At 38.9% G+C, this 140,028-nt stretch overlaps 17 protein-coding genes, 1 long non-coding RNA gene and 3 pseudogenes across 21 annotated transcripts; 15 read left to right on the forward strand and 6 right to left on the reverse strand.

The window, feature by feature from the left end:
* Positions 1–6,262: 6,262 nt before the first annotated feature.
* On the forward strand, positions 6,263–7,465 carry LOC131783939 (glycerol 3-phosphate dehydrogenase). Its single transcript, XM_059100715.2, has one exon. The coding sequence runs from the start codon at positions 6,263–6,265 to the stop codon at positions 7,463–7,465; it is 1,203 nt and encodes a 400-aa protein (XP_058956698.2).
* Positions 7,466–7,674: 209 nt separating this feature from the next.
* LOC131797698 (uncharacterized) lies at positions 7,675–12,964 on the reverse strand. Its single transcript, XM_059115361.2, has 3 exons — positions 12,099–12,964; positions 11,101–11,277; positions 7,675–9,980 (listed from the first exon to the last, which is right to left on the reverse strand). Exons 1-3 carry the CDS (start codon positions 12,663–12,665, stop codon positions 9,417–9,419), a joined length of 1,308 nt encoding a protein of 435 aa, XP_058971344.2. The 5' UTR covers positions 12,666–12,964; the 3' UTR covers positions 7,675–9,416.
* A 908-nt stretch (positions 12,965–13,872) lies between these two features.
* Positions 13,873–16,495, reverse strand: LOC131797667 (uncharacterized). Its single transcript, XM_059115331.2, has 3 exons — positions 16,307–16,495; positions 14,856–15,032; positions 13,873–14,451 (listed from the first exon to the last, which is right to left on the reverse strand). Exons 1-3 carry the CDS (start codon positions 16,355–16,357, stop codon positions 13,921–13,923), a joined length of 759 nt encoding a protein of 252 aa, XP_058971314.2. The 5' UTR covers positions 16,358–16,495; the 3' UTR covers positions 13,873–13,920.
* A 235-nt stretch (positions 16,496–16,730) lies between these two features.
* On the reverse strand, positions 16,731–22,783 carry LOC131797710 (transmembrane protein 104 homolog). Its single transcript, XM_059115372.2, has 6 exons — positions 22,646–22,783; positions 21,182–21,577; positions 19,795–20,076; positions 18,474–18,803; positions 17,855–17,956; positions 16,731–17,449 (listed from the first exon to the last, which is right to left on the reverse strand). The coding sequence occupies exons 1-6, from the start codon at positions 22,697–22,699 to the stop codon at positions 17,258–17,260; spliced, it is 1,356 nt and encodes a 451-aa protein (XP_058971355.1). The 5' UTR covers positions 22,700–22,783; the 3' UTR covers positions 16,731–17,257.
* A 62-nt stretch (positions 22,784–22,845) lies between these two features.
* On the forward strand, positions 22,846–27,275 carry LOC131797708 (uncharacterized). Of its 2 annotated transcripts, XM_066164150.1 has the most exons (6): positions 22,846–22,978; positions 23,397–23,575; positions 24,122–24,257; positions 24,874–26,630; positions 26,707–26,768; positions 26,873–27,275. In XM_066164150.1, the coding sequence occupies exons 1-4, from the start codon at positions 22,848–22,850 to the stop codon at positions 25,172–25,174; spliced, it is 747 nt and encodes a 248-aa protein (XP_066020247.1). In that variant the 5' UTR covers positions 22,846–22,847; the 3' UTR covers positions 25,175–26,630; positions 26,707–26,768; positions 26,873–27,275. The 2 variants fall into 2 exon arrangements, with proteins under 2 accessions (XP_066020247.1, XP_058971353.1); XM_059115370.2 differs by having other exon boundaries at positions 24,874–26,768.
* Positions 27,276–27,448: 173 nt separating this feature from the next.
* Positions 27,449–31,534, forward strand: LOC131797714 (cAMP-binding protein 1). Its single transcript, XM_059115377.2, has 2 exons — positions 27,449–28,466; positions 29,852–31,534. The coding sequence occupies exon 1, from the start codon at positions 27,742–27,744 to the stop codon at positions 28,453–28,455; it is 714 nt and encodes a 237-aa protein (XP_058971360.2). The 5' UTR covers positions 27,449–27,741; the 3' UTR covers positions 28,456–28,466; positions 29,852–31,534.
* Positions 31,535–38,885: 7,351 nt separating this feature from the next.
* Positions 38,886–41,106, forward strand: LOC131797718 (uncharacterized). Its single transcript, XM_059115382.2, has one exon. The coding sequence runs from the start codon at positions 38,962–38,964 to the stop codon at positions 39,538–39,540; it is 579 nt and encodes a 192-aa protein (XP_058971365.2). The 5' UTR covers positions 38,886–38,961; the 3' UTR covers positions 39,541–41,106.
* A 1,882-nt stretch (positions 41,107–42,988) lies between these two features.
* On the reverse strand, positions 42,989–47,361 carry LOC131797695 (uncharacterized). The gene is made up of 3 exons (XR_009341228.2): positions 47,207–47,361; positions 44,596–44,644; positions 42,989–44,190 (listed from the first exon to the last, which is right to left on the reverse strand). It is a non-coding gene; the product is annotated as an uncharacterized lncRNA (long non-coding RNA).
* Positions 47,362–47,419: 58 nt separating this feature from the next.
* On the forward strand, positions 47,420–49,127 carry LOC131797694 (uncharacterized). Its single transcript, XM_059115358.2, has 2 exons — positions 47,420–47,601; positions 47,754–49,127. The coding sequence occupies exon 2, from the start codon at positions 47,858–47,860 to the stop codon at positions 48,536–48,538; it is 681 nt and encodes a 226-aa protein (XP_058971341.1). The 5' UTR covers positions 47,420–47,601; positions 47,754–47,857; the 3' UTR covers positions 48,539–49,127.
* Positions 49,128–50,879: 1,752 nt separating this feature from the next.
* On the forward strand, positions 50,880–54,574 carry LOC131797703 (uncharacterized). The gene is made up of 2 exons (XM_059115364.2): positions 50,880–51,147; positions 52,449–54,574. The coding sequence occupies exon 2, from the start codon at positions 52,459–52,461 to the stop codon at positions 52,999–53,001; it is 543 nt and encodes a 180-aa protein (XP_058971347.1). The 5' UTR covers positions 50,880–51,147; positions 52,449–52,458; the 3' UTR covers positions 53,002–54,574.
* An 11,262-nt stretch (positions 54,575–65,836) lies between these two features.
* On the forward strand, positions 65,837–71,031 carry LOC131797706 (kelch-like protein 12). Of its 3 annotated transcripts, none has more exons than XM_066164138.1 (4): positions 65,837–67,487; positions 68,305–68,356; positions 69,471–69,506; positions 70,349–71,031. In XM_066164138.1, exons 1-3 carry the CDS (start codon positions 65,849–65,851, stop codon positions 69,484–69,486), a joined length of 1,707 nt encoding a protein of 568 aa, XP_066020235.1. In that variant the 5' UTR covers positions 65,837–65,848; the 3' UTR covers positions 69,487–69,506; positions 70,349–71,031. The 3 variants fall into 3 exon arrangements, with proteins under 3 accessions (XP_066020235.1, XP_066020237.1, XP_066020236.1); XM_066164140.1 differs by having other exon boundaries at positions 65,837–67,433; XM_066164139.1 differs by lacking the exon at positions 68,305–68,356 and having other exon boundaries at positions 65,837–67,433.
* A 1,813-nt stretch (positions 71,032–72,844) lies between these two features.
* Positions 72,845–75,444, forward strand: LOC131797719 (uncharacterized). The gene has a single exon (XM_059115383.2). The coding sequence runs from the start codon at positions 73,320–73,322 to the stop codon at positions 74,907–74,909; it is 1,590 nt and encodes a 529-aa protein (XP_058971366.1). The 5' UTR covers positions 72,845–73,319; the 3' UTR covers positions 74,910–75,444.
* A 42-nt stretch (positions 75,445–75,486) lies between these two features.
* LOC131797739 (neurexin-4-like) lies at positions 75,487–79,006 on the reverse strand. Its single transcript, XM_059115416.2, has 2 exons — positions 78,629–79,006; positions 75,487–76,664 (listed from the first exon to the last, which is right to left on the reverse strand). Exons 1-2 carry the CDS (start codon positions 78,948–78,950, stop codon positions 76,039–76,041), a joined length of 948 nt encoding a protein of 315 aa, XP_058971399.2. The 5' UTR covers positions 78,951–79,006; the 3' UTR covers positions 75,487–76,038.
* Positions 79,007–81,348: 2,342 nt separating this feature from the next.
* Positions 81,349–84,659, forward strand: LOC131797668 (uncharacterized). The gene is made up of 3 exons (XM_066164132.1): positions 81,349–81,625; positions 81,959–82,612; positions 82,871–84,659. Exons 1-3 carry the CDS (start codon positions 81,349–81,351, stop codon positions 84,010–84,012), a joined length of 2,073 nt encoding a protein of 690 aa, XP_066020229.1. The 3' UTR covers positions 84,013–84,659.
* Positions 84,660–86,023: 1,364 nt separating this feature from the next.
* LOC136279822 (uncharacterized) lies at positions 86,024–89,915 on the forward strand. Its single transcript, XM_066164128.1, has 3 exons — positions 86,024–86,334; positions 86,655–87,308; positions 88,249–89,915. The coding sequence occupies exons 1-3, from the start codon at positions 86,058–86,060 to the stop codon at positions 89,397–89,399; spliced, it is 2,082 nt and encodes a 693-aa protein (XP_066020225.1). The 5' UTR covers positions 86,024–86,057; the 3' UTR covers positions 89,400–89,915.
* A 6,465-nt stretch (positions 89,916–96,380) lies between these two features.
* On the forward strand, positions 96,381–98,925 carry LOC136279825 (uncharacterized). Its single transcript, XM_066164133.1, has 3 exons — positions 96,381–96,657; positions 96,875–97,528; positions 97,784–98,925. Exons 1-3 carry the CDS (start codon positions 96,381–96,383, stop codon positions 98,923–98,925), a joined length of 2,073 nt encoding a protein of 690 aa, XP_066020230.1.
* Positions 98,926–107,893: 8,968 nt separating this feature from the next.
* On the reverse strand, positions 107,894–114,839 carry LOC136279640 (glucose-6-phosphate isomerase-like; annotated as a pseudogene).
* On the forward strand, positions 109,200–112,707 carry LOC131799947 (uncharacterized). The gene is made up of 3 exons (XM_066164129.1): positions 109,200–109,586; positions 109,938–110,591; positions 110,845–112,707. Exons 1-3 carry the CDS (start codon positions 109,331–109,333, stop codon positions 111,990–111,992), a joined length of 2,058 nt encoding a protein of 685 aa, XP_066020226.1. The 5' UTR covers positions 109,200–109,330; the 3' UTR covers positions 111,993–112,707.
* A 2,812-nt stretch (positions 114,840–117,651) lies between the features above and the next one.
* Positions 117,652–129,764, forward strand: LOC131799943 (hemicentin-2-like; annotated as a pseudogene).
* A 4,682-nt stretch (positions 129,765–134,446) lies between these two features.
* LOC136279823 (uncharacterized) lies at positions 134,447–138,361 on the forward strand. The gene is made up of 3 exons (XM_066164130.1): positions 134,447–134,808; positions 135,159–135,812; positions 136,066–138,361. The coding sequence occupies exons 1-3, from the start codon at positions 134,553–134,555 to the stop codon at positions 137,211–137,213; spliced, it is 2,058 nt and encodes a 685-aa protein (XP_066020227.1). The 5' UTR covers positions 134,447–134,552; the 3' UTR covers positions 137,214–138,361.
* Positions 138,362–138,451: 90 nt separating this feature from the next.
* LOC136279826 (uncharacterized) overlaps positions 138,452–140,028 on the forward strand; it is a 3,365-nt pseudogene continuing 1,788 nt past the window's right edge.

Raw genomic sequence — 140,028 nt, forward strand, 5'->3', positions numbered from 1 at the left:
ATGTCATCTTACAACTTAACCGAGCGTCACGCAATCGCTTTTCCGCGATCAGCTTTCACGATTATTTGCATTATTGTGAAAAATTCCTGGCTCATTTCTTAATGAAAATCGATCGTAATATAATTTCAAGCCTTCATATAGTCTTCTAATAATAATAATTAAAGGGAGTCTTATGAGGCCTTGCTCAGCTTGTGTAAATGGAAGATGACCACATATCGTTACTGCAATGGCCAGAGTTGTCTTATTAGCCAAGATAACAACTGACTTCAAAGCAGGCTTTTCCATTTTCAAGGCAACACTGGCCTTCCCTTCCGTTTATTCCCAAATTAATTGAGAAGACGGTTGCGGCCCAACTTGTGCAGTATATTAATGAGAACAATCTCAGTAAAAAACTACAATCTGCTTAGAAGAAACCAGGACGACATATTGCGAGCTGTGGACGACGGCTGCACCTTCGTTTTGTTACTGCTTGATTTATCAGAAGTTTTTGGCATTGTTGACCGCCGTATACTACTCCACAGATTGAAGATGCAGTTTGGTATCAAGGGAAGGGTCCTCGCTTGGTTCAAAACCTACCTGGCTGGTCGGAGTCAGTTTGTCTGCTTGAATGGAACCAGTTCCAGCAGGTCTGATCTAATGCATGGTGTTCCCCAAGGTTCTATTCTTGGCCCTACTTTATATCTTTTGTATACGTCTCCTCTTGGTGAAGTTATAAGAAGACATAGTATGAATTTTCATTTCTACGCGGATGACTCTCGGGTTTATTTTTCGTTCGCATTTTTCGTTCACATTTTTCGTTCACATTTTTCGTTCGCATTTTTCGTTCGCATGTTTGCTGTTGCGACATAGATGTCTTTGAACAAACTTAAACTTAATGGTGACGAAACAAAGCTTTTGGTTAGATGATCGCAACATCGTCCAGTCCCTCAGCTCCTCTTTCACAGCGGTTGATGGTTCAGTTATAAATACCTCTCACTCTGTCAGCAATATAGGTGTTATTTTTGACAATAATTTGAACATGGAACGTCAAGTGGCTGCCATTTGTAAATCCGCCTTTTTTCACATTCGTAGTATTTCTCGAATTAGGAAGTTCTCGTCAGCTGAAAGCACCAAAATGTTAGTGCATGCCTTCGTAATGTGTAGATTGGACAACCATAACTCTCTTTTATATGGACTTCCGAAATACTGAATTCATAGACTTCAGTTAGTCCAGAACTGTGCGGTGCGTCTAATCTTAAGTGGTTCTAAATATGATTGTATTATTCCTTTACTTAGAGAACTACACTGGCTTCCCGTGGAGCAGAGGATTGTTTTTAAAATCCTACTGTTGATTTTCAAATCTTTAAATGATTTAAGTCCTTGCTATATTCGTGATTTGTTGCAAACTCACATGCCATCTAGGAAGTTCCAATCATCAACCATGAACTTGTTAGTGACACCTAGATCGAGGTTAAAATTTTATGGTGATCGTGCTTTTTCGGTCTGCGCCCCTAAACTTTGGAATAATCTTCCAGAGCATATAAAATGTAGTTTAAATCTTACATCTTCCAAGCGCAACCTTAAAACTTATCTTTTTAAGCGCTATTTTAATTTGTAGTTTTGCTCTTGTATTTTTCGAATTTATCATTTACTAAGTTACAGCTTTAAACATTTTATTGTAGAGCGCCTTAGAGCTCTAGAATAGGGCGCTACAGAAAGTTTGTATTATTATTATTATTATTATTATTATTATTGTTATTAAATCATGGAGGAAAATAACAATAATGAAGAGCAAGTGCATTGCTAAGCCCCATCCAAGTACAACAAAATGATACTCCAAATAGAGATCATACTGAAGGCTTTTTGAACACTTGCTCGGCTAACCTTTAACCATGGAATCATTGCTAACAGTATCATGCTTATAGCTTTCAATGTGTTGGAGTATTTCGTGACAAATGTCTTCACGTGTGCTATGTAACACAGTCCTTTGCCAACCTATAAAATTCATGTCGTCAAAGGTTAATTTTAGTTAAGCTATAATTTAAGTGCATTCCCTAGTGACAAAACTTATAAATAGTGGACTTAGTATATGTTAAATAATTAATTTTACAAAAACTTACTCTGCAGAACATTGAATAGGTATTCCTCAACCAACTCTGGACAACCAGCCTTATCAAAATTTCCAAGCCGATTACGGTAATATGATGAAATGACTGAATGAAATGTTTGATTTAAGAACCAAGAAACATGATATCAGGTGCAGTGCTTAATCTCTTAAATATCCAATGCTTATGAATAATAACTAAATTAATATACAAATCTTGAATGAGTCAAAATAGTATTTAATGCATCTTGACACTCTTCTCCTCACACCAAATTACAATTAATCTGATTGCACATACCAATAATGGAAGGAGAACAGTCAGCACCAACTTAATCAAAAGTTTAACAGGATCCAGCCGGACATTCTCAAAATTTATTATCCAGGCCACAAGAGGAGGAACAGTGGATACAGCTGCCAAGTTATAAAACACGGTGAGCAATACAGACAATGCTACGGCACCTCCAGCTTGAGCTGTCTGTTGCTTCAAAGAAAAAAAATGAAATAGTAAGTATCCAAAGTGCACTAAAATCCAAATTAATTAGCCTGTGTTTGAGTTCTGGTTATGCTTATCATGTTATGTTTTTATTGAAGCGCGCCTTTTTACACTCACAGTGCCTCTTTCCATTGGAGATGATAAATTCGTGGGTACTTTTTTAACTATCATTTAATCCTATCTTTGTCCCGCATGACTTAGAAAGAGGTACAAAATGATCGGAAATGTCTACGGGAAGAATCTTGTCGGGTTGAATGCAAAATCTTGAAGGGTACTTACGCGCTAACTGACACCTACAGCAAAATGTACGAAGGAAGTGTGACCCATTTTGTGATGTAGTTTGGTTTTATCAGCGAAGTTGATAATGTGAATCGGCCACCGTAGAGAGAATCTAAAAATGACAGGTTGCGATCGTTAGAGCGAATTTATAATGGCTTATTCCAGGGTGCTAAAGCTTAGGGTTAACGCATGTCGGTTGACGAGTGAAAGCCGCCAAATGAATGCAATGTCTATCGTTTATGGTCCTTTTCGAGAACGACGAAAAAAACCGAGACCAAACTATAATGTGATGCAAGTGCTCAGGTCTTGTATCTGATTGGTTGCAAAAGTGGTGCAATGTGCTTTACTCAGTCACATAGCAAAGTAAAATCAAAAGCTATGCCAACCAGGCTTACTCTTTACCCTCGATTCACTGACTGACTTAGCAATAGGCCGGAAAACCACTGAATAATGGCAAAGTTTTCTATCCTTGAACAGTTCTATTTTTCGAATTTAAGTAGACCTAAAATTCCTAATTTTGCCATTTTCTCAGAGAATTGATATTTAGCGAATAAGATTTGTAAATCCTATTCCTTGCGTTCATAAAAATTGTGATGATCGTCACATGATAGCACCTACCCGAAAGAACGTTCGACATCATGCGAAAATGCAAACCACATAATTTTCTGAAAAATGCCAACTTGTAGTTTCTCTTCTCGTCGTCCAGTTATTCAGGATGTGTATCAACTATCCTGTCTTCAAAAGTTGATGCTCCGTTTAAAAAGTTTTCTCTTTCACAAGCGGATTTCAATCGGATTTATATTAATGCTATGCAAACACACTGGTGGGCCATTTGTTTTCTGCTGTTTTAACAGAAAACAAAAGCTAACCTTATTGTTTGTACCGTAACCAACCAACTGTTTCTTTTTATTCGTTAAGAGCAACGATTTGTTTTCATTTTTAAATGGTTTCATTCGCTCAACTAAAACTGCATCAGAGGAACCTGGTTCGTGAACTCTGTCTGCCGTTAGCCTCGCGTCAAGTTCAAATCGAACCAACTACTTTACAAAAACTCCACCAGCGCTCATTCAGGGCACCAGTTTTGATATGAACTTCCTGTGACTGAAATCTCACCATTAAGTCAATCGCTAACCACCTCTTCAATAATCATTGGGATTTGTTAAGATATATCAGATTCCATTCATTTTTACTTATCCAACGCCAAGCGAAGCAGTGGCTCACTAACGCACCCAATAAACTACTCTACACGCGAAGGGAAACGGAGCGCTCCGCATAGTTTGATACGACAATAGTTTGAGGCCCAAACCTAATAACTCGCAATCCCTTGCGCTTTAAAACTGCAACTTAACAGATGGCAACGTTTACCAAAAATGATCGCCTGTTTCATGTGAGGGTCTTGAGTAGTTATTCATACCAGAGGGTCTGGATGGGATTTAGTGACAACTGACAAATGACCAAAATTTAGCTGACAACTAACAAATCTCTGAAAATCTAACTGACAATTGACATTTGTGGTGGGCTTTTACTAACAGCTGACAAAAGACCGGATAGCCCAAAACATCCTAAAAACTGGATGTAAAATGGTGACAGTTGATTTATTTTGTCCAGCAAAAGTACATTTTTTATTGCATATTAGTAGGAGTACGCCAGTGTCATATTTCGTTAATAAATACCACCTGGACCATCTACATCAAGGCCATATGTCACATATCGATTATACGATCTTTGATACCCAACTCAATCGTCAACTTACGCGATGGCCGTCAATGCTGGTATTTGGAAAGCTGTTGTAAGCTTTCATTGAATTGATTCGGAAACGGCATTTGAGCGTCACAGAAGCAGCATTTCCATTATTGATGTAAACACTGTACTGCGCTGAAAAAGCACCTTATTTCGTTCCTTGGTCTAAAGGAGTTACCGGTATCCAGTAAATATGACCTCGACAGGTGTGAGCGCCTTGCAGGCAGCACGCATGTTAATCAGCTCCAACAAATTTGTCCTTTTCTTAGTCATTTCTTGTCAAATACGCCACCAACATTTATCAAAAAAGTATCAAAAATATTTAAGGCCTGTTGAAGTCTAGTATTGCGAGAAGATGGTTATAACGTACACAAGAGCAGCGTTGAATGCCTTTTGCATTCCGTAATTGGTCAAGTACAGTTGAAAATGTATAGCATTTATTGCATGCGGAAAATCTCTTTCTCAGAGGGATTTTCCGCATACAGTAAAATAAGTACATTCAAAAGTTCATCTTGAATCATACCTTGATAGATGAACTTAACACCTTATACTATAGTCCTATGTATTTTACTGATTTTGCTAGATTTCTTTTATAAAATATTTTAGAGGTCGTTGCACCAAAAAAAAAACAAAAAGAAAAACTCATGAGTGCGATATATCAAGTATTTTCGCTCGCGAACGTGTAATACCTCGATTGAACTGAAAGTTTATACGATATACCGAATCATACCCCTCAATTTTCAAACTAGACGGCCAGTACCGTAAACAAAAATCTTTGACATAAAAAAGTGCTTCAATATTTTCCTGGCGCCTTATCTTTTCCCTAAAGCTCCCACTTTTCCTAAAGCTTGCTCTAGGAAAACTTAGTTTTCTCCCCTTGGAACAGCTAATGTCCGCGAGCAAATATCCGAGGATATTTTCAGGATAAATGCAGGCTATTGTTCAGTTGTCACCTCTACTCAATGTAGTTTTAATCCATGCAGGCAATAGACCGCACTTTCTGTCGGTTTACCAGCGTAATAACCCACTTGGGATGTGAACCCTTTAACCCGTAGGAGTGACTAGCATCTAATTTCTCCTTACAATTTCATCCCTGAATTACACATTAAGGTCACGTTAAGGAAAATGATCATCAGCCAGAGAAGCTCTTGATTGTTAAAAAATTCTCCTTGTCGACATCTTAAGAAAAACATTATGGAGAAAATGCAAACTGATGTGAGGGTGTAAAGAGTTAACCGGAGGCAAATGATTTGCAAACTTTTCTTGATCTTACTTGTGTTCTCCCAACATCCCAATTGAGTTATCACGCCTTTACACCGATATAAAGTGCGGCCTATTGCTTTTCCAAATTTAACTTAAAATTGTTCAATATTCTATGAGTTTACCAATGCAATATACGGTAGGTTTTTTTTAGCAATCACGGGGCTCATAGAATCTCCGTCATCTTGAGCGTCCGCCCAAACCGTTTCCACATACATAAAGTATGAAGTGGTAATTGTGCTTGCTGGCTCAAGTTAATCACGGGATTGCGGACATTTCTTAGAGAGGATTGCTTGAAAATGATATAGTTTACGCGTGAAGTGTCAGAAGAATTGAAAGGGAATCCGTATATAGATGGATCTACGCGGTGATTGAAAGCTAGGAGATAGGATATATTTTTTTCTGTCATGGAAGAAGACAGGAAATTCGACGTGGCTGTTGTGGGAGGAGGAGTTGTAGGTTGTTCCGTTCTTCACGAGTTCACTTCCCTAGGACTTCGATGTGTTCTTTGCGAAAAAGAAGAGAATCTTGTCTGTGGCGCTAGCTCAGGAAACAGTGGAACTCTTCACACGGGATTTGATGCGCCGCTCGGTAGTTTAGAGTTACGATGCCTTCAATCGGCGCGAGAATTGAATGAAAGCTTTTTCTCGAAGCATAACATTCCTTACAGGAAATCTGGAGGCTTTATTGTAGCATGGAACGAAGAGGACCTGGAAAAATTGCCGAAAATTGTCGCTATTTCTCACGAAGCAGGTGTTTCAGACGTAAGGCAGATAACAGCTCAAGAACTTCTTGAGAAAGAACCGCACTTGAATAGAAATGCTCTTGGTGCCGTGCATGTGCCTGGAGAGAGCATTGTGGATCCGTGGAGAATTCCCGTCACGTTGGCAAACTTAGCACTGGCGCAGAACGCAACCATTTTAACCAACTGTCATGTGACTGGTGGGAAAAGACAAGGGAAGGATTGGCAGCTGTCAACATCTAAAGGGCCAATCACTGCTTCAGTTGTAGTCAATTGTGCTGGTTTATATGGTGATGAGCTAGAAACAATACATAGACAAAGCCCATTTACCATCAAACCACGGAAAGGACAGTATGCTGTGTTTGACAAGTCCGCAGGCAAACTTTTGAACTCAATTATATTTCCTGTACCTACACCAAAAACTAAAGGGGTTCTTCTTTTTCCTACAGTCTATGATAACATAATAGTGGGGCCCACAGCAGAAGACCAATTAGATCGCTGCAATGCAGAGATTGACAGGACAGTCATTGACACTTTAATAAATCGGGCACAGACCATTCTTCCATCTCTCAAAGAACATTCTGTCATAGGGACATATGCAGGTCTGCGGCCTGCAACAGAGTTCAAAGACTACTGCATTGAGTGTCAACCAGACAAAGCATGGATCACAGTGGGTGGCATTCGGTCAACTGGTTTGTCTGCTTGTCTTGGGATAGCTAAACATGTGGCGGCTTTTTTACCTTCTCTTGGTTTTGAAAATTGTACTAGTTCACCTGAAAATGGTTTGACAAGGGCTGAACGAAAATGGAAAATAACTCATCCAATTGCAAAATTTGGGTTGTTAACTGGCGAGAAAATAGACCCTTAAATTAAATTTTGTATAATTCATATATCACTTTGTTTGACAGCATGTATGGGATCAATTATTAGCAGAACTACTGAAACTACTGTCGCTGTGGACATTAGAAGAACAAAGAAAAGGTTCAATCCCCTAGTCTTTTCAAGCTGATCAATTTTCATGCAAATATAAGTTAGAAATACAAAATTCAGCTTAGTGAATCACCAAACCTCAAAAAATATTAATAAATAAATTAAATTTATTGAAAACAAATTATGCATGGTTGTGATACTTCCATTAATTTTATAACTAACATTGATAAAATGATAATAGAATGGAATTATTTATCTCTATAAATGAAATTGATCTGACGTGTTTTATCATTAGAACAGAAAATTATATAACCAGACCATAAAAGTGGTGTTTTCCAATAGACTGTTCAGCTATTTCGAAATTGAAAGTACATAATTGATTGCTTGCTTTTAGACAAACATATATGTGGAAGACTCTGCAATAAATTAAGTTGGTCATTATGTATTTAAATTATTTTTCAAACGTATAATTATTTGTTCTGATATAGGGCGAAGAAGCTTCAGGCTTCTTTTCTCTATTAAGAATTCTCCAGGCCTTAATTTTGAGAGTGAATTCTTACTCTCGTACATACTTAGATGAAATGAGAAGGCAAAGTTGAATGGAAAAATAAATAATCAATTGATTAAATAATTAAAGACCTCCTTTTCTAAACATACAAGAGACACACTTGAAGACATACCCCACCACCAGATTACTAAATATGAAAAAAAAAAAAACAACCCAGTTTAGTCGAACTCCTCCTTGTTAACCAATCAACCCCTAAGAATAATTAACATCTAATTTTGTCCTTCAAATATCACTCCTGGATCACACATAAAAGGAAGTGATCACCAATTAAAGACTCACTGGAATTTTAAACAAATTATCCCTTACAGCACTTTAGGAAATGTATGTATATGAACAGTACTGCGACTAAGCATACTGATGTTGGGGTGTAAACAGTTAACCTTTTAACTACCAGAGGAGATTTATTATCCAATGAACAGGTAATGAGAATACTCAAACTTACCAGGTAGAAGTTCTTATCTTGATCTAACAACAAACTCTCAAAACTAATTAACAAGGAAAAGTGCTGCAGCCAAGAGAAAGAATAAACAATCTTTTGAGGGGTCAAAGGGTTAATAACGGCAACAGGCCTGAGTCGAGTGATTTGTTAATCGCTGGTATGATTACCAACAGAACTGGACTACACGAAGTTCTGTTACCAATTAATCAAAACTGACAAAATTCAAGAAAGAAATTAGACTGATGAAATGTCTTCATTAAAAAAAAAAAAACTGATAATTTCAGGAAATGCACAACAACAGTCCACACACGACACATACTGTTCACATAAACAAGCAGCGTACACATCATGCTTGTCCAATTACAAGCATGATGTGTACGCTGTCCTATTAGTTCTCAAATCGGGCTAATGATAGCTAACCACATTCGAGAATTTTGTTACAGGTTTGATTAATCACAATATATAATTCTTCCCCTTTCTCACTGACACATGTACTACACCTGTGCCAAGTACCAAGTGATTTACTGACGTCAAGATAAATAAGTCTAGAAATGAAGACCACACAAAACTAGCTCAATTCAGGGTAATAGTTTACTTCAGAGCTACTGTGTTTCCTTGAATAAGCACCAAGGCACTTATTTGAGGCAAAAAAGTAATACTTATTAGGAGGGCACTTGTTATTCTCCTAAAAAGTGGCAATAAAAACAGGTTTTCCTTGTATCCCTATTATCTAAGAAAAAGAGGGAGGAGGGGGGATGGGGGTGTTTATTCAAGAGAGGTGCTTGTTTGATATTATGGCCTAGAGGGTGGGTGCTAATTTGGGGAGGGTGCTTAAAAGGGCACAGCCATTATTTGAGGAAAAATGGGATATGACTTTGGTCATTAAACAGATGAAACATGTAACTGTTGATTTGCATCACAACATAAATGATCATTGGTTGTTTGATTAGTAGTCTCATCTCCATTTAACGCCATGTTGCCAGGGTCAGCTTTCTCTTTTTCTTTCTTAGCATCCCATGCAAACCACCAAGATGCCCACACTGAATCAGCCACAAGAATTCCAAGGTGAATTAAAATCATTGGCAAGCTTAGCAAGCCTTGTTCAGCTTGCGTAAATGGAAGATAACCAGCTATTGATACTGCGACTGCCAGGGATTTTTGACTGGCCATTATCACAACTGACTTAAGAGCAGATTTTTCCAGTTTCAGTAGAAAACATGGAAAAATGACAATGATGATAAAAAGAAGGTGCATTGCTAGGCCCCATCCAATAACAGCAAAAACACTTCCAACAGAGAATCCGGTGAAGGCTTTTTGTGCACTTGCTTGGCTGACCTTTAGCCAAGGAATCATAGTCAATAGTATGATGCTGATTACTTTCAGTGTATTGGAATATTTCTTCACACATGGCTTCACATGGGGTATATATCTCAAACCTTTGCCAACCTATAAAGAAGAAAAAAAAAATTGAAAAAATTTATCTCAGTGCCAGTAGCAAATGCCACTAACCCTAACTTCTGTGAGGACCCAAGACAGGAGTACTCCTTACAATACAAATACAATATGAAGGCAAGTGATGCAAATGAAGAAAAATATCAATTAGGGGGTTATTAATTGATCCAATGCTAAATTCTCTGAACTAACATGATAAGAACTGTATGGCATTCAGTAACGAGACTAGTAATGAGATCTTGGGAGTGAGAGGATTAAATGTTTGTCTGTCTGCAAAAATATAAAGGAGCACATGCTACGCCTTGGTTGACTTCAAAGCTAGATAAACCTTAATTGCTTGTTTCAGATTTACCACTTTCCTCCCTCAACAAAAACCCTTGTATCTAGTTCAAATACTTTGTAACATCTGGGCATCTTTTTGTCTCGAAAAGAAATTGTTTATTTGATCATTTGTAATTACAGGAGTCACAAAACTTGACATATCTTCATCTTACAGATAGTGAAAGCAATGCAAACAACTACTTGAATCATGCAACTGTTCTGCAGTCTATGAATTTTAACTTCTTCGGTTACATTCATTAAATCTGCAAACCAGAGTAGCATCAAACTATGTCTGTTCTGCAGTCCTTTGTTGTAATCTTTTGGCTGAATAATGAATTTGTTATTGACAAAGCTTGTTAATCCATTTACTCCCACGATCTCAATGTTAACTCTCCTTATTATCTAAGGGTGGCAAAGGGGTTCTACCTGTGTGTGATTAAGGCCAAATTAATATGTGTCGTGCAAATTTAACAGAAAGGCCAGTGAGATTTGTGAATTTATGAACCAGAATAAAGTTTAATTTGCCTCCTGAAACATATGTGACCCATAGATTTTTCATATCATTTCACAAAAAAACCTCAGTATTTCCCTGAAACCTTATACACAAGATGAGAATTTGAAATTTTTCCCCTTATATACATGAAACATGCATTTTTCCAAAAATCCAAGCGTGAAATGAGATCAGGATACCTGCTTTGCCACCCTCCTATCTGTCACTTGGTTCTTTTAACTTTAGCACCAAGAATTTCATGTATTGAATCTTGCATTATTACACTCTTGCTACAACACTTACCAATAATGGAAGAAGCACTGTCAGCAACAGTTTAATCAAAAATGTTACTAGATCCAGCCTAACATTCTCAAAATTTATTATCCAGGCCACAAGAGGAGGAACGGTGAATACAGCGGCCAAGTTACAAAACACTGTGAGCAGCACTGACAGTGCTACAGCACCTCCAGCTTGTGCTGTCTGTTGATGAAAAAATTGTATATCTAAAACTTAGACACTTAAATTATAACCAATATCATAATCCTAATTTATTTTGGAACCATTATGTCAATAATTTTTAAAGCAAGCAAGCAAGCAAGATAGTTGCGTCCCTGCCTATTTTAATTTGCAAAAACTGCAAGCATATGAATCTTACAAAAGTGGAGCACATTTCATAGAGTGATGTTAACTTGGCTTGTTTATTTCACATGCACTTCAAAAGTGTTTCACATGTAAGATAGTTGTTTTCCAACCTATTTTAATGTGTGAAAACTGTCAGCATATGAATCTTACAAAAGTGGGACACTTGCATTTTAAAGAGAGAAGTTGCCTTGGCTCATTTGTTTCACATGCACTTCAAAAATGTTTCACGTGTTGATCACACGTTTGTTCTGTTGGTGTCTTTATCAAATGTTCATTCAGTCCACGCTAGATTAAAGACACTCTTAAGAACAATTCTATACCCCTTGGTGGAGAGAGGTAGTGTGAGTGTTTTGCCCAAAAACCCAATACATTTACGCGGCCAGGTTTCAAACCTGGACCTCTTGACCCACAGGGCAGGAAAAACTTAAAGGTTATAAAATATTCTGTGTAACTGGTTATTGACATCTTTGACAAAATGTTGGACAGGGTCAGGTCAAAAAATAAATAACTAAATAATAATAATAATAATAAAAATAATAAAAACCCTACTATTCTGCAGGTGTTGTGTATGTGTGTGTGGGGGGATAAATGGAAAAAAATTAAACTTTCCTAAGCTCGCCAAATTCCCTATCGCTCCATGACACATGTTTTAAACTTACCAAGATAACGCCAGACGAGATCGTACACGGCACGATGAAATAAATCTGCATTCCTATTTGAAAAAAAACTGGACCAAGTACTGAACTACCCTCTGAGTGTCCTCCAGTGGACGGGGAACTTCCATTTATTTCAACGCCGTTTGTCGTGGCATGACCCTTTGTGACAGTGTATGGCAACAATCCAGTTAAATGTCCGCCAATAATCGGCGTAATCAACAAAATACAAATAACACCCCAGATCATAGCCTTGAACGCTTTAAAAGCGTCTTTCACTTCTCCTGTTTTAAGTTTGATTCCACTGTGAAGAAAGATTCCAACGACACAGACATAGTGGGTCGGTAGTTCGCTGAAGAAGACGCCGGGTTCTGGAACCAAAATTCCTAAAGCTACGAAAAAGACTAAGCTTATAGACAAAAAATTCTTAAAAACCACTGCCTTCACTCTAGTCAATAACTTCGGTCGTTTTTCCGATATTTCTTCTGGAGAACCTTCACTCTCAGGAAGATTCAATGCCGCCATTGTCGGATTCATATGACGCAACTTAATACGCGCGCCTATGAACGTCATCAACAAAACGAATGCGTGACTTCTATTGCGTGACGCACGACGTACGCACACAACAACTGAAACATTTACTCGTGGAAGGTAAACTGTCGGGGACTTACGAAAAGTTATTATATGATCTCTCTCCTGTGACCTTCAGTGGTTGATTCACCACAAATGGCTACGCTTTTCAAAAGTCCGGATCAGCCCCTCCTTCCAGGTAAACCGGTAACCCCTCTCGAGACCCGAATTTACCTGGCAGGAAGGTTTGAAATTCCCTCGTTTTTTTTGTAACTCGGGCTAACGTGATATTGTACAGTGTAGTGTTGCAGCGCAAAAGGCTGATCTGCGATTGGAAAAACGAGGCTTTACTCTCTGTCCTCCAACTGCGTCTAATAGTGATACGCCGGAAAAAAAAACCCAGATTGCAGGTTAACATGAACCCAAAAGCTAACCCAGGCTAGTGCGCATACAACATCAAGAAGTACAGAAGCACGCCACGAGCGCTACAATATTCAGGTGGCGAAAACTGGTGAGTACTCTCTGTTTGACACAGTGTGATACCCCCTTGGGAAAATCGTGGCTGCGCCCTCGTCTATTTATAGCAGTCTTTCTGATGATTCAAACCGTACTGCGCGTCAATCCGGGCTTGTGCGAGGAGGACTTTTAAGGTCTACATCTAAGCATACGCTCGTTGACTAGACCGTATTCAGCTGTACTGGCCGGTTCCAAATATTGTACAAAAACTCGACATAATGCTGAAAACTTTTCACAACAGAATGAACTCGAGCGGTTCACGTGATTTTTAGTGCATTACATAATCACTTTCTATTTACGCTACACCAAAGATCCATGGTGACCATCGATCAAAACGATTTTCAAAGGTTCAGAAAATGCTCATGCTCTCTTCAATTTGACTGTTTTGGCGGTAAAACAAAGCTTGATGATTTCAAAGTATTTTGTAAATTAATATCTTGTATTTACCCTTAGGAAAACGTCATTAGAGGAGATTGGAAATCCAGTTTTGATTTAACCTGGTTATCCATTTACCTTTGGCCAAATAAGAACAAGAAATTTTTATTCTATAATTTAAGTGCACTCCCTGGTTAATAAACTTATAAATAGTGAACTAGGTATATGTTAAATAATCAATATTACAAAAACTTATTCAGCAGAACATTGAATAAAAATAATAAGTATACAAAAATATATATACTTGCAGAGAGGCCCGTTAATGTTAGCTAATTCGCACAATCATGCTATGCCAAGCATAATTTCCTCATGAATGATCATGTGATATTTGAAATGAATTATCAGTGTTATCATTTTGTAAAATTTTTTCAACTTTCTCAATTTTCTCTTTTTCTTTTTTTGTATCCCGTGCAAACCACCAGGATGCCCACACTGAATCAGACACTAGGATTCCAATGTGAATAATAATTAGAGGGAAGCTTATAAGGCCTTGCTCAGCTTGTGTAAATGGAAGATAACCACATATTGTTACGGCAATGGCCAGAGTTTTTTGACTAGCCAGGATGACAACTGACTTCAAAGCAGATTTTTCCAGTTTCAAGGCAAAACATGGAAGAAGAATAACAATAATGAAGAGTAAGTGCATTGCTAAGCCCCATCCAAGTACAGCAAAAATACTCCAAATAGAGATCATACTGAAGGCTTTTTGAACACTTGCTCGGCTGACCTTTAACCATGGAATCATTGCTAACAGTATGATGCTTACGGCTTTCAGTGTGTTGGAGTATTTCGTGACAAATGTCTTCACGCGTGTTATGTAACTCAGTCCTTTGCCAACCTATAAAATTCATGTCGTCAAAGATTAAGTTTAGCTAAGCTATAATTTAAGTGCACTCCCTGGTTAATAAACTTATAAATAGTGAACTAGGTATATGTTAAATAATCAATATTACAAAAACTTATTCAGCATAACATTGAAAAGGCATTCCTCAACCTACTCTGGACAACTTGCCTTGTCATAATCTCTTAACATTACGGCAATATGATGAAATGACTGAGTAAATGTTTGATTTAAGAACCATGAAGTAAGATATCGTGTGCAGTGCCTAATTTTTAAACATCCAATACATATAAATAACAACTCAATTAACTTTAAAATCTTGAATGAGTCAAAATAGTATTTAATGTATATTGATACTTATTCTCCTCACACCAAATTACAATTATTCTGATTGTACATACCAATAATGGAAGAAGAACAGTCAGCACCAACTTAATCAAAAGTTTAACAGGATCCAGCCGGACATTCTCAAAATTTATTATCCAAGCCACAAGAGGAGGCACAGTGAATACAGCTGCCAAATTACAAAACACTGTGAGCAGTACAGACAATGCTATGGCACCCCCAGCTTGAGCTGTCTGTTGTTTCAAAGAAAACAAAAACAAAACAAGAAGTATCCAAAGTTCACTAGAATTCAGATTAATTAGCCTGGGTTTGAGTTCTGGCTGTGATAATCATGTTATGTTTTTATTGAAGCCTTTTCACTCTCACAGCACCTCTTTCCATAAAAGATGATAAATTCATGGGTACTTTTTTAAATGTGAGGGAACGTTATGTAGCACTCGGGGTAATCCCTAATTAATGAACTAGTATCTCGCCTAGGGGGGGAGAGGGGATTTTGCTTAATACTCTCTGTTGTCTTGTGCCCCTCAGGGATAATTCTGGTCAAATATGGCTACTCCCTGTAATACTGATACAAGCTTGAAGAGCGTGATCGGGTCGTGATTCTAGAAAGGTTATTTATTATTCAACTGCACAAAGTAGAGTACAAATAACGCGCAAATAGAGTACAAATATCCTATGATATTGTACGGTTCTTTGGACAGTTGGTTATTTTGTACTTTAAAAAAACCTGTTTAACCTGTTTAACGTTGTTTGTATTTTAACTCTCCTCACGGGCTCTTCAAAATACGGCACAACTCGTAAAAATACTCAGCGATACTACGCACTAAAACATCTAACAAGATATTTTTTTTTTTTCACATATGCGTTGTTATCAATTTGTTTGTTTTTTCGTTTTTAGTTCGAACAAACTCACCTTAATTACTTTCACTGATTTTAATTTGGGATGTATATTAGACCAAACATTTTTATCGTTTTTGGATTTAAGGATGCTAGGTTCCCCACTGATTTCGAGGACGGTCGAAGGAATTGACAATGAAAACAGACTGGATCCGAGGGACAGTCACGCTAGTTCTGGGAATTTTGGCGGGAAAACTCTCGAACTGAACTGATCAGCTGACTGCTTACACATCACGATATAAGAAATAAAACAGACAAGAAAAATTTACTCTATTTGTGTATTCCACTCGGGTTGTGAAGCACTGTATGTTGCTGTCTCTGAAAACGCCAACCAGTGGCGTGATGACCCTTTTTTGAACGATCAAGAGACAGAACAGTTGACAAATCACGCGCTCATCATGTATTTTGAAACCTTTGAGAAATTATCATTTTTCCTCTAAAATTACGTATCTTGTTTTGAGTTTGTGCTTTAGTCGATTCTACAGTTTGATACATTTTAATGTGGCAGGATCTGATCTGAACAAAGATCAAGCCAATCTTGAGAGAAAATATTTCCTATTCGACCTTAAATTCAATCTCCTTTCATTTAGTGTATTCGAAAACGACTTACCAACATAATCCCCGACGAAATAGTACAAGGAGCGATGAAGTAAATCTGCATTCCCACCTGAAATAAAACTGGGCCAAGTATGGAACTACCCTCTGCGTGTTCCTCATTAGATAAAGAACTATTTGTAGAGTTTTTTCCGCTCTGATCGCTTGTCTCAGTGTAAGGAAGCAAGGCTGTAAGATGACCGCCAATAACAGCCTTTTACTCTCGCAACTTTGAGCTTAGAATAGCAAAGCCTATGAGGATAAGGATTATCTGAAAATATGAACCAGTTGTATTGTTTAACTTGGAATCAGCCTCTCTAGGAACACAGAAAGAAACTTTAGTGGGGTACGTTTAAAAAGTGCCATAGCGTCACAGGCAATACACAACTTGAACAGCTTACGAACTGTGGACATCAAATATAAGTCTTACATACATACATACATACACTTTATTTCAACTCAAATTATCAGAGTAGCTCTGTTGAGCTAATATCTTCGAGAAAGAAAAATATTTAAATCAATTAAATCATTAAAATACATTAAAACTACCACTAAAAGTTCATTTTCTTTTTCTTTATGGCTGTCTTAAAATCTTTACATGATGTCATTGTTCTCATACTGTCTGGGATACAAAAAGGATACAATTTCAATTTCTGTCTTTAATTGTCACAATTGCAATTGACAGTTTCTGTCTTAAATACTTTTATTAAATAACTCATATTTCCTGTTATAATATACTCTCTTTGAAGCTTGTTTGGTTTAATGTATTTTGTTGTTATTTCTGTCGCTTTTTTGTTGCAAATATAAGTTAAGAGGTTATCATTATATCTCATCTTCTATTTGCAAGAGAAAAATATTCCATATTTAAAGCTTGCTTTTGCCACATGATTTTCCTTGAAATACTATATATGAATTCATTCTGCTACATGGTTTCATCAATTTTAATAAAACTAAGAACTTGCTGTATTCAAAATATTCTTGTCATCAGCACAAAGGCAGCAAATGCCAAAGTCAGGTAGACCCACGCATTACTTTGAAATGGAGACTTGTGGTGGTGCATTTGCCTCCAATGGGGAACAGATTTATCCAGCTTGTTCCTTGAGTACAAAGCAAGAAGACCTGGAGTCACAAACATGATAGCTAACCCTGCAAAGGAGCCCTGAAAAATGAGAAATGTAATGTCAAAAAAATATTCCACAACAGATTGAAGTGATATCCTAGTTGATTCATACAACAGAAAAAAAACTTAACAAAACTTGTTGGCAGATTTAAGCTCTCTTATCCTTATTAGAAGGTCAAAAAATTTCAAGCTAAACTTCCTGAAGAGAAAATAGGTTAAAAATCTTCAAGCAAGTGGTTAACTTTCATGGATGAGGCAAATTTGAAGGAATTTCAAATTTAGCACCATTCAAACACCATAAAAAAACCCTGAAAGCTGTAAATACACTTAAAATTAATTTTACAAATTTGGGTTTCTAAGAATAATACCCTTCAAGACCTACCAGTAACCTAAATATAAATCTAAAAACTACCAAACTGAAAGGACACAGCAATGGACACTTACTGTAAGTGCAACAAGCTGACCAACATCATGTGTAAACACTGCAATAACAACAGGTGGCATAAGGGCCACAAGTGTGAAGATCTGCTGGCTAAATATTAAGCTCTGAAAAAAAGATGCACAATTTATTACAATTAAATACCAGGGAAGAAGAAAATAATTCATTTTTAAATGTATATCTAGCTAGTGTACCAGACTGAACTTTCAAATGTTCTTGATTCTTTAATTTTCAGAGAATGTTTTCCAAAATAAAGGGTCATTCAAACAGGCCCAATTTTGCTAAATTCATTGCATATCTTCCATAAATGACCATCATCCTCATCATTGTTTATTGCCACTGTCATAACAAATGAGAGATCAAATTACTCAAGCAGAATGTGTTAATTATTCCTATAATGTGTTAGATTTTAATCATTAACATTAAAGTTATCGATATTACGGTAAAACAAATAAAAAGTACAGGAAATCCTCCTCAAACCTATCTCCCAATATCTAAAATTTTTATCACTCTTAAAAGCATTTTGATCATACCATTTGTTTCAATTGCTTCTAAAGTCAGTTAACATGTTAATATGGAGAGGGAGAAAGAGGTTTTGAAGCTTTGATTTAATTAGTGCATTACCTTTGAAACTGGAAATAGTGCCATCAAATTATTCCTCAAAGTTATACAGATCAGAGGAAAGTTGCTACTCAGTGTAAATACAGGATAAAGGCTGAGAAACTTTGCCAAGACAGTAACAGAGTGGTCACTAAAGTTTAATGTATAAAGTGGAAGGATGGCTGATGCTGGTTTATTTAAGACTGCAGAGAAAACAATGATGCCACAGTAGAGAAGAACTATCACATAGTCCACCAAAACAACTTGCAGAGTTTTTCTTTTGTCAGCCAGAGGAAGAATGATGGATGGAACACTGTGATGACACATGAATGCAAACACTGCCATGCCTAAGAGCTGCAATGAAATATTAAACTTCAAATAATCTCATATCTTGCAATATAGGAAAACACAGTTAAACCCTTCTATACAGTCTGACCCTTGAGGAACTGGAAAGTGGTCATTCAAATCAGTAAAGGGTATAAGTTTCTATAGAAACTGTGGTGCTGCACCAGTGGGGGAATATAACAAGGTAATTTGGTTTCATCAGTTGAGTTGATGATGGAAATTGGCCACCATAAGGAGTTTCATAGCTGAAATGTTCAGTGTCAGCCCTTCACCAGAGCGAAAGTTTTGCTCTCAGGAAGGTCATTAAAATCAGTTTGCTGCAAATCATCATTTAAGCTTTTTCCATGTAGCCTCATCTAACCACAAGGGTAGTTGGGAGAAATTAAAAAACGTTATGCAAATCTGAGACATTTAGGTTCGCAAAATCAACTCTGGGCCACTTAACCCTTTAACTCCCAGGAGTAATTTAAATGTAACTTCTCCCTTTTCACATCCATACATTATCAATCAAAAAGGTAATAAGAATTTTTAGACTTATTGGGTAAAAGTTGCTTTTCTTGATCTAACACCAAATTCTTGTACCTAATTTACAAGGAAATTTAAAAGCAGCTAGAGGGGAGAATTAACAATCAAATCTTGGGAATTAAAGGTTTAAATGGATGTGGTCTCTAATAGTAGAAAAAGATCAGTACATATTTAAATAACAAATGTACTGGGCTTTAACTTCAGTAGGGGTCATAGCAGTAATTATGGTTTAGTGGTTACAAAGCTAGATTCTGGATCAAAATATCCAGGGTCAAACCCCAACTGAAGTGATGTGTTATCTGATGTTCTCAGGTATGACAAATTGTTAAGGACAGCACTTAGAGAGCTGCAAAGATAGCATGAATCAAAAGTTTGGGAAATATTATACTGTGTAATTGAATATCAACTTATTTCATCATCATTCATACAGCACATGATACACAGCAAACAAAGATAAGTACAAAAACTGTAAGACCTCCTTAGCCTTATCTGTATCCCATAATATCAGCTGGTCTGTTGGTACTCTGTGTCCATTTGCAATGTCCAGTAGTGTCAGCACAATCATTAACACCATAGCAGAGTTCCTCATTACCATTGTAAACATTTGAAGATATGTAGTTTTTTGGAAATTGAAGAAACAAAATGGTCCAATGAACATGATAAAACCCCAGAGGAAAGAATAATAAGATATTTGATGGCTGGTACCAACAGCTTGCTCCAATGTTGTAGCAACTGATACTGCATAAATTGCAAGATCCTGAAAAAAGGAAATTTAATCAAATCAAAATTTAAGGTAATTTGCTAAACAGCGTTTTAAACTCAAAACAAAAAACATGCTCTTTCTTTAAGCTGGTTATGAATATGCAAGTTCTCGGGGGCTGTATTGTTTTGATGAAACAAAAGGCTTCTTTTGTTTCGGCTTCATTCAATGAAAGCCGCTACGAAATTCAAGGTTTTTTGCATACTTTATTTCTCGAAAACGAAGTGCAAACCAGCGAAAAAAAAAACCAAAACAGTGTATATCGAGTAAAACTAAGTCCACATGCCAAAATTCAACTACTTCTGAACACTTTCAAAAATGGCCGAAAAATCAAGGGGTCGTTCTTGCTCTGAGCCTTTCATTTGATTTCAGCACAATTATCATGACAATTATTAACAAAGGCTTCTTTTAACCCTTAACACCCTATCATCACTTTACATATTCTCCATACTGTTCTATACATTTCCTAAGGTGCTGACAAGGAGAATTTGTTTATAAATTAGCAGCTTCTTTGAGAGTGATCATTTCTATTATTCTCATACTTTACTGTTTGATTCAGGGGTGATATAACGAGGAAATATTAGATGCTCGCCACTATTGAGAGTCAAATGTTTAACTGTGGTGTTTAACACATGTAGCAACATTAATTGTCAAGTTATGCAGATGCCTTCCAAACCTCCCCAGCGAGTTGTTGGTACCTTCACTGGAAGTATCCTAGAGCTCTCCCAATTGGTGACAGAACCATTTGGTGTTGATTCATATCAAGACAATTCCCTCATTGAAATTACGTTCAACCCTTATAACTGTTTGCTTGACACGGTATTATTTTATGTTCATGAGCAGATAAATATCAAGGTTTGATAAGCTTTGCATTCATTAGGGCTGCAAGAATGACCTATCATCCATCAGTTAAAAAAAAATATTAGATGCAAATCAGAATTCTCAGAGTATTGCTGCAAAAATTGTGTAGTCATTTGTGAACCTTTAAACTCCCAAGATCTGATTGATGGTAATTCTCCCCTCTAGCTGCTACAGATTTCCTTGTAAATTAGTTATGGAAATTTGGTTTTAGATCAAGATAAATGGTTAAGAAGGCACTCACCCCATATAAATACAAACAAAGAACTGCATAGAAGAATGTAGATCCCACACTTCCAAGAAATATCTCTGACAAATAGCCCATCTCAAATTTCTCTTCAATTTCAAACAATGGAGGAGATATTACATCAGTCTTGACCTTGATTTGACTTTTTTCTTCCATACTTTCATTTTGAAGCAGGCCTCCTTTCACACTGCCTTTTCTACAAACTGATTTTGTTCTTCGCCAAGCATTAGCAGTTGCTAGTACTTCAATCATGAAGGTTACACTAATAAATGCCATGAAAGACACAGTGATGAGACAAAGAACACCTGCAAAAATTCCAGCTTTTGCAATAGCAGATGGAAGGGCAAGAATTCCCACACCAACAAGGAGGTTGAACAGGAAAATAGTGGCAACCTGAAATCAATAGATATTCGTGTTTATGTTATAAACCACATAGCCCAATGTGCCCCTGCCAAAACTGAGGAATATCATGTGATTTCCCCTTAGGGGGTAATAACCATGATAACCTTTGTTTAGCCAAAAAATATGCCTAGATGCTGACAGTTTTCCTTTGTTCTTGCACAACTATTGGCTTCTTAGAACTGATAGTGTCTTTACAAAAATATTCAAGTATTGCATTTCCTTGAATAAGTGCCCACACTCTAATAAGCAGCCTCCTGGAATAAGTACCCACCCGGGAATGAGCGCTTCCCCCCCCCTCCCTTACGTTCTTAAATAGTAGTGATACAAGGAAAACCTGTTTCTATTGCCTCTCTTTAAGCTTCAACTACAGCAGAATCAGTTCAGGAACTCTAGCCCAAGTTTAAGCTCTAAAATTTTGGACAAACCAGAAATTCAACACAATTCGCAGTAAATTTTTCTACATCATCTTTTCCCAAAAATAAGCTCCAGTGAAAAAAGACCATTTTGGAAAAAAAATACTTGCTAAAATTGGCTACACTCCCAACAAGTGGTATCACAGCTCAGTACATTGGAAATGGCAACCAACTATTAGTATGTAGGAGGCAAAGGTGTGAACCCTTTAGAAGCCTTTAACCCTTTTAACTCCCAGATTAAATTTGTAATTCTCCTTACTGTCAACCATACAATTCTTTTGATGTTAGTTCAGAGAATTTAGTATTAGATAAACTAATTATCCCCAAATTGATATTTTTCTTTATTCTCATCACTTATCTGATTGATACTGTATCGATATTGTAAGGAGAAATTCTGTCTTGGTCACTCATGGGAGTTAAAGGGTTAATCATTCAGCAGGCGTCCTTTTTTTGTAAAGCTCTTTAACCAAACATTCCTGTCGTATTATACTAGCTAGCACAGATGGGAAATAAAGGTGCTTATATGAAAGCAGCTCATATTACCCCACAATCTTAGAGCAACATCAGTCTAAAGACCTACTCTGAGAGAAACACGTCTCTAGTTGATTTAAATGTCTCGATTTCCTTTGCATTTTACAACACATACCGTAGCAGAGTAGCTAGATGATGCATAATGAACATCGAATGATTTCCCTGACATGAGTGTTCTGTCCGGAATGAGATTGTGTTAAAATAACACACGAATCGTTTTACCTTCCGTACCCTGAATTCGTCGCCATTTTGTTTTTTCGGTTGTACGAGAGAGACTGGGACAAATACAATGCTCAGCTGAATGCAATGAATCGAATATGGCAGGGAGTGGGAAGGTCGAGGTTTCTTTCGTGGACAATTATGCAATTCTTTCCATGAAAAATGGAGAAAACCGATTAAATTTAGAATTTTTTAAAGAATTCTATGCTGCTCTGGATGAGATCGAAAGGTATTTATAAGCTGCGTAATTGTTTGAAGACTTCAGAGCCCTGTTAGTGTTAACCTGAACAGGAACGTTACAGCGAAGGTTAATTTCTCCAGAATTATGAGCTATGCGTGTTTATTGGAACATCTTGAGAAAAAATAGGCTGTTTAAGTGCAATTTTACCTGCTGAGCCAACACAACGAAGTATATTTGATATCTAAATCTTTTTAAGATGTTTGCATAACTGCCTTGGGTGAGTGAGTGATCCGAATGAAGGTCACTTCACTCACCCCCCTCTGCCCCAAGATGAGCGATCTCATCTCGAAACAAAGTCACCTTGCTCTTACAGAAATATGTCTACAGTCATTTTATCATGATCATTATGAATGGTCCCTTTAGCTTGTTTCAAACATAGTCCTCCATATTGAATTTTCGTTTTCAGGAATGAAAAGGTTAAATTTCTGATCACCACTGGAGATAAAAAATTTTACTCAAATGGGCTAGATCAAGAATTCCTTGCGACATGTACTCCAGAGGAGTTCATAGAAACCACATCTTTGCTTCATAAAGTCTTGGCAAGATTATTATCATTTCCCATGTTAACAGTGGCTGCATTAAATGGTAGAGTATTGCCAATTAGACTTCTTATACTCTGTGTGGACTCCTTAATGGTACAAGGAGGTTATGTTATTCAATTTTTTTTTCTTGGATTCATTTGGTTTCAAGTTTGATTGCAGCTTATCAATACTATTGAAAGCCTAAAGGTTGTTAGAAAAAAAACCATCAACTAAGGATATAATTTTATTTTATTTTATACAAATTCTCAAAGTTGGTTTACAAGAAATGTTTGCAAGGTGGTGGAGATAATTAATGTATAGATTTTAGATGTTAAATGTGGGTTAATATCAGTATCATTTTCTCCATGTTCGCAACACAATATAACAATATATTGATGTTCCTACAGTTTTCTTTTTAGTTTTCATTCATGTTCTTGTGTCACTGGTGTGAACCAAGTTTAACTGAGTCGTTTCATGGATGAAAATCATGATAGCAAGTCCCCTGAGTAGCCTGATCATTGGACAGATGTTGACAAATTCCAGCTCACTTGCATTAGACTTACAAGCCATGTTTAAGTTAGTTGTTTTCCTTCTCTGTTGTGTACTATAGGACATACCTTTGCTGGTGGAGCACTATTAGCCCTTGCACATGACTACAGAGTTATGAGAACCAAGAAAGGTTGGTTTAGCTTTCCAGAGGTCAAGTATGGCATGCGTTTTGGTATTGGAAATAACCTGTTGATGAGGTAATTATGCTTGTCTTCTAGTTTGATTTGGCCTCCCTTATTGAGGGAATTAACCAATCTGAGCTGTTTTTACCCCTTAAAGATACCCAAGACAGCTTAAAGTAACAATTATTCAAAGTATTAGTTCTTGGGATACTAAATATTCCCTGTCTTAATGGCTGTGAACAAATCCTGAACTCTTCAGGTGATGCCTTATCCATCTATGACTAGCATGCTAAGGTAATAAAGATATCAAAAGTTTTTTTTTTTTTCAAATGAAATCACCCCCTTTCCCACCTTGGTAATTATGGGATTTTTGGACTGGTCTGGGTATCCTTCCCAATTTCAAATGGGATTCCTAATATCACTTTCAGTGAGATTCCCCTCACTTCCCCCCTCTCCCCTTTGAAAATACAGGATTTTCCCCCCAGTATGAGTTCCTTCCTCATATGAATCTCATCCCCTCCCTCCTTTCCCCCCCCCCCATGGATTTTTCCTATGGTCTCATAAATATTGAATAACTCCTAGCATATACTATCCCACACTTTCATCCCTATGGAGTCCTCCCCAATTTCACCACACCTTTTGCAAGCATTTCTTAGTTCATGGCATCCTTTTACTTCTTCACATGTACCAGAGGGAAGATAAAGGACCCCAAAGTAATTGCAGATGCTGTATTCATGGGACGACGGTTTGAAGCAGAGGAGGCTCTGGCTGGTGGGATTGTCCATGAAATCTGTGATATTGAAAAACTTCTAGATACAGCCATACGGATGGGAAAGGCGGCTGTAGGCAATAATAACTTGAACAGAAATAGTGTTATGCATTTAAAATCAGATTTCTATAGTGACATCATTAGTGGCCTTCAAAGTGAAATTTTAACCGGTAAAGGGCTTCTGAAGAGCTTTGAATTTTTTGGAAGAAAGTCAAAACTCTAAAAGAGGATTTGGCGTATTGTAAAAACTCCAAATCAAACATTGTGATGGGCGTAATTGTATTAATTTGAACTTTTCCTGAGAGACATGCTTTGTGATCATAGATGACGTAAGGAGATGTGGTGACCGGAAAGATTTTTCTCGTTAACGCGAAGCACTTCCATAAGTAACAAAGTTTGGAAACCGGTTATAAGGAGTTATTCCAAGGAATCTAGGCGGGCTGTTTTGAGAACGATCACCGTATAACGCTATAGCGTTTTAAAACAAAGTGGCAGTGACAGAGGCAATCCTGTGTTTATAGTGTCGTACCTTTTTCCGGACTCGTACCCTTGTCGCTATTTACGTATTGTGTTAGAAGAGAAGACTGGATACGAGGATGGATTGAGGTGAGCAGGGTGTCAAACAGGGCCAGTCCACAAAACCAGGAGCCACACCCCCTACTTTTTGCGAAAAGTGCGCGGGTTCCTTAACGTCCCTTGCGAACCAGTACAGGAGAGAAGATGCAGGAGACGGGGCTTAAGGTTTATCGTCCTTATCCGAGATCACCAGAATGTAAAACCGTTTTCAGATGTCATAGCTTAGGCAGCACATTTTCCTCAATTAATTTAAGACCCTGAGTGTTGATCATATCTGGGGCTTGAACCTCGACCTTCCGCACGGCAGTCCAGCGCTCTATGAATAAGTTAATCAAGCGCTGCTTTAATCAGTATCACTCCGTCACACTTCTTGACACGTGTCAGGTACTAAATGAACCATTTGAACGATTCAGTGAATGTTGATAATAAAAATGATTTCATTTCAGGAAGACTTCGAAACATATTTAAAGCAGGAAACGGTTGAGCACAATTGGTTTTTACTATTTTTGCAAATGGTTTTGTTCTTAATGTGCTTTGTAAAGTTACACCTGATGAATAAATTACTTGATATGGGAAGTGATCAGTAAACGGTTTAGTACAGCTTTCATAATAAATTCATTAGGAACAACTATCATGAGCGCATGGAAAAAGGTTTAATGTTCCTCCAAAGTGTGACATGATTGCGATTTGAATATGTTTTCACATCAATTCCTTAAAAAAATTTTGTGAGTTGTGGTTATGTTTAACTTGTTGATTACTATTCAACTTCGTTCTTGCAGAACGCCTCATGGAAAACTTTTAATTAACTGTTTAAAATGCTAAAATCTGAGGCCTTAATCACGCAACTGTAGAGTTTGTGTGGATGACGGTGTCACTTTTTTTTATTGACAAGCTATGGACCAATCGAAATGTTTCAGAACATTCTAGGCGTTACCCCTCTTTTTGTCTTATTTTCCAGAAGCTTTAAATCTCGCTGAGCAGGATGCCGGAAACGACTGGCTTAGTGGTCGGTATTCAAAGGTAAAAGGTTGTGCATCGCAGCTGCGCTAGTTCGCACAGATATAATTTACCTTCATTTATCCTTGGAGATTCTTTCGCTTATGGTGTGTACATTTTTCATTAAGGAACATCGCCGATCATTTAAATCAGGAAAATTAATGGCATGAACTTATTTTCCAGAAGCTTTAAATCTCGCTCAGCAGGATGCCGGAAACGACTGGCTTAGTGGTCGGTATTCAAAGGTAAAAGGTTGTGCATCGCAGCTGCGATAGTTCGCACAGATATAATTTACCTTCATTTATCCTTGGAGATTCTTTCGCTTATGGTGTGTACATTTTTCATTAAGGAGCATCGCTGATCATTTAAATCAGGAAAATGAATGGCATGAACAGCCAGCAGCCCCAACGAGTTGTGATTCAGTATACGAGACCAGTAACCTCTCCGCATCAAAACTTTGGCTGCTTCATATATGTCTGGAATTGTGTTTTTCAGTTCCTGAATATTTCGTGCGCAATCTGTTGTATAGTTGTTGGTGCCTTTCTGTGTGCGGCTGTTTGGTATGTAGGAGTGCCTCTCATTTTCATACATAGTTTCGAAACATTGCCTAGAATGAGTACCCAGTCTTGGCTTAGTATGGATACCTTTTCGACATTCGTATGCGAGACAAGAGTATATTTATATCCTTTTTAGACATTAAGTATTTCTGTTAAGACGTAAGAAACGTAGCTTCGAGAGCAGCCAGTTGATCCTGTTTGGTAACCCTTGTACTCAATAAAAATTAATCTTTTCACAAATTAAAGTATCACGGATCATCTAAGATTTTTAGATATTGTTACAGCGTGCCAGTGATTCCACCCATTTCTCTTCTTCTACCCTAAGGAGCAAATTCTTCAGTTATACGCGATTGAGTTTGGTGGGTTGGAAAGGAAAACATTTGTCTCTCGTTCATGACTCTCGAACCCTGTAAGACTCGTAAGTGCAACTCTCGGTTCTTGCGACATGACCCCAGTCCGGCCTTCCACTTAGGCCGGACGGGGGTCATGACGTTAGCCTGGTTACGTAACAACCTCGTCTCGGAGATTGACACAAGCCTCGTTTCCAACTTTTTAGGCAAATCATCATTTACGATTTTTTCCACCGAAGCACTCCGGAACAGATTAAATCTGCTTGTTAAGAGTGAGGATTAAATTCGTGTATCTACATCGGCAATCTAAAATGAATCGAGTGGTCATTTATCAAAGGCCAGCTCAGCGTTGTAGCGGTCCAAGCTGCACTAAATGTCTTCTAATTTTTTTCACTATCATGTGTTTACTTATTGGTTTCATTTTGACCATGGTGGGTCACCTTGCCGAACCATTTTGGGGCCCAGAAGATGATTGGTGCGACTTTTGCCGCGAGGACAGACTGGAAACAGAACGAAATTTAAAGAATTGTCGAATCGCCGGACCAATATTCCTTGCGATCGGAGGCGTTTTGCTCGTCATTTCGATCTGTTATTGCCAAGTCCAAAACAAAGCAAATCAAGGGCAAGTTATAACCGGACCGCCTTCTACTCAAACTGTCTCTACAAGTCAACCGGGTCCTGGAGCGGTATCAACTTCTCAGTACCCTTCAGGCAACACTTTTGGACCTCAACAACCTTATGGGCCGTCATACGGATATCAACCGGGACCTTACCCGAACAACCTACCTCCTTCTGCTGCGGGAACATATCCACAGTATCCGACAGGACAAGTGTTTCCTCCTGTAACACAACACCCTTTCCCTCCTCAAACACAGCACCCTTTCCCTCCTCAAAGTGGACATGATTACTCACCATACCCTTCGACAGATATGCCTCCTCCACCGTCGTATGAAAGTGCTACAGACCAAAGTGTTACAGACCAAAGTGTAACTCCAACTGCCCCTCCCATGGAGAAAGTGGGTTAGATAGCTCTGAGGTTAGTTTCAAGTTAAAAACTCCTTTAATTTCTAAATCTTTACGAGAAGTATGATGTGTTTATTCACCACATGATACGCTGACCACTTCATCCTAGAAGAAGAAAAAACAAAAACAGTTGGCTTCAAATAGTTCTTAATAGAAAAAAATCTTTTTGCTATACAATAATTCTTTTTTGACCAAACCTGTTTGTTCAATATGGCTATTTCTTTTCTGTTTTTTTGTTTTGTTTGTTTTTTGTTTTCATTTTTATGGACCTCAACTATATCTCGGTTCATCAAAAGGCTTAAAAGGACTTGGCTAATATCCAGCCATTTTGATCTCATGCTTGGTCAATGATACATATATTATGGAAATGACTGTTCTTGACCTCCTTCCTTTATTATAAGCTGAACAATGCACACATATTGATAGCTTACACTTTATGATATTGGAGGACAGATGTTTCTTTGTTGTATAAAACAAATAGATTCGATGTTGCTGTGCGTTTGTTCAGTAGTAATCACAGATGGCATAAAATTTATTTAAGAACATTATTTAGTGACACTCCTGGCTGCACCTTGTATGCCACCTTTTTTGTTCTTATCACATTTTGACATAATTTGTGAGCTATAACTGAACAGAAGCATGGCTATGTGGAATCTATTTGTTAAATAGGAAAGAATTATCCAACATCTCTTTTATCCTTGAGATTTTGCAAGCTGTAGAGGAGATGGGGCTATTCCTTCCCTGAGGCTCCCAGATAATGTAAAATGTTAGCATGTATCTGAAAGTTTTCCTTATTTGTACAAATAGTGAGGCTAGAAAGAAACTGATTCAGTTTATTAGACGTGATTGTTTGAAGTTTTTAGGTTGTGTTTTTCTTTTGAGCTGTAAGATGTTTTAACAGCCATGTGTGCTTTACACACTTCACACACAGTAGATTCTTTGCATGATGATAACAAACGTGGCATTATTTCCAATACTTTGTTTTTTTTCATTTTCCTTTTTCCACGATGGAAAAACTTCTAGTTAATAATAAATTTTAGAAGCCAAGTGGCCTATAGTTGGTAGCCCATATTGGTAGTATCTTTCAGCAAGAGGTGATTAAAAGTATGTCTGCTCCCCTAGGATGTGATGCTCGTCCATCACAGCTAATCCACACGGATTTTGTTTGGTTCCCCTGGTAGATGATAGTTAACGATTTATTATTTTGGGCAGAGAGGGGCGGTGTGAAAGTAAACCCATTACGTAATGTCTAGATACATGACCAAACCAATGGTTGAATGCATGCTTTCTTGTTCTAAGGCCCTAGGTCCTTAGCAGCCTTGTCCCCCACAAGCTGAGTCAAGCAAGATTTAATTGAATACCCAGATATTTATTTAATCTTTTTTTTCTATTTAACAGAGGGAGGATGAATCCAGAGACTTGGAGTAACACATGTGATGTGATAATAATGCAAAGATGGTCTGGGGGAATTTCCCAGTTCTATCTTTGCAGAGGCACAATCTTTGAAACCAAATCTAGTTTAGGAGGACACATGGTATTATTAGCATATAAAAAGATATGGGTTTGGAAACTAAGTGAGCCAAACCAGATTAGGCCATTTTACAGTTGTGTACTTAGTTGCCCAGCCTTTGATTTGAAGTGAGGCTGACGGTGACCTTGTTGTGATAGAGACCAGTAACTAGTTAGCATGATAACAAAGTAATTTGCATTTGAAAAGCAGCAAGGTTTGTATCATAACAAGGTCAGCCTTAGCCTAACTCCTGTTCAAAGGCCTGGCAAACAAGCACACAACTGTAAAATGCACTATTAAGCTATGGTTATTGCAATTTTTGTTTGTTACTGCTTACATGACTGCATATTTATTCCAAGGTAAACAATTTGTTAATCAAGACTGGAGTATTGATTCAGAATTTTTGATGTTTTCATTTAAATGTAATCCCACATTGTGAGAAAGTATGCTTGATACTATAATGAGTAAAAGTGGTTTACTCATTAGCATTATTTAAGCATCAATATGCACAATGATAATCTGCCCTTTTATATATAAGAATTATTTACAAACTGTTGTGTTGATCACACTTAGTGTTGTTAGGGTGAGCACAATTTTTATTTCAAGTTTTTTATTGGTGAGAACTGTTGTGTTGACCACACATGATTAATATTCAATGTTATTAGAGTGAGACCCCTTGGAGTAGGGGGGCTGGGGAGGGGGTTGGTGAAAGAAGAGGAAACTAATTAGCTATGAAGTGTAGGGCTGTGTTTTGTGCAGAATTTTAAAATCTCAGATTGGCTATAAAAATAGAAGAGTCTTGGTATGGATGGGGATAGTATTCAGAGGAAACTGAATCTTGTTTTTTTCAATGTAATCACTGTTTTAAAGCACAAGTTAAGTAATGTGGACAGTTTTGGATGAGGAAGGTTTTTTTACCCCAAGTTGATAATCAAGCAAAAGGTTATCGAGATGGATTAAGTACCAAAAGAAATTTTAAAAAAGCTGAAAATTTAAAGCATTAGCCCTTTAATCATTTGATGTCCGTAATCTGTATATCATAAAAGTTATATATAAACTATATCATTTAAGTATATATACAGTGTAGCACAGGTTGACCAGCATATGACTTAAGTGATGTTCATGCTTGGTATTTGCCGTAACAGTCCAGAGGAGGAAGATAATCTGCAATGCATTGAGGACATTTGAACTCAAAGTACCGACATTGACTCCAGGACATGAACATGATTATATTTTATCTGAGGGATTACTCTTAGTTTTAATAGAGTGGTTCCACTTAAAGTGACGGTTCAAGACAGGTGAAAGACATTACCAACAGGCCATTGGGACTTAGTCAAGGGTGATCACAACTACTTTATAGAGGTGACTTCCCAATGGAGGTGAAAATTACAGTAATTTAGGGGATTATCGATCGCTTAGTACATGGAGACTGCTTAGTACAGGTTTGACTGAAGTTTGAATCAGAACTAGAATTGTCCCTGTAGAACTTTGTCTCAGAGGCAAAAACAAGAGGCATGATTGTAGCCTATGTATAAATAAAGAAATCAGTTACAGTGTAGCTACACACTGTGTAGACAAGACAAAATATTGAACTGGTTTTTGTGCTACTTTGTTTCTAGGGTCCTCTCCTCCCCTCCCTTGAGACAAGAAAGGTGTGTTTGTTCACATCCTGTGATTGTGTTTAACAGCTTTTCAACCTTTGCCATAGTATGTTGCAGTACAGAATAAGTGTATGCCATCCGTGACTGACTAAAATTTTTATGGAATGCAACTGATATTAAGAAGATGATCACAATGGCAACATTGCTTTATTGCTTACAGGGGGACATGCCATTGAGGACTGAATGTTGTAAAGCAGACATCTGATATCGAACGCACAGTCTTGTAAATTCATACTTATAAAGTTTTCTTGCAAATATACAACATGTGACATAATCCCAGTGGCATTACAGAGCAGTTTCTTGGCTTGCCAAGAACTTCGTGATTAAGCACTGGTGCTCGAAGATGCTAGAGTTAGACCGTGGATAGAATAACAAATTATTCGATTACAACTTCTGTTTAAAAATTAGATTATGTGCTGAGATTTCTATGGTATTTTATATGATAAGCAGAATAATACACGCTTTTTGATTGGTTTTAAATATGATCTATTGAAAGACAGACGTATAGGTGACGTCAGCATTAACAAAATTTGGGTTCGCCAATTTGCTAAGCGTTATTGTAAAAACATCGATATTAAGTTGGTTTTTTTAGGCAATATGTTTGGTGTGAAAGACCCTATCCCTCGTGGGCTCCGTACGTGTGTGGTTTACAAGCTGTAATGCCTGCTATGTCGGCGAAACCTCTCGGCATTTATCCACACGCGTAAGTGAGCGCTTGGTCAGCGATAGGACCTCTCACATTTTCAGACATCTACCTAATTCTCCACAATGTCGCACTTTTTGTTCTGATGAGTGTTTTAACATCTTAGATCATGCTTCCACAACTTTTCAACCTAAAATCAAAGAAGCTATCCACATTAAATGGGAGAAACCTACACTTAATCACCAATTTATCATGTTAATTTAAAACTTTACTTGTAAATGCATACACTGTTCTGTTACCATTTGTTTTGTCCAATCAGCATTTTGTTACACACTCTAAATTCAACTCTGCACTTTGTTTTATTCAGAACTGAAGATAACAGAGAAACTGTCGAAACATGTTTTCAAATTTAATAGGTCTCGTTTATCTTCTTAAATTCGTTACATATCTGCTTCTATCTAGACCTTTTAACAACATTTGGCTTTTTAACCCTCTAAACCCTTAGAGTGATTAGCATCAAAGTTCTCCCTACAGAATCACTCCTGAATCATTCGTTAAGGTCGTGAGAATAGAAGAATGATCACTAACGAAGGAAGCCTTTTATTGGAAAACAAATTCTCCTTGTCAGCACCTTACGAAATGTCTAAAGAGCAGTATGGAGAATATGTATACTGATTTTAGGTTGTAAAAGGTTAATCGTTTTAAAACAAATAAGTTCCTTGTTGCCGTGCGTCTGTTTCATAATATAATTTATTCTTTACTCTTACAGACGCACGGCGACCTGGAATTTATTTGTTATTCATACATGAATTTTGATTGGTTCTTGCTCATGGTATATTGGAGACAGCTGTATAGTTTACGTCAAAATTAGGATTCTTGTTGCAGATTTCATGATGCAGTGCGTCTTTTCAGTAACTGTAATAGAACACAGAAGACATCAAAATATGCGACGCCATCTTTGACATCATCGATTTCACCTTGAGTGCTAATGCCTGTTTTTATCACGTGCTTCTAAAGCATGGATCCCCATTTCGTCACGTTCCTTATGAAGACTCAAACAATGTGCTCACGCAGCTTTTTGTTGGATATTTGCTGAAATGTAAAAGCAAGGGATTTTGCGAGCAAATATTCGCATATGTTCGTATTGTTTCAGTGTACAGCATATACCACGGAAACTTTTCTTTGTTTTGAATAAACTTCTTGTTCCTTTGTTGATCCATGCAGTTTAACAATTGTTTTGTTTATTGCATTTTTGGTTCACCTTACATGGTAAATATTAACATCCTTCGGGAGAAGTTGCCATGTGCAAAGATTGTGCCATGCTATGTTTGTCTTATTTTTATTTTTTTAGAGTAGAAGTTCACGTGGATATTTAAGAGACCACACTTTTTAATGGTCGTCTTCTTACTGTGATGCACAATCTCTCGACAGTGTGATTTGATTTCCCCTAACAGGCGATAACATGCAAAACTTGCCCAGGGGAAAGTAAGGCAAGTGATAATCGTTAGATACCCAGCTTGTGAGCTACGTGTGATTACAGCTTCGTGCCTCACAAGGAGGAAACAAAATTGAGAAACACGCGGAATCATGATCTCTTGTTGAAGACATCTACGTTTCTCTTTTAAGATTTATTATTTTATTAACCCGGAATAAAGAGATAAATTTAAAATTTTCAAATTGCAATCATGACTGTCATTGACTTAATCCGTTGCTATTTTTTGAAAAGAATGCGAGTTTTAATGGCGCGACATATGAGGAAATAACTGTAGAGGTTGTACTTCATGCTTGGAAATATTGCGTCGTTTTAAGACTACACGAAATTCCTATCCAGCAAAATACAAGGTCGTTTATGCTTTTTATAACTTAAGGCTTCATAATATTGGATCTTAAATTAACTTTCAGAGGTTTCAGGTTTTGTAATGTAAATGTACCGATGTGACCGGACACAGCACTCAAATGGAGAATGACTGAGACTATGTCAGCCTTAAATTCGATTAATACGTTACCTAGGTGGACGGAAACTAAAATTTTTTTTTCATACTGCCTTGAGTTGGAATACAGAAGATTGAAAAAATGTGGTTACTCGGCACAACTCTTCAGTTTCGAGTGCCACTACGAGCTTAATATTCGCCTAAAATGTACTAACTCGAGTTTGTCATGATGTTTCCTGTATGTTCTATTTCTGTCATTTATTTTCGATAAACAATGTGGATATTTTATCCTTGACAGCGTATAACACTTCGTGGCCTGAAGCCCTCAGTTTATGATGATTTACGTTAGCCATTTTTCATTTCATTTAAGCTTCCTTCAGTCAATTCATGTCACTCAGTTCTTTCTTGGGTGAACTAATTGAAATTGATGCGGTTTGTTGCCTTTCTTGCTCCAAAAAGAGTCACTCGCAACTCTCTTGCTTTTCGACGGATTAAGTACAAGTATACGTGCACGTTTGAAGTGTCTTCTTTACTCAGAGCTCTGTTTTATCCATATATTTTGATATTTTCACGTTTTACGTGGGATATTAGGTCTGATTATTATCGCCAGCATGTCTATTTTTAACTGACACTATCCGCCACAGACATACTGATACTGATGATACTGGCTTACTGGTCAGTAACAATTTTCTAGAGCCAAAGTGTTTTTCTTTGAGTCTCACTGATATATCTTAATTTCCATTTTTGAGCCAAAAATTGCAGAGAATACACTCAACAAGTCATTAACAGAATGAGAATGGTTTTAATACGTCTATCGAATACATACATACATACATGCATACATATATAGGGAGTCTGCAAGTCGATTTTCGCGTGGAACAGTGCTCAATACGTTGAAGCAGAGCGGAATAAATATTTTAAGAGGAAAAAAGGACGCAAATACATTTTCCCGACAAGCCTGTTAAACCCCTGAAGAGTGAAGGGATTCACGAAACAGGCTTGTCGGGAAAATGTAGTTGCGTCCTTTTTTCCTCTTAAAATATTTACATGTATATGTATATATATATATATATATATATATATATATATATATATATATAAGTTAAAGAATTAAAGAGGACGCATCGATTCTCTGTGACTCTGAGTTTCACGCCTAAGCACTCGTCAGACAGAACTTTATTCAAGGAAGAACATACCTCCTTATATACAAATTAGATAAGTAACTAATTAATTCACTAGTGTGATGAACTAATCTACTTGTGAAATAAAGATTCTATAGAGCTATTGTTGGCGGCTTGTGAAATTTGCTAAGTAAAACTTATTCTCGTGGCGGCAGCAATAAGTTTTACTTATGTATACTTAGCTCTGCTACCACAGCATTGAGCGCTTTATGCAAAGGTAGACTCTACCCCCACATTCATTTACATATATATATATATATATATATATATATATATGTAAATGAATGTAGGGGTAGGGCGACATCTTCCGCATTTGTTCAGTGAACACCGAAGCTGATGAGTCAATGATCCGGCATCGATTACATTTTTAATTCAGTTCTCCTGGTCACTAACGCATTAACAAAAACACATTTCAACGTGATTCATAACCATTGATACTAATTCCGCTTGAAGCGAAACTGTTAAAGGAAGTTTTGGTATTATTCCTTCAGGGCAATATCTTCCTCATTTGTTCAGTGAACACCGAAGCTGGTGATACTGGCTTATTGGTCGATAACAATTTTTCTAGAGCCAACCTTTTTTCTCTTTGAATCCCACTGATATATCTAAATTTCCATTTTTTCTTAGCTAAAACTGAATTTCAGAGATTGGTTGGTCGAGATATCTAGCTTACTCAACAAGCCATCAACAGAATGAGAATGGTTTTAATACGTCTATCGAAAAAAAAAATATATATATATATTTTCCACGCTGTGAAACACCGAAGCTCACATGTCACTGAACATCAGTTTTTCGGTTTTCTCGGTCACCAAGGTGTTTCACTTTTCTCTTTCTAGGGCCGAGTTTTATGAACATTAGGGATATTTCCGTTTGGTGCGAAAACTCTTCAAGGAAGTTATGATACTTTTCCTTAGACCTCACAGAGGGTTTCATTACGTCTATTAGGACGACATCTTCCGCATTTGTTCAGTGAACACCGAAGCTGATGAGTCACTGATCCGGCATCGATTACATTTTTAATTCAGTTCTCCTGGTCACTAACACATCAACAAAAACACATTTAAACGTGATTCATAACCATTGATACTAATTCCGCTTGATGCGAAACTGTTAAAGGAAGTTTTGGTATTATTCCTTCGATCCCCCAAAGGTTGTTGTTCTCACTTTCAGCATTTCATTTTAATGAATGATGATGCGACCTTCTCTAACTAGATAGTTGTGTCCTCACTCAAGTACAATCTTTTTTACTTGAAACAATGATAAGTACCCATATAGGAAGTCAGTAAGAGGAAGCTGTTCGGGTTTCTAGATCACACGACTTTGAAGGTTGTATCAGTGGTTTTCCGATTTTTCCCGGTGGGTCGGAGGAAAGGAATTCACGTCTTTTGCCGAATTCAATTCTTGTTCATCTTTTTCCATGGCTATGTTAGTTTGTACAGTTTTTAAAAAGTTATTGTTCACAGCCTCTTCATATGAGGGAGGGACTATTTCTTTTCCAGGCAACTCGGACAGATTTTCAAATTCGAAGTAATGTATCGGCGCGAGTTGCTCATGGGAAGCACTCTTCGAGTTTGAAAATTCCTCACCATTTACGGCGGACTCATTTTCAGCGAGTTTATCAACGCAGGAGTTCCAAAACGTTATGGCGACAAGCAACAGTCCACCCACAGTTACAACGACTGGTCCAGCAATTATGAGACTATTTATAGAATAGGTGTTCCCCACTACAGTCAAAACAGAGCCGGTGAAGACGAAGAGAAGAGGCGTTAACCGTTGAAGTCTGCTGAACATGTTGTTGACGGATTTTAACATCTTCTATCCAAAAGTTAACTGAGTTAGAGATGAAATAGCGTCCTTCTACCAGGTCTGAGCGCTGGGAAGAGATAATTTGGCGTTCCGTTCCTTCGGTGGAATATGACAACAACAAAGTGTTTGAGTGAGTGTTACTTATTAGATATTAAATGTCGATTATCATTGACGTCGTGAGTAATATTGTTTGAATATTTTACCCACACTTAGATTTAATTTCCAGATTCTAAATATTACTTTGGCTAAGACTGAGATAACTAACTAATTAATTTAATTAACTGCTTAAACTAAATTGAAAGAAGTGTCAAGGAATACTTACAATTGAACAGTAGAATTTTACTATCAAGAAATAGGTCAAAAAGGAAATCATTAAGTCAAAGCACAGACCCTTAAATATCATGATTTACAATGTTTTACTCTTGTTATATTTGTTTCAGCATTCAAGTAATTATAACTTCGTTTGCCAAGATGATCTGAGACAAAATACCATGGAGTTTGTCCTGGTATTAGGTAGTTTTCAAGTAAACCATGGTTACACAAGTCCAGCACTAGATGAGAGATGAGGTATAAAAAGAAAACATTTCGTTAATCCCGTTAACAATTTGGTATACTTATTTCATCTGAGCACCATCGTTTCATTCTACTCCTATTTCGTCAAGTTCGTCTCATTCTTTCCCCTTGTAAGTTTATTTTAAGTCACTAAGTGATGTCATTGCAAAATATATTTTGCGGAATCAACTTTTTTTGGAGCCTCTAGCAAACATTTTAACAAAATATACAATGGACATAGCTTTTCAATATATTTTCAAGTGCTCCCTCAGGGCCAGTAGCAAGCTCTTAACGTCAATGTATAGAAACAAGGTCAAGTGGTGGTTGTCAAGAGGAGGCTAAATCTGATAGCCAATGAGGGTGTCAAGAATCTGTAAAATATGATGAAAATAAGAGACTACTTACTACACTACTTATGCACATTTTTATTGATTTCAACACAAGAAAACCAAGACACATCAATATACGGTTATGTTCAAATTAGCACTGAGTTTATCTCAGCTTGGTTGTCCTGTCCAAAACGATGACAACGCGAGAATGTCAAATTATTTATTGTCGAGGATATTTTTAAAAGATATTTTGAATCACGAAGGAGGAATCGAATCTTAAATGTTTCATATAGGATTAAAATCCTGCTTTCACATATTCGCTCAGTTGATCAAGCACAGGCCTTTACGATATTCTTTGGTAAAGAAAAACAAACATAAGCTTTATCAGGGATGGAAATTTCCAGAACAAGGCAACTCTTTGTTTACTATAATGTTTCAATTAATCAATTCTCCGCTCAGTTGAGGCTAACACTCAAAACAACGGCTTCCTGAACACGTTGTACCGTAGCAATAGCTTTTATCAATTTTCATTCACTTTTATATACTCAAAGCCGAGTAAACTGAGATGCTATTTCGAAAAATTCCTTTTTCGTTGATCATGTAGTCAGCAGAAACAGTCCGGAAAGTTTAATTCGTCTATGTTATTAGTGTAATACGAAGTTTTAAAATACTGTTGAAGTACGTGATTAAGTTGGCAGCTTTCCTAGTATAATTACTTGTCCTAGATATTTTTAATAAACAAAATCAACGAGTTTTTCTTGATCGACATGCGTGGTTGATCAGCCATAAAAATTCAAATCACGACCGTCTAGTGAAAAACGTTCGGCATGCCACTGTGATAAAATGCTCAGAATAATTAAAATGGTTGTTGCTTGTTTGATACAACATCCGCAAAATGCAAGAACTTAGTGAAATTTGGTACCATGGCTACCATAGGCGATCAGTGACAAGCTCATTGAGCCTGTATAAGACAGTAGTCGCTATCGTGGTTCTCATTTTGTGCGGAATCCTTATGGTTGTGGTTGGAGTGACAAATAACAGCTCGCATATGAAAACAGGAGGTTATACGATGTGTTGTTTCGGATTAATAGCTGGACTCTGTTTTATTGGTATACGTTATTTAAAAAAGACAGCAAGTAATTTAGAGAATACAACTGAAGGAAACGAAAGTCCATTAACACGCAGCGTTGAACACATTGAGTTGCTGCTTCGCGAGGGACAGATGGGAAATAGCGAGGCTCAGACCAGAGGCTTATCGTCATCAAGAAGGGAATTAAACTTTCTTTTGACGAGAATCTTTGGTTATCCTCCTTCTTATGAGGAGGTAACAACGAATGATACTCATGACACCAGGACACAGGTTCAATGTGACCCACCGCCATGTTACACAGATGATGAAATGTTAGCGGATGTAAGTTCATCGCCGCCATCTTACGAAACTATTGTCTCAAGAACAGTAACAAGTGAAGTGTGACAAATCTCCCCGCCGAGCCCCCTCAGTTGATGAATCGTCCAAAAAAAATTATCCTTTCGTTGACTCTTCTGAGCTTCACGTAGGAAAAGGCGAGGCCGAGAGTGGAAGTCATTGCCAAGCTAGTTGGCGCAAGATTTAAAGTAAAACATACAACGTTCAGCAACATTACAATGTGAAGTAACAACTCTAATTCCAGAGTTACAGTCAGCGGTGGAAAGAATTGAAGTTTCTTTTTACTACGGCCGTAATTACACTGTCGCACAAAACCCAATAATTCTGTATTGAGGGTGCAACGTACCCTGCCTCTACTTTAGGAAAAGCCTTTTGTTAGTCTGATCTCAACGACGTTCTTCCGGAGTAATCTCGTACCCAGATCCTACCGTGTAACCGGAAGGCCATGGAAGGTCTGGGTACGAGCCTTCTTCCAGCGTGGATTTACGAAACTACTCGAATCTACGACGTTTCGACAGCATGTTACTAGTCTTCTTCAGGTGATCAGTGAGATTGAATGATAATGACGATTCGTTTGGAAGCATTTGCTCTGCCGTGATTGGTTGATTTTTCAGTTCATTGCGATTGTGCTTTATAATAATGAGAAAGGAAACTACGCTGTTTAAAATAGTTCGGTTCGTTTTATACAAAATCTCTTTTGCTTTAAATTTCAAGTAACAGTTTTTCTCTTCCTTTGCCCCCTTTGTATTTTTTTTCGCAATCACGCGCGGCGCGCGTGATTTCACAAATTAGCCAATCACGTCAAAAAACTCTAATCTTGACATTGGAAAACTGACGTGGACATTTTTAGCGTACTTTAAGTTTGTTTTCGCGGAGTTTTAGTTGTTTTTGAGCTTTCGTTCGTGTAAATTTGTAACTCCGTTGTTTGGAATATTAAGGAGTTTCGGAGTTTTTATTTCCGTCGCTGTCACCGTCAAGATCTGGCCTGTGGTGGGTTAACAACGTTTCGTTCCTGTGAGATAACGTGTGAAAAATGTGATTAGCTGAGCGTTACGTTGACTAAAGCACGCGTAAACACGCAAGGTACCGTGTTTTACTAAAGCACGCGAGAACACGCAAGGTATTGTGTTTGCATATCAGGGCCAAGAATGTTGTGATCATAGTTATTATATACACACACACACACACACACATATATATATATAATGTGACTATATAATGTGACTTAACAGTTCAAAGGTCGCGCTTGAAAGATGATGTAAATCTCTACAAGTTCCAGATATCACGTTTTCAGATTCGATAATCGTCACGAGGCAGTTATGTAACACTTAGAACAATAGTGATTGCGTAAGACTTGTGTTTTCGAATATCTCCTCTCACGACCAAGGGGTGTGAAACAACTAGTGCGATGTGTTCTTAGTGCATTACTGCCGATCGCGTTATGTAACGCTCAAAGCACGTGAGATAACGCACGAGCCGAGGGAGGGGCATTACCTGTAAAGCGATATATATATACATTTTTCCAAGGAAGTCGTTAGGTTTCCTTGAAGGCAAGATGTATCTTTTTCCATTCTTCTTTGCATAACTTTGCGTAATCGAAATCTTTGCTCCAGAATTTTGCTCTCTATGATTCAAAATAAATTTTTTTGAGCAGAGCCAATCCAGTGCCTGTGGTGTTGTTACTATTTTCGCGCATAAGCATGGGGTTTCCTTCTCTTTTTCGAAGACTATAGCTTGGGATTTTTCTCAATTTGTCCCACTGGATTTTTGCCTCATCACATTTCGGGTTTAAATGAGATCAGTGTTTTCGGCCTTCTCTTCTTCCTCAGGTTTGTTATTTTTAGCTCCGGGCTTGATAATTTGCTCGGTTTCGTTCCTCTCCATTTTTTTTCCATATCTTTTCTCGGTTCGTAACCAGTTCGGTTTTGTTGGCTTCTCCATTCTCAGTTTTGTAAAATCCAGCCTGGAAAATCAAATCAGCAGTCGTGTTACTTGACAAGGTGAAACGACCGGTGTGTAATTGATGTCTAAGGGGGTGGTCAGCCTATACTGGGCCCGTATATATGAGTAGATCTATGCCTACTTTTGTCTTTTTCCGCCCGATTGACTTTTATAATGTGATTCTTGCAAATGTTGAGACAAAAATTGACCTTTCTTAGCGGCACATGCCCGTAACAAGCCGAAAAGCTGCCTAACCTAACGTGAGTCACTGAACGTTGTTTATATATGTTTTAACAGATTGGTCTCAGACTATTACCCGAGCGGGTTCATGATCATAGTCATGATGAATCGTTATGTAATAATTAGCAAACGTGAGTTCATGTGTGAACGGTGATTTGAACGTCGTGTTTTTAGTGTTTTGTAACATGTAGTACGTGATATCACGCGTGAACCATTTGGGGCATCACTATTCGATAGCTTTACGATGTTCAACGTAAGATCCTACACTAAGAACTGTTTCGTGGAGGTTCATAAGCCTTGTGGTTTCTCAGTTGATGTCAAGGAGAGACTATGTTTTCAAAAATCACCATGTTAAAGTAGACATTCATCTTGTCATCTTTGGAAAAATATTTGTTTGATTGTTGCTATGGTTTCCACTAAACATCTATAAGAAATGAACTATATGAACGCGATATTACACAACGATTCCAGGCTAAGGAACACTCGCAAAACAAGTCAACGTTTTCTTTTCAGCTGAAAACAAGGACAACGAGTGGTATGGAGAGAAACCAATCCATGCAAGGTATGAACTTATCACTGTGTGTGCGAAGAAACTGGGACAAGGGACATAAATTAATAATAAAACGTAAATCTTCATGGCCTTTCTTGACAACAATTAGCTCGATTTTCTCGACAATTTCTTCCTTAAATATCCTCCATGATGATTCCAAAAAAAAAGGGGAAATTCGTTCACAGAAAGTTTTGTTGTATCACTTAGGCGGCCCAAAAAAACTTTCTATTATTATGAGATATTATTTACTGTTAGTAACATATGGGATTTCTCTCTTAACGTTATCGAAAGCCGTTAAGGGGCTGTCTTGGATGTACTGTATTGGAGGAGATGCACTCAGTCATATTTAAAGTAGCCGTCCTTATTTGAAAAAAGTCGACATTGATCAGTGACAGATGATAATTTTAAACAGTATTGACTAATACACCTTGTAACCCAATGCTGTTCCTCCTATTATCAAACAGTCCATTGTTACCCTTACGAACATTTTTTTTGTTGCTGACCATAAATTCCTTGAATGAATCATGAAAGTTACGTTATTGTTTCCACTAGTAGTACCTCTGATCGTTTGAAACTCTCTAGTTTAATAACTGTTAACATAACGTTTATGGCGTATTGTTTGTGTGTATTTATCCTCTGTCCACCATGGAGTTCCCTACAACTCCGTGGTAGAGCATGGGAATTCGGCGCAAAATCCGAAAGTCGGAGGTTCGAGTCTTTATTGGAACTCAGATTTTTCTTTATTCTATGCTAGTGGCAAAAAAATGAACAAATCTCTTTATTGAACAATCGAATTTAACAATTATAGTCTTACTCATACTTGACTTACTATAGTTCCCTTCTAATCTGCCTTTTATTTTGATTTAGTTTTTCTTTAACAGTCTTTCGAACGCGAAGGGAAACCGACCTTATAATTGTGTTATCAACAAGAGGGGTCAGGTGGTACGGGACCCTTTGCAGTCTTTTACTGAAGGCTCTCGCTTCAGACTGAGATGAAAATCTAGGACTACTTGCAATATACTTAGCTTCTTCCAAAATAGCATATTTTGACGCATGTGAAGTAATTACGACAATTCACAACGGAAATTGATTTCCCTCAACTTGCTGCCAGGTCTCAGATTTGATTGCGATACAAAAGTAGTCCGCGATGTCAAAAATATCATTTTGTTATTGTACGGCAGGTCAAATACATATTATTTATTCCTTACAAATTTCACTTGAATAATTTCCGTGCTCAAAAGTAACATTTAACATTCACCGGTGAAATGACATTTAACACTTCTCGAGTAGTGAACTTAAGTATCGATCGAAATCAGCTATAATATAAAACCAAATTAATCAAACAACTAGTAAGTTAAGAGTACTCTAACAACTGTTGAAGGCTTAAAAATTACGTTCTCCGCCTTCTATATGAGTTTCTGCTTGATCAAGAAATTGTCGATGAGGTAATCTACAGTGCCCGTAGTGCATGCATGGTATTGTGCCCGTAGTACATCTGAAGTCTGCGGATAAATGTAAGTGTCTGAGCAACTGCATCAACCCCTAACAGTCAAATATGATTGGTTAATGTAGGTTAGGGGAGAGGTAAGTGCGCTTTCATCCTCGTCCATCTTATCGCTAACAGGTGCGTTTAGCAAGGCTCCCAGCTGTGCAGACGATGACCCTAACGAAAATTTATCGTCATCATCATCCTCGTCATCATCATCCTCGTCATCATCATTAGTATCATCATCATCGCCATTATCATCGTGGAGAAAGACAATGGTTCCGGAGCACAACTATTCAAGGCCTTCAGATATAGATGAACTTAAAGAGTTGTTCTCGGATGTCGAAGCGCAGCAACAAGCCAAGGGCGATGTGAAACAGGTTGAAAAAGCTGCGGAGTTAAGACAGCAGCATCAGGAATGGTCACCAGTTTCCTCCTCCGAAAACGTGTTCAAGCTTGTGTTTGAGGCCAGCGGTGTGCGCTTAGCATTGAAAAACGATAAAACTGTAAGTAAATAAATTAAAAACAACTTTTTGATTCAGTATGGGAAGTAGTCCGGGATTACATTGCATGATTGTCTTTTCTTTACTGCCTGGTAGGTATTTAAATTTCATATCACCTCGAACAGCTATGATTCAGCTCGGTCATTCAGCTTGGTCATTCAGCTTAGTCATTCAGCTTGGTCACTTAAGGTTTTTGGCGTTTCACGCAGGCATTTTGTACGTCTCATTGCAGTTTCCATTTTAAATTTTACTTTATTTCGATTGATTGTTGGGATTAATTTGGTTTTGGTTTTGGTTTTTACGAAATTCGCTCTCTATAACTGAGGTGAATTCTTAGAACGGGATACATACGTAAGTAATTTTATAGAGTAATGTTTACTGACCTAAAACCTTTTTTTTCTTCCTTTAAACCTCAGAAGCCACAAAAAGATCCTGAAAAACATAAATGAACCACAGGCCCGGTTACCAAGGTAGAAGTCCTTTCTGCTTCGTTCTTGGTCATCTGGGAGATGCGTCAAAGGAGTGGGGGAACGGTGCTGATCCGAACAAACCACTAAATTTTTTTTTTTTCGCTTTCCCTGCTTAGAAATGAAAACAAATTTTTATCCAGCCTTACGCCAGACGGATATGTGTTGCACGCAAGTCCAGAAGACTAAAGTACATCATTTACCATCCATACAAATTTCTTTTACTTTCCCTGTCAGTAATTGAAAGGAATTCTTCCACATAAAATCGCCTGATCTGTTCTTGATGTTAATTCTTGTGCCCAGGTCTCACTCCTTGGCAGGAAAATAGTTTTGTTAAGCAAAGTGTTTTATGATATTCTTAAATAAATTATTCGAGAAGTTCTTCCGTGACTGAAATAAAGTGCTCCCGTTATATAATGGAATCATACGTACGACATGAAATAATTAGCTTTCGATTAGTTCTTTCCATAAATCACGTAAAATCCGTCTTTGTTTTTTTTAAGTTTTTCAAATTGTCATAACTGAGGTGATAGGGCTTTTAACTAGAGGCTTACAAACTTTGCGAGGTAAAACAGAAATGTAATTTACTAATTGAATTAGGTTGGTTATTCATAATGATGATCAAAAATTATCATATCATTTTGCGTTTCACTTGAGAGATTTTAAAATTGCTTTATATCTACCCAAATAATGTTGTCCGGGTGCATCGTTCTGGTGATTCATGACCATTTCATCGTTTACATCACAATTGAGAGTTTCAAATGTCAAGCCATCAAATGCTTGATCACAACGATCGGACTGCTTTCTTCCTCTCGTCATCGCCGGGCGATGAAGTTACGTCTCAGATAAATAAATAAAAGCAACTGACATTTCCTCGCCCTCACAAAATGGAAGACAAATATCATGACAAAAACAACCAGTGGGTGGCCACCACGAAAACCAAAAACTGTTTACTGTTTTAACCGGTCACATTGGTCACTCTTTAGGATTGTCACGTCTTTATAAATGACCACATTTTTCATGGTGATCTGTAATACTGGTCTTGTCGCTAGCCACCGCCAAGGCTAGACACATTAATAGCGAAAATGCTTCAAAACATAAATTCAAAAATTTCCAATTTTCATTTATAATTCTTTTCATCAACCTCCTTCCTGTATTTCCCTACAAAACGAAGAAGAAAAGGAAGAAAAGGAAGAAAGGCGGGCTTTCCTCTACCAGTCTTAGAAGTATAAAAGTGCTGACTTATGTCTTAATTTTCAAATTTTTGATACGCAGAGAAATTTGCCAGCCAGCTAGCTTTCGCTTTCGGCACGTTTAATATTTAGAGAATCGGCTCCGCGGGCAGACCAACCTTGCTTTGTACGTCAATGGAATGCAACAGTTTACCTAATAATCACTTTTAAAAATCCAGCGAAAATGCTATTAGCTTTTTTGTATCTCTTACATTTCTGAGAATCTTTTGAAACCCCAAAAAATCCTCTAAAATATCCGGTTTTTGGTCTTAGCCCGCCTTCCGCACTCTCACCAGCCCCTTAGAGAGCATCAATCCCGGCAGTCGTGACGATGGAAAAAAGACAACCTTTATTTAAGAGAACGTGCTCTAGGACTTCGACGCTCAGATCACTCTGATACATATATTTATTTCCGAGAGGTCATTCTTTAAGGGCGCCGAAAGGATTTCACCTCTACGATTGCAAAAAGTCGGTGAAAAAGAGGAAGGAAATGACGACGATGATATTTCGTGTTTGTAGCTTGTCCCGAGAGGACAATAACAACATCGTCGCTTGACTCTGAAGATGACTTCCGCTCAGGATATCGAAACGTCAGATACTGCAACCGACAACAGTCCCTTTCAGTTTCTACTCTCCAGCTCCGGAAAATAATTTTAGAAAGCTTATTAAAGAATATTTTTGTAATATTTTGGGCTAAAATCGCAACATCTTCTTCGTTCACTAAGCCGTCTGTGAAATGAAAGACCATGAACCACGTATGTTGTCACTACGTAAACTTTTATCCATACCACGTGACGGTGACAAAAGTATCAAGTTCGCTTTAAATTTGGCATCGTAGGTGGGAAAAGTGTATCTATTTATCAGATTTCTTTCTTTTTCTTTGTCTATACATGTATGTTAGACACAGTTTGACTGACCACAGCTCCTTGAACTGTTCTTTACGTGCGCCGCAAATGAAGAATTTCTTGCACTATATGTGGCGTGACATTATATTTAGGCTCAAATGTTTGTGTTTACAGACCGCGCTGACAATACAACCTGCAGTCCAACACTGAAATATGCCAAACTATGAGGAAATTTAAACCTTTGCTTTGAAAACAACGACAGAAATTGACAGTAAAGATCAAGATCAACACAAAAAATTTAAATGTGCGAAGAATCAAAATATCTTTCGCTTCTAAAATAACTCTATAAAGATAAGGCTGTATGGAAATTTCTTGTTTTGAATATTTAAAGATGGCATTTTAATGAATATGCCACTCGCGTTTCACGTGCACGGGAGATCAGAGACTGACCTGAACGATGAAATGTGCCCTGTGTCGATCTCGTTCGACTCTCGTGATACTGATTCGTTTTGAATAACACCCAAGGGAAACGCGTTGGCAATCACGTACATGAATTTTAATCACCCCTAGCATTCATTCAGCACGTGCTCTCGTTTGACAGCCATGACAATACATAATTTTTAGATCAGTCGCAAATTTTTTTTCACAGAGATTTCGGTTTTCGACAACATATCTCTGCATGAACCTCCACGTAAAAGCCAACCGAGCGTTTTTCGTCCGCTTTTTCACCAATTTAAGCCTTGTCATAAAAAAGGAAAGGGATAAATCGTTTTTCTAAACGCCAAAAAAAATTTCATTATTCAAATTAACCAACAGGCCTGAGTCGTGCATTGCATCGTACGGTGGTAAGTACAGCCTTCAACCGAACTCTGCGCTTTTAAAATTCTGCGTTCGTTTTTCTGGGCAATTTTCGTATGGGTTTTTTTTTCTACACTGAAACTCATAATTCATTTGAAATACTAATGAAATCTTAAAAAAATTTTCATTCTGTAATCAGGTTTTTTCCCTCAGCGCAATCACACCAATTGCCAAAACAAAGCAAGTGACCGTCATGAGTTTTTAGTTGGTCAACGTGCAAGCTTGACATTGAAGAAATTTTCGATGCCTCGATACCAAATGACTTTCTGTCAGTACAATTCGAACGGATATAAAGTTTCTGAATGGTGGATGTTCCTTTTCTTGTTGTACATCGCCAGTTTAATGGTGGGAGTCGTGTTTGTTGTGGCTGGCTTTACTTCATCTGATTATGGCATGGGCGCTGTCGGGTTAGTTTTGTGCATCGCGGGCGCATGTTTGGCCGTCTTGTGTGACTTACTTCGAAGATTTGGTTGCGGATGGAGAAAAATAATGGCCTCGCGATCACCGCGTTTTGGAGACAACGGCCAAGAAAATCCAGACGCTGACATTGATTTTCCATATCTACCAGGCTACCCGGGATTTTCTACAGCTGTGGTTGATAATCCACCTTCATATGCAATTTGCTCGGGCGAACCGTTTGTAACCAGCCCTGACATTTCTTGCTCTTGCGGAGATTCTTATGCGTGTGTCGATAATGGAAGATTAGAATCTTCCAACAACACTGATAGGATTCCAGAGGCGACTTGTACAACATTACCTCAGGATCATGGACCATCAAACTTTGGACCTGAGGTTGTAGGTACAGAGCAGAGGACTCTAAAACCATCACCACCTCCATATGACTTTGTTGTTGTTACCACTTTCGACACATCTAGACTGTCTTGGCTAAGGGATTCACCGCCTCCTTATGCAGAATTCGTTTAGTACATTAAACTAAAGACAATAGCTAAATGTCCGGCAGCCGAGCACGCAACAAGGCTGTATTATTTAACTTATTTAATTTTTTCGACAAAGCCTAACATTACGCGGTGCTTATTTAGGAAGATTTTGGCTAAATTTTCTTAGTTAGTAATTTTCTTAACATGCGGAACAAGCATGGCAGCATGAGTTTGTTTTTGCGTTTTTCAATTGGGAGAAAGGTAAACGCGAGGGGTTCCGCTTTCGCGCGGACTCTCCCTTTCCCTCCTTGCCTCGCCCTCTATCTGCTCGCCTGAAAAACGCACATGAAAAAAAGCTTAAACGCAGAGTTTTTCCCGAGATATGTCTGGCATGAGTCAATTAGATTAAGTAATCGAGTACTGCTTCTCAATTGTGGGACAATTTTTTCCTTCTTATCGTGTAAAGCTTTTGTTCTCTTTTATTGACCTGCAATGTCTGACGATTTGCGAGATATGCCTTTAAACAAAGGCGTTATTGTCAAAAATTATGTCTTTTGTTGTATATCAAAGAGATTTGAATTTTTTATTTCAAATTTGTAAATTTTAAATTGATAATAATAGTTAAAAAGTCAGCTTATGTGAATATTTAAAAGAAAATAAATAGTTGATAATTATTTATTTTTTACTGGCCGCTGGTTTCCTTGGCGGGTAATCATTTTGATCACATGTGATATCTCCTTCCATCCATTCGTCCTACTCCCCCCGTGTAAAGATAGAATGAGAGAATGGAAAAAACTAAATATCCTGTGTGCTGATTGAATACGGATATAAGCCAGTTTTGCCTTATCCCTGCCCTCCCTCCCTACCTGCGTGAACTTACCCCCCCCCCACATACACACACACACCCTACGTGAAGAGTAATAATAAACAAAAGTTAATTTACATGGCTCCCAGACACAAGTGACTAAATTTTCTCGGTCAAGATTGCTGGAAGTTAGCCAGGCAGCAGCAAGTTCAGCAGGAGGAGGATTTTGTCTATCTTGTCAGCATTTTAGTGTATTCTGTTTTCGCGGGCCTTCACGGTATAAAGCATATAGGCATGATTATTTTCATCTTAGAGACACATTTTAGATCGTCTTCAAAAACAAACAAAGTCGCCCTGGATTTCGAGCCCCGAGCGGTCTACGATTATTTCAAACGGAAAGTAAAAATTTTTGAGTGGACAATCTGAATCATAAATAAGCAAAAACAACTAAATAATCCAGCGAAATAGGATTACCTTATTCTGAAATAACTACGAACAAAGCCTGTACAGTTTAGCGGAGAGGAACAGCTGTATTCTGACGTTTTTACGTTGCTTCTTTCCTTGCCGGCTATATCCCACAAAGTTACGGATCCGAACCGATAGGAACACACACACGGCAAGTCGGGTAAATAATTTTTGAATGGTATACATATAACAGAACAGATACGGTGTTTATTTATTAGACTACAGCGAAAAGAAATGTTTACCTCGACCTTAATTAAGAATCTAACGAGCATTTAAACGGCTAACGGACGAACGGCCTCTCACGACGAGAGAATATCGCATTTTAGACCGACATCAGTCTTTCCTCATCAGTTGGTGTCCGCATCTGGTAAGCAGCCTTGATCACAAAATGATTAACAAAAATATAACCTACTACGACTTTACAACTACCACAGTCCTTGGTATATGATATCACTGCAACGCTGGTCATAAAATGAATGCTTTGGAGCACCCATGCTTTCTAGTAATCAAATTTTTTTTCACTCTTTGACATTTGCAAAATATATTATTTGAATAAGCATTTGATCTCCTTGGAAAATAATTTACGAAAATAAATTTAAGGTACGTTGTTGGTTTGTATACTGAGAAATTTATTATGTGATCAAAGAATCTTCGAGGAATTGTTCCTTTAGCGAGATCGCCTTTTTATTTTCTCTTGACGGCAGCGGCTGATAATACCTGCCCGCGTGTACGATTTGCTAAAAGTTTACGAGGATCGAAACATTTTCAGTGGCGCGGAAGACAACTTCTTCCGAAATTTATTCTAAAACCATCAGGATAAGTTAGCAAAGAATTTCGCAGTACTTGAAACAAATCAAAGAATTTAACTTGCAAAAATAAATAGGATCTATCATACTTTGTTTCTTCCGTCCTGAAGAAAAACTCGACGGTGACTCACTGTGTGTTTATAAAGAATTGTCAACATAAGCAAAAAGTGCTTTGCGTTCAGATATATTTTTAAACCGTGATGCAATTTAGAATTGGAAACCGAAAGTACCCAGAACGTATATCCCCCTTATGTATAATTATTTTGTCCAATCACAACTCTTGATGTCATGAGTTGCGGTTCTTCGTTCCGAAAAAAATAACACATATAATTTACAATTTTCGTACAACAGTGGAAGACCAGTAGTCCTAAATATCACTACATGTAAACTGAAATATCAAGGATTTGAATCTTGTTGAATGAAAGGCGCTCAAAGTATTACACCATCTTTGCGAATCGCACATTTAATTTGTAAGAAGCGAGTTTCAAACGCTGATGAAACTCGTTGAGGATTTACAGCATATTATATAGCAAGATCGAAGGTCAGTTCTTCGGGAAAACACACAGCACTAGAGAATTGGTAGGTAATTTTATTTAATACGAGCTTTTAAAAATTATCTCTCTCTCAAGCGTTCGTTTAAAAGTCTTTCAGTCGACTTTGTCCTGTTGTTTGAGGGAACTGTTTTGAGCAAACGAAGCGAAACACGTCCTGCTTGATTTCACCCAGACAGAACGCCGGTTAAACACCTCCGTTACGAAATAATTCAAAGGTTTCAATTTCCTTCCCGATTAGTAAAAATCTACAGTTCTTCTAAAAACCAATTCGAATGAACCCGACACAGTTCATTCAAATTCAGTCTTTTTAATTCCACTTGCAGCATTTTATTGATTCGACCATAAATTAGATAGAAATCGAGCAGAAATTTTAACTCGTTAGCGATTTCACTGCCGCAGTAATTTTTAATTTTGTAACAACGGACTCGAGAGTTTCTTCAGTCTAATATTAAAGGAGATTAAAATAAAGGATGAAAATAAGGGAATTGAAGGTTCTCTTTTACACGGCCGGCGGCCCACAACTATTGATAAAACATCATAACAAATAAAAAGTATAATCAGTTATCATGTTAAGATTGTTCGAAACAAATGCAAACTTCCGGTTTTTACTGACTCGATGTTGATCGAAATAAGGAAAACTAGCTATTATGTGAATAATAAATTATGATGTTTTTGACTAATTCGGGCATATGATATCCTGTTAAGAAAAGTTTGTATATGTAGCAGTTACAGGCAGTGGCATGGAAATTCCTTGGTTGTAAGCTTCTGAGACGGCCGGGTCAAGGGTCGAAATTGCAATTTTATCAGTTATCGCACGAATTTAGTTATATTTATTGTTGGATGACCGTCGATCGTGTTTAAAGTTTATTTCGTTCTAGGAGGACAACATCTGGCATTTTTATGGAAAACTCATTTTCTTCTCTAAGTTGAGTTCAACCCATCCATCCATCCATCCATCCATTCGTGATTCAACCACGTGCAGTTTCAATTAATCAATTAATTAACCAATCAATCCATCAAATAACCAGCCAGTTTATCAGTTAAGGAATATACTTAGCAGTTAATTGACTAATTAATCCTTCAATCAATCAAAAAATTTTGCAATCCATCCGTTGTCATTGAATAAGTAAATTAAAAATCAAATTAAAACAAATGATATAATTTGTTTGAATTGACGGACAATGATTTTTTTTAAACCGTGGCAAAAAGGCTCTTCGACTCAGTTTTCAACAATATTTTTGTCGCTTGCGATGTGAACCTGGAGAGAAGCCGTTTCCACGATAAAAAGATAAAAAAAGATAAATTTTTCTTTATTTTACGACATAGGTATTGAAACATGAACGAGAGTAATGCACCCACCGTCTCCGCTAAATCTTCCATCTGGCTATGGCTGTTCCGCCCATTTTCCATCATAATCACCTGTGCGGGCCTGGTGATGTTTGTTGCGGGAATCACCTCATTTTCAATTCATGGAGATGCCAGTGGACACCGGATCCTTCTGACTCCTGTTGGAGGCTTCTTGTTAAGTTTTGGCGTGTTGCTGGCTATCGGAATACAATGTCGGGTTCGATTGAGGGAAAGAGAACGGCAAGTGGAATTGCGTCCTAACAGCGATATAGTAGATCTGACATCGGAGTTTGCCTCCGCTAACATTTCCACGGAAGCAACTTCACCGGGTATGTGGCGTCACTCACCGGCAATGCTCCCAACATGCCCTGGTCCTCTCCGAAACGAAGACATTCCCAGCGCAAGGTCCATTTCCCCATTAGTGATTGATATGACTTGCTTGGTAAATATCGATGAAGTTTTATTATCATTGGAGAATCCAGAGGCATTTGAGGTCCCCCCGTCTTACGAGGAAGCGATGTCTTTGGCTTGACATCGTTGCCACCCTGACTTAGTCTCCACTCGCAGGGGATGGGTGTGTTAGCCTGTTGTAAATTAAAGCTTACTGCATAAAATGTACACTGAGATGTTTTTAATCTTCTTTGTCAGGGGCGTTACTAGGGGGGGGGGGGAAGTCCAGAGGTGCCGGTTTACCCCTCCCTCGTTGGTGAGATGACTTTGTTTGACGTCAACAACATTCTTACTTTGTTGGCGAGAACGCTCGAATCCAAAGACGCATAAGTTAGAGCAGCGGTACGTAGCCACTTCACGTGAGAGGTGCCAAAATTCTTAACTTTGACTCCTTCCTTTCAAAGCCTCTAGCTACGCCCCTGTAAGTTCCACTAATTTCCTAATTAAATTTTATCTTCGCTTCACGTACGTAGTTCTTGGCGAGTAATCGCATGTTTGCATGATATAAGGGGTTGGTTCACCTTGCATTTAACTTCCCTTTGTTTTTGTTTCAATGTAAAAAGTATTATTCCAAATATATATCATTGTTCCTTACAAACAACAACGAAAAGGATAAAGCTGTACGAATATACCAGGATGTTATCATATTTCTTAAGCGATTGTAATCTTAGTACAATGTGAACAGCCAAGGAGAGAGAATGAGCTGCTGGGATAAATTGTAATAGTTTATGGAATGATTATGAAATTATTTTGATATCCTAATAACAGCTGCACTTAAGAGGAAGAAAAACAAAAAATTTACTTTGCATCAGAAAGGTGCATTGCCGTCTGTGAATCCTGTACATAACGTACTCGATGCCTTTAGCAGAGCATTTCATTAGTAAAGAAATTTAAAATTTTCATGCGGATGTTAGATTTAGGAATAGTCCACTTACGAATTCTAGAAACCTTTACTTTCGAAACGAGGCCAAGAGTTAAACATTTATTGCGAAAATAAGCGATATTTGCAAGAGCATGAAACTCTTTTTCGTATCGAAGCTTTTGTTTCTTCCCCCGTTTTGAAACAGAGATTTCATGCACTTCGGAAATTGCTTCTTTTACAGGTATGGTATCTACGTCTTGCGTACCTATAACTGTAGCGCGCATTTGCAAGAACGTGCTTGACGGCATTGCGAAAGCCAGCATCGCGCTATTTCAGAATCTCGTTTACATTCAGTCGCCGGGAATTCAAAGATAGCATGATATTAAACCAGTTAAAAATTTCAATGATTTTCTTACAAAGATATTTGAAAATAAGTAGTTTGGAAATCGATGAAGGAAAGTGAGGCACAATCACAAGCCTGAACACTTGGCTTCGATGTCTTCCAGTTTTGCCCCGAATTAATGGCTTTCAATTCTTCGTAGCTGAAAGAGAATACTGTCAAACTTGACATCGACCATATAGCTCCACGAGGATGAAAGTGTAGCTTCTCTACGCAATTTCAAAACATTATTCATTCAACAAGTGCTAAGAATTGATAAGCATATCAATCAATTGGAAGGTGTTATCCTGTTCCAACACTAAGTTCTCTCGAATGCTACTTTAGGAGGAATGAATGTGAAACACTTAGAAGAGAGAATTGTAAATTAAAAATGATAGGAGCTCTAGTCTTAAATTATTGTCTCTGCTTCTTCTTTGGCACCAGTAAATCCCTCGTGGTCCATAACAACAGTTGTTATTTCACTTGTTGAAATATCTGCTTGCGCCCGGTCATAAACAGATTCTTCTTCTGGCAAACAAGATCGATATGCCAAATTGACGACTATAAAGTAGAACAACCCAACCATATACACAGCCATTCCGATTAAAACAAGAATATTCTTTGCCATGGCTCGAGTTGACCACAGCCCCATGCCGCTACCAATAAGAGTTGCTCCTGCAGCGACAACAACCATCGGTAGAACACAAAGGCAGGCCAATTTGTGGCGGTACAATTGTCTATTTTGCTGCGGGTGTGTGGGTGGAGAGATCAATTCGGACATTTCAAAACGATATTGCGTAAGTGGAACCATTTCGTATCTGCGACCTTTTCACAGACAGTGATTGAGCAATTGGAGGGAATTTTGTTGCTCATCATGATCCTGGCTGGCTTTATCTATTTGGGTTAGATCTTACTTTCACAGCTGTAGAAGGCAGCTCCACTGATGGTGCCAACCAAAAAAAACAACGTAATCCAGCGGAAATATCTAGGCCGTGTTCTTTGGAGCAAAAACACTTTAAAATAATTTTGTTTTATCAATAGAGTTCATAAAATCGACACTCATCATCATGCAGTATCAACGGACGCTTTCAATTAAACTTATCTATTCTGTTGTTTTAATTGTTACCATGTTCTCACCTATTAAGTAACAGCATCTTTCTGCATATAAACTACACATAGCCAAAAATTCTTCTTTTCCCTCTGACGAAGAGCTAACTCTTTAAGGTGTAGAGAAAGGTTTGTTACATGATTTGGTTATATTTAAAGTTGAAATAGGAGACCCTTTCTGATTGAACAATACAAACTGATTACAGACGAGGAGTAATTTCAGCTAGGATTAGATCAACACTAGAGAATCTTATTGTATCTTACAGAGAAAAATAAAAATCGAGAAGTTTGCAAAGAACGGCTTCACTTGGCATTCGCAACAACGGCGCCCAACTCACGAACATTAGCAACTCAGCTGATAAAACAGAATTATCTTGAAATATCCCTCTTTGGAAATGTAACAACGGCACCATCACAATTTCCTTAGAAACTTACGTAACCCTTTACGTAACCCGTTAGATTTTGTGGGTCAGCTCTTTCAACCGGCAACATGCCAAATAAAAACGATTGAAAAAGCGTAGATTGCTGCTGTTGTTGTTTTCGCGGGCTCTCTCAAAGGTCGGTCAAGGGATCCAGCTGATGGTTGTGCCCTGCTGTAAACAAGACCCAAATGAAAAACAAAACAGGAAAAAAAGAGCAGCTGCGTGTGCTCGCATGAAGCATTGGCTATGGTTGATGTACCAGCGACAATCCTGCGTTCATAACGGTAGGAAAGTGTATCTTTTCAAGTTGTTTTCGAAAGCTCAGTTTCATTCTTCGTACAACCCTGGCACAGCTTCTTTCGAATATCCTCAATTTCTAACGGCACACTACAACACTAAAGCAGCTATTTTATTTATCAATTTTATTTATTAGCTTTGCCAGCAATACATACAATGTGGAACATGGGTAAATTCCATAACAATAAGGGCAGGCAACCACAACAGGAGTATTAAAAGACTAAAACGATTGCATCAATAATTAATAATTAAGAACAACATGGAGTTGATATTGTTTCCAGGCTGCGACATGAATTACATTTTGTGCAGATAGTTTTATAAGTCCTGGGATTGTCAATGTCTTAGATCACTTGGATGAATAATAACACATCAAACCGCGATTGAAGTCATTTACATTGTTCATACTTAGGTTAAGTTCGTCTCACGGTGTGTTCCAGATTTTTTTGCTCGTACAATAAATGACCGTTGAAAGGTTGAAGTCTTGCATTTAGGTACAGATTATTTGTTAACAGCCGTATTGGTAGACGATCGTATGTGTCTTGTAGAGCGAGCAATAGGAACAATTGTAGGATCTATATCCACCAGACATGGGTAATGGATAGTAAGTCTTATTATAGCCATTTCGAGGTGTTACCATGGTTACCACGTTTTAACCAAATGCGATTAAAGAACTGTCTATTGGGAGGCCTTCATCCTCACGTGATAGTGCGACTTGCATCTTATGAAATTTAAAAAAGTTATCTCACCAACGAGGAGGGTTTTATACCAACAGGTAACAGGCTCCCGAAGTTCCCCTCTTAGTCGGTGAGTTGACATTTTATCACGCAAGATCGCAGTAGTTTGGTCATGAAGAGCTGACAAATCATGCGACGTCAGGAGCCCATTACTCGGAGCCTCCATACCAATTTTACCCTTGAGTCAACCCTGTCCCGTATCTTTTTATTTTTAGAATTGAGATATGTGAGGGGTTCTTTAATTTCCCGCGAAAACACGCTGACCTTCCGTGCTTTTCGCAATTATTGAAATACTTTCGTGCGACATGCATGTGACGTAAACAATAGATGACCAGAGCTCTCGTATGATTGGCTACTATGTAAACACTCGCGAAAAATCCCGTGGGAGGTGCTTCTGAAAATTAAAAGATACTGGACAGGGTTGACTTAGAGGGTAAGTATGGAAGATGAAAGCTCCGGGTAATGGGCTCCTGGCGGCGTCAATAAGTTCTGCTCGGAAAAATAAACAACAAAAAAGGAAAAACAACAAACTATGGCAGCTTGCGAAGAACATTTCTGAAAGTCCAAAGATGCTGAACCATCAACTGAGAAGAATTTCCTTCGGAACAAGGTATAAATGGGAGGGTCGGTCTCTAGGCTTAAGTCTTTAAGTAGTAGCTTAATCTCGTAACCAGATTTTACCGTGTAATTGTAACTGAAACGTAACAACGGCTTAGCCGTGAAAGGTCTGAGTACGAGACTAATAGTAGCTAGCCTGTTCAAGGCGTTCAGTTGGAAATACAAAGCACGACAGCAAACGGCGCGATAGAAGCGGAGGAGTGAAAAAACGAGGGAGGTCTGGGTCGGGTCGTGTAATACACTCAACGCGACCGGACCCAATCCTCCTTCCCTAGCTTTAGCTGTTCTGCTACTATCGCGCCGTTTCCTATTTCGCTCTGAACGCCTGGAACAGGCTCAGTTGAAGCACGTTGACGCACTGAGCTTGTGTACCCTGTGCTAGCACTACATGTCTTTCACAATTAGAATGCAGATTTTGCGAATTAATGACGACACGATCTTGTGGTCGCATGGTGTAAAGATAATTGGGAAATGTTTAGACTGACATTTAGGATTGTTAACTAGGAGACGAAAATTCCTTTCCTACATATAAACAGCTCTTTATAGGAAGATAAATTTGAACATTATAGACTAGCAATCTGAACTTCTCTCTAGAAGATGATAAATCTTTTCCTTAATGTCCTTTCGGTCTTTGTTGAGGAAGTCACCTGACATGTTTACCACTGGTCATCAACTTTAGACATTCCAAGATGTATTTCTTATCTAGAGGATTTCATATCTTACTAACTCTGCGTAAAATGCTATACCTGTTGATTGATCCATTCATCCATGGACTGCCTGAGGGCATCTCTTTGAATAAGTGTATACAACTTTGGCAGTTATACAATTAAAAATTAATCATGTACGCAAAATTCTTAACATTTCACGTATATCAAACTTACTAATCAAGATGGTTATCAACTTTGTAACAAAGAAGACAAAACATTGTTTTGGTAGAATTGCTCGTGTTCAGAAAGTATACTTTCTCTACATTAGATTTTTTTCCCTTCAGTATACACATAATTGCTGTTCTTCCGAAACCAAAACATTCTAGCGTTTAAGAATCATTTGAACTGTTCTGACGTGCTGCGAATAGTTTTGATGATTAGGTTATAGTCGAGCTGATTAATTCAAACAACATGCTAACCTTGAACACAATAATTATGTACCTCTTTCTTGGCACCGATCCAAAGTTTGGTAGAAATTTTAATAATCTTTAATTAAAGTTCAAATTCTGAAAGCATCTGATATTCTTCAATTACTGATCCATTTTAATTCAATTTACAAAAACTGTTGGTTCCGGCCATAGAAAGGTCCACAAACTGATTCGACCGATTTATTTCAAAATTGTCTCATTATCAGTCGTTTTTCGCAGACATAACGACATTGCGCTCGATTTTCCTCTCCCTTTTTTTCCATTGATCGGTTCAGCCTCATTAATCGATGGTTCCTCTAACACTGAATATAATGACAGTTGTATGACTTTGAGTCGACCATACTGCCGCATGTTGTAAAGATTGGATCCATAACAGTGGCAAATGAAAAGCCGCTCAATTAGAACTTGTACTTTTTTGTAGGTTTCTAATCCTCACTTCTATAGGTCAGTACTCGTCTTTTTCGTTTTTATTTTTGTTAAGTCCGTATCACCTCGGCTCCTCTTGCCAAAGTTAAACCGCAGCCACAAATGTAGTTTCCTCGCGACTCCGTCGAGGTCGTTTTCTTCCCCGTTTCGTCAAACCGTCGCAAACGTGGCCGCACAGCAAGCAAAACAGAATGCCAAATACAAACGTTATTGCACCAGAGATGATCATAGGGGGAATGTTTTTTAAACAGCCAGTGATGAATACCGTGATTCCTCCGAAAAGTATCAAACCAGGCAGCAGAATTATGGCCAATGATCTACAGATTGTTTGCCAGCCTAGAGACAGAAGGTGCGTGAATGCATTGTCGTGGCTATGTTTTGAGCCTTGGTTTCTCCTCTGATTACCTTTGTAAATAGGTATCCGAACGGTTGATTCTACTTCCATTGTCTTCCCTCCCCAGTTTTGGGCCCAGCAGTAAAGTTAATTAAAAGTCTTAAAGGAAGTTTACAGATTTAAGGTGTGATGCCTAATTAAAAACTGTTGAAGCTTACTTTCAGAGTCATTGAGGGCCTGTTGTGACTCACTCTTATCGGCAACGTTAGTTTTAATTAAGTGATCTAAAATGTTTGTCCCACCAATTCCATAGATGACCACGACCATAAAGGCCGTCAGCGGGAGGTTCGAAATATCTCGCTAATTAAGGTGTAATCGCCGCGAATTATTACGCTTTTTGTTTGTCAGCGATTGCAAGTCAATAAGCCGCAGGAAATTATTTATATTAACCACTGTTAAAGGGCCTCTTCACTCCCTTTCGATTAACAAACTTTTCAGACAATAAATATTTAAAATACTTTTGAATGTTTACCCGAATTTCATGGCATGCTGCTTGTTGTTCTTTGAAACAGTGGATCCCAGCATGGATTGTCTGAGGTAGGCAGTAGCCCATTACTCGTAATGGGCTCCTGAGGGAGGTCATTATCGATTTTCTTTTTTCTCTCTCTCTGGATAGGAGAGACACCAGGTCTATAGAAAGTTAAGTATTTATTCGTGAAAAATAGCACAGCAACAGAGAGTTCAGTATCATTAAGAGGATGTGCGATCGGTCTCTGAGCGTAGACTTAGCGCTGATCAGACATGAATGGATGAGGACTCGACTAAACAATCATAGCAATTTATAAAGTAAGTAAGTTTGGTTGCCATAGAATGCGGATCAGGGACGACGGAGCCCGGAGTTTTAACCTTTGGAGCTGTTTTAGTAGTTCATGCGAAATAAAGCACGAACCTGACTGTCATAGAAGCTGCCACATCTGGGTCGATTCCCTCCTTCCTAGGAGAAAACGATACTCACAAGTGACCAAGCTTCCTGTTGACTCAAGAGCAGACATGGAGAAACAGCAGCTAACGTGGAAAAGAGGTTCAAAGGGGCATTTAGTACAAAGGAACTTTGGGTCTGTTTAGGGGAACAAAGGAACAGTGGGAGTAGGGAAACAGGAAGCAGAGAGGAACAGAAGAACATTCGATAGAAAGGAACTTTGAGCGTGTACAGAAGGACAGAGGAACAGTTGATACAAAGGAACTTTGAGCGTGTACAGAAGGACAGAGGAACAGTTGATACAAAGGAACTTTGAGCGTGTACAGAAGGACAGAGGAACAGTTGATACAAAGGAACTTTGAGCGTACTTAGGGGAACAAAGGAACGGTAGGAGCAGAGAAACAGGAAGCACAAAGAAACCGTGCACACAGAGGAACAAGTAGCACAGAAGGACGCACAGCTTCACAGCCTGACACCGACGGGAAGAGTGGACCCAACGGAACTGCGGCAAACCATAATAAGCAGGATCAACAAATACAGAAGAGACACTAAGGAAATTGGTGTTTTGATTTGGGTTTGTCATTTGAGATTAATTACCCAAGTTTTCCATTTGTTTAATGGCCCTGGATTTTAAATGATCGTGACCTCAGGTGTGAGCAATTGTTCCCGCACTAGTTTTCGTTTACATAATCGGTTCCTTTTCTTTTGTCCAGCGTTATATTTAAAGACAAATAACGCAACCGAATACACTTAAAATTTTTTCGACAACTCATTTACCTCATATGATCCCTTGGAAATAGCACGTTTTATCCCAAAAAGTGAGAACGTGCTTAAAAGCTGATAGCGTAACAAGATATGCTAATCTATAACTGCAACATTGTGCAATACGGGCTTAATCTGGAAAGTGCACGACCGGAACGGTGAAGATAAAAGAGGGAAAAATTTGTATCTGCTTTCTTATCAAAAATTGATTAAAGAATTGACAATCGATGTTAAATATTGTCCTTTAAATTTGGAATACTTTTACTTTTTGTAAAATCCTTTTCAAGCTAGCGTGATGATTGTAAGAAATACCCTCTCTGCTTTCAAAACTGTCATCGTTTGTGTCGATTACATTACCGGCGAAATTAACAAGCTCGTGACGTCATAGATCAATTGACCACACGGACGTTGTGTTATATTTTGTGTGTGACAGGAAAACGATAAACGTAAACATTGCTCCAGGCGAGAGAATAGTTGTCGCTTTTATTAGGGGCTGACTTTGCACACGTGTTGGCTTTGATTCCTTCGAAGATACTCTCGTGTTTCAATGGCCAGATGATTGCTCAAAAGCAACGTAAAGGGTGATAATGCGTGAAAATGTAACCGTCGAAATTGGTGAGTCGCCAACTAATGTCTCCCAGACCAAATGGCAGGAGTTCTGGAGTTGGAAGACCCGATATCAACTCTGCGCCATTTGCGTGGTTCCTTTCGTCTTGATCTTCATTGGTTGTGTGCTCCTAGGACTGCACTGGTCTGGATCTTTTACAAAAGGCTCCAGCCAAGCTGTGCTCACTTGCGGAATGGTTTCATTTTTTAGCGGCTTCCTCGTTTGTGTTATCGCCAATTTCTGCGACGCCTGTGGCGTAACATGCAGCAAACACGAAGAAGTGAACAGCAACGACGCGCAGAACAACACCATGTTTCTAGACTTGAGTGAACTTGGACCAAGGCCAAACGATCCCGAATTCGACGACGATAAATCGGAAAACAGTCCCCAAACAGAGGTGGACCTATTTGAAAACCATTCGGAACCCCAGAGAAAATAATTCATCAATATCACCATGAGTTATTTCTGTTTACTGCATATCCGATGACAGTTTATTTTTGATCACGCAAAGAGAGTTCAATTTGGAGTTTTAGCTGATAAACCTTTGAAAATAATCATCCTGATGTGCAAGCCGTGAAATAAACCACTCGACCTCTGTTTTCTAGAAATGTTTGCCATTCGTGAACTAAGCTCATATTCTGTGGTGCGTTTTTGTTGTGAATAGACAGGTTGCGCAATAGCAACTACAGCTTCCGTTTCGTCTGACAAAAAATTGATGAATAATATACAATTTGTCTCTTATTCCAAAGAAAAATTCAATACTTTAAGAGGTAGAATGATGTAAATATTAAAATTCTGACATTGAGGACATCAATTCAAACAGTAAGACATAAAATCAAGTTTGTAATGCTTTTAGATATTTACGGTAATTTACATTCTAGCAGCCGCGAATACGTTTACGATTCGCACGTGAATAAATTATTCTAATTTAAGTGAAAATAAATGTCTTGTCTAGTCAAATTATTCAAATATTTTTTAGATGCTGAGACTCTTTTTAGAGTGTAACATGCTGCATAAGTTGGGGCTAGTGTGATTTACCAGCTACAGCTGACCGGTTGGAGGAGCACTTTACGAAAGAGATGTCTCCCGCTTTGAAAGATCAAGATCTCTGTTTTGTTGTAAAACAAAGGGTGGAATTAGCCCCGAAGCCGCGACAGATCAATGGACGATACAGAAGGAAAAATCAAAATTATTCCTTCTCGAAAAGTCGACGTTTGACCTTCTTTCTATTTTCCATAGTTGTATTACTGAGAAGGAGAGCACGAATACTGAAGATAAGTATTTCAGTACAGTATTTCAATTTCCAGTAGAACACCCCAGAGGATCAAATCACGTGCGGTCACGGCTGGCTTAGTTGACATTAAACAAGCGGGTTTCGTATAAAGCGGTTAATTTTTTTTTCTAATCCATGATCAAAATATGGCTTGATTTTGCTAACTATCATGACTACTTTTTGCTTGAAAAATAGTAATAGTAGGAATAGTAATTATAATTTCAAAAAAGACAAATTTAGCCAAATGTGCGCTAACACAATTATTTTTACTATTTTACGGGTTTATAGAAAACTTGCTGCACAAACTGGAAAGAGTGCGCTGTGAATACTGCACTGGTAGGGGAGGGGCGACTCGAAGGGATTTGACGGAACTCATTTCAACTTTTTAAATTTACTCAGAGTGTAAAATGTCGAATAATGCGATTGTTAGCAGACCAAATTTGAAAAATGTTTACAAGAAGCTATGGGAGAGAGAAGTGACTCGCTATAATTTGTGTTCGTTACATAAACTAGCATCTAGAGTCGATTATGGCGGCCAGCACGCAGGAGAGGCAAACCATGCTATGTAGATTTTGAAGATGAGCTAATCTACAAACTCAACAAGTTCAGAGAAACAAAAATTCTCTGGATGTGTGTTATGAAGACTCGAGCCCAAGGACACTCTGGTAGAGCAGTCATTCCTTGGGTGAAACATGATGTGCCAACCAGAGAATCTTGAATTTCAGAACTAATGAGTGTGCCAGACTATTTTCGATGAAAAAGTTAAGTCTCTGGGAATGTTTGACCAAGAGCTAGTTTCCAAGAATGCCACTTGCACAAGCACTGGACTTGTTTCTATATCCGGTGCTCGCCCGGGACATTTCACATAAACTTCGCTTGTGGTGGTAATCACCGATGGAGTTTTTAGAGATATCTATAAAGATGAAATTTATTGTTTTGTTCTCGCTACAAGACCTATGAGTCCCTATCAATGATGACTTTCCCTTGTTCCAATCATGGTGTTACCGTGTGTGGAGGACTCTTGTACGAAATGGGTAGAGGGAATCCTAGTGGTTCAGTGTGTTGTTTCGACCCCCAAAAAATGAATGAAGTGCTCTTAACACTGAATATCACAGATTGGAATGAAGTGTCACACCATTTAATGAAGAGCTCTATTTAATTGGTGGAAAGGATTACTGGCATAATGTTCATATTTTCAATCTAGTTCTTAATGGATGGAGACAAGGAGTATCAATGGGATTTGCTAATTGCTGAACACAATGCACTTTTGCTAGAAGAACTTGTTTTTGTCATTGCTGATTGCAATGGTGAGCATTGCCTGAACAGTGCAGGGTGTTACAATCCATCAACAGGCCAATGGGCCAAGATTTCAAATATGTCTGATGTCTTAAGGTCAGCCGCTGCTGTGGCAGTTGGTGGAAAAATTGTAGTTTAAAAAACTAGTAAATGGCATGAAATATCAGTTATACCAGGTGGGTTTTGCTAAGGGCTACAAGAATCTTTGCCTAAATTACAAAATAACATATGAAAAACAGTCACTGAAATCCCCCTTTTCAAAGATGAGGCAGTAGCCCAGGCATTTCTAGAAACTTAAATTATTACAAGTGGAAAAAAGGACTTGGGAAGTAATCAGTTTCTATGGGAAGTATTCCTCCAGGAGCCAAATCATCAAGACTCCTTGATTTTCAACTTATGACTCATTGAAATTCCATACAGAATGTGTTAATAGGTAATTTTATAAGAGTCTTTTATTGTTTTATTGTCAGTTAACATTTCATATGATCTAGATACATTTGTTGGCCAACAGCTAACTGGTTACACATGCTAAATGTAACCAGAACAATGATAAGTATGGGAATAATGTGTGGAAATTTGCCACAAATTTTATACTAAACATTTGGCTCACTTACATTTATGTAACATGATTGATATACAATGTAGTTGATGGTAATTGAAATGGAAATGTTTTTAGATTAGATGGTATTTTGAAGGGAATACTTTAGTGTATAGTTTAGGAGTGCTGACATTTTGATATTAGCATTGTTATAAGCCAGTTTTTTGGCTCATTAATGTAACATTTTTGTCTAAGCTTGATTGGGCATTTATGCACACTCCAGTCAGAAATGGTTTTTAGAATATTGAAATCATTAAGAATGACCCAGCTCACTGCAAAGAGAGCTTGGAGGAAGAACAGAGCAGCATCCTCCTTACAGGTAGCTGTGTAGGAGACTTTCATTCCTGAGTCAAGGAGTGTTCCAGTCTGATTCGGCTAAACTAGCCAGTCTGTATGCCTTCTCCTCCCAAGAAGGGAAAATATGATGCACACAATGGTGGTGGAGGAGGCAAGGGGGGGAGTGATCACGAGAAGTTTACACCTTCTGTGCTTAATTCCCTTTGCAAAAAAGATCTTTTAACTTACCTGCATATCTTTATAAATATAGAAGTATAGACTGATGTTCTTCACTGCAAAAAAATAATTACCTTTTCTGTAATTTTATGAAGTTCTTGGTTGGCTATATATTGGTGCACAATCAGACTTTTGGTCAAAGGTTTTGCTAGTATATTAATAAATAAATATTATGGCTACTATAAAGTTTACTTATCAGATCAAGGGAGTTTCACTGTTTATGGGTTAAATGATAAGCTGGATTATACACACATTTTGACTGCTTCTCAGGTATTATTGATTTGGAGACAGACGCATAGATTATCAACATTTTGCTTATCTATTGTGGAAAACAAATCGATAATATGTGATGAAGTGTCATTATAGTAATTTCCTGGATGTAGAAAATGGTGAAAGAAAGCAAATTTAAACAGTATTCCTTCGAGTTTTGATGGAAATTACGTTGCAGACCGAAAAGAAATTTAATTGCAGTCCAGAAAATACTCGCCTGGAGAGACGAGACGATTACAAGACAAATAGCTAGCTATAAATTGTGTTCCTTACATGAAGTAATTTTTTGAAGGTCGGATGCGTACTACGGTTCTACTATGGCGGCCAGCAGCAGACAGGTAGAGGCGAGAATTGATGAAAAGCCTGAAATTATGTACGATGATTTTAGGGAAGAGTTACTCCATAAACTCAACGAACTCAGAGAATCGAATTCTCTCTGTGATACAACAATTCGAGCCCAAGGACAGGATTTCCCTGCCCACAGATGTGTTCTGTCAGCTGCAAGCCCTTACTTCCGTGCCATGTTTACAAGTGAATTAAAGGAAAAAGAAAGTGACCTTGTCGAGTTAAAGGAGATGAAATCTAGCACGATTAGCGATGTTCTTCATTATATTTATACCGGTGAAACAGCAATCGACTCTTCCAACGCGAAAGATTTGGTCATGGTCGCCGACTATTTGATGATACCAAGTTTGAAAAGGAAAGCTGCAGTTTTCCTCCAGAATGAAATGCTAAATGTTTCCAGTTGTTTAGCTTTAGAATCGTTCGCTTCTCAGTACGATTGCAAGCAACTAAGGCAAGCCGCAGTTTCTTTCCAAACTGAGAATTTTGTAGACGTCTCTAGATCTGAAGATTTCACTTTACTTGATTCGAGAAAATTACAAGAACTGATTTGCATGGACGAGCTAAACGTGGCTGAAGAAGAGGAAGTGTATGAAGCAGTGATGACCTGGGTGAAACATGATCTACCATCCAGAGAGTGCACTCTTCCAGAATTGTTGAAATCTGTTAGATTGTTTTCAATGTCAAAATCCAGTCTTCGAAGAATACTTGATCAAGAGCTGGTTTCTAAAAGTCTCGCATGTACGAGGATTGTAATAAATGCGTTGGATTTGTTCCTTTTCCCAGTGTTGTCGCATGACATTTCACTGACACCTCGCTCGTCATTAAATAATTATGAAGATGTAGTGGTACTCACACGTTCTGAGCTACCATCTGATGAAAATGATAACGACAGAACTCATTTTTTTGTTCTCGCCACTATGACCTGGGGGTCCCTCCCCACGGTGCCTTCCAACTGCGAACATCATGTAGCAGCAGCAGTGTGCGGAGGACTCTTGTATGTAGTAGGAGATTTTGGATCAACTTCAGTGAGTTGTTTTAACCCAAAGCAGAAAAAGTGGAGCGCTCTTGATACAAAATTAAACTGCAGAGACTGTACAGTCACATCTTTTGATGATAAGCTCTTTGTGATAGGTGGTGAGGATTCTTGGCATGATGTTCAAATATACAATCCAGTTCTTAAAGAGTGGAGACAGGGAGCATCAATGGAAGCTGCTCGTGCTGGACACAGTGCAGTTGTACTTCAAGGACATATTTATGTCATTGCTGGTCACAATGGTGAGCATTGTCAGAACAGTGCGGAGTGTTACAATCCATCAACTGACCAATGGGCTGAGATTTCAAGTATGTCTGATGTTCGAAGGTCAGCTGCTGCTGTGGCAGTTGGTGGAAAACTTTTAGTTGTTGGAGGATTTGGTGACATGTCAGATTACGTTGTAGAATCTTCCTGCGAAATTTTTGATCCAAATGCCAATCAGTGGGACCTTGTACCTAGTCTAAGTATTCCACGTGCTGGAAGTGGTATTGTGGGTGTAGGAGACACTGTTTACTTATTTGGAGGTGAGGATGAAAATGATATTAGAGGAGACGTGCAATGTTTTGACTTAAAAACAAGTAAGTGGCATGAAATATCAAATATTCCAAGTCGTCCTTGTACCTGTGCTAAAGCATCTTTGCTTAAATTACCCAAACATTTTCTGAAAAATAGTCATTCAGGCTGAAATCATATCTTGAAAGGGTGGAATAGTTTCTCAGTTTTTTTTTAGAAATTCCAATAAATGTCAATGGGAGAAAAGGATCAATGAAATAATTGTTCTGATTACTTTACCTGTAAAACATAATTGATACATACTGAATTAAATGTCAATTATGATAAAGTTTTTCATTTGAGGTGGTATTTTGAAGGAAGTATTTCAGTGTATAGTTTACTGGATAGTGACATTTTTGTTACCAGCCTTGTCATAAGCCAGTCTTTTGGCTCATTGATGTGAAATGTTAAAGTAAGCTTGATTGATTGATTAAATAACCAACACTTTCTTCTGAAGACACGGACTGAAAAAATTACCTTATTGGGTGCAAACAAGACCTGATTGATTTTCAAAACCCTTCAAGTCTTAAGTTTATTACTGTTTAGCATTTGATGTTCAGGTCTTAGTGAAAAAACTGTTACTGTAACAAAAAATGCAGGAAGCAATTACATGCCTTGCTAGGTTTTGATCAATTTCCTTTTAAAAGAGATTTGGAAATCCATTCTTTTCACTATCAGAGAAAAATTTGCAAGGATGCTTCTAAAGATTGAGATCTTTAGATGTTTGGCAGCAAAACATGTCAATTGTTTACATCCAGTAAGAACTTTTTTCTCTGTCATCTGCCCAAATTTCTCAGATAAAAATGACAATATTATTGTTATTAACTGTTGTTATAATACTAGGGCTGTGCCATAGCAAAGCCATGGTGCTACATCAACTAAATTTAGTCTTTGGGTGAGTTATGTAACTATGTTTTGTGTTGTGTTTTACATAAAGAATGATGCCTCAAAAATGTAAACAGACCATTAATCAGAACAAACTACTGAACTATCATGTATAGCTAAATTATGTAACATTGTGTACCAAAATTTGATTATGATGAATCCCACACAAATGAGTGGAATAATTAACACTAAGTTCAGGTTCTATTTACAATTAACCCTCCAACTTTCACAAATGACCAAGAGAGAATTTCTCCTCACAATATCTATACAACATCAACCAGATGGGTGATGAGAATAAAGAAAAAGATAAATTTGAATACTGGACATTTCGCACAAACAACTTTTTGCACAAGTCTTTTAGCACAAGTTTTGGACCGTTTGCACAATTCTTAGTGGTCATTTCGCACAATAATTATAAGTGAGAAACATCAGTATAAAAGGTATACTAATTGATACTGATAAGACATTTCACCTTCACTTGTCACTTTCAATAATTTCGCACTACAATGGTTTGTAGTGGATGATATACTGTCAAAACTAAAAGGTTTTTCGTTAAATAAAGGAAAAGTTATAGAATTAGTCGTTCAAATAGGGAGTTCTTTACATTTTCATAGAGAGAGAGATTTGTACCTTTCCTGTCTTCAAGTAAGAATAGTGATCATGTTCACGAGCATTTCGATCTAGCTGAAGTTATTACACAAATAAATGTCTACGTTCTCGCCGTTGGATCTTGTGAAGGTGAAATGTCTAATCAGTATCAATCAGTATACCTTTTATATTGATGTTTTCACTTATAATTATTGTGCGAAATGACCACTAAGAATTGTGCAAACGGTCCAAACCTTGTGCTAAAAGACTTGTGCGAAAAGTCTTTTGTGCGAAATGTCCGGTTACCATAAATTTGGGGATAATTAGTTGATCCAATACTGAATTCTCTGAACTGACATTATAAGAATTGTATGGTGGACAGATGGGAGAATTACAGATTTGGTCTGGGAGTTAAAGGAAGTTAAACAATACATTTTGATTCAAGAAAGCTGAGCACCCCAGATTTATGTGACTTGGTAGAAGAGTTAATGTGCTAAGAATACTGAATTAACAGATTGGGCATTTCCCTTTTACAGTCACACTCAAGTTTGAACAAATAGACACAATGAAAGGTTAGTTTTATGCATGGTGCACCCTTTGTAGGGTGCTTTGTAGACTCCACCTTTGAGTTTCAATTTTCTATGCATTTGTAGACATTTAGTTATATGTATTTTTGTTTTTTTTTTTAGATGAAATATAATAAATGAATAATCTTACCAAAGTTTAGATTCCACAATGACTAATGGTTAAGTGTTTCCCAGTTTCTCCTCATACACCTGATTTATGATCATTTGCCCTCAAAGCTTATTTTTATTTTTAGATTTCTCAGTAAAAGGCTCCCTCCATCTTTACCCCTTCTGGATTTTCTTCCTCCTTAAGAGTGGACCATGGACAAATAACTACTGCTTGCTCAAAAATAAGGGGAATTGAACAAAGTTCACTCAAATTTCTTAGTCTTTTTGGCTGGGTGACTTCTTAACCTTTAAAACTTCCAAAAGAGACCAAGGTATAATTTCTCCTTACAATATCAATACAATATCAAGCAGATAAATGAAGAGAATAAAGAAAAATATAAATTTGGGGATAATTATTTGATCTAATAATAAATTCTCTGAACTACATCATAAGAATTGTATGGTTGACAGTAAGGAGAATTACAAATTTGATCTGGAAGTTAAAGGGTTAAGCAGGCCTATTCAAATTCTAGTGATATTATGTGACTTTGATTATGATGAGGAGACAAAATACCAACCAAGTTTCCTCTCGAGTTCTTTGTTTTTACTTGACTTCGATAATGAGCAGAAACGGCTTTTAAGATTAAAATGAGCTCACTTGAAGATTCTTCATCAGTCTAGTTGAATTCGTTTCTCAGTCGGTACACAGGGTGATATTGCACAATATTTCATACCCTCAGATCTTGTCACAAATGTTTCCAACCGTATGTTCCTCGGTAGCAAGAGGTCAGAGGGTCTTTTGGAAATGACTCTGTGAGTTCGTGTTGTCATTCAGTCATACATCCTGTTCCCCCGACAAAGAATCTGGAGATGAAGGCACAGTGGATTAGAATTACTTCAAATGGCCTGCGGCTTTTCAACTCAAGGCTCGGCTCTTTCGTACATGTGACGGAAATAAGCCGACTTTTAAAACCGCAAAAGCTAATCTGCATCCCATACTGTGAGTAATTTGTCACGCGGAACTTCTGTTATACAATATGAATACTTAAGAGCACTAACGACAAAAGATGTTGAGCGTGGAAAGATCTCCTCCCACAACTTTCACTAATCACGTTTATCTCGAAAATGTTAATACATGCGTTCCACGTGTTCTAGAAAGCCTTGCCTTTTTCACCCTCGACAACAACCCACTACAAGTATTCAATTAGTAACTCCATCCATGGGTTATAACTCAGACCAGAGACCAGCTTAAGGTCAGCACTCACATCAAATTAACATCACTTTCCACGTTTTCCAACATTCTAGTTTGCCTTTAAGAAATAAACTTATGGTTAGGCAGCCAGATGTAAGATTAATACAGTATTTCAATATTGCGGCTTAGCGCCGATCCTGCGGAATCTGGATTTCTTTTTTTTTTTTTTTTTTTTTTAGTACGCCGGAAAAAATTTGGAAACGGCAATCGATGTCGAACTGGTAAAAAGTGTGACTAAAAGATTTTGCGAGCCGTGTCTTTGTTAATCGTTGCATTAAAAAAACTTGAAATCTAAGATAAACAACATAATCAGGTGTAATTTTAAAATCTTACGTGCTTATTGCCGTCTAGAGGGGGTGGGGGGAGGGGTTGATAAGACGACGGAGTGGGGAGGGGGAGTGGGAAAGAGAAAGAGTCATTCACTATCCTAACTGATGTAAGCTTCATGAACCAGGTGTGACCTTCCAGCCTATTATTGGTTTTATGTTCTATGTTCATCACAGGGAGGGCAGGAATGACTTGGAGGGAATAAGGGAAGGTTACGGTCAGTTTGTCCCGATGCACTTTTAGATTCACCCCCCTCTTGTTGAATGTCAATTACCATCAGGTTAAAAATATCTCAATGCTAAGTATCATGATTGTTTTCGGTGTTAGAAACACACTTTTTTAAAATTTACTATCAATATCGCTCTGTCGCCAGACGGCAATACCAAAGAGACACAGACATTGTCTAGAACGTTTTTGAACCCCACGCAAATGAAAAAAAGGAAATGAAAAAATTCCAGTCAATCCAGATTAAAAACTGTTATCGATTCAAATCTCAAAGGAGCCCGCCAGTCGCAAAAAAAAGCTTTACTTTCGTATTTTACTCCATATAGACACACCATCGCTCCTGGTTGTTTTCCATTTTATTATTTTTTTTCGATATGGGGGTCCTGTCATTTATGGGGTCAAGATTTAGTTTGTAAGTGCGGTGCAAATTCTTCAAACTCGAGCCTTTATTTATCAGCAAATTTCTCGGTGTAGATGGAAAATTTTGCTTGAGGTTAGAACTAGGGTCAAGCGTCAAAATGATATAAAAAAAGTATCTCTTGAAATATCAACTGTGCCTTATTGTTAACTAATACAATTAGAAAGAAAGAATCTTATACCGATATAAAACTGAAATCGCAAGTCTGAAAAGATTTTTCATGAATTGCGTTAAAATAATGGAAGGGATGATGTCGTGTATAGCATTTGTGAAGACGAGTTTACGCTCACTTGAACCAAATTATCATTACATGGTGCTTAGACACGATCGATTAATTAGGCACCAGTAGTTTTTTTTTTTTTTTGGAAAAATTCTAGACATTTTACTCAGCGAGTGATCGACAAGTACTCTTTCATGTGACTGTTGGCGTGCTCTCGCGGGACAAAAACAGCATAAAAGATGTAAAATAGAGGAAATGTCTTAAAAGAAAGACAGGGAAACAGCGAAACCAACATGATCAAAAACAAACCACAAAACGGGAAATATGATGATAAACATATTGTGAACTACATGCATTAGAAAAACTGTACCCTTACGGGTATATTTTGAGTGTTCTCAGTTTTTCGCCAAATCGCCTTTTCTTTCTCTTTGCATCAGTTAAACTTATATAAAATTTCATTATTCACACTTTTATAACAAAAATAAAAGTGATGCCTTGCACATAGTGGACCACGGGAAGTTGTTAGAATTCCAGACACGCAAACCAAACGAAGCAAAACTTTTTCTCCTCAAGAACAATATGGTGTTTGTCAATATTTTGAATCAGATAATAATGAAGTCTTGACATTTTTCGGATCGTAATCTAGAACTGTTCTAAGCTCTAGATCAGTTTTTCATCTTCCTATTTGTTTCGTGATGAGTGCTCTTTTCGATGAAACTATCTTAGAGAAGACAGCAATAAATTTAATAGTACGATATTGAATTAGATTAGGCAAGGAACAAAAGGAATTTAACAATTTACTGTAGGAGTTCTAAGGCTTGAACTTGACCAGTGATCCAATATTTCAGTACAAAGATTCTTTTCTTAGCTTATTTTGAAACATTCTTAAGACTGTTATGCTTTTTCACACAGGCCAAACAGTCACATCAGAAAACATAAACATATAAAATGCCGTCTGTTGATAATCGTTGATTGAATCCAGGTTTTTCGAGATTCCATAAAGTAGAACGAAAACTGCAATATACAACAGGCTCAATTACTTGTCACGTCACCGGACATGATCGAAAAAGGCTCGCCACAGGAATGATGTTTAGCGAGTTGGTTTTTACAGAAGGGCAATATAGGTAAAGCTGTTGTTTCTTCAAATTAGAAACAATTGCCGACATTGTTTCGGCATTAATGGTCGCGAAGCCTCAGTGAGAGCAAAAACAGCTGTTTTATCGGTTGATTAAGGATAAAGTTAAACACGATTAGCTATTCAAGACTGAAATGAGCAGTGGACAATCCGTTGGCCAAGATGGGCCGGCAACTCAAGCACAAAATGAACTGTCAGATAGGCGAAATTCTACTGAACTGGCCTCGACGCGAAGGAGAAGAAAGATCTTCTGGGTGAGCATCGTGTGTTGGCTGATGATTTTGTGCGTAACAGCTATTATAATTATAGCTGTTGTACACTTTCAAAACTCTAAAAGCGACATAGATCAGATGAGTGCAGGCGCTCTTATTGGATTTGGAGTGTTGCTTATTTTTGTGCTTTTGTGGTCGGGTGTAATTTACTTCAAGTTTTATCGTTCGAAATCGAGAAGGGATCCGCAACAATACAGACCGAGCCGAGAAGAGTTTGTAGCCTTTGCCTCAAACGAGATCGTTTCAAGAGGAGTTAGTTCAACAATTTCTACAAATAATTCTGCAACGTATAGTCGATCTACTAATAGCTCAGCCGAAGGGATTAATCCTGAACGTATTATATATCGCGAACGACGCTATGACGACGAGCGACGTTACAACGACGAACGACGAGTTATCGATCAGGCCGTGGAAACGCCAATCATGACTTCGATTCCAAGTGCGTCTAGAATGACACGAGAATACATCGATCGCCAACTTGCTCTTGTCGGGAGATCACATGCAACACATCCTCCTGAACGCCAACGAACTGAAGCCGAACGCCCACGAATTATCGTCGACTCCAATCGTGCTCCTCCTCGTCAACATCATCGGCACTCAGTTCCAATGCCTCCACCATATCAACCACAAGTAGTCCCTTCATATAGAGCATCAGCAAGTTTACCCGCGGGTACCCCACCACCTGCTTATGACAGAGTCTGTGGTAGGAGGAACCGACGCGAGTCGACGGCGTCAGAAGACAGCCAGTGTCTGAGTCCTCCGGCTTATCAGTCGCGTCCTCCATCACCATCAGGTGGGATATCACAGGGGGTAGATACCACCAACATGTACCTTAATCTACCTTCCCAACGACCAAGACTGGTGGTCGGTCGCCCTGTTTCCATGCAATTTCCTGTTGAAAACATGAGACGCTATGAAGTAGCGACGAGCCAACCACGTCAGCAATTGTCACTACCATCAACTGGCAGAATTTTGTCAGAAAATGCCATTTATCCTGTGCCATCGAGAGCAAGGCGAGTTTCGCCTCCTGCAATACAAACTACGGCAATCACATCAATGGCGCCCTACCATCAACCACAACACAGATCATCAGCATCTCCACATTACCATGTATCACCCCATCTGCCAAATTCAGCATCACTTCCCCCCCTTGCCCTTGCACGGGGCCCACCATCAAGTCCAACACACCAGCCTGTTTCACCACCATATCCTACAGCGCATGTACCATTTTCTCTCCCTGTCTTAGCTTTAGGTGCTCCAGAAAGCACGTCTCGGCTTTCGCTTACGTCAAACCGTCCTCCTTCTCCAATACAAGAAGCTACTGAAGACAATCAGGAAGAAAACGAGAACAATAAAATTGAAACGCCGCCAGCGGCGACAAGTGAAGTACGCAGACCTAGTGTCGTTCTTGTCTATTTATCACAATCACCAGAGGAGGATATAATCGTATAAACGTATAAGAACGTTGACATTCCAAGAACCGTATGAGCTTTTCTCTGTCGAATCAATGAGACTTAGGCTTGAGAAAAGAGGAAACGAAATGAACTGCCTAAAATATCTAAATATGCTTTCATTTTTAAAGAGCAACAAAGGAAACATTTTGCGAAGACGTTGAGATTTAATACAATCTCGTACATGATATATAACTGTCTGCCTGCTTGCAATAAAATTGTTATTAATTAATTCATTCAATTTTTAATATTTTATTATTTATTAAATCAATGATAATTATAAAGAACCTCTTAATCATAATTGCACACTGTTGAAACAAGGGCTATTAACGAAACGTTAAGTATTACAGTAATTATTGCTAACTTCTTCTTATGAATGAAATATCTAAACGGTCGTGACGATGATCAATACAACAATTATTACGTAACGGGAAATTTGTTTAAGTTGGATCAGAAGTAAAATATTACTGCAGTGATTAAAAACCAGTATTAACAGGCTTGACAAAAAAGGGCAAACTTTCGACTTACTCTACATTACTTTGTCTATGTACAATTTAAATTATGCTGAAATAAAATTCTTCTGGTATTCAAGTTCTCATATTATATGAGTTGAAACTTTACCGAGAGATATGACGTTGGGTAAGAGTGGAAGACAGTGAACTGTATCTAAAAAAAAAACTCCGGCCATGCTTATATTAGGTCCTTTTAGATATTTTGGAGTGTGAAAGTAATTAATGATGGGATGATTTGCTTGTGGAATTATACTGTACGTACATGCACAGGGAAGTCCTTACATACGTTGGCTCCAACATCGCAACTCATCTCTCATTTCAAATACACTTTCATTTGCATCAAGTACCATTAACGACTTGTAATTATGACTTGTAATTCTTTTTTTTTTTTCAATTCGACGTTACAGCCAGACAGACTGATTCCAGTACGTGATACGAACACATCTGATTTTCTAGTTTACAATTTACAGACAGTAGAGAAGTTTATAGACATACCAAGTGCGTGTACTTTTTCCTCGACAATTATAGAACTAGGGTACATTAGACTGAAATATTTCCGCGATTGCGCTCGAGTCCAACATATGTCAGGATAATCGGGTAGATTAAATTAGCAAGCATTTAAACTATGCCATAGCACTTAAACTTTCCCAAAGTATGAAAGCCTCTTTCGTTTTCCTCCCCAGTATCTCCAAACCTCAGCTGTTTAACCGGAAGACTTTTCTTGTCGGTGAGGAGACCGCTGTCTTCTCGTAAAACTCCGTCGTTATTGTCGCAGTTACAAACGATGTCGGGTTTTGGGCACGTGTTGTTCATTCCGCATGCGCAGATTTGATCTCCTTTCCCAGGCGAGGCTCCTCCCCAGTAATTCATCTTGATGTCATCGCGTGATACCCACCATGCGAATGTTTTGTTTTGCCAAACGATGGACGAAGATTGGCACTCATACTTAATATACTGTTCACAATGTAAGGAAACTTTGGCTAGATTGGCCAGCTGGGACAGACTCGTTCCTGTGTAATGAACGTCTCGTGAATAACATCCTGGGCCATTACATCCTTTCACTAGCATTCTGGTTTCACTGTCGTGACCAATGACTGTCACGCCAACTCCATTCTTGTCACTCATGTCACAGGTGACGTTAAATAAGGGCGGGAAGCCTCCCTCGCCATCAGGGTCAATGATGTACAAGCCCGTTTGTGCCGCAGGGTCAATCTGTTTCAAGGCGCTGCAGGACCTCGCTAATGCTGGGGATTGAAAAATTTTAATGTTAAAATTTACCAGCGTGTATCGATCAGAGGATGGTAAGAATAAATAATCTAGAACGTTAAACCAGGGTAATTAGCACCATTTTTGCCGTGAATATATCTAAAAAAATTACGATTACATCTCATCAAAGTGGCGAGACAGTGAGACTTCAAATATTTCAGTTTCTATAATATTTACCAATGATTTAGGTTATTTGTGAACTTTCTTGATTAAATTGGCAAACAACAACCTTAAGTTTTTAGAAACTTAAAGCTAAATTTGAATTTTTTGTTGTTGTGTGTGTGTGTGTTTGCGATAGAAAATGGCCAAACTTCGTATAAGTACCTAACCATTACTAACAAAAGCTTTTAACCCGAAATTGGGATTTTCTGGTACAAATTTAGTATCTATCATTAAAAAACGTCGTTTCAAAACCTAACGGATTTTATGGATTCCCAGGTCATTAATTATTTAGGATCAGTAAGCATTATAATACTTCATAGCTTAAGTAAAACATGTAATAATATTTTTTTCATCGTCAAATATGCAAAAAGAAAACTTAGATTAGATTTTTAATTATTTTATTTTTTCAGAAGATCACCGGCCGTGTAAAATAAGCCACGTACGTTAGTGATGGAAGCTCTTTCAATTAAAACTAATCGTATTTATTACACATCTCTATGTTTGTTTGAGTGTTGTGACACCCATGAGAAACTTTTTGTTTTTTTTTTTGGTGGAAGTGGTAATTATTCGGCTTCTCCCTAGGATATCACGACCTTATTAAAAAAAAACAGGCAGCTGTATTTGATTTATCAGCACGGAGGTTTGATCTTGAACTCATATCAAACGATCTCCTTATCACAAGTTGAAAGGGAAATGTATGGCGTTTTTCAATCGAGATCTTGGCAATGAAATTAAAGGCGTTGATGTTTATTAATATGATGTTTATTAATAGGGTATGTGTTTGACCACATGCTGGTTAATGAATAATAACAGAGTACTACGGTCGCCAAGATAAAAACTTTATTACTAAGAATGTGACTGAATCATAATTCATTAAGAATGGAGCTTCACGGCACACATACAAAAAGGCTAGTTTTAAGAGTTAACGCTTGATATTACATTTGCCAAGGTTTATTTATATACTCTGTCGAGCTACCTTGACGCAATTAGCAAGAATCCCTCTTTGCAAAATAAAAATTGAAAAAATTTTATTTCAAATCCTAGTCAAACAAGGCTCCAGTAAACAGCTTGATAGTGATTACAACAGAGCCAAGAAACTAACGACATATCCGGACTAACATACATCAAACGCTTGCAATATGAACTATGAACGATTTAAAACTTGGTATCAATTTTGATATCCAATACCGAGGAAATAGGATACCTCTAAGCTTTTTTAAAGCTTAGAAAGCTTAGAAAAGCTTTCTTAGAAAAATCAATTTCAGGGAATTAAAACTGCGAACGAAAAAGATTCCGGCATCCCTCGCCTTCCAATTAGAGTCATTTTACTCCTAAAATGTGTTAAGGTTATTCACCTGATATTTATTTTGCTTTCCTCTTGATATCGTTGTCTCAATGGCCTTGTTAACCGTTAGCCATAAAACGGTGAAATAATCTAGCCGTTAGGTGTAAGAGTTGACAAATTTTAACCGTTAGTCGTTAAAAAAAATAACCGTAAAAATAATTTTTCTTGTGACCACAAAAGAGAGTGATTAACCATAAGCCATACATTTGAAAACATTTCAACCGCAAGCCGTAAAAGCAATCACCCTAATGAGATCCTCTGATAAGCGTTAACTCCGGTACAAAGCAATATTATTATCGTAGATGTTTTTTCAGAGTACCTGGTTTAGTCAACCATCTAGCTGTTGACTGATAAACAAGGAAATGCAATGGTTTCTGAGTGTCTGAGATGCATACTTTATCTTCTAATCAGCTATTTTCAAAAACTTTTTTTTACCTGGGTAGCCGGGATACCTCGCCATTCCCATGTAAGTGGATGACTTATCTGTTACAAAGCAGGCCCGGCAACTATGCTCTCTTGCTTTGCTGTTCAAATCACATATTTTCTTCTCCCACCAGAAATTAAAACTCATGCACTGAGGATCAAGCGCGCATATATATACGCAGTCAGAATAGTGTGATGTTTGCTTTGTGCTGTAGGAAGAGTTGAGAAGGGCAAAACCAAGCTGGGATTTCTCTTCACGACACATACCACCATTTGAAACCGAAAGTTGACGGTGAAGACAGAGAAAAGCTAACCAAATGCGCTGGAGATACATTTATCTCCGGTTGCTGCAGCCTGATAATGTTAAGATTCGGCGACTTTGGAACACAGCCTATTCACCTGTTCTCCACAGTTGGAAATCATGATAATGCATGACTCTATATTGCTTTTACTTGTAGGGGTTGCCTAGCGACTAAAAAACACTAAGGTCGGTCTGGTCTTACATGAAAGCTTTTTAGTTCGATTGTATTTATTAGCTTTTCATCTGGTGTACCCTGGATAAAAGGTGGACGAAATTTAACAACTGGTTCATACGTCAGCGTACGTTCATCGAGATATGAAGCACGCGGGAAGTTTGGAGAGCACGAAAGATGCGTAATAGTTGCTCGAGGCGTAGCCGAGAGCAACTCTAGCTTCTTGAAACATCCACGAAAGACGCGTAAGAGTTGCAACTCTAGCTTCTTGAGTGCTCTCCAAACTTCCCAAGTGCTTCATATCTCGATGAACGCACAGCTGACATATGAACCAATTGTTTTATAACATTTTTAACCCGATGGAAAATTTTTTTCTCGAGGGATTTGTTTGCTGACGTCATGAGCGTGCACACTAGGAATATGAAGCACGCTCGCGCAATTGAATTTGATTACACAAATTTACTGGCTATGTTATAAGACCAGCTAATGAATTGGCATTTTAATCATCTTTCCAACCACTGATTTGCGTTTTTTACCAAGGCAGTGGTAATCAGTTTATTTTAGTATGTACAAATTAAAAATCCCGAACGGTGGTTGTAGAATTGTAAAAATCGCCATTTGGCTGAACTTCCTCGCCCTGCGGGCTTAAAGGGAGTAACAGTTTTATAAACGCATCACATTTGCACGAGACAGGATTTTTTATACCAAAATTCACAATACAGAGGTTTTCGTGAAACTGTCCATTGACTTATGACGAGCTCGCCAGTTCGTGCGCGTCTTTTTACTGCAGATAACTTTGAAAGGACTGTGCGCGAGAGAAAAAAGCTTTTGTTCCTTAGTTTTCATTAAAGTCTGAAGTGTCTCGAGGAGAGAAGAAAATTAAAATGATAAAAAATTTTGCTGGTAGCAATTCCTTTTTTTTTACGTAAAAATGAAGCTTGAAATAAGCCAACGCGATTAAATTAACGCGAATTAGAAAATCTCACTAATTTTATGAAGTTTTACTTTCCTATCGTCGGGTATCACTGAAGTTTTTCTCGATTCTCACAGATGTTTATCAACTGAAAACCTGAAAACTTTGAGATGTGTTTCTGCGCAACAAAAGACACTTTACAGAGGGGGCGAGTCGGAAAAACACTACAAGTCTGCCACTGCCAAGTTCCGCTCAAATCAGTCAAATGAAGTAATCGTTTACAGCTAAATGAAGCTAACTTCCTCACATTGTGTAAGCTTGCAGCGAGTGAATCGAAAAGAGCCCGCAATGTAAACGATGTGCTTGGTAACCAACAATCACACTATTTCTAGAGATGTGCAGGTCAAAAGTTCACAGAAAATATAGCCTTGCAAGATGATGTGATGATTATCAATACTTCCCGTAACACTAAAGCATTGACTTGTTTCCGCCTCTACTACTGTTCCGCGTTGCTTAGAAAAATGCAACGACATCATAACTTTGAAAGGACTGTGCGTAAGAGAAAAAGGTTTTGTTCTTCAGTTGTCAAAAATGTCTGAAGTGTCTCGAGGAGAGAAGGAAATTAAAATGATGAGAAATTTTGCTGGTAGCGGGTCATTTTTTTTTAGTTAAAAATGAAGCTTGAAATAAGTCTACGCGATCAAATTAACACGAATTAGAAAATCTCACTAATTTTAGGAAGCTTTATTTTCCTGTCGTCAGGTATCTCTTACGTTTTTCTCGATTCTGGCAGATGTTTATCTATCAGTTATGGACGTGACTGAAAACCTGAACACTTCGAGATGTGTTTCAGCGAAACAAGAACACGCTTTACAGAGGGGGCAAGTCGGTAAAAAACTCAGTACAAGTCTACCACAGCCATGTTCCGCTCAAGTCAGTCAAATGAAGTAATCGTTTACAGCTTTATGTGCAGGTCAAAAGTTCACCGAAAATGTAGCTTTATACCCTTGCAAGATACTATGATGATTATCAATTATACTTCCCGTAACACTAAAGCATTGACTTGTTTCCGCTTTTACTACTGTTCCGCGTTTGCTTAAAAAAATGCAACGACATCAGAACAGGTCTCATGAGTAAGTGTTGTAGCGCAACAGGAAATCAAAATGTTCGATCCGTCACGTCGACCCTAAGGACTTTATAAATGCACTCATGATTGAAGGACTTATCTTGTTACTTTATTTGAGCACTAGATCGTTCATGAACCGGTCGATCGTCTCCTCAAAAGTCAAGATACATTGATCAGTATATGTCTATGAATTTGAGATATCTTTCTGAAAGCTGTAACAATGAAACAACACGAAAAAGCAGAGAAGCAAATGAAGAGAACACAGATGTTGGAGCGCTTTTGTTCCGGGTCAGCCTTGTTGTTGTCCCTTTTATGTTGTGTTGCGTGGATTAACGTGGAACTCAGAATACAAGAACACCATCGACTGATATCACATTCAGCAAAGTTCTGTGATAAGATAGAGACAGAAATCATACGAAAGATGCAGAAGAATTACGCACGTTGGCAACTTGAGAATATAAGGAAAAAGGAAGATGGTAAGTTTTGCTATGTTGGCAGTCATCTATTATCGTGTTTGCCGCAGTCGGTTACACCAATGTTCCATGCGTATTTCTGAATAGGTGACGCAGTATTTAACGCTTAACATTCTAGGAGAAAGATTGCTCCTAAGTAAACTGTTTTTAACACATTTTTAATTCAAAGAAAAAGCTTCCTTTCGAGCAAAATTAAATTTAGCCACGCAACTATTAGTTAAAATTTATTGATTCGGGGTTGCAGAAGTATTTTCCTTGATAGGTAGACTTCAAACTTCAAATTACAAGATTAATAACATTTCCATTTCTTTGATGCCAATGAATATGAGAAACAGAGCCAATCTTTGATATTTTCAGACGGACAGGAAGCTATGTCGAGAAAGAAACGCTTTACACGGGATGATTTACAACAAAACTCTTCCTTAGCATCCTCTTTGGTACAAAAGCTGATCAAACAAGAGCTTAGTCTACTGCAAAACCAGTTCTGCGCAAAAAATCACACACTTTGCCAAGCAGGACAAAAAGGTAACAGGGGAAGACGAGGAAAACCGGGAAACCGAGGGAAGCGGGGTCCTCCTGGAAGAACTGGTCCAGAAGGGCCACCTGGTAAATATGGACCGATAGGACCGCCGGGGCCGATAGGAATAAAGGGGGATGTCGGATTACCAGGGAGCCCCGGTCCCTTGGGACCGCGAGGGCCACCGGGAGAGAAAGGAGCCACAGGTAAGCCCGGTGAGTCCCTCTCAGCGCCATCTCTGACTGAGCGACCCATTGGAATGACAGTCAATGAAAGTCAGACAGCCATGTTGAAATGTAAAGTGAGTGGTAACCCAAGGCCAAAAGTGAAGTGGTCTAAGGTGAGATCATCGCTTCCTGTTGGACGTCACACGGTAGAGTCCAGTGGTGCGCTAATTCTAAAAGACGTTAGACCTGGGGACGACGGAGTCTACAGCTGCAGGGCAGAGAGTTTGCTGGGACAAGTGAACTCCTCAGCAAAATTAACTGTTCAGTGTAAGTCATTCAATTTAAGTTTCAAAGTCATCAAATGAAACAGTTCATCTGACACACTGAGAGACATTCCTTGCCAGAAGACAACTAAAGCTTCCAAAGTTAAACTTTAATCCTTAAAAAGAAATTGGTTTTTTTTTCTTATTTGATCCTATAATTAAGGCATAATATTGGGTGTTATGAAACTAAACTATAACATTATAAATTTCAGTGTCAACACTCTTTGAGAAAGGAATTATATCTGCGTTTTCTTTTCCATAGTCATCCCTAAACCTAAGTTATCATCAAGTCGATTAATGGCTGAAGAGAAACAGAACGTCACTATTGCCTGCAATGCTGTCGGTCAGCCGCAGCCAAGCATCACGTGGTCTAAGGCAGTGGGTAGTTTGCCAAAAGATAGGACTGAAGTGAAGAATGGAAAGTTAAAAATCTATAGTTTGGCGAAAAAGGACAGTGGAATATTCATTTGCAAGGCAGAGAATACTTTAGGATCAGCGACATACACTGCTCATCTCGTGGTATTTACTGCTCTGAAGTTCAAAGTGCGTCCTCCTCAGGAGGTGACTCTGTATCCTCCTCTTTATGTGCCATGTACGGCCGAGAGTGACCTGAGCACTAAAATCACTTGGACAAAGGATGGCATGTCTCCTCTTCCTGTGGAGTCTAATGTTCTACAAAATGGAACACTGGTTATAAACAACATCAGGGAATCACACCAAGGAAATTACACCTGCAGAGCGACTAATGCTTTGACAACAATAGAAGCCAAAGTTAAAATCATCTTTCGTAATATTTCGTCTTGTTCTGTGATAAGAAAATACGTCAGTAGCGCAAACGGAAATTACGTCATTGATCCAGATGGCGAAGGGGGACTGGCACCTTTCACGGTATATTGTGACATGAGTGACAAGAATGGAGTTGGCGTGACTGTTATTAGTCACGACAGTGAAAGTAGAACACATGTGAACGGATGCGAGCCTATAGGCTGTTATTCACGAGACATTGATTATACCGGAGCGAGTTTGTCTCAGCTCGCAAGTCTCACCAGTGTCTCCTCACAGTGTGAACAGTTTATCAAGTATGAGTGTCATGATTCAATACTAATAAGACGGAAGGGAGGTGAACACGGATGGTGGGTGTCACGCGACTCCGCTAAAATGACGACCTGGGGTGGAGCAACACCTGGAAGTGGTAAGTGCGCATGCGGGATGACCAACTCCTGTGCAGACCCCAGTTATCCATGTAATTGTGATAAGAATGACTATGTATGGCGTGAAGACAGCGGTCTGCTCACTGAAAAGACACATCTACCAGTCAAACAGCTCAGGTTTGGTGACACAGGTGATGGATCAGAAGAAGGATATCACACTCTGGGAAAACTTAAATGCTATGGAATAGCATGAGCAGTTAACATGGAAGCAGTAAAAAAAATTAATAGTCAGTCAAACCAACCTTATATTTCGTTGAAAGTTTGGCTTTTAAGTTAGACTGTTCCTGTTCATTGACTTAATTTCGAAGATTTTAAGTGCACTCCAATTTACTTAAATAGTTTATGGAATTGTACAAGCAACTCATCTCACCTCCCGCTTCAATTTCCTATATTAACGATAGTTTCAGGATGTGCTTTGTTACGGACCGTGGAGTTGACTAGTCAGCTCTAGTGGCGTTCTAAGATTGTGGCGCAACTCGCAAAAGTTAAATGCTATGAGAGGGCATGTACGCTTCAATTCAAATATAGATTAGAGTGTTTCCCGAAGCTTAGCTAGTCAAAAGCTGAAAACATCCTTAGAACATTTTAAGAATAGGAATAATAAAATCGCTTCTCATGTTCTTTTAGTCAGTATAGGTAGGGTAAAACGCTGTTAGCTAGAACTTCAAAAAGTTCTTGTTAACCAGTGTTTCATTTAAAAGGCTTTAACGTGAATGACTGTAGTTTTATTTTCGGTCTAACAGAAATAACTACTTTAAGTACTTTGCGAAACTTTAGAGTTTCATTTTTTTTCACAACTAGTGCGTTGCAACTTTCTTAAGCTTGAAGGCTTCAATGGCTTCACCAAAATTATATAATTTGCCTAGTTTGCACGTCAACTATAGTGTCCACTTGTAATCTATCAAGGAATATCTTGAAACTTGCTGAGAAGTTCCTCTGTCCTGTCCCTTGTGACCTACCAGAAGCTTCGAGGCACCACTCAAAACTCGCGCCAAAACTGATTTGAACATGCAAACAAAGTGGACGGAGTGAGACGCGTGGTCCAGCGACTACACCATTGAGATAGCTACTGCAGTGCTTTGAGCAGTTATTTTAAGATTCACGTTATTTACTTTGCAGGTTCATAAAAATTTCATGCATGACATTCTCCATCGCTAACTGCAACTTAAATACAAACAATTGAGCCCTGGCTGACATTCCTTCCAAGCCAGCATTACTTGGTGGAGTGTTTTTTTATGTAGTTAATAAGACCATTCGTTGAAGAATCGTGTGACGTCAGCTGTTTGCCTAATTCAATTCTGTAAGAAAAAAAAAATCCAGAAAAAGAAAACTGAATTATTTATTCTCCTCACTGTTTACTAAACAAAATGTCATAAGGAGAACTTTCCTATTTGCAATTCCTTACACGGGAGTTTTACTGGATAAAAGGGTAATTCAGTATTCTCAATAGAATTGATAACATATATTGGCCAAGGAATCGAGTCAGCATTCGCCTACTTTTCTTCAAAAGCACGTCAGTGAGTAATTTAGGCTGGCACATGAAAGCTACAAGTCGCGCGTGTCTGATCACTGCCGCGTGTCTTACTCGCACCCGGTCACTTTGAAAGTATAGAAAATCTACACAATCACATGATATTCAAATCATACATCTCATGGAAAAGATAACCTTAAACTATACGAGCAAATCACCACTGGAACATGTAAATATTCCGAAATATGAACATTTTACACGTAAGATTAACAGAACTTTCTCACTTCTGTGTGCCCGTTGTACTTTCCAGCGTTCTCTACCGTTTTAATCTTGCATTGGACTTGCTTTGCCATCACTGTTATTTCAGTTACAACAGGAAGTAATTTGATCATTTTCTAATAACTCTGGTAAATTGAAGATGAAATCAGATGCGATCTGTTCAAGCAAAACTCTTGACTAAACGTTAAATAACTCTTAATACGCGTGACTGTTCGTGACTGACATTATTACTACAACAGAGTGTGTCTCATGAGACGTCACAACAGGTCTCATGAGTAAGTATTGTAGCACAACAGGAAGTCAAAATGTTAATCGATCCGTCACGTCCTTAGGGACTTTATAAATACATTCGTGACTAAAGTACTTATCTTGTTAGTTTATTCGAGCACTAGATCTTCCATAAACCGGCCGATCGTCTTCTCAAAAGTCAAGATACATTGATCAATACATGTCTATGAATTTGAGATATCTTTTTGAAAGCTGTAACAATGAAACAACATGGAAAAGCAGAGAAGCAAATGAACAGAACACAGATGTTGGAGCGCTTTTGTTCCGGGTCAGCCTTGTTGTTGTCTCTTTTATGTTGTATTGCGTGGATTAACGTGGAACTCAGAATACAAGAACACCATCGACTGATATCACACTCAGCAAAGTTCTGTGATAAGATAGAGACAGAAATCACACAAAAGATGCAGAAGAATTACGCGCGTTGGCAACTTGAGAATATAAGGAAAGAGGAAGATGGTAAGTTTTGCTGTGATAGCCGTCATCTATTCCCAGTCTGTTACACCAATGTTCCACGCATACTTTTGCCTAGGTGATTCAGCATTTGACACTTTACAGTCTAGGAAAAAGATCACTCTTAAGTAAAACTTTTCTTTACATAACACTTTTCATTTAAAAAAAAGTTTCCTCGCTAGTAAAGTTAAATTTAGCCACGGAACTGTGGGTTAAAAATTTATAATCTGTGGTTGCAGAAGTATTTTCCTTGATAGTAAACGTCAAACTTTAAATTACAAGATAACATTTCCATTTCTTTGATTTCAATGAATATGAGAAACAGAGCCAATCTTTGATATTTTCAGACGAACAGGAAGCTAAATCGAGAAAGAAACGCTTAACACGGGATGATTTACAACAAAACTCTTCCCCAGCATCCTCTTTTGTGCAAAAGCTGATCAAACAAGAGCTTGGTCTGCTGCAAAACCAATTCTGCGCAAAAAGTCACACACTTTGCCAAGCAGGACAAAAAGGTAACAGAGGAAGACGAGGAAGACCGGGAAACCGAGGGAAACTGGGTCCTCCCGGAAGAACTGGCCCTGAAGGGCCACCTGGTAAATATGGACCTATAGGACCACCGGGGCCGATGGGAATAAAGGGGGATGTCGGATTACCAGGGAGCCCCGGTCCCTTGGGACCGCGAGGGCCACCGGGAGAGAAAGGAGCCACAGGTAAGCCCGGTGAGTCCCTCTCAGCGCCATCTCTGACTGAGCGACCCATTGGAATGACAGTCAATGAAAGTCAGACGGCCATGTTGAAATGTAAAGTGAGTGGTAACCCAAGGCCAAAAGTGAAGTGGTCTAAGGTGACATCATCGCTTCCTGTTGGACGTCACATGGTAGAGTCCAGTGGTACACTGATTCTAAAAGACGTTAGACCTGAGGACGACGGAGTTTACAGCTGCAAGGCAGAGAGTTTGCTGGGACAAGTCAACACCTCAGCAAAATTAACTGTTCAGTGTAAGTCTTAAAATTTATTTTTGGAAGTCATAATAATAATAATAATAATAATAATAATAATAAGCTTTATTTGAGATGCAAAATAATGGATCATATAGGCTAAAAAGATTATCTGGTATTAGCCCATGTGCATATATATAGTATAAAATATGTATATAATAAAATTATAATAAATACATAAAAATGGACTAAAAAAATATCATGATGCAAAATAGTAAAATAAGAAATTATAAATAATAAGAATAAATAAATTATAACATATTCCTTAAAGTATATATAACATATTTTTGTATTAATTTAAAAAAATAATAATTCAACTAGTCAGTTAAGCCAAAGAGCATTTATGTTGATTGTGATCCTCTTGTAATAAAAATTCAAAGAGTTTACTTTTAAAGGTGCTGAGATTTGTTATAGTTCTGATATCCCTAGGTAGAGAGTTCCAGCCCCCTACAGCAGAGAATTCAAAAGTTTTTTCACCAAAACCCGACTTAGCATTGGTAACATTCAGTAAAGAGTCATCTCTCAAAGAGCGAGAGCGAATACTAGAACGTTTTATAAGTTTGTCTTGGAGTTGCTTTAATTTGGACAGTTAATATCATTCACTATTTTAAATGTAGTTATAATTCGAAACAAAAGTCTACTGTTGAATAGAGTCAAGATCTTTACTTGGTCCCTTAAAACTTGTGAAAATGTTCTCCTATTCTTGCAAGGGAATGAAATGAAACAGTTCTTCTGACACACTGAGTGACATTCCTTGTCAGAAGAAAATTAAATTTCCAAAGCTGAACCTTAATTCTTAAAAAGAAATTCACTTTTTTTCTTATTTGAACCTATAATTAAGGCATGATATTGGGTGTTATGAAGCCAAACTATGACGCCATAGATTCCGGTGTTAACGCTTCTTAAGGAAGGAATTATATCTGCGTTTTCTTTTCCTCAGTCGTCCCTAAACTTAGGTTATCATCAAGTCGATTAATGGCTGAAGAGAAACAAAACGTCACTATTGCTTGCAATGCTGTTGGCAAGCCGCGGCCGAGCATCACGTGGTCTAAGTCAGTGGGTAGTCTTCCGAAAGATAGGACTGAAGTGAGGAATGGAACGTTGAAAATCTATAGTTTAGCGAGAGAGGACAATGGAATATTCATCTGTAAGGCAGAGAATACTTTGGGATCAGCGACAGACACTGCTCATCTCATGGTATTTACTCCTCTGAAGTTCAAAGTACGTCCTCCTCAGGAGGTGACTCCGCATGCTCCTGATTCTCTTTATGTACCATGTACGGCCGAGAGTGACCTGAGAACTACAATCACTTGGACAAAGGATGGCATGTCTTCCCTTCCTGTGGAGTCTAATGTTCTACAAAATGGAACACTGGTTATAAACAACATCAGGAAATCACACCAAGGAAATTACACCTGCAGAGCGACTAATGCTCTGACAACAATAGAAGCCAAAGTCAGAATCAACCCTCCTATTATTTCGTCTTGTTCTGTGATAAGAAAATACGTCAGTAGCGCAAACGGAAATTACGTCATTGACCCAGATGGCGAAGGGGGACTGGCACCTTTCGCGGTATATTGTGACATGACTGACAAGAATGGAGTTGGCGTGACTGTTATTAGTCACGACAGTGAAAGTAGAACACATGTGAAAGGATGTGAGTCTCAAGGCTGTTATTCACGAGACATTCATTACACCGGAGCGAGTTTGTCTCAGCTGGCGAGTCTCACTAGTGTCTCCTCACAATGTGAACAGTTTCAGATCAAGTATGAGTGTCATGGGTCAGTGCTGATAGGAGGGATGGGAGGTGGGTACGCATGGTGGGTGTCACGCGACTCCGCTAAAATGATGACCTGGGGTGGAGCATCACCTGGAAGTGGTAAGTGCGCATGCGGGATGACTAACTCCTGTGCAGACCCCAGTTATCAATGTAACTGTGATAAGAATGACCTAGGATGGCGTGAAGACAGCGGTCTGCTCACTGAAAAGACACATCTACCAGTTAAACAACTCAGGTTTGGTGACACAGGTGATAAACCAGAAGAAGGATATCACACTCTGGGAAAACTTAAATGCTATGGAATAGCATGAGCAGTTAACATGAAAGCAGTTAAGAGGAAAAAACAAAGCCAACTTTTAATTTAGTTGAAAGTTTGGCTTTAGACTGTACGTGAAACAGTATTAAAAGAAAGTATTGATTTCAGATATGTTTCTTTCTGGCACCAAAGTACATTTTCTTGACTTGAAAGCGCAACTGATCTTACCTTCCACCTCAATTTCATATATTAACGACAGCTTCAGGGTGTGCTTTGTTACGGACCGTGGAGTTAACTGATCAGTTCTAGCCGCGTTCTAAGATTGAGACACACCTCGTAAAATTGAAATGCCATGAAAGGGCACGTACGTTTAAAATCAAATATAGATTAGAGTGTTTCCGAAGCATAGTTCGTCAAAACGGACAACATCTTTAGAACATTTTAAGAATAGGAATAATAAATTCGCTTTTCATGTTTCCTTTTCTCAGTATAGCCAGGGTAAAACGTTGTTAGCAAGAACTTTAAGGCTTTTAACGCAAATGACTGTAGTTTTATTTGCGGTCCAACATAAATAACGACGTTAGTTCTTTCAGGAACTTTAAAGTTTCATTTTATTTTTATTTCACAACTTATACGTTGCAACTTTCTAGACCTTGTAAGCTTCAACAGCGTCGCCAAAATTATATTAAAGTGTCTAGTTTGCTTGTAAATGATAGTGTCCTCTTGTAATCTATCAATGAATATGTAGAAACTTGCTGAGAAGTTCCTCTTGTCCCTTTTGATCTACCAGAAGCCTCAAAGCACCACTCAACACTCGTGCCAAAACTGAATTGAACATGCAAACATCAGGGAAGAAGTGAGGTACACGGTCCAGCGGTTACACTATTCAGATAAATACTGCAGTACTTTAAGTAATTATTTTAAGATTCACGTTATTTACTTTGCAGGTTCATAAAAATTTCATGCATGATATTCCCCATCGCTAACTGCAACTTAAATACAAACAATTGAGCCCTGGCTGACATTCCTTCCAAGCCAGCATTACTTGGTGGAGTGTTTTTTTATGTAGTTAATAAGACCATTTGTTGATGAATCGTGTGACGTCACTGGTTCAGGGCCCTCCAACTTCGGCTGAGTTACTTTAGTAAGCTGTTTGCCTAACTCTCCTCTGCATGTAAGAAATAAAAATCCAGAAAAAGAAACTTCAATTATCTATTCTCCTTACTCTTTACTAAACAAAAAATCATAAGGAGAACTCTTTCCTATTTGCCATGCATTACTTACACGAAAGTTTTTCTGGATAACAGGGTAATTTAATCAGTATATATTATCAACTGAGTTGATAACATAAATTGGCCCCCGTAAAGAGTTTTAAAGCTGACGTTTCGAGCGCTAGCCCTTCTTCATATGCTCTACCGAAGGGCTAACGTTTGAAACGTCAGCTTTAAAACCCTTTACAGTGGCCAATTAACGCTATCAACTCAGTTATACTATCCCACCGACGCAGCACCACAGTTTCTTTAGAAACTTACCTCCTTTATTCAGTTTTTCAGGATACCGATGAAGCATAGACTACAGACACCAACTTCTGCTTATTACCTCGTGTATAATTGTGGCCTTTGTATTAATTCGATCGCCCAGTACAATAAAGATAGGTAAGCTACTTATCCCCATTGGTCAAAGGAGTTTATATCCTAGACTACACCCTAAAAAAATATTTATACATGACTGTAGAAAAATAGAAATAAGGAATCGAGTCAGTATTCGCCTAATTCACTTCAAAAGCACGTCACTTTCTTTACATTAATTTACTAAACAAATTTTCGCAGAACTTGATGTAAGTAATTTAGGCTGACATGTGAGAGCCACAAGTCGCGCGTGTCTTACTCGCACTCAGTCACTTTGAAAGTATAGAAAATCTCTCTCACAGTCACATTAACAAATAGATTCCAAGTTGCCGTGCGTCTGTTCAGTAATAGATCACAGATGACGTCAAAACGTGGTAAGAACAAAAAAGTGGCACACGAGGCGCAGCCGAGTGTGTCACTGATGTTCTTACCACATTTTGACGTCCTCTGTGATCTATTACTGAACAGACGCACGGCAACTTGGAATCTATTTGTTTTATATAATAAAGAATTAAAAATACGGAAAAAAAGTTTTAATGATGACGTCATCTATACGTCTGATGATCTCCTTAATAGATCATCAGTGAGAACAAATCAGAATGCGCGCATAACTGAGCTTATTATATAATAATATTTAAACCATACGTCTCATGGAAACGATAACTTAAACTATACGAGCAAATCACTACTGGAACATATAACTCACCGAGCAAGGCACCAAGAATGAATGGAGTCAGTTTTTGGAACAGAATGGAATTATTGGGTTTGTTACCCATAAACACCTGTAATGCAAACAGAGACGTGAATAGTTTATTTCGGGTGGAAACAATCATTGAGAATCGAGATCTGTTAAAATTGTTCAATCAAAACATTCGGCAATTTAGAGATTACGCTGAATAGGCTAAAAAAAAAGATGTCACTGCGATGCAATACATCCTTTTAGAAATCTCCCAAGAAGGAGAGAGTTCTATCTAATCCCCTGATCATGAAGGCGTCCTAGTAGTTCTTTTTTAAACTCTCTGACCCCTAAAAGTGACCAGCTTCTAATTTCCCCTAACAATATCACACCTGAATCACACATTAAGGTCATGGGAATAGAGGAAATATCATCGACTAAAGCAGCTCATTCTTGTTAAACCAATTTCTCCTTGTCAGCACCTTAGGAAATGTATAGAGACAGTATGAAGAATATGCACACTCATGTTATGGTGTAAAAGGTGTGACTGCGGTAACCGTAACTTTCCAACACCACGATTAACTGATAAAAAGCAATTTATTGATGTGGGAGAACGATGAGAGTTGAAACTAAAAAAAATACGATATTACAGCAATTTATTAAATAAAGGTGATAGGAAAGAAATACATGCCAACTTGAAACGACGATACTTAAATTGTTACGTTTACTCAAAAACTGCACCTGCCTTCGACCAAAAAAAGATCCTCCATCTCTCGTCTTCCAATTAGAGCCATTTTATCCCTACAAAGAGTTAAGGTTATTCACCTGATATTTATTTTGCTTTCCTCTTGACATCGTTGTCTCAATGAGGCTAACCATAAGCCGTAAAACAGTAAAATAATTTAGCCGTTAGGAGTATTAATTGACAAATTTTAAGCGTCAGTCGTAAAAAAAACTAACCATAACCACAATGGAAAGTTATTAACCACAAGCCAGACATTTGATAGAAATTTAACCGCGAGCCGTAAAAGCAATCACCCTAATGAGACCCTCTGATAAGCGTTAACGCCGATCCAAAGCAATATTATTATCGTAGATGTTTTCTAGGAGTAACTGATTTAGTCAATCATCTGGCTGTTGACCGATAAACAGGGAAACGCAATGATTTGTGATGGAGTTGCATACATTATCTTATAATCAGCTATTTTCAAACACTTTTTATTACCTGGGTAGCCGGAATACCTCGCCATTCCCATGTAGGTGGATGACTTATCTGTTAAAAAGTAGGCCCAGCAAATGATGCTCTCTTGCTTTGCCGTTCAAATCGCATATTTTCTTCTCCCACCAGAAATTAAAACTCATGCACTGAGGATCAAGCGCGCATATATCTACGCAGTCAAAATAGTGTGATGTTTGCTTTGTGTTGTAGGAAAAGTTAAGAAGGGCAAAACCAAGCTGGGATTTTTCTTCACGACACATACCACCATTTGAAACCGAAAGTTGACGGTGAAGACAGAGAAAAGCTAACCAAATGCGCTGGAGATAAATTTATCTCCGGTTGCTGCAGCCTGATAATAGGGACCTTACGATCCGACAACGGCGACGGCGACGGCGACGTGGGACTTTTTTACTTCCGGTTACGTACTGCGCATGAGTAGATTTCTGAGACGGCGGTGTCCCTTCACGCGCGGACGTCTAGAAGCCTTGTTTGACGTTGTGCGAAAACGTGGAAATTAAAACCCAACTATGGCAAATGAATCAAGGTAAAAACGAGACTTTGCTACTAAATTTAAAGAATACTAGTTTGTTTGAAATATCCGAAACGAACAGAGCGCGGAGTCTTTTGTAAACGACTACAAACTGAATGGAGAGAGATTTGACTTATTTTGCTTTGTATTTGTTTGTGATTGTACTTCACTCGCTATCACTGAGCCTTCTTATCACTTACTTTCCAACTTTTTTCTCGATCAAAAAAAGAGAACAATTAAGCTTAATTTTATTTTGGATTTACTAGGAAATAGTAAAGAGATTTTGTCGGCAGCGGTACTAGTTACATTCATCATCGGTCATCTTGTCGAGATCGAAACACTCGTAGTTAGTGTACGGTAAATCCGGATTTTTAGGCTTGTGTAAATCGTAGAGAAGCACGAATTCTTCAGCGTTAATCAAACGGGAAGCATGAGCCAGGAGAATAGTGTCACGGAACTTTGGTATGGCTTTCTAAAAGACTTTCGTTGACTTAAACACGATAAACATCAATGACCGTCGTCAACGTTCTCGCTCGTAAAATTCGTAATCTCAATTTTGGCGGGAACGCCAACACGACGTGGCCCCGCTCGACCCAGACTTCTCACGTTGCCGTCGCCGTCGCCGTTGTCGGATCGTAAGGTCCCTAATGTTAAGATTCGGCGACTTTGGAACACAGCCTATTCACCTGTTCTCCACAGTTGGAAATCATGATAATGCATGACACTATATTGCTTTTACTTGAAGGCGTTGCCTAGCGACTAAAAAAACACTGAGGTCGGTCTTGTCTTACATGAAAGCTTTTTAGTTCGATTGTATTTATTACCTTTTCATCTGGTGTACCCTGGATAAAAGGTGGACGAAATTTAACAATTGGTTCATACGTCAGCGTGCGTTCATCGAGATATGAAGCACGCGGGAAGTTTGGAGAGCACGAAAGATGCGTAAGAGTTGCTCGAGGCGTAGCCGAGAGCAAATCTAGCTTCTTGAAACATCTACGAAAGATGCGTAAGAGTTGTAACTCTAGCTTCTTGAGTGCTCTCCAAACTTCCCAAGTGCTTCATATCTCGATGAACGCACAGCTGACATATGAACCAATTGTTTTATAACATTTTCAACCCGATGGAAAATTTTTTTCTCGAGGGATTTGTTTGCTGACGTCATGAGCGTGCACAATAGGAATATGAAGCACGCTCGCGCAATTGAATTTGATTACACAAATTTACTGGCTATGTTATAAGACAAGCTAATGAATTGGCATTTTAATCATCTTTCCAACCACTGATTTGCGTTTTTCGCCAAGGCAGCGGTAATCAGTTTATTTTAGTATGTACAAAGCTTAAAAATCCCGAACGGTGGTTGTAGAATTGTAAAAATCGCCATTTGGCTGAATTTCCTCGCCCTGCGGGCTTAAAGGGAGTAACAGTTTTATAAACGTATCACATTTGCACACCATGGATTAGATATATGGAAGAATGCGCGCCTTTTTACTGCAGATAACTTTGAAAGGACTGTGCGCGAGAGAAAAAAGCTTTTGTTCCTCAGTTTTCATTAAAGTCTGAAGTGTCTCGGGAAGAGAAGAAAATTGAAATGATAAAAAATTTTGCTGGTAGCAATTCCTTCTTTTTTACGTTAAAATGAAGCTTGAAATAAGCCAACGCGATTAAATTAACGCGAATTAGAAAATCTCATTAATTTTATAAAGTTTTACTTTCCTATCGTCGGGTATCACTGAAGTTTTTCTCGATTCTCACAGATGTTTATCAACCAATTATGGACGTAACTGAAAACCTTAAAACTTTGAGATGTGTTTCTGCGCAACAAGAAGACACTTTACAGAGGGGGCGAGTCGGAAAAACACTATAAGTCTGCCACTGCCATGTTCCCCTCAAATCAGTCAAATGAAGTAATCGTTTACAGCTAAATGAAGCTAACTTCCTCACATTATGTAAGCTTGCAGCGAGTGAATCGAAAAGAGCCCGCAATGTAAACGATGTGCTTGGTAACCAACAATCACACTATTTCTAGAGATGTGCAGGTCAAAAGTTCACAGAAAATATAGCCCTGCAAGATGATGTGATGATTATCAATACTTCCCGCAACACTAAAGCATTGACTTGTTTCCGCCTCTACTACTGTTCCGCGTTGCTTAGAAAAATGCAACGACATCATAACTTTGAAAGGACTGTGCGTGAGAGAAAAAGGTTTTGTTCTTCAGTTGTCAAAAATGTCTGAAGTGTCTCGAGGAGAGAAGGAAATTAAAATGATGAGAAATTTTGCTGGTAGCGGGTCATTTTTTTTTAGTTAAAAATGAAGCTTGAAATAAGTCTACGCGATCAAATTAACACGAATTAGAAAATCTCACTAATTTTAGGAAGCTTTATTTTCCTGTCGTCAGGTATCTCTTACGTTTTTCTCGATTCTCGCAGATGTTTATCTATCAGTTATGGACGTGACTGAAAACCTGAACACTTCGAGATGTGTTTCAGCGAAACAAGAACACACTTGACAGAGGGGGCAAGTCGGTAAAAAACTCAGTACAAGTCTACCACAGCCATGTTCCGCTCAAGTCAGTCAAATGAAGTAATCGTTTACAGCTTTATGTGCAGGTCAAAAGTTCACCGAAACTGTAGCTTTATACCCTTGCAAGATACTATGATGATTATCAATTATACTTCCCGTAACACTAAGGCATTGACTTGTTTCCGCTTTTACTACTGTTCCGCGTTTGCTTAAAAAAATGCAACGACATCAGAACAGGTCTCATGAGTACGTGTTGTAGCGCAACAGGAAATCAAAATGTTCGATCCGTCACGTCGACCCTAAGGACTTTATAAATGCACTCATAATTGAAGGACTTATCTTGTTACTTTATTTGAGCACTAGATCGTTCATGAACCAGCCGATCGTCTCCTCAAAAGTCAAGATACATTGATCAGTATGTGTCTATGAATTTGAGATATCTTTCTGAAAGCTGTAACTTACAATGAAACAACACGAAAAAGCAGAGAAGCAAATGAAGAGAACACAGATGTTGGAGCGCTTTTGTTCCGGATCAGCCTTGTTGTTGTCCCTTTTATGTTGTGTTGCGTGGATTAACGTGGAACTCACAATACAAGAACACCATCGACTGATATCACACTCAGCAAAGTTCTGTGATAAGATAGAGACAGAAATCATACGAAAGATGCAGAAGAATTACGCACGTTGGCAACTTGAGAATATAAGGAAAGAGGAAGATGGTAAGTTTTGCTGTGATAGCCGTCATCTATTCCCAGTCTGTTACACCAATGTTCCACGCATACTTTTGCTTAGGTGATTCAGCATTTGACAATTTACAGTCTAGGAAAAATTCATAATCTGTGGTTGCAGAAGTATTTTCCTTGATAGTAAACTTCAAACTTTAATTTACAAGATAACATTTCCATTTCTTTGATTTCAATGAATATGAGAAACAGAGCCAATCTTTGATATTTTCAGACGAACAGGAAGCTATATCGAGAAAGAAACGCTTTACACGGGACGATTTACAACAAAACTCTTCCCCAGCATCCTCTTTTGTGCAAAAGCTGATCAAACAAGAGCTTGGTCTGCTGCAAAACCAATTCTGCGCAAAAAATCACACACTTTGCCAAGCAGGACCAAAAGGTAACAGAGGAAGACGAGGAAGACCGGGAAACCGAGGGAAACTGGGTCCTCCCGGAAGAACTGGCCCAGGAGGGCCACCTGGTAAATATGGACCTATAGGACCGCCGGGGCCGATGGGAACAAAGGGGGATGTCGGATTACCAGGGAGTCCCGGTCCCTTGGGACCGCGAGGGCCACCGGGAGAGAAAGGAGCCACAGGTAAGCCCGGTGAGTCCCTCTCAGCGCCATCTCTGACCGAGCGACCCATTGGAATGACAGTCAATGAAAGCCAGACGGCCATGTTGAAATGTAAAGTGAGTGGTAACCCAAGGCCAAAAGTGAAGTGGTCTAAGGTGACATCATCGCTTCCTGTTGGACGTCACATGGTAGAGTCCAGTGGTACGCTGATTCTAAAAGACGTTAGACCTGAGGACGACGGAGTCTACAGCTGCAGCGCAGAGAGTTTGCTGGGACAAGTCAACACCTCATTAAAATTAACTGTTCAGTGTAAGTCTTACAATTTATGTTTGAAAGTCATCAAATGAAACGGTTCTTCTAACACACTGGGAGACATTCCTTGCCACAAGACAATTAAAACTTCCAAAGTTGAACGTTAATCCTTAAAAATAAATTCATTTTTTTCTTTTTGATCCTGTAATTAAGACATAATATTAAGTATTATGAAGCTTGACTACCACATTATAGATTCCAGTGTTAACGCTTCTTGATGAAGGAATTATATCTGCGTTTTCTTTTCCACAGTCGTCCCTAAACTTAGGTTATCATCAAGCCGATTAATGACTGAAGAAAAACAAAACGTCACTATTGCCTGCAATGCTGTCGGTCAGCCGCGGCCAAGCATCACGTGGTCTAAGTCAGTGGGTGGTTTGCCAAAAGATAGGACTGAAGTGAAGAATGGAACGTTGAAAATCTATAGTTTGGCGAGAAAGGACAGTGGAATATTCATCTGTAAGGCAGAGAATACTTTGGGATCAGCGACAGACACTGCTCATCTCATGGTACTTACTCCTCTGAAGTTCAAAGTACGTCCTCCTCAGGAGGTGACTCCGTATGGCTCTCTTTATTTGCCATGTGCGGCCGAGAGTGAGCTGAGAGCTACAATCACCTGGACAAAGGATGACATGTCTTCTCTTCCTGTGGGGTCTAATGTTCTACAAAATGGAACACTGGTTATAAACAACATCAGGAAATCACACCAAGGATCTTACACCTGCAGAGCGACTAATGCTCTGACAACAATAGAAGCCAAAGTCAGAATCAACCTTCCTATTACTTCGTCTTGTTCTGCGATAAGAAAATACGTCAGTAGCACAAACGGAAATTACGTCATTGATCCAGATGGGAAAGGGGGAGTGGCGCCTTTCACGGTATATTGTGACATGAGTGACAAGAATGGAGTTGGCGTGACTGTTATTAGTCACGACAGTGAAAGTAGAACACATGTGAAAGGATGCGAGTCTCAAGGCTGTTATTCACGAGACATTCATTACACTGGAGCGAGTTTGTCTCAGCTGGCGAGTCTCACTAGTGTCTCCTCACAGTGTGAACAGTTTATCAAGTATGAATGTTATGGGTCAGAGCTGATAGGAAGGAGTAGACTTGAACAAGCATGGTGGGTGTCACGAAACTCCACTAAAATGACGACCTGGGGTGGAGCATCACCTGGAAGTGGTAAGTGCGCATGCGGGATGACTAACTCCTGTGCAGTTTCTAGTTATCCCTGTAATTGTGATAAGAATGACTATGTATGGCGTGAAGACAGCGGTCTGCTCACTGAAAAGACACATCTACCAATTAAACAACTCAGGTTTGGTGACACAGGTGAGGAACCAGAAGAAGGATATCACACTCTGGGAAAACTTAAATGCTATGGAATAGCATGAGCAGTTAACATTGAAGCAGTAAAAAAAAAGTAACATTTAGTCAAACCAACCTTACATTTCGTTGAAGGTTTGGCTTTTAAGTTGGACTGTTCGTGAAACAGTATTTAAGAAAGTATTGATTTCAGATATATTCCTCTCTGACATGAGTAAATTTTCTTGATACTTAAGTACATAGTTCTATTGTGTGAAGTAACCACTCTTTTTTTTTATACATTGACTTAATTTCGAAGATTTTAAGTGCACTCCAATTTACTTAATTAGTTTATGGAGTTGTAGGAGCAACTCATCTCACCTCCCGCCTCAATTTCTTATATTAACGACAGTTTCAAGAAGTGCTTTGTTACGGACCGTGGAGTTGACTAGTAAGCTATAATGGCGTTCTAAGATTGTGGCGCACCTCGCAAAATTGAAATGCTATGAAAGGGCATGTACGTTTCAATTCAAATATAGATAAGAGTGTTTCCCGAAGCTTAGTTGGTCAAAAACTGAAAACATCCTCAGAACATTTTAAGAGCTAATCTCAACATGCATCAGACAAACAGTGGCAAGTCTCCTACTTTCATATTTTGTAGCCCAATATGTCCTAATTGTTATATCCGGGTATCCACGCATATTGCAGGCTTGGCTGCTAAGCCTAAGGACGTTTTGGATACGTTGGATCTGACTAATTTCGGTGTAAAAACTCTTCTTGTATATTGGAGTCTGTTCCGTTACAATTAAAGACTTTGCGACACTACAAATTGGCGACGAGGATAAAAGACAATCGGATAACAGGCCAAGATGAGTTTTGAAAGGTTTTCGTTGTCACCAGTTAATTTAGAGGCGACAAACTTGGCGGATGAGTGGAAGTTTTGGCTTGATGCTTTCGACAACTACCGAATTGCTACGAAATTAGATAAGGAAAGCGACGACGTTCAAAAAGCTACTCTTCTACATCTTGCGGGGACGGGAGTCCAGCGTTTGCTCTCAGGTTTGCCGGGAGAGAACAAGAAATTTGAGGAAGTTAAACAAGCGTTGAGTGCACATTTTCAGCCGAAGAGAAACAAGTGGGCAGAGAGGCACAAGTTTCGAAAACGTGCTCAACTTCAACATGAATCACTTGATACCTTCATTGCAGAGTTACGTATGCTGAGTCTAACATGCGACCTCGGGGAAGCAAATGATGATAATATTCTTGGTCAAGTTATAGAGAAGTGTTCTGACGGATATCTACGAGAAAAGCTACTACAACAAGGAGAGACTCTTACACTGGAAAAAGCCCAGACGCTCGGGAGAGCAATTGAATCTGCAAAGAAGGATACACAGCTACTTGGGGGTCACGGGGCCCAAAACGTTCCTGGAAAATCTGATGTTAATGCGGTAAGATTTTCAGTAAATAAAGCGAAAGAAAAAGCCTGCTTTCGCTGTGGAAAAACGGATCATCTTGCTAATAACGAAAGGTGCAAAGCTAGGAATGCACAGTGCATAAAATGTAAGAAGACTGGTCACTTTTGGAAATATTGCAGATCAAGAGAATCAGAGAATAAAGAAGATGTAAAGTTTGTCCAGCCAGTCCAGCATCAGTCAGATAAGTCTAACCCTGAATATGTTTTGTATACTACTAATAATGAGGGGCTGGGTGTTGAAACTGATGTTGAAATCAATGGTAAACTTGTTCAAATGATGATTGACACTGGCTGTGCTAAAACCTTGATCCCGAAACAGTGGTTTAGAAACAACCTGAACATTCCTCTTAACCCAACCAATGTCAAGTTCTCAGCTTTTGGTGGAGGAGACCTCAAGTGTTTAGGAGTATTTGATGCTAAACTGAGATGCAATAAGATGGAAGTAATGGAGCCAGTGTATGTGATCGATGTGGAAGGTCCCCCCCTGTTGGGAAGAAGCGCCCTGTCCACCCTCAACCTTGTAAAAATCCATGCAGTAGGGGAGAGCCCAACCAAGGCGAGGGAGAAGATCTATCAGGAGTATGAAAATCTCTTCAAGGAAGAGCTCGGAGACTTTAAGAATTATGAGTACAAAATTAAAATCAATTCAGATGTCCCTCCCAAGGTACAAAAACAAAGGCCAGTCCCTGCACCCTTAGAGGATAGATTGAAACAAGAAATAGAGCGAATGATCCAAGAAGATGTGATTGAAGAAGCGACAGGAGCATCGTGGATATCACCTGTGCAGATTGTCTACAAGGGGAATGGAGAATTGAGAGTGTGCGTTGATCTCAGGGAAGCTAATAAAGCAGTGATAAGAGAGCGGTTTCCAATTCCTAGAATCCAAGACCTGTTACGGCAACTGAGTGGGGCTCGGATGTTTTCGACTCTGGATCTAAGGAAAGCATATTGGCAGGTTCGCCTAGCGGAAGAATCTAGAGAAATTACATCGTTCATAGCCGCAGGCAAAGTGTATCAGTTCAAAAGGCTGCCCTTCGGACTTGCGTCAGCACCAGAGGTGTACCAAAGGGTCATGAGCATAGTGTGTGAAGGCTTATCAGGTGTGCTTAGCTACTTTGATGATGTTGTGGTGTACGGGTCAACACCAGAAGAACACTGGAAGAATCTTCGTGCAGTGATGGCTAAACTTCAAGACTGTGGCCTTCGTCTCAATGCAGACAAGTGTGCCTTGGGCATGTGTGAGCTGAAATTTCTAGGACACGTCATCTCTGCTGAGGGCATTAAGCCTGACCCTGACAAGGTAAAAGCCATTGCAGATGCACCAGTACCTCAAAACCAAGCTGAGCTGAGATCATTTCTGGGAAGCATTACATACCTTACACAGTTTGTTTCCAACCTTGCAACAGTGATCACCCCCTTACGATATCTTACGCAGAAGGGTGTGGTGTGGAAATGGAGTACAACAGAATCCAATGCCTTTGAGGAAGTTAAAGAGCTTCTGATTAAAGCACCATGCCTTGCACACTACTCATTGGAAGCCGAGACCAAACTTGTAGTAGATGCCAGCCCAGTCGGTCTTGGGTGTGTCTTGCTGCAAAATGTTGACAGCCGTTGGCAGCCCATATCTTATGCGTCCAGAAGTCTAACTGCTGCAGAGAAGAGATATTCGCAGATCGAACGAGAGGCAATGGCTGTGCTGTTCGGATTGCAGAAGATGCATTCTTACATTTATGGTCGCCACGTTGTCGTCTCGACTGATCATAAACCACTACTTGGCGTATTCAATAAAAACACTCAATCAATTCGCCTGGAACGGATTGCTTTGAGATGTCAGGACTATGACTTCACACTCACTTATGAACCTGGATCTGAGAACATTGCAGATGGACTGTCAAGATTACCTTTGAACGCTACTGTTACAGAAACAAGTTTTGTTGAGGAGCATGTACACTTTGTCAAAAGTGCTGATGCTTTGCTCTCAATTGATGAAATAAAAGAGGCTGGAGAGTCTGACCCTGAATTACTAGAGGTGGTGAAGGTACTTGATGGAACCCAGAACCTGGTAAATAATAAATGGAAACATTTTAAAGATGAACTGAGCTTTGCACAGGGCCTACTGTGGCGAGGTCGACGAATTTATGTTCCTGAGAAGTTGAGAAAAAAGGCATTGACCTTGGCACATGAGGCTCATCAAGGTATTGTGCGTTGCAAGCAACGCCTTCGTAGAATTCTGTTCTGGCCGGGGATGGACTCTGATGTTGAAGACTACTGCCGAAATTGCGAGACTTGTGTGCGCCTTCAGCCACTACGACGAGACACACCTAATACAGCAACTCCTCTTCCCGATTACTGCTGGGAGAAGTGTGCCCTTGACCTGGTGGGTCCATTTCCTGGAGAGATCTACATCATGACTGTTGTTGATTACAGAAGCAAGTGGCCCGAGGCTATTGTTCTTAAGCGTATTACAAGTGAGAGTATAGTCACTGCACTTGCAGATATATTTGCACGATTTGGAAATCCAAAAGTTCTGATCACGGACAATGGACGTCAGTTCGTAGCTGAGGAATTCCAAGACTTCATGAAGGCAAATGGAATACAGCACAGAAGAGTATCACCCTATTTTCCACAAGCAAATGGGCAGGTCGAAAGATTTCATAGGTACCTAAAGCACAGTATCAGAGCAGCAGAGTTAGATGGTCTATCCTGGACAGAGGTTCTGCCCACAATCCTGCAAGTTTACAGATCCACTCCACATGCCGGGACTAACATGACCCCGGCTAAACTGTTTCTCAACAGAGAGATAACAACAAAGTTGCCAACAGTACCAGAAATGGATCAGAACAACCCTGAAGAGAGGTACAAGGAATACCAGAGGAAGTTATGTGAGTATACTGATGCCAAGCGACATGCACAACAACATAACCTAGTACCTGGGGATATTGTATTTGTAGCAAATACAAAATCTGGAAAATTGATTCCCACGTTTGGTCATCAGAAGTATGTCATTGTTCGTAGCAAAGGACCAGATACTTTTGAACTTGTCAATGCTGAGACTGGACAACATCTCACTCGTAATGTGAAGTTTCTTAGTAGAGTTCCACGCATGGAGCTACCAGTTAATGATGACAATGACAACGGCTGCTTGGAGTCGGAAGAGTTCGCTGGGGCAGCGATGCCTCCTTTGGATCAACTCGGATCTACAGTCTCGGATGATAGGAATCCCGCAGATAGTGGTCCTCCCTACTCAGCAATGGAATTGAGACGTTCAACTCGAACACCAAAGCCAAAGAGAGATCCGGACTTTGTTTATGACTAGAACATTGTTTTAGTTCTTCTAGGTTAAGTTGCGTTGTTAGAATGGACTTTGAACTTTAAATAGGTTAGGATGGGATGTTATATCCGGGTATCCACGCATATTGCAGGCTTGGCTGCTAAGCCTAAGGACGTTTTGGATACGTTGGATCTGACTAATTTCGGTGTAAAAACTCTTCTTGTATATTGGAGTCTGTTCCGTTACAATTAAAGACTTTGCGACACTACACTAATAATTGTGGTGTAGTTTTTTGGTGAAAATATATTTTAGTTTTCGAGAAATGATTTTTTTCGTTCGACCGCTCAAATATGCAAATTTTCATCGTCAATATTACCCGAGTTGTGTGACCTCATGTAACGAATTTACTTCACCTCCGATATTTCTGTCAACATAAGCCTTTGATTTATCATCTAAACTTAATCCCCTGTCATTATTGAAGCTGGTAAAGAAATATTTATTTTTTGGTGAATATTTTTGTCAGACATACTTTTTCTATGTCGAAAAGTAGCATCAAAACAAAGACAGTTTTAACAATGACCGATACGACAGAATCTACTAAGCTTCTAGCTTTTAAAAGACAAAAGGATGGTTATAAAGTTACTGTAAAAATTTCCTTGTGTATTTGTGTCGTTCTATCGTGAGACGAACTCAAAGTCCGGCAAAATTTACTTGCTAACGACTATGAAATGTACATGGTGTGCCAACTTATCGCCACCGTTTATTGGCATAAATCACCATAATTTGTAAAAAAAACTAACACTCTTACCTTGTTTATTTATGATTTTATAAGACCAGTAAGCTGTTTCGCTAATTAGATTACGCTTGGGTATTACATTTTCCCACGAGCCCAGGTTTTACGCTGTGTTTCCCCCTAGCCCATGTATATCATAAGCTAGTCACGCAATAATTGATACCAACACAAATGAATATTTACCCTGTATGAAGATTTTTGTTTATGTTGAATTGACAATATTACAATATGTTACTTTCTACAAAAGAAAAAAAAGCGAATCAGTGAAGATGTAAATACTACTACGCAACTGTACAAACACAACAATACTCTTAGTTACTGTAACCCGACTAACGTTTAATCGAGTATCTCTTTCGTCGCTGTTATTTTTCTCATTATGCCAAAAGCACGCCGCTCTTCGTATACAATGGCTTTCAGGATAAAAGTCGTCGCGGAACCTGAAGCTGTAGAAAACAGCTCGGAGATCGCTTGAGATTATGGACTTAGCGAGTCCATGATGCGACGTTGGAGACGAGATCAAGCGACTATTCTTTCTGGCAAGCTTAAGATGTCTACAAGACGTGCAAAAATGAGCCGTTCCACTTCCAAGTGTCCCGAACTAGACGAGCAAGCGATGGAGTGGTTTTCACGGCAGAGAGACCAAATATTTCATTTGTAATGTAAAATGAGAAGAGTCTTTGCCGAATTGAGTGACATCGTGTTTCAATGCGTGGGAAGCAAAGAATCTGATTGACGGTCAGAAATACGTTGTTGTCATGTCAATTTTGGTTAAGAATATATGAAAGTCATATATTTGAACTGCGGATAAAGAAGTAATGAAAGTGATCCTCGCAGTAATGTGCACTACTTAGGCAGTAGTGAAAATAAATAAATTTTTTTCAGGCCTTATTTTCACTACTGCCTAAGTAGTGCACATTACTGCGAGGATCACTTTCATTCACTTCTTTATCCGCAGTTCAAATATATGACTTTCATATATTCTTAACCATTTATTCATCACTTCACGGGTTTATTTAGAACCAACTTCATAACCAGCTCCCAGTTGGCTTGTTAGCTCAGTTGGTAGAGCGCTGCACCGGTATCGCAGAGATCATGGGTTAAAATCCCGTACAGGCCTGAATTTTTTTTTTCAGGCCTTATTTTCACTACTGCCTAAGTAGTGCACATTACTGCGAGGATCACTTTCATTCACGTCTTTATCCACAGTTCAAATATATGACTTTTATATATTCTTAACCATTTCTTCATCACTTCACGGGTTTATTTAGAACCAACTTCATAACTAGCTCCCAGTTGGCTTGTTAGCTCAGTTGGTAGAGCGCTGCACCGGTATCGCAGAGGTCTTGTACGGGTTCAAATCCCGTACAAGCCTGAATTTTTTTCAGGCCTTATTTTCACTACTGCCTTAGTAGTGCACATTATTGCAAGGATCACTTTCATTCACATGTCAATTTTAAAGCATGTCACGTAAAAAGCGCTGCAGTCACGGAATTTAAGGTCATTTCGCATTAACACTAAATTTGTACTTGTTTTTGAATTCCAAACCCTCGGCTATAAGCCGAAGCCCGTTTCTTGTGAAAAAAATCTCAAACTTTTGTGTCAAATGCTGAAAATCGCTCGGCTTATAGGTGAAGAAATACGGTAATCGTTTCAGTAGCGGCGCATATTGAAATTTATAGTGTTCTGGCGGGAGAGCAAAGCGTGATGCTCGGGGAATAAAAACTGTTAGGGGCCTTTTACATAATATCGGAATGAGTTTTGTTCAAGAACGGGTTCATCCCGGCCGCCACATGATAGCTGAGTAAAATTATTCGAAACGAGTCATCAGGCGATAGGATATGGGTGAGGATGCTTGTCGTACCTTTCAGGGGTCAAAATCAGTTATCTGGTACCTTTTACGATGTCTCAAACTTTAGTGGACTACCGGAGACCTAGCTGGTACCTTTTAGGCTGTTTTTCGCTCAATAAAATACCTGAAATAAGCATTACTTGGACGATTTTAATGATCTGACCTGAGCCTCTGGAGCATATCGATAAAGGAGTTTTTATTTTAAGGATTTTTCAATTTTTTGTATTTAAATTGGTACTTTTGGGTAGACATCAGTTGTTGCCACTCCCACACGGATAAGACTCAGGTACCTTTTATAATTTTATAGGGGTCATTTTTGAAATTCCCGGCGCGCATCCTCGCCCTCTTTTGGGGTTCCTCGGGGGGTGCTGATACGTGCAGCACACTTGAAATTTAGCAAGGACAAATTTTGATGTGATTTTCGGTGAAGAGAAAAAAGTTTTGTCAGCAAATCTCCTTGTTAGCATGTAAGATGAAACGCTTATAGAATAGATCAATTAGCTAAATCAGTATGTAGCCTGTCAATCGAATTGACTTTTGTGAACATTCTTTGACTTCCACCGGCAAAGGAATCATCGATGAATCTGGAAATTTTAGTTTTCTGAATACAGTAATTCTTGGAAGGTTTTTATAGATATGCAAAGAGGGAAAAAACCCATCTCTTGGTAATTCGGAGGTCTATTCATCTTTAAATTTGTGTCACGCTTGTCATGCAACTGATATAATGTGGAAAAGTTTTATAAACTGCAAATTAAATCTGGCTTAAATGTGGTAGAGCATAACTTGATCATCGAAACAGCTCATAAAATCGTAAATAAATGAGGTAAGAGTATTATGCTAGATTTTTTTTACAAATTGTAGCGATTTAAGCTAGTAAACGGTGGCGACAAATAGGCACAAGATGTATATTACATAGTCGCTAGCAAGTAAATTTTGCCGGACTTTGAGTTCGTCTCACGATAGAACGACACAAATACACAAGGAAATTTTTACAGCAACTTTATAACCATCCTTTTGTCTTTTAAAAGCTAGAAGCTCAGTAGATTCTGTATCGGTCATTGTTAAAACTGTTTTTGTTTTCATGCTACTTTTCGACATAGTAAAAGTATGTCAGACAAAAATATTCACCAAAAAATAAATATTTCTTTGCCAGCTTCAATAATGACAGGGGATTAAGTTTAGATGATAAATCAAAGGCTTATGTTGACAGAAATATCGGAAGTGAAGTAAATTCGTTACACGAGGTCACACAACTCGGGTAATATTCACGATGAAAATTTGCATATTTGAGCGGTCGAACGAAAAAAATCATTTCTCGAAAACTAAAATATATTTTCACCAAAAAAACTACACCACAATTATTAGGACATATTGGGCTACAAAATACGAAAGTAGGGAAGAAAATGAATTTTGGGCAACTTGCCACAATATTTCAAATTTGTTCGATGGATGCTGACATCCTCTCTTAAGAATAGGAATAATAAAATCGCTTTTCGTGTTCCTTTAGTCAGTATGGGTAGGGTAAAACGCTGTTAGCAAGAACTTCAAAAAGTTCTTGTTAACCAATGTTTTACTTAAAAGGCTTTAACGTGAATGACTGTCGTTTTATTTGCGGTCTAACAGAAATAACTACTTTAAGTACTTTGCGAAACTTTAGAGTTTCACTTTTTTTCACAAATAGTACGTTGCAACTTTCTAGAGCTTGTAGGCTTCAACGGCTTCGCCAAAATTATAACTTACCTAGTTTGCACGTTAACTATAGTGTCCACTTGTAATCTATCAAGGAATATCCTGAAACTTGCTGAGAAGTTCCTATGTCCTGTCCCTTGTGACCTACCAGAAGCCTCGAGGCACCACTTAAAACTCGCGCCAAAACTGAATTGAACATGCAAACAAAGTGGACGAAGTGAGACACGTGGTCTAGCGACTACACCATTCAGATAACTACTGCAGTGCTTTGAGCAGTAATTTATTTTTCAGGTTCATAAAAATTTCATGCATGACATTCCCCATTGCTAACTGCAACTTAAATACAAACAATTGATTCCTGGCTGACATTCCTTCCAAGCCAGCATTACTTGGTGGAGTGTTTTTTTATGTAGTTAATAAGACCATTTGTTGAAGAATCGTGTGACGTCACAGGTTCAGGGCCCTCCAACTCCGGCTGAATTGCTTTAGCAAGCTGTTTGCCTAATTCAACTCTGTAAGAAAAAAAATTCAGAAAAAGAAAACTGAATTATTTATTCTCCTTACTGTTCACTAAACAAAATGTCATAAGGAGAACTTTCCTATTTGCCATTCCTCACACAGCAGTTTTTCTGGATATCGATGAACGATAAACCGCAGACACCAATTTCTGCTTATTTCCTCGTGTATAATTGTCGCGTTTGTAGTAATTCACTCGCTCGCCCAGTACAGAGACAAGAAAGCTACCTACCCCCACTGGTCAAAGAGCTTATATCCCAGACCCCTCCTTGACAAAATATCTTGTGTTCATACATGGCTGTTGAAAAAGACAATTAAGGAATCAACTCAGTATTCACGTAATTCATTTTAAAAGCATGTCACTGTCTTTTAACTAATTCACGTGAAAGCCACGAGTCGCGCGTGTCTGATCACTGCCGCGTGTCTTACTCGCACTCGGTCACTTTGAAAGTATAGACAATGGCTCTCACAATCACGTAATATTTAAACCATGCTTCTCATGGCAAAAATAACTTAAACTATACGAGCAAATCACGACTGGAATATATAAATATTCCGTACTTACACGTAAGATTAACAGAACTTACTCAATCCTTGTGTGCCCGTTGTACCTTACGGCGTTCTCTGTCGTTTTAAGCTTGCGTTGGGCTTGCTTTGCCATCACTGTTATTCCTGTTACAACAGGAAGTAATCAGATGCGATCTGTACAAACAAAACTCGTGACTAAACGTTATATAACTATTAATACGCGTGACTGTTCGTAACTGACATTATTACTACAACAGAGCGTGTTTTGATAGTTTATTTGAGTACTAGATCCTCTATGAACCAGCTGATCCTCAAAAGTCAAGATACATTCATTGATCAGTTTATGTCTATGAATCTTTCTAATTGCTGTAACAATGAAACGACATGGAATAGCAGCGAAGCAAATGAACAGAACACAGATGTTGGAGCGCTTGTGTTCCGGGTCAAGCTTGCTGTTGTCTCTGTTATGTTGTGTTGCGTGGATTAACATGGAACTCAGAATACAAGAACACCATCGACTGATATCACACTCGGCAAAGTTCTGTGACAAGATAGAGACAGAAATCATACGAAAGGTGCAAAAGAATTATGCACGTTGGCAACTTGAGAATACAAGGACAGGGGAAGATGGTAAGTTTTGCTATGTTAGCCGTCATCTTTCCTCGTGTTCCCAGTCGGTTACATCGGTGTTCCACGCGTATTTTTGTTTAGGTGATACAGCATTTAAAACTTTACATTCTAGGGAAAAGATTACTCCCAAGCGAAGTTTTTTAACACCTTTCATTCAAAGTAAAAGCTTCCTCCCAAGTATTGTTTAATTTAGCCACGGAACTATAAGTTAAAAATTCATCAGTAATCTGGGGTTGCAGAAGTATTTTCCTTGATAGGTAGCCTTCAAACTTCAAATTACAAGATTAATAACATTTCCACTTCTTTGATGCAACGAATATGAGAAACAGAGCCAATCTTTGATATTTTCAGACGGGCAGGAAGATATATCGAGAAAGAAACGCTTTACACGGGATTATTTACAACAAAACTCTTTCCCAGCATCCTCTTTTGTACAAAAGCTGATCAAACAAGAGCTTAGTCTGCTGCAAAACCAAATCTGCGCAAAAAATCACACACTTTGCCAAGCAGGACCAAAGGGTAACAGGGGAAGACGAGGAAGACCAGGAAACCGAGGGAAACTGGGTCCTCCCGGAAGAACTGGTCCAGAAGGGCCACCTGGTAAATATGGACCTATAGGACCGCCGGGGCTGATGGGAATAAAGGGGGATGTCGGATTACCAGGGAACCCCGGTCCCTTGGGACCGCGAGGGCCACCGGGAGAGAAAGGAGCCACAGGTAAGCCCGGTGAGTCCCTCTCAGCGCCATCTCTGACTGAGCGACCCATTGGAATGACAGTCAATGAAAGTCAGACAGCCATGTTGAAATGTAAAGTGAGTGGTAACCCAAAGCCAAAAGTGAAGTGGTCTAAGGTGACATCATCGCTTCCTGTTGGACGTCATATGGTAGAGTCCAGTGGTACGCTGATTCTAAAAGACGTTAGACCTGGGGACGACGGAGTCTACAGCTGCATGGCAGAGAGTTTGCTGGGACAAGTCAACACTTCAGCAAAATTAACAGTTCAGTGTAAGTCTTACAATTTATGTTTGAAAGTCATCAAATGAAACAGTTCATCTGACACACTGAGAGACATTCCTTGCCGGCAGTTTAAGCTTCCAAAGTTGAACCTTAGTCCTTAAAAATAAATTGACTATTTTTCTTATTTGATCCTGTAATTAAGGCATGACGTTGGGTGTTATGAAGCTAAACTATGACATTACAGTTTCCAGTGTTAACGCTTCTTGATGAAGGAATTATATCTGCGTTTTCTTTTCCACAGTCGTCCCTAAACTTAGGTTATCATCAAGTCGATTAATGGCTGAAGAAAAACAAAACGTGACTATTGCCTGCAATGCTGTCGGTCAGCCGCGGCCAAGCATCACGTGGTCTAAGGCAGTGGGTAGTCTTCCGAAAGATAGGACTGAAGTGAGGAATGGAACGTTGAAAATCTATAGTTTGGTGAGAGAGGACAGTGGAATATTCATCTGTAAGGCAGAGAATACTTTGGGATCAGCGACAGACAATGCTCATCTCGTAGTATTTACTGCCCTGAAATTCAAAGTGCGTCCTCCTCAGGAGGTGACTCCGCATGCTTCTGATTCTCTTTATGTACCATGTACAGCTGAGAGTGACCTGAGAACTACAATCACTTGGACAAAGGATGGCATGTCTTCTCTTCCTGTGGAGTCTAATGTTCTACAAAATGGAACACTGGTTATAAACAACATCAGGAAATCACACCTAGGAAATTACACATGCAGAGCGACTAATGCTCTGACAACAATAGAAGCCAAAGTTAAAATCAATCTTCCCATTACTTCGTCCTGTTCTGTGATAAGAAAATACGTCAGTAGCGCAAACGGAAATTACGTCATTGATCCAGATGGCAAAGGGGGAGTGGCGCCTTTCACGGTATATTGCGACATGAGTGACAAGAATGGAGTTGGCGTGACTGTTATTAGTCACGACAGTGAAAGTAGAACACATGTGAAAGGATGTGAGTCTCGAGGCTGTTATTCACGAGACATTCATTACACCGGAGCGAGTTTGTCTCAGCTGGCGAGTCTCACTAGTGTCTCCTCACAGTGTGAACAGTTTATCAAGTATGAGTGCCATGATTCAGTGCTACTAGGAGGGATTGGAGGTGGGTACGCATGGTGGGTGTCACGTGACTCCGCTAAAATGACGACCTGGGGTGGAGCATCACCTGGAAGTGGTAAGTGCGCATGCGGGATGACCAACTCCTGTGCAGACCCCAGTTACCCCTGTAACTGTGATAAGAATGACGAGGTATGGCGTGAAGACAGCGGTCTGCTCACTGAAAAGACACATCTACCAGTCAAACAGCTCAGGTTTGGTGACACAGGTCATTCATCAGAAGAAGGATATCACACTCTGGGAAAACTTAAATGCTATGGAATAGCATGAGCAGTTAATATGAAAGCAGTAAAAGAAAAAAAAGAAAACACAGTTAGTCAAACTAACTTTAAATTTTGTTGAAAGTTTAGCTTTTAAGTTAGACTGTGCGTGAAACAGTATTAGAGAGAGTATTGATTTCAGATATGTTTCTTTCTGACACCACAGTAAATTTTCTTGAGTTGTATAAGCAACTGATCTCAACTCTCGCCTCAATTTTGTATGTTAACAACAGGTTCAAGGTGTGCTTTGTTACGGACTATGGAGTTGACTGATCAGTTTTAGCCGCGTTCTGAGATTGAGACACACCTCGTAAAATTGAAATGTTAGAAAGGGCATGTACGTTTAAAATCAAACATAGATCAGAGTGTTTCCGAAGCATAGTTCGTCAAAAACGGACAACATCTTTAGAACATTTTAAGAATAGGAATAATAAAATCGCTTTTCATGTTTCCTTTTCTCAGTATAGCCAGGGTAAAACGTTGTTAGCAAGAACTTTAAGACTTGTAACGTAAATGACTGTAGTTTTATTTGCGGTCCAACATAGAAAACGAATTTAGTTCTTTTAAGAAACTTTAGAGTTTCATTTTATTTTTATTTCACAACTTATACGTTGCAACTTTCCAGACCTTGTAAGCTTCAACAGCGTCGCCAAAATTATATCAAGTTGTCTAGTTTGCTTGTAAACTATAGTGTCCTCTTGTAATCTATCAATGAATATGTAGAAACTTGCTGAGAAGTTCCTGTGTCTTGTCCCTTTTGATCTACCAGAAGCCTCGAAGCACCACTCAACACTCGTGCCAAAAGTGAATTGAACATGCAAACAACAGGGACGAAGTGAGGTACACGGTCTAGCGGTTACACCATTCAGATAAATACTGCAGTGCTCTAGGCAATTATTTTGAGATTTACGTTGCAGGTTCATAAAAATTTCATACATGACATTCCCCATCGCTAACTGCAACTTAAATACAAACAATTGATTCCTGGCTGATATTCCGTCCAAGCCAACATTGCTTGGTGGAATGTTATGTTATGTAGTTTATAAGACCATTTGTTGAAGAATCGTGTGACGTCACCGGTTCAGGGCTCTAACTCCGGCTTAATTGCTTTAGCAAGCTGTTTGCCAAACTCAACTCTATAAGAAAAAAAATCCAGAAAAAGAAACTTCAATTATTTATTCTCCTTACTGTTTACTAAACAAAAAATCATAAGGAGAACTTTCCTATTTGCCATGCATTCCTTACGCGAGAGTTTTTCTGGATAACAGGGTAATTTAATTAGTATTATCAACTGAGTTGATAACATAAATTGGCCCCCGTAAAGAGTTTTAAAGCTGACGTTTCGAGCGCTAGCCCTTCTTCATATGCTCTACCGAAGGGCTAACGTTTGAAACGTCAGCTTTAAAACCCTTTACAGTGGCCAATTAACGCTATCAACTCAGTTATACTATCCCACCGACGCAGCACCACAGTTTCTTTAGAAACTTACCTCCTTTATTCAGTTTTTCAGGATACCGATGAAGCATAGACTACAGACACCAACTTCTGCTTATTACCTCGTGTATAATTGCGGCCTTTGTATTAATTCGATCACCCAGTACAATAAAGATAAGTAAGCTACTTATCCCCATTGGTCAAAGGAGTTTATATCCCAGACTACACCCTAACAAAATATTTATACATGACTGTAGAAAAAAAGAGAAGTAAGGAATCGAGTCAGTATTCGCCTAACTCACTTCAAAAGCACGTCACTTTCTTTACATTAATTTACTAAACAAATTTTCGCAGAACTTGATGTAAGTAATTTAGGCTGACATGTGAGAGCCACAAGCCGCGCGTGTCTTACTCGCACTCAGTCACTTTGAAAGTATAGAAAATCTCTCTCACAGTCACATTAACAAATAGATTCCAAGTTGCCGTGCGTCTGTTCAGTAATAGATCACAGATGACGTCAAAATGGGGTAAGAACAAAAAAGTGATGATGTGATGATGTGCGTCTCATGGAAAAGATAACTTAAACTATACGAGCAAATCACTACTGGAACATATAACTCACCAAGCAAGGCACCAAGAATGAATGGAGTCAGTTTTTGGAACAGAATGGAATTATTGGGTTTGTTACCCATAAACACCTGTAATGCAAACAGAGACGTGAATAGTTTATTTCGGGTGGAAACAATCATTGAGAATCGAGATCTGTTAAAATTGTTCAATCAAAACATTCGGCAATTTAGAAATTACACTGAATAGAGTAAAAAAAAATAAAATAAAATAAAAAAAAGGAGAGAGTTCTATCTAATCCCCTGATCATGAAGGCGTCCTAGTAGTTCTTTTTTAAACCCTCTGACCCCTAAAAGTGACTAGCTTCTAATTTCCCCTAACAATATCACACCTGAATCACACAATAAGGTCATGGGAATAGAGGAAATATCACCGACTAAAGCAGCTCATTCTTGTTAAACCAATTTCTCCTTGTCAGCACCTTAGGAAATGTATAGAGACAGTATGGAGAATATGCACACTCATGTTATGGTTTAAAAGGTGTGACTGCGGTAACCGTAACTTTCCAACACCACGATTAACTTATAAAAAGCAATTTATTAATGTGGGAGAACGATGAGAGTTGAAACTAAAAAAAAAAATACGATATTACAGCAATTGATTAAATAAAGGTGATAGGAAAGAAATACTGCCAACTTGAAACGACGATACTTAAATTGTTACGTTTACTCAAAAACTGCACCTGCCTTCGACCAAAAAAAGATCCTCCATCTCTCGTCTTCCAATTAGAGTCATTTTATCACTACAAAGTGTTAAGGTTATTCACCTGATATTTATTTTGCTTTCCTCTTGACATCGTTGTCTTAATGAGGCTAACCATAAGCCGTAAAACAGTAAAATAATTTAGCCGTTAGGAGTATTAATTGACAAATTTTAAGCGTCAGTCGTAAAAAAAATAACCGTAACCACAATGGAAAGTTATTAACCACAAGCCATACATTTGAAAAAAATTTAACCGCGAGCCGTAAAAGCAATCACCCTAATGAGACCCTCTGATAAGCGTTAACGCCGATCCAAAGCAATATTATTATCGTAGATGTTTTCTAGGAGTAACTGATTTAGTCAATCATCTGGCTGTTGACCGATAAACAGGGAAACGCAATGATTTGTGATGGAGTTGCATACATTATCTTATAATCAGCTATTTTCAAACACTTTTTATTACCTGGGTAGCCGGGATACCTCGCCATTCCCATGTAAGTGGATGACTTATCTGTTACAAAGCAGGCCCAGCAAATGATGCTCTCTTGCTTTGCCGTTCAAATCGCATATTTTCTTCTCCCACCAGAAATTAAAACTCATGCACTGAGGATCAAGCGCGCTTACATATTTGCAGTCAGAATAGTGTGATGTTTGCTTTGTGCTGTAGGAAAAGTTAAGAAGGGCAAAACCAAGCTGGGATTTCTCTTCACGACACACACCACCATTTGAAGCCAACGGTGAAGATAAAGAAAAGCTGACCAAATACGCTGGAGATACATTTATCTCCGGTTGCTGCAGGCTGATGATGTTAAGATTCAGCGACTTTGGAAAACAGCCTATTCACCCGTTCTCCACAGTTGGAAATCATGATAATGCATGACACTATATTGCTTTTACTTGAAGGCGTTGCCTAGCGACTAAAAAACACTGAGGTCGGTCTTGTCTTACATGAAAGCTTTTTAGTTCGATTGTATTTATTAGCTTTTCATCTGGTGTACCTTGGATAAAAGGTGTACGAAATGAGGAGCTAATAAATTGGCTTTGTAATCGCCTTTCCTACCACTGATTTGCGTTTTTTGCCTAACCAGCGGTAATCAGTTTAAGTGTGTACCTATGTTCCGTGGGTCATGCTGTTGTTTGGGTTCTCGTCGGATTTCACTCGGAAATGTAAGACCGCTATAGAAATCGGAACGCCCTTTGATGACATGTGCGACAATTTTCCTTTGTTTATCATTCAAAAACGAACAATAGCTTCAATTCCGAAAATTTTGCTTTTGATTTCTTAACCACAAAGCAAGGAACGCAACAGACAAAAACAGTAGCTTAAATGTAAACAACAGAAGTTTGGAGTTCATCGACAAAAACGGCTCGCGAGTGCACCTGTCCCATAGGCTCAAGAGGAATTTCAGATTCGTAAAAATGAATTGAGAGCTGTCAGACTTGACGCTATTTCCTTTGTTAGATCGGCCTTTTGTAAATTTCGATTGTGATCTAGCACGCGATTATCGGAATGTTCGCGAATGCACAACTTGCAAATACGCTTCACGCGCACCTCATTTAAAGGTCCCTCTAGAAAGCTCGCAATCAAAATTGAAAAAATTTAGCGAAAAACACTTTGCATGCATGAAAACACATTGAATGCATAAAATGTCTGCAGTCATTCTTTGGAATTCATGCTTCTCACGCGCCGGTAAAAGATGGCTGTGCATAAATTAAAACGCCAATAACAAGAAGTAAAATACGAACTTTGGCATACAATCATCAACTATGCTCGTTCAAAGTCTTTGTAAAGCTCTGAAAATGATCTGTTTTAATAAACAAAAATCAAACTTGAAGACATCGAGTGAAAAATTTGAAAGCATAAAATCTTTCCATGATTCCTTGGGGTGCATTGACACATCAAAACAAAAAGGGTACGCTTGTAGACGCCGCCGCTCGAGGTCGTTTAACCGCGCTTTTGTTTCATTCCTTTGAGTCTTCCTCCAAAAGATCTCACCCTTTCCAGAGCGAATGAATCCGAACTTAGTCATTACGCTTTCGGCGGTTCTGTGTGGCCCCCCGAAGTGAATACCCAAAGGAATAAATCGAGCCTTCTATGCACAAAATCCAGCGGTAACACCCATTTATATCGACGTAAAGTTGTAATGGAAATTTTGCTAGTAGCGAGTCCTATATTTCACGTGAAAATGAAGCAAATTAGCCAACGCTATCAAATTAACGCGAATTAGAAAATCTCAGTAATTTTATGAGGCTTTATTTTCCTATCGTTAGGTATCTCTAAAGTTTTTCTCGATTCTCATAGATGTTTATTAATCAATTATGGACGTGACTGAAAACCTGAAAACTTTGAGATGTGTTTCAGCGAAACAAGAAGACACTTCACAGAGGGGGCAAGTCGGAATGACACTACAAGTCTGCCAAAGCCATGTTCCGCCCAAATCAGTCAAATGAAGTAATCGTTTACAGCCATATGAAGCTGGAGAGCTAACTTCCTCACATTATGTGGGCTTGCCGCGATAGAATTGAAAAGAGCCCGTTATTAAAATAATGGAGCTTGGTAACCAACAATCACTCTATTTCTAGAGAGCAAGTCAAAAGCTCACGGAAAATGTAGTTTTATGCCCCTGCAAGATACTAGGATGATTATCAATTATACTTCCCGTAACACTAAAGCATTGACTTGTTTCCGCCTTTACTACTCTGTCGCGTTTGTCTCATGAGAAAGTATTGTAGCACAACAGGAAGTCAAAATGTTAATTGATTCATAACGTCCTTATAACCTTATAACTACATTCGTGATTGAAACACTTATCTTGTTAGAACCGGCTGATCTTCTCCTTTAAAGTCAAGATACATTGATCAGTATATTTCTATGAATTTGAGATATCTTTCTGAAAGCTGTAACAATGAAACAACATGGAAAAGCAGAGAAGCAAATGAACAGAACACAGATGTTGGAGCGCTTGTGTTCCGCGTCAGGTTTGCTGTTATCCCTTTTATGTTGTGTTGCGTGGATTAACGTAGAACTCAGAATACAAGAACACCATCGACTGATATCCCATTCAGCAAAGTTATGTGATAAGATAGATACGGAAATCATACAAAAGATGCAGAAGAATTACGCACGTTGGCAACTTGAGAATATAAGGAAAGAGGAAGATGGTAAGTTTTGCAATGATGGCCGTCAACTATTCTCCTGTTCCCAGTCGGTTACACCGATGTTCCACGCGTATTTTACATCCTGGGAAAAAGATTGCTCTTAAGTAAATTGTTTTTAACACAGTTTTAATTCAAAGAAAAAGTTTCCCCCCAAGCAAAGATAAATTTAGCCACTGAACGATAGGTTAAAATTTATTGATCTAGGGTTACGGAAGTATTTATCTTTGATAGGTAGCCTTCAAAATTCAAATTACAAGATTAATAACATTTCCATTTCTTTGATACCAATGAATATGAGATGCAGAGTCAATCTTGATATTTTCAGACGGACAGGAAGCTATATCGAGAGAGAAACGATTTACACGGGATGATACACAACAGAACTCATCCCTTGCATCCTCTTTTGCAAAAAAGCTGATCAAACAAGAGCTAAGTCTGCTGCAAAACCAAATCTGCGCAAAAAATCACACACTTTGCCAAGCAGGACCAAAAGGTAACAGAGGAAGACGAGGAAGACCAGGAAACCGAGGGAAGCGGGGTCCTCCCGGAAGAACTGGCCCAGAAGGGCCACCTGGTAAATATGGACCTATAGGACCGCCGGGGCCGATAGGAGTAAAGGGAGATGTCGGATTACCGGGGAGCCCTGGTCCCTTGGGACCACGAGGGCCACCGGGAGAGAAAGGAGCCGCAGGTAAGCCCGGTGAGTCCCTCTCAGCACCATCTCTGATTGAGAGACCCTTAGGAATGACAGTCAATGAAAGTCAGACAGCCATGTTGAAGTGTACAGTGAATGGTAACCCAAGGCCAAAAGTCAAGTGGTCTAAGGTGACATCATCGCTTCCTGTTGGACGTCACATGGTAGAGTCCAGTGGTACGCTGATTCTAAAAGACGTTAGACCTGAAAACGACGGAGTCTACAGCTGCAGCGCAGAGAGTTTGCTGGGACAAGTCAACACCTCATTAAAATTAACTGTTCAGTGTAAGTCTTACAATTTATGTTTGAAAGTCATCAAATGAAACGGTTCTTCTGACACACTGAGAGACATTCCTTGCCACAAGACGATTAAAACTTCCAAAGTTGAACGTTAATCCTTAAAAATAAATAAATTAATTTTTTTCTTTTTGATCCTGTAATTAAGACATAATATTGAGTATTATGAAGCTTGACTACGACATTATAGATTCCAGTGTTAACGCTTCTTGATGAAGGAATTATATCTGCGTTTTCTTTTCCACAGTCGTCCCTAAACTTAGGTTATCATCAAGCCGATTAATGACTGAAGAAAAACAAAACGTCACTATTGCCTGCAATGCTGTCGGTCAGCCGCGGCCAAGCATCACGTGGTCTAAGTCAGTGGGTGGTTTGCCAAAAGATAGGACTGAAGTGAAGAATGGAACGTTGAAAATCTATAGTTTGGCGAGAAAGGACAGTGGAATATTCATCTGTAAGGCAGAGAATACTTTGGGATCAGCGACAGACACTGCTCATCTCATGGTACTTACTCCTCTGAAGTTCAAAGTACGTCCTCCTCAGGAGGTGACTCCGTATGGCTCTCTTTATTTGCCATGTGCGGCCGAGAGTGAGCTGAGAGCTATAATCACCTGGACAAAGGATGGCATGTCTTCTCTTCCTGTGGGGTCTAATGTTCTACAAAATGGAACACTGGTTATAAACAACATCAGGAAATCACACCAAGGAAATTACACCTGCAGAGCGACTAATGCTTTGACAACAATAGAAGCCAAAGTCAGAATCAACCCTCCTATTCTTACGTCTTGTTCTGTGATAAGAAAATACGTCAGTAGCGCAAACGGAAATTACGTCATTGATCCAGATGGCGAAGGGGGACTGGCACCTTTCACGGTATACTGTGACATGAGTGACAAGAATGGAATTGGCGTGACTGTCATTGGTCATGACAGTGAAAGTAGAACACATGTGAAAGGATGCGAGCCTAAAGGCTGTTATTCACGAGACATTCATTACGCCGGAGCGAGTTTGTCTCAGCTGGCGAGTCTCATCAGTGTCTCCTCACAGTGTGAACAGTTTATCAAGTATGAATGTTATGGGTCAACGCTGATAGGAAGGAGAGGAGTTGAACAAGCATGGTGGGTGTCACGAAACTCCACTAAAATGACGACCTGGGGTGGAGCATCACCTGGAAGTGGTAAGTGCGCATGCGGGATGACCAACTCCTGTGCAAACCCCAGTTATCGATGTAATTGTGATAAGAATGACTTTGTATGGCGTGAAGACAGCGGCGCTCACTGAAAAGACACATCTACCAGTCAAACAGCTCAGGTTTGGTGACACAGGTTATGGATCAGAAGAAGGATATCACACTCTGGGAAAACTTAAATGCTATGGAATAGCATGAGCAGTTAACATGAAAGCAGTAAAAGAAAAAAAAAACAGTTCGTCAAACTAACTTTAAATTTTGTTGAAAGTTTAGCTTTTAAGTTAGACTGTGCGTGAAACAGTATTAGAGAGAGTATTGATTTCAGATATATTCCTTTCTGACATGAGTAAATTCCCTCGATACTTAAGTACATGGTTCTATTGTGTGAAGTAACCACTCTGGTTTTTTTTACATTGACTTAATTTCGAACATTTTAAGTGTATTCCATTTTACCTAAATAGTTTATGGAGTCGTGAGAGAAACTCATCTCACCTTCCACCTCAATTTCCTATATTAACGACAGTTTCTGGGAGTGCTTTGTTACGGAGTGCTTTGTTACGGAGTTGACCAGTCAGCTCTACTAAGCGGCTCCTCCTAAGATTGTGGCACACCTCGCAAAAGTTAAATGCTATGAAAGGGCATTTACGTTTCAATTCATATATAGATTAGAGTGTTTCCCGAAGCTAAGTTCGTCAAAAACTAAAAAACGTCTTCAGAACATTTTAAGAATACACGTTCCTTCCGTCAGTATAGGCAGGGTAAAACGTTGTTAGCGAGAACTTCAAAAAGTTCTTGATAACAACGTTTTACTTAAGAGGCTTTAACGTGAATGACTGTAGTTTTATTTGCGGTCCAACAGAAATAACAACTTTAACTACTTTACGAAACTTTAGAGTCTCATTTTTTTTAATTTCACAACTTATACGTTGCAACTTTCCACAGCTTGTAGGCTTCAACGGCTTCGCCAAAATTATATAACTTGCCTAATTTGCACGTCAACTATAGTGTCCACTCGTAATCTATCAATGAATATGTTGAAACTTGCTGAGAAGTTCCTGTGTCTTGTCCCTTGTGATCTACCAGAAGCCTCGAGGCACCACTCAACACTCGCGCTAAAACTGAATTGAACATGCAAACAAAGTGGACGAAGTGAGACGCGTGGTCTAGCGACTACACCATTGAGATAGCTACTGCAGTGCTTTGAGCAATTATTTTAAGATTCACGTTATTTACTTTGCAGGTTCATAAAAATTTCATGCATGACATTCTCCATCGCTAACTGCAACAAACAATTGAGCCCTGGCTGACATTCCTTCCAAGCCAGCATTACTTGGCGGAGTGTTTTTTTATGTAGTTAATAAGACCATTGGTCGAAGAATCGTGTGACGTCACTGGTTCAGGGCCCTCCAACTCCGGCTGAATTGCTTTAGCAAGCTGTTTGCCTAATTCAACTCTGTAAGAAAAAAAATTCAATTATTTATTCTCCTTACCGTTTACTTAACAAAATGTCACACTGAGGAGAACTTTCCCACTTGCTATTCCTTACACGGGAGTTTTTCTGGATACCGATGAAGCATAAACTACACACATCAATTTCTGCTTATTTCCTCGCGTATAATTGTCGCGTTTGTATTAATTCGCTTGCTCGCCCAGTACAAAGACAAGTAAGCTACCTACCCCCACTGGTCAAAGGAGTTTATATCCCAGACTACTCCCTGACAAAATATCTTGTGTTCATACATGGCTGTAGAAAAAGAGAAGTAAGAAATCGAGTCAGTATTCGCTTACTTCATTTTAAAAGCACGTTACTGTCTTTCATTAATTCACTTCACAAATTTTCGCAGGACTTAAAGTAAGTAATTTAGGCTGGCACATGAGAGCCACAGGTTGCGTGTGTCTGATCACTGCCGCGTGTCTTACTCGCACTCGGTCACTTTGAAAGTATAGACGGAAAATAGCTCTCACAATCACATGATATTTAAACCATGCATCTCATGGAAAAGATAACTTAAACTATACGAGCAAATCACTACTGGAACATATAACTCACCAAGCAAGGCACCAAGAATGAATGGAGTCAGTTTTTGGAACAGAATGGAATTAGTGGGTTTGTTACCCATAAACACCTGTAATGCAAACAGAGACGTGAATAGTTTATTTACGGGTGGAAACAATCATTGAGAATCGAGATCTGTTAAAATTGTTCAATCAAAACATTCGGCAATTTAGAAATTACACTGAATAGAGTAAAAAAAAAAAAAAAAGGAGAGAGTTCTATCTAATCCCCTGATCATGAAGGCGTCCTAGTAGTTCTTTTTTAAACCCTCTGACCCCTAAAAGTAACTAGCTTCTAACAATATCACACCTGAATCACACAATAAGGTCATGAGAATAGAGGAAATATCACCGACTAAAGCAGCTCATTCTTGTTAAACCAATTTCTCCTTGTCAGCACCTTAGGAAATGTATAGAGACAGTATGGAGAATATGCACACTCATGTTATGGTGTAAAAGGTGTGACTGCGGTAACCGTAACTTAACACCACGATTAACTGATAAAAAGCAATTTATTGATGTGGGAGAACGATGAGAGTTGAAACTAAAAAAAATACGATATTACAGCAATTGATTAAATAAAGGTGATAGGAAAGAAATACTGCCAACTTGAAACGACGATACTTAAATTGTTACGTTTACTCAAAAACTGCACCTGCCTTCGACCAAAAAAAGATCCTCCATCTCTCGTCTTCCAATTAGAGTCATTTTATCCCTACAAAGTGTTAAGGTTATTCACCTGATATTTATTTTGCTTTCCTCTTGACATCGTTGTCTCAATGAGGCTAACCATAAGCCGTAAAACAGTAAAATAATTTAGCCGTTAGGAGTATTAATTGACAAATTTTAAGCGCCAGTCGTAAAAAAAACTAACCATAACCACAATGGAAAGTTATTAACCACAAGCCAGACATTTGATAGAAATTTAACCGCGAGCCGTAAAAGCAATCACCCTAATGAGACCCTCTGATAAGCGTTAACGCCGATCCAAAGCAATATTATTATCGTAGATGTTTTCTAGGAGTAACTGATTTAGTCAATCATCTGGCTGTTGACCGATAAACAGGGAAACGCAATGATTTGTGATGGAGTTGCATACATTATCTTATAATCAGCTATTTTCAAACACTTTTTATTACCTGGGTAGCCGGAATACCTCGCCATTCCCATGTAGGTGGATGACTTATCTGTTAAAAAGCAGGCCCAGCAAATGATGCTCTCTTGCTTTGCCGTTCAAATCGCATATTTTCTTCTCCCACCAGAAATTAAAACTCATGCACTGAGGATCAAGCGCGCATATATCTACGCAGTCAGAATAGTGTGATGTTTGCTTTGTGTTGTAGGAAAAGTTAAGAAGGGCAAAACCAAGCTGGGATTTTTCTTCACGACACATACCACCATTTGAAACCGAAAGTTGACGGTGAAGACAGAGAAAAGCTAACCAAATGCGCTGGAGATAAATTTATCTCCGGTTGCTGCAGCCTGATAATAGGGACCTTACGATCCGACAACGGCGACGGCGACGTGGGACTTTTTTACTTCCGGTTACGTACTGCGCATGAGTAGATTTCTGAGACGGCGGTGTCCCTTCACGCGCGGACGTCTAGAAGTCTTGTTTGACGTTGTGCGAAAACGTGGAAATTAAAACCCAACTATGGCAAATGAATCAAGGTAAAAACGAGACTTTGCTACTAAATTTAAAGAATACTAGTTTGTTTGAAATATCCGAAACGAACAGAGCGTGGAGTCTTTTGTAAACGACTACAAACTGAATGGAGAGAGATTTGACTTATTTTGCTTTGTATTTGTTTGTGATTGTACTTCACTCGCTATCACTGAGCCTTCTTATCACTTACTTTCCAACTTTTTTCTCGATCAAAAAAAGAGAACAATTAAGCTTAATTTTATTTTGGATTTACTAGGAAATAGTACAGAGATTTTGTCGGCAGCGGTACTAGTTACATTCATCATCGGTCATCTTGTCGAGATCGAAACACTCGTAGTTAGTGTACGGTAAATCCGGATTTTTAGGCTTGTGTAAATCGTAGAGAAGCACGAATTCTTCAGCGTTAATCAAACGGGAAGCATGAGCCAGGAGAATAGTGTCACGGAACTTTGGCATGGCTTTCTAAAAAACTTTCGTTGACTTAAACACGATAAACATCAATGACCGTCGTCAACGTTCTCGCTCGTAAAATTCGTAATCTCAATTTTGGCGGGAACGCCAACACGACGTGGCCCCGCTCGACCCAGACTTCTCACGTTGCCGTCGCCGTCGCCGTTGTCGGATCGTAAGGTCCCTAATGTTAAGATTCGGCGACTTTGGAACACAGCCTATTCACCTGTTCTCCACAGTTGGAAATCATGATAATGCATGACACTATATTGCTTTTACTTGAAGGCGTTGCCTAGCGACTAAAAAACACTGAGGTCGGTCTTGTCTTACATGAAAGCTTTTTAGTTCGATTGTATTTATTAGCTTTTCATCTGGTGTACCTTGGATAAAAGGTGGACGAAATTTAACAATTGGTTCATACGTCAGCGTGCGTTCATCGAGATATGAAGCACGCGGGAAGTTTGGAGAGCACGAAAGATGCGTAATAGTTGCTCGAGACGTAGCCGAGAGCAACTCTAGCTTCTTGAAACATCCACGAAAGACGCGTAAGAGTTGCAACTCTAGCTTCTTGAGTGCTCTCCAAACTTCCCAAGTGCTTCATATCTCGATGAACGCACAGCTGACATATGAACCAATTGTTTTATAACATTTTCAACCCGATGGAAAATTTTTTTCTCGAGGGATTTGTTTGCTGACGTCATGAGCGTGCACAATAGGAATATGAAGCACGCTCGCGCAATTGAATTTGATTACACAAATTTACTGGCTATGTTATAAGACAAGCTAATATGAAGCACGCTCGCGCAATTGAATTTGATTACACAAATTTACTGGCTATGTTATAAGACAAGCTAATGAATTGGCATTTTAATCATCTTTCCAACCACTGATTTGCGTTTTTCGCCAAGGCAGCGGTAATCAGTTTATTTTAGTATGTACAAAGCTTAAAAATCCCGAACGGTGGTTGTAGAATTGTAAAAATCGCCATTTGGCTGAACTTCCTCGCCCTGCGGCCTTAAATGGAGTAACAGTTTTATAAACGGGTCACATTTGCACACCATGGATTATATACATGGAAAAATTATATTAACGTAATTTAGTCATGGAAAAAATCCGCATGCCTTGTATCAAGGGTTGAGATTAACACAACGGATAAAAAATAAAACAGAAGAGGTGCTAAAATTCACCTGGAGAGAAGTTAACGAGACAGGATTTTTAATACCAAAATTCACAATACAGAGGTTTTCGTGAAACTGTCCATTGACTTATGACGAGCTCGCCAGTTCGTGCGCGCCTTTTTACTGCAGATAACTTTGAAAGGACTGTGCGCGAGAGAAAAAAGCTTTTGTTCCTCAGTTTTCATTAAAGTCTGAAGTGTCTCGAGAAGAGAAGAAAATTTAAATGATAAAAAATTTTGCTGGTAGCAATTCCTTTTTTTTACGTAAAAATGAAGCTTGAAATAAGCCAACGCGATTAAATTAACGCGAACTAGAAAATCTCACTAATTTTATAAAGTTTTACTTTCCTATCGTCGGGTATCACTGAAGTTTTTCTCGATTCTCACAGATGTTTATCAACCAATTATGGACGTGACTGAAAACCTGAAAACTTTGAGATGTGTTTCTGTGCAACAAGAAGACACTTTACAGAGGGGGCGAGTCGGAAAAACACTTCAAGTCTGCAACTGCCAAGTTCCCCTCAAATCAGTCAAATGAAGTAATCGTTTACAGCTAAATGAAGCTAACTTCCTCACATTGTGTAAGCTTGCAGCGAGTGAATCGAAAAGAGCCCGTAACGTAAACGATGAAGCTTGGTAACCAACATTCACACTATTTCTAAAGATGTGCAGGTCAAAAGTTCACAGAAAATATAGCCCTGCAAGATGCTATGATGATTATCAATACTTCCCGTAACACTAAAGCATTGACTTGTTTCCGCCTCTACTACTGTTCCGCGTTGCTTAGAAAAATGCAACGACATCATAACTTTGAAAGGACTGTGCGTAAGAGAAAAAGCTTTTGTTCTTCAGTTGTCAAAAATGTCTGAAGTGTCTCGAGGAGAGAAGGAAATTAAAATGATGAGAAATTTTGCTGGTAGCGGGTCATTTCTTTTTAGTTAAAAATGAAGCTTGAAATAAGTCTACGCGATCAAATTAACACGAATTAGAAAATCTCACTAATTTTAGGAAGCTTTATTTACCTGTCGTCAGGTATCATGTTTATCTATCAGTTATGGACGTGACTGAAAACCTGAACACTTCGAGATGTGTTTCAGCGAAACAAGAACACACTTGACAGAGGGGGCAAGTCGGTAAAAAACTCAGTACAAGTCTGCCACAGCCATGTTCCGCTCAAGTCAGTCAAATGAAGTAATCGTTTACAGCTTTATGTGCAGGTCAAAAGTTCACCGAAAATGTAGCTTTATACCCCTGCAAGATACTATGATTATTATCAATTATACTTCCCGTAACACTAAAGCATTGACTTGTTTCCGCTTTTACTACTGTTCCGCGTTTGCTTAGAAAAATGCAACGACATCAGAACAGGTCTCATGAGTAAGTGTTGTAGCACAACAGGAAGTCAAAATGTTCGATCCGTCACGTCGACCCTAAGGACTTTATAAATGCACTCATGATTGAAGGACTTATCTTGTTACTTTATTTGAGCACTTGATCGTTCATGAACCGGCTGATCGTCTCCTCAAAAGTCAAGATACATTGATCAGTATATGTCTATGAATTTGAGATATCTTTCTGAAAGCTGTAACAATGAAACAACACGAAAAAGGAGAGAAGCAAATGAAGAGAACACAGATGTTGGAGCGCTTTTGTTCCGGGTCAGCCTTGTTGTTGTCCCTTTTATGTTGCATTGCGTGGATTAACGTGGAACTCAGAATACAAGAACACCATCGACTGATATCACACTCAGCAAAGTTCTGTGATAAGATAGAGACAGAAATCATACGAAAGATGCAGAAGAATTACGCACGTTGGCAACTTGAGAATATAAGGAAAAAGGAAGATGGTGAGTTTTGCTATGTTGGCAGTCATCTATTATCGTGTTTGCCGCAGTCGGTTACACCAGTGTTCCACGCGTATTTCTGAATAGGTGACGCAGTATTTAACGCTTAACATTCTAGGAGAAAGATTGCTCCTAAGTAAATTGTTTTTAACACATTTTTAATTCAAAGAAAAAGCTTCCTCGCGAGCAAAATTAAACCACGTGTTTAGCCACGCAACTATTAGTTAAAAATTTATTGATTCGGGGTTGCAGAAGTATTTTCCTTGATAGGTAGACTTCAAACTTCAAATTACAAGATTAATAACATTTCCATTTCTTTGATGCAACGAATGTGAGAAACAGAGCCAATCTTTGATATTTTCAGACGGCCAGGAAGCTATATCGAGAAAGAAACGCTTTACACGGGATGATTTACAACAAAACTCTTCCTTAGCATCCTCTTTGGTACAAAAGCTGATCAAACAAGAGCTTAGTCTACTGCAAAACCAGTTCTGCACAAAAAATCACGCACTTTGCCAAGCAGGACAAAAAGGTAACAGGGGAAGACGGGGAAGACCGGGAAACCGAGGGAAGCGGGGTCCTCCTGGAAGAACTGGTCCAGAAGGGCCACCTGGTAAATATGGACCTATAGGACCGCCGGGGCCGATGGGAATAAAGGGGGATGTCGGATTACCAGGGGGTCCCGGTCCCTTGGGACCGCGAGGGCCACCGGGAGAGAAAGGAGCCACAGGTAAGCCCGGTGAGTCCCTCTCAGCGCCATCTCTGACTGAGCGACCCATTGGAATGACAGTTAATGAAAGTCAGACAGCCATGTTGAAATGTAAAGTGAGTGGTAACCCAAAGCCAAAAGTGAAGTGGTCTAAGGTGAGATCATCGCTTCCTGTTGGACGTCACACGGTAGAGTCCAGTGGTGCGCTGATTCTAAAAGACGTTAGACCTGAGGACGACGGAGTATACAGCTGCAGGGCAGAGAGTTTGCTGGGACAAGTGAACTCCTCAGCAAAATTAACTGTTCAGTGTAAGTCATTCAATTTAAGTTTGAAAGTCATCAAATGAAACAGTTCATCTGACACACTGAGAGACATTCCTTGCCAGAAGACAACTAAAGCTTCCAAAGTTAAACTTTAATCCTTAAAAAGAAATTGGTTTTTTTTCTTATTTGATCCTATAATTAAGGCATAATATTGGGTGTTATGAAACTAAACTATAACATTATAAATTTCAGTGTCAACACTCTTTGAGAAAGGAATTATATCTGCGTTTTCTTTTCCATAGTCATCCCTAAACCTAAGTTATCATCAAGTCGATTAATGGCTGAAGAGAAACAGAACGTCACTATTGCCTGCAATGCTGTCGGTCAGCCGCAGCCAAGCATCACGTGGTCTAAGGCAGTGGGTAGTTTGCCAAAAGATAGGACTGAAGTGAGGAATGGAACGTTAAAAATCTATAGTTTGGCGAAAAAGGACAGTGGAATATTTATTTGCAAGGCAGAGAATACTTTGGGATCAGCGACAGACACCGCTCATCTCATGGTATTTACTCCTCTGCAGTTCAAAGTGCGTCCTCCTCAGGAGGTGACTCCACATGCTCCTGATCCTCTTTATGTACCATGTACGGCCGAGAGTGACCTGAGGGCTACAATCACTTGGACAAAGGATGGCATGTCTTCTCTTCCTGTGGAGTCTAATGTTCTACAAAATGGAACTCTGGTTATAAACAACATTAGGAAATCACACCAAGGATCTTACACCTGCAGAGCGACTAATGCTTTGACAACAATAGAAGCCAAAGTCAGAATCAACCCTCCTATTACTTCGTCTTGTTCTGTGATAAGAAAATACGTCAGTAGCGCAAACGGAAGTTACGTCATTGACCCAGATGGCGAAGGGGGACTGGCACCTTTCACGGTATATTGTGACATGAGTGACAAGAATGGAGTTGGCGTGACTGTTATTAGTCACGACAGTGAAAGTAGAACACATGTGAAAGGATGTAACCCTCGTGGCTGTTATTCACGAGACATTCATTACACCGGGGTGAGTTTGTCTCAGTTGGCGAGTCTCACTAGTGTCTCATCACAGTGTGAACAGTTTATCAAGTATGAGTGTCATGATTCAACTCTAATAGGACACAAGGGACTCGAACTCGCATGGTGGGTGTCACGCGACTCCGCTACAATGACGACCTGGGGTGGAGCAACACCTGGAAGTGGTAAGTGCGCATGCGGGATGACTAACTCCTGTGCAAACCCCAGTGATCCATGTAATTGTAATAAGAATGACAATGTATGGCGTGAAGACAGCGGTCTGCTCACTGAAAAGACACATCTACCAGTCAAACAGCTCAGGTTTGGTGACACAGGTGATGTAGGAGAGGAAGGATATCACACTCTGGGAAAACTTAAATGCTATGGAATAGCATGAGCAGTTAACATTGAAGCAGTAAAAAAAAAAGTAACATTTAGTCAAACCAACCTTACATTTCGTTGAAAGTTTGGCTTTTAAGTTGGACTGTTCGTGAAACAGTATTAAAGAAAGTATTGATTTCAGATATATTCCTTCCTGAGATGAGTAAATTTTCTTGATACTTAAGTACATAGTTCTATTGTGTGAAGTAACCACTCTTTTTTTTTTTTACATTGACTTAATTTCGAAGATTTTAAGTGCACTCCAATTTACTTAAATAGTTTATGGAGTTGTAGGAGCAACTCATCTCACCTCCTGCCTCAATTTCTTATATTAACGACAGTTTCAAGATGTGCTTTGTTACGGACCGTGGAGTTGACTAGTAAGCTCTAGTGACGTTCTAAGATTGTGGCGCACCTCGCAAAATTGAAATGCTATGAAAGGGCATGTACGTTTCAATTCAAATATAGATAAGAGTGTTTCCCGAAGCTTAGTTAGTCAAAAACTGAAAACATCCACAGAACATTTTAAGAGCTAATCTCAACATGCATCAGACAAACAGTGGCAAGTCTCCTACTTTCATGTTTTGTAGCCCAATATGTCCTAATAATTGTGGTGTAGTTTTTTGGTGAAAATATATTTTAGTTTTCGAGAAATGATTTTTTTCGTTCGACCGCTCAAATATGCAAATTTTCATCGTCAATATTACCCGAGTTGTGTGACCTCATGTAACGAATTTACTTCACCTCCGATATTTCTGTCAACATAAGCCTTTGATTTATCATCTAAACTTAATCTCCTGTCATTATTGAAGCTGGCAAAGAAATATTTATTTTTTGGTGAATATTTTTGTCTGACATACTTTTTCTATGTCGAAAAGTAGCATCAAAACAAAGACAGTTTTAACAATGACCGATACGACAGAATCTACTAAGCTTCTAGCTTTTAAAAGACAAAAGGATGGTTATAAAGTTGCTGTAAAAATTTCCTTGTGTATTTGTGTCGTTCTATCGTGAGACGAACTCAAAGTCCGGCAAAATTTACTTGCTAACGACTATGAAATGTACATGGTGTGCCAACTTATCGCCACCGTTTATTGGCATAAATCACCATAATTTGTAAAAAAAACTAACACTCTTACCTTGTTTATTTATGATTTTATAAGACCAGTAAGCTGTTTCGCTAATTAGATTACGCTTGGGTATTACATTTTCCCAGGAGCCCAGGTTTTACGCTGTGTTTCCCCCTAGCCCGATGTATATCAAAAGCTAGTCACGCAATAATTGATACCAACACAAATGAATATTTACCCTGTATGAAGATTTTTGTTTATGTTGAATTGACAATATTACAATATGTTACTTTCTACAAAAGAAAAAAAAGCGAATCAGTGAAGATGTAAATACTACTACGCAACTGTAGAAACACAACAATACTCTCAGTTACTGTAACCCGACTAACGTTTAATCGAGTATCTCTTTCGTCGCTGTTATTTTTCTCATTATGCCAAAAGCACGCCGCTCTTCGTATACTATGGCTTTCAGGATAAAAGTTGTCGCGGAGCCTGAAGCTGTAGAAAACAGCTCGGAGATCGCTTGAGATTATGGACTTAGCGAGTCCATGATGCGACGTTGGAGACGAGATCAAGCGACTATTCTTTCTGGCAAGCTTAAGATGTCTACAAGACGTGCAAAAATGAGCCGTTTCACTTCCAAGTGTCCCGATCTAGACGAGCAAGCGATGGAGTGGTTTTCACAGCAGAGAGACCAAATATTTCATTTGTAATGTAAAATGAGAAGAGTCTTTGCCGAATTGAGCGACATCGTCTTTCAATGCGTGGGAAGCAAAGAATCTGATTGACGGTCAGAAATACGTTGTTGTCATGTCAATTTTGGTTAAGAATATATGAAAGTCATATATTTGAACTGCGGATAAAGAAGTAATGAAAGTGATCCTCGCAGTAATGTGCACTACTTAGGCAGTAGTGAAAATAAATAAATTTTTTCAGGCCTTATTTTCACTACTGCCTAAGTAGTGCACATTACTGCGAGGATCACTTTCATTCACGTCTTTATCCACAGTTCAAATATATGACTTTCATATATTCTTAACCATTTCTTCATCACTTCACGGGTTTATTTAGAACCAACTTCATAACCAGCTCCCAGTTGGCTTGTTAGCTCAGTTGGTAGAGCGCTGCACCGGTATCGCAGAGGTCATGGGTTCAAATCCCGTACAAGCCTGAATTTTTTTCAGGCCTTATTTTCACTACTGCCTAAGTAGTGCACATTATTGCAAGGATCACTTTCATTCACATGTCAATTTTAAAGCATGTCACGTAAAAAGCGCTGCAGTCACGGAATTTAAGGTCATTTCGCATTAACACTAAATTTGTACTTGTTTTTGAATTCCAAACCCTCGGCTATAAGCCGAAGCCCGTTTCTTGTGAAAAAAATCTCGAACTTTTGTGTCAAATACTGAAAATCGCTCGGCTTATAGGTGAAGAAATACGGTAATCGTTTCAGTAGCGGCGTATATTGAAATTTATAGTGTTCTGGCGGGAGAGCAAAGCGTGTGCTCGGGGAATAAAAACTCTTAGGGGCCTTTTACATAATATCGGAATGAGTTTTGTTCAAGAACGAGTTCATCCCGGTCGCCACATGATAGCAGAGTAAAATTATTCGAAACGAGTCATCAGGCGATCGGATATGAGTGAGGATGCTTGTCGTACCTTTCAGGGATCAAAATCAGTTATCTGGTACCTTTTATGATGTCTCAAACTTTAGTGGACTACCGGAGACCTAGCTGGTACCTTTTAGGTTGTTTTTCGCTCAATAAAATACCTGAAATAAGCATTACTTGGACGATTTTAATGATCTGACCTGAGCCTCTGGAGCATATCGATAAAGGAGTTTTTATTTTAAGGATTTTTCAATTTTTTGTATTTAAATTGGTACTTTTTAGGGGTAGACATCAGTTGTTGCCACTCCCACACGTATAAGACTCAGGTACCTTTTATAATTTTATAGGGGTCGTTTTCGAAATTCCCGGCGCGCATCCTCGCCCTCTTTTGGGGTTCCTCGGGGGGTGCTGATACGTGCAGCACACTTGAAATTTAGCAAGGACAAATTTTGATGTGATTTTCGGTGAAGAGAAAAAAGTTTTGTCAGCAAATCTCCTTGTTAGCATGTAAGATGAAACGCTTATACAACAGATCAATTAGCTAAATCAGTATGTAGCCTGTCAATCGAATTGACTTTGGTGAACATTCTTTGACTTCTACCGGCAAAGGAATCATTGATGAATCTGGAAATTTTAGTTTTCTGAATACAGTAATTCTTGGAAGGTTTTTATAGATATGCAAAGAGGGAAAAAACCCATCTCTTGGTAATTCGGAGGTCTATTCATCTTTAAATTTATGTGTCACGCTTTTCATGCAACTGATATAATAATGTGGAGAAGTTTTATAAACTGCAAATTAAATCTGGCTTAAATGTGGTAGAGCATAACTTGATCATCGAAACAGCTCATAAAATCGTAAATAAATGAGGTAAGAGTATTATGCTAGATTTTTTTTACAAATTGTAGCGATTTAAGCTAGTAAACGGTGGCGACAAATAGGCACAAGATGTATATTTCATAGTCGCTAGCAAGTAAATTTTTGAGTTCGTCTCACAAAAAAATAAAAAAAAGTAGACGAAGTGAGACGCGTGGTCCAGCGACTACACCATTCAGATAACTACTGCAGTGCTTTGAGCAGTAATTTACTTTTCAGGTTCATAAAAATTTCATGCATGACATTCCCCATCGCTAACTGCAACTTAAATACAAACAATTGAGCCCTGGCTGACATTCCTTCCAAGCCAGCATTACTTGGTGGAGTGTTTTTTTATGTAGTTAATAAGACCATTTGTTGAAGAATCGTGTGACGTCACAGGTTCAGGGCCCTCCAACTCCGGCTGAATTGCTTTAGCAAGCTGTTTGCCTAATTCAACTCTGTAAGAAAAAAAAATCCAGAAAAAGAAAACTGAATTATTTATTCTCCTAACTGTTCACTAAACAAAATGTCATAAGGAGAACTTTCCTATTTGCCATTCCTCACACAACAGTTTTTCTGGATATCGATGAACGATAAACCACAGACACCAATTTCTGCTTATTTCCTCGTGTATAATTGTCGCGTTTGTAGTAATTCACTCGCTCGCCCAGTACAAAGACAAGAAAGCTACCTGCCCCCACTGGTCAAAGAGCTTATATCCCAGACCCCTCCTTGACAAAATATCTTGTGTTCATACATGGCTGTTGAAAAAGACAATTAAGGAATCAACTCAGTATTCGCGTAATTCATTTGAAAAGCATGTCACTGTCTTTTAACTAATTCACGTGAAAGCCACGAGTCGCGCGTGTCTGATCACTGCCGCGTGTCTTACTCGCACTCGATCACTTTGAAAGTATAGACAATGGTTTCACAATCACGTAATATTTAAACCATGCTTCTCATGGCAAAAATAACTTAAATTATACGAGCAAATCACGACTGGAATATGAAAATATTCCGTACTTACACGTAAGATTAATAGAACTTACTCACTCCTTGTGTTCCCGTTGTACCTTACGGCGTTCTCTGTCGTTTTAAGCTTGCGTTGGGCTTGCTTTGCCATCACTGTTATTCCTGTACAAACAAAACTCGTGACTAAACGTTATATAACTATTAATACGCGTGACTGTTCGTAACTGACATTATTACTACAACAGAGCGTGTTTTGATAGTTTATTTGAGTACTAAATCCTCTATGAACCAGCTGATCCTCAAAAGTCAAGATACATTCATTGATCAGTTTATGTCTATGAATCTTTCTAATTGCTGTAACAATGAAACGACATGGAATAGCAGCGAAGCAAATGAACAGAACACAGATGTTGGAGCGCTTGTGTTCCGGGTCAAGCTTGCTGTTGTCTCTGTTATGTTGTGTTGCGTGGATTAACCTGGAACTCAGAATACAAGAACACCATCGACTGATATCACACTCGGCAAAGTTCTGTGACAAGATAGAGACAGAAATCATACGAAAGGTGCAAAAGAATTACGCACGTTGGCAACTTGAGAATACAAGGACAGGGGAAGATGGTAAGTTTTGCTATGTTAGCCGTCATCTTTCCTCGTGTTCCCAGTCGGTTACACCGGTGTTCCACGCGTATTTTTGTTTAGGTGATACAGCATTTAAAACTTTACATTCTAGGGAAAAGATTACTCCCAAGCGAAGTTTTTTAACACCTTTCATTCAAAGTAAAAGCTTCCTCCCAAGTATTGTTTAATTTAGCCACGGAACTATAAGTTAAAATTCATCAGTAATCTGGGGTTGCAGAAGTATTTTCCTTGATAGGTAGCCTTCAAACTTCAAATTACAAGATTAATACCATTTCCACTTCTTTGATGCAACGAATATGAGAAACAGAGCCAATCTTTGATATTTTCAGACGGGCAGGAAGATATATCGAGAAAGAAACGCTTTACACGGGATTATTTACAACAAAACTCTTTCCCAGCATCCTCTTTTGTACAAAAGCTGATCAAACAAGAGCTTAGTCTGCTGCAAAACCAAATCTGCGCAAAAAATCACACACTTTGCCAAGCAGGACCAAAGGGTAACAGGGGAAGACGAGGAAGACCAGGAAACCGAGGGAAACTGGGTCCTCCCGGAAGAACTGGCCCAGAAGGGCCACCTGGTAAATATGGACCTATAGGACCGCCGGGGCTGATGGGAATAAAGGGGGATGTCGGATTACCAGGGAGCCCCGGTCCCTTGGGACCGCGAGGGCCACCGGGAGAGAAAGGAGCCACAGGTAAGCCCGGTAAGTCCCTCTCAGCGCCATCTCTGACTGAGCGACCCATTGGAATGACAGTCAATGAAAGTCAGACAGCCATGTTGAAATGTAAAATGAGTGGTAACCCAAAGCCAAAAGTGAAGTGGTCTAAGGTGACATCATCGCTTCCTGTTGGACGTCACACGGTAGAGTCCAGTGGTACGCTGATTCTAAAAGACGTTAGACCTGAGGACGACGGAGTCTACAGCTGCATGGCAGAGAGTTTGCTGGGACAAGTCAACACTTCAGCAAAATTAACTGTTCAGTGTAAGTCTTACAATTTATGTTTGAATGTCATCAAATGAAACAGTTCATCTGACACACTGAGAGACATTCCTTGCCGGCAGTTTAAGCTTCCAAAGTTGAACCTTAGTCCTTAAAAATAAATTGACTATTTTTCTTATTTGATCCTGTAATTAAGGCATGACGTTGGGTGTTATGAAGCTAAACTATGACATTACAGTTTCCAGTGTTAACGCTTCTTGATGAAGGAATTATATCTGCGTTTTCTTTTCCACAGTCGTCCCTAAACTTAGGTTATCATCAAGTCGATTAATGGCTGAAGAAAAACAAAACGTGACTATTGCCTGCAATGCTGTCGGTCAGCCGCGGCCAAGCATCACGTGGTCTAAGGCAGTGGGTAGTCTTCCGAAAGATAGGACTGAGGTGAGGAATGGAACGTTGAAAATCTATAGTTTGGTGAGAGAGGACAGTGGAATATTCATCTGTAAGGCAGAGAATACTTTGGGATCAGCGACAGACAATGCTCATCTCGTGGTATTTACTGCCCTGAAATTCAAAGTGCGTCCTCCTCAGGAGGTGACTCCGCATGCTTCTGATTCTCTTTATGTACCATGTACGGCTGAGAGTGACCTGAGAACTACAATCACTTGGACAAAGGATGGCATGTCTTCTCTTCCTGTGGAGTCTAATGTTCTACAAAATGGAACACTGGTTATAAACAACATCATGAAATCACACCAAGGAAATTACACCTGCAGAGCGACTAATGCTCTGACAACAATAGAAGCCAAAGTCAGAATCAACCTTCCTATTACTTCGTCTTGTTCTGTGATAAGAAAATACGTCAGTAGCGCAAACGGAAATTACGTCATTGATCCAGATGGGAAAGGGGGAGTGGCGCCTTTCACGGTATATTGTGACATGAGTGACAAGAATGGAGTTGGCGTGACTGTCATAAGTCACGACATTGAAAGTAGAACACATGTGAAAGGATGTGAGTCTCGAGGCTGTTATTCACGAGACATTCATTACACCGGAGCGAGTTTGTCTCAGCTGGCGAGTCTCACTAGTGTCTCCTCACAGTGTGAACAGTTTATCAAGTATGAGTGCCATGATTCAGTGCTACTAGGAGGGATGGGAGGTGGGTTCGCATGGTGGGTGTCACGCGACTCCGCCAAAATGACGACCTGGGGTGGAGCATCACCTGGAAGTGGTAAGTGCGCATGCGGGATGACCAATTCCTGTGCAGACTCCAGTTATCCATGTAACTGTGATAAGAATGACCTTGTATGGCGTGAAGACAGCGGTCTGCTCACTGAAAAGACACATCTACCAGTCAAACAGCTCAGGTTTGGTGACACAGGTAGTTCATCAGAAGAAGGATATCACACTCTGGGAAAACTTAAATGCTATGGAACAGCATGAGCAGTTAACATGAAAGCAGTTAAAAAAAAAAAACAAACAAACAGTCAGTCAAACCAACTTTAAATTTTGTAGAAAGTTTAGCTTTTAAGTTAGACTGTGCGTGAAACAGTATTAGAGAGAGTATTGATTTCAGATATATTCCTTTCTTACACCAGAGTAAATACCCTCAATACTTAAGTACATGGTTCTATTGTGTGAAGTCACCACTCTGTTTGTTTTGACATTGACTTAATTTCGAAGATTTTAAGTGCACTCCAATTTACCTAAATAGTTTATGTAGCTGTGAGAGAAACTCGTCTCGCATCTCGCCTCCTATTTTATTTCCTATATTAACGACAGTTTCTGGGAGTGCTTTGTTACGGGCCGTGGAGTTGACCAGTCAGCTCTAATAAGCGGCGTCCTCCTAAGATTGTGGCACACCTTGCAAAAGTTAAATACTATGAAAGGGCATTTACGTTTCAATTAAAATATAGATTAGAGTGTTTCCCGAAGCTAAGTTCGTCAAAAACTAAAACCATCTTCAGAACATTTTAAGAATAGGAATAATAAAATCGCTTTTCATGTTCCTTTAGTCAGTATAGGCAGGGTAAACGTTGTTAGCAAGAACTTCAAAAAGTTCTTGATAACAACGTTTTACTTAAAAGGCTTTAACGTGAATGACTGTAGTTTTATTTGCGGTCTAACGGAAATAACAACTTTAAGTACTTTACGAAACTTTAGAGTCTCATTTTTTTTTAGTTTCACAACTTATACGTTGCAACTTTCCACAGCTTGTAGGCTTCAACGGCTTCGCCAAAATTATATAACTTGCCTAGTTTCATCAGTGACACACTCGGCTGCGCCTCGTGTGCCACTTTTTTGTTCTTACCACATTTTGACGTCATCTGTGATCTATTACTGAACAGACGCACGGCAACTTGGAATCTATTTCTTTATTAAACCATGCTTCTCATGGCAAAGATAACTTAAACTATACGAGCAAATCACTACTGGAATATATAAATATTCCGTACTTACACGTAAGATTAATAGAACCTACTCACTCCTTGCGTGCCCGTTGTACCTTACGGCGTTCTCTGTCGTTTTAAGCTTGCGTTGGGCTTACTTTGCCATCACTGTTATTCCTGTTACAACAGGAAGTAATCAGATGCGATCTGTACAAACAAAACTCGTGATTAAACGTTATATAACTCTTAATACGCGTGACTGTTCGTGACTGACATTATTACTACAACAGAGCGTGTTTTGATAGTTTATTTGAGTACTAGATCCTCTATGAACCAGCTGATCGTCTCCTCAAAAGTCAAGAGACATTCATTGATCAGTTTATGTCTATGAATCTTTCTAATTGCTGTAACAGTGAAACGACATGGAATAACAGAGAAGTAACTGAACAGAACACAGATGTTGGAGCGCTTGTGTTCCGGGTCAAGCTTGCTGTTGTCTCTTTTATGTTGTGTTGCGTGGATTAACCTGGAACTCAGAATACAAGAACACCATCGACTGATATCACACTCGGCAAAGTTCTGTGACAAGATAGAGACAGAAATCATACGAAAGGTGCAAAAGAATTACGCACGTTGGCAACTTGAGAATACAAGGACAGGGGAAGATGGTAAGTTTTGCTATGTTAGCCGTCATCTATTCTCGTGTTCCCAGTCGGTTACACCGGTGTTCCACGCGTATTTTTGTTTAGGTGATACAGCAATTAAAACTTTACATTTTAGGGAAAAGATTACTCCCAAGCGAAGTTTTTAAACACCTTTCATTCAAAGTAAAAGCTTCCTCCCAAGTATTGTTTAATTTAGCCACGGAACTATAAGTTAAAATTCATCAGTAATCTGGGGTTGCAGAAGTGTTTTCCTTGATAGGTAGCTCTCAAAATTCAAATAACAAGATTAATAACATTTCCATTTCTTTGATGCAACGAATATGAGAAACAGAGCCAATCTTTGATATTTTCAGACGGGCAGGAAGATATATCGAGAAAGAAACGCTTTACACGGGATTATTTACAACAAAACTCTTTCCCAGCATCCTCTTTTGTACAAAAGTTGATCGAACAAGAGCTTAGTCTGCTGCAAAACCAAATCTGCGCAAAAAATCACACACTTTGCCAAGCAGGACCGAAGGGTAACAGGGGAAGACGAAGAAGACCAGGAAACCGAGGGAAACTGGGTCCTCCCGGAAGAACTGGCCCAGAAGGGCCACCTGGTAAATATGGACCTATAGGACCGCCGGGGCCGATGGGAATAAAGGGAGATGTCGGATTACCAGGGAGCCCCGGTCCCTTGGGACCGCGAGGGCCACCGGGAGAGAAAGGAGCCACAGGTAAGCCCGGTAAGTCCCTCTCAGCGCCATCTCTGATTGAGCGACCCATTGGAATGACAGTCAATGAAAGTCAGACAGCCATGTTGAAATGTAAAGTGAGTGGTAACCCAAAGCCAAAAGTGAAGTGGTCTAAGGTGACATCATCGCTTCCTGTTGGACGTCACACGGTAGAGTCCAGTGGTACGCTGATTCTAAAAGACGTTAGACCTGGGGACGACGGAGTCTACAGCTGCATGGCAGAGAGTTTGCTGGGACAAGTCAACACTTCAGCAAAATTAACTGTTCAGTGTAAGTCTTACAATTTATGTTTGAAAGTCATCAAATGAAACAGTTCATCTGACACACTGAGAGACATTCCTTGCCGGCAGTTAAGGCTTCCAAAGTTGAACCTTAATCCTTAAAAAGAAATTGACTTTTTTTCTCATTTGATCCTGTAATTAAGGTTTGAAATTGGGTGTTATGTAGCTAAACTATGACATTACAG

This window comes from Pocillopora verrucosa, chromosome 3, assembly GCF_036669915.1.
Source record: "Pocillopora verrucosa isolate sample1 chromosome 3, ASM3666991v2, whole genome shotgun sequence".
NCBI lineage: Eukaryota > Metazoa > Cnidaria > Anthozoa > Scleractinia > Pocilloporidae > Pocillopora > Pocillopora verrucosa.

What these genes read in the sequence shown, in the direction of transcription:
- LOC131797694 (XM_059115358.2), top strand. Translation starts at nt 47,858, where the DNA reads ATGCCTCGATACCAAATGACTTTCTGTCAGTACAATTCGAACGGATAT.
- LOC131797667 (XM_059115331.2), bottom strand. Translation starts at nt 16,357, where the DNA reads ATGCAGATTTACTTCATCGCTCCTTGTACTATTTCGTCGGGGATTATG. An exon ending in TTTCGTCGGGGATTATGTTG is followed by an intron (nt 15,033 to 16,306) that starts GTAAGTCGTTTT and finishes TTGAAACAACAG; the next exon opens with ACAGCTCAAGCTGGGGGTGC. An exon ending in CTGTTCTTCTTCCATTATTG is followed by an intron (nt 14,452 to 14,855) that starts GTATGTACAATC and finishes TGAATTTTATAG; the next exon opens with GTTGGCAAAGGACTGAGTTA.
- LOC131797710 (XM_059115372.2), bottom strand. Translation starts at nt 22,699, where the DNA reads ATGTCAGGGAAATCATTCGATGTTCATTATGCATCATCTAGCTACTCT. An exon ending in TTTGTTTGTATTTATATGGG is followed by an intron (nt 20,077 to 21,181) that starts GTGAGTGCCTTC and finishes TCCTTTTTTCAG; the next exon opens with GATCTTGCAATTTATGCAGT. An exon ending in CACTATTTCCAGTTTCAAAG is followed by an intron (nt 17,957 to 18,473) that starts GTAATGCACTAA and finishes TCTTTTTTTCAG; the next exon opens with AGCTTAATATTTAGCCAGCA.
- LOC136279822 (XM_066164128.1), top strand. Translation starts at nt 86,058, where the DNA reads ATGAAACAACATGGAAAAGCAGAGAAGCAAATGAACAGAACACAGATG. An exon ending in TAAGTTTTGCTGTGATAGCC is followed by an intron (nt 86,335 to 86,654) that starts GTCATCTATTCC and finishes TGATATTTTCAG; the next exon opens with ACGAACAGGAAGCTAAATCG. An exon ending in AGCAAAATTAACTGTTCAGT is followed by an intron (nt 87,309 to 88,248) that starts GTAAGTCTTAAA and finishes TCTTTTCCTCAG; the next exon opens with TCGTCCCTAAACTTAGGTTA.
- LOC131797708 (XM_059115370.2), top strand. Translation starts at nt 22,848, where the DNA reads ATGGCAGGGAGTGGGAAGGTCGAGGTTTCTTTCGTGGACAATTATGCA. An exon ending in AACAGTGGCTGCATTAAATG is followed by an intron (nt 23,576 to 24,121) that starts GTAGAGTATTGC and finishes TGTGTACTATAG; the next exon opens with GACATACCTTTGCTGGTGGA. An exon ending in GGAAATAACCTGTTGATGAG is followed by an intron (nt 24,258 to 24,873) that starts GTAATTATGCTT and finishes CACATGTACCAG; the next exon opens with AGGGAAGATAAAGGACCCCA.
- LOC131797703 (XM_059115364.2), top strand. Translation starts at nt 52,459, where the DNA reads ATGAACGAGAGTAATGCACCCACCGTCTCCGCTAAATCTTCCATCTGG.
- LOC131797718 (XM_059115382.2), top strand. Translation starts at nt 38,962, where the DNA reads ATGCAAGAACTTAGTGAAATTTGGTACCATGGCTACCATAGGCGATCA.
- LOC131797714 (XM_059115377.2), top strand. Translation starts at nt 27,742, where the DNA reads ATGAATCGAGTGGTCATTTATCAAAGGCCAGCTCAGCGTTGTAGCGGT.
- LOC131797698 (XM_059115361.2), bottom strand. Translation starts at nt 12,665, where the DNA reads ATGACGTTCATAGGCGCGCGTATTAAGTTGCGTCATATGAATCCGACA. An exon ending in TCTCGTCTGGCGTTATCTTG is followed by an intron (nt 11,278 to 12,098) that starts GTAAGTTTAAAA and finishes TTTCATCAACAG; the next exon opens with ACAGCACAAGCTGGAGGTGC. An exon ending in CAGTGCTTCTTCCATTATTG is followed by an intron (nt 9,981 to 11,100) that starts GTAAGTGTTGTA and finishes TCTTCTTTATAG; the next exon opens with GTTGGCAAAGGTTTGAGATA.
- LOC131783939 (XM_059100715.2), top strand. Translation starts at nt 6,263, where the DNA reads ATGGAAGAAGACAGGAAATTCGACGTGGCTGTTGTGGGAGGAGGAGTT.
- LOC131797719 (XM_059115383.2), top strand. Translation starts at nt 73,320, where the DNA reads ATGAGCAGTGGACAATCCGTTGGCCAAGATGGGCCGGCAACTCAAGCA.
- LOC136279823 (XM_066164130.1), top strand. Translation starts at nt 134,553, where the DNA reads ATGAAACGACATGGAATAGCAGCGAAGCAAATGAACAGAACACAGATG. An exon ending in TACAAGGACAGGGGAAGATG is followed by an intron (nt 134,809 to 135,158) that starts GTAAGTTTTGCT and finishes TGATATTTTCAG; the next exon opens with ACGGGCAGGAAGATATATCG. An exon ending in AGCAAAATTAACTGTTCAGT is followed by an intron (nt 135,813 to 136,065) that starts GTAAGTCTTACA and finishes TCTTTTCCACAG; the next exon opens with TCGTCCCTAAACTTAGGTTA.
- LOC131797668 (XM_066164132.1), top strand. Translation starts at nt 81,349, where the DNA reads ATGAAACAACACGAAAAAGCAGAGAAGCAAATGAAGAGAACACAGATG. An exon ending in TAAGTTTTGCTATGTTGGCA is followed by an intron (nt 81,626 to 81,958) that starts GTCATCTATTAT and finishes TGATATTTTCAG; the next exon opens with ACGGACAGGAAGCTATGTCG. An exon ending in AGCAAAATTAACTGTTCAGT is followed by an intron (nt 82,613 to 82,870) that starts GTAAGTCATTCA and finishes TCTTTTCCATAG; the next exon opens with TCATCCCTAAACCTAAGTTA.
- LOC131797739 (XM_059115416.2), bottom strand. Translation starts at nt 78,950, where the DNA reads ATGTATCTCCAGCGCATTTGGTTAGCTTTTCTCTGTCTTCACCGTCAA. An exon ending in GAGGTATCCCGGCTACCCAG is followed by an intron (nt 76,665 to 78,628) that starts GTAAAAAAAAGT and finishes TTCAATCCCCAG; the next exon opens with CATTAGCGAGGTCCTGCAGC.
- LOC131797706 (XM_066164138.1), top strand. Translation starts at nt 65,849, where the DNA reads ATGGCGGCCAGCAGCAGACAGGTAGAGGCGAGAATTGATGAAAAGCCT. An exon ending in ATGTTTTGACTTAAAAACAA is followed by an intron (nt 67,488 to 68,304) that starts GTAAGTGGCATG and finishes TTATAATACTAG; the next exon opens with GGCTGTGCCATAGCAAAGCC.
- LOC136279825 (XM_066164133.1), top strand. Translation starts at nt 96,381, where the DNA reads ATGAAACAACACGAAAAAGCAGAGAAGCAAATGAAGAGAACACAGATG. An exon ending in TAAGTTTTGCTGTGATAGCC is followed by an intron (nt 96,658 to 96,874) that starts GTCATCTATTCC and finishes TGATATTTTCAG; the next exon opens with ACGAACAGGAAGCTATATCG. An exon ending in ATTAAAATTAACTGTTCAGT is followed by an intron (nt 97,529 to 97,783) that starts GTAAGTCTTACA and finishes TCTTTTCCACAG; the next exon opens with TCGTCCCTAAACTTAGGTTA.
- LOC131799947 (XM_066164129.1), top strand. Translation starts at nt 109,331, where the DNA reads ATGAAACGACATGGAATAGCAGCGAAGCAAATGAACAGAACACAGATG. An exon ending in TACAAGGACAGGGGAAGATG is followed by an intron (nt 109,587 to 109,937) that starts GTAAGTTTTGCT and finishes TGATATTTTCAG; the next exon opens with ACGGGCAGGAAGATATATCG. An exon ending in AGCAAAATTAACAGTTCAGT is followed by an intron (nt 110,592 to 110,844) that starts GTAAGTCTTACA and finishes TCTTTTCCACAG; the next exon opens with TCGTCCCTAAACTTAGGTTA.